This window comes from Podarcis muralis, chromosome 8 (genome assembly GCF_964188315.1).
Source record: "Podarcis muralis chromosome 8, rPodMur119.hap1.1, whole genome shotgun sequence".
In the NCBI taxonomy this organism is placed as follows: domain Eukaryota; kingdom Metazoa; phylum Chordata; class Lepidosauria; order Squamata; family Lacertidae; genus Podarcis; species Podarcis muralis.
The window spans coordinates 38920821-39064999 of NC_135662.1; the positions used below are offsets into that span (position 1 = coordinate 38920821).

At 43.1% G+C, this 144179-nt stretch overlaps 2 protein-coding genes and 1 long non-coding RNA gene across 7 annotated transcripts; 2 read left to right on the plus strand and 1 right to left on the minus strand.

Moving 5' to 3' along the window:
- Window positions 1-6556: 6556 nt before the first annotated feature.
- Window positions 6557-53795, minus strand: RGS20 (regulator of G protein signaling 20). 5 transcript variants are annotated; one of them, XM_077933021.1, is made up of 7 exons: window positions 53702-53782; window positions 50152-50267; window positions 47875-48286; window positions 15387-15535; window positions 10327-10404; window positions 8221-8455; window positions 6557-7330 (listed from the first exon to the last, which is right to left on the minus strand). In XM_077933021.1, the coding sequence occupies exons 3-7, from the start codon at window positions 47983-47985 to the stop codon at window positions 7142-7144; spliced, it is 762 nt and encodes a 253-aa protein (XP_077789147.1). In that variant the 5' UTR covers window positions 47986-48286; window positions 50152-50267; window positions 53702-53782; the 3' UTR covers window positions 6557-7141. The 5 variants fall into 5 exon arrangements, with proteins under 5 accessions (XP_077789147.1, XP_028592797.1, XP_028592801.1 ...); XM_028736964.2 differs by lacking the exon at window positions 50152-50267 and having other exon boundaries at window positions 53702-53795; XM_028736968.2 differs by lacking the exons at window positions 47875-48286; window positions 50152-50267; window positions 53702-53782 and adding an exon at window positions 28665-28827.
- Window positions 53796-53833: 38 nt separating this feature from the next.
- Window positions 53834-88342, plus strand: ATP6V1H (ATPase H+ transporting V1 subunit H). The gene is made up of 14 exons (XM_028736963.2): window positions 53834-53947; window positions 58784-58907; window positions 61725-61827; window positions 63872-63961; window positions 66649-66762; window positions 68201-68305; window positions 69221-69262; window positions 75117-75214; window positions 76844-77036; window positions 77527-77705; window positions 78760-78885; window positions 80477-80578; window positions 81782-81895; window positions 87962-88342. Exons 2-14 carry the CDS (start codon window positions 58804-58806, stop codon window positions 88020-88022), a joined length of 1431 nt encoding a protein of 476 aa, XP_028592796.1. The 5' UTR covers window positions 53834-53947; window positions 58784-58803; the 3' UTR covers window positions 88023-88342.
- LOC144328706 (uncharacterized) lies at window positions 81902-86109 on the plus strand. Its single transcript, XR_013393930.1, has 2 exons — window positions 81902-83029; window positions 83399-86109. It is a non-coding gene; the product is annotated as an uncharacterized LOC144328706 (long non-coding RNA).
- Window positions 88343-144179: the final 55837 nt, after the last annotated feature.

Genomic DNA, 144179 nt, shown 5'->3' on the forward strand with positions numbered 1-144179 from the left:
CTCAGTAGCAAAACTCATTAACTTGCTCATTTGACATATGTTTATTATATACATGGTGCTAATTTCTGTCTCATTTTTATATCACTTAAAGTCTTAATTCTAAATATAAGCACACTCTCCTCAGATTGTTAATTTTATTTTGGTGACTCCTTTTTGATGCCAAATTATAACTGTGCTTTAAACATTTTTAAAATCTAATTTTGAGTCAGAATTCTAATTGTTCAAACAAGTAACCTATATTGATCCATGTGAGAAATTGCATGTGTAGCTTTTATAGCAGCATCTCTAATAGCTGAAAAGACTCATCTGACTATTCATCATAAGAAACTATTTCTCTTCAGCTGAACTGCTGGATAAACTTGAAGATCTTTCTTAATAATGACTGGCTACTAGGTTAAAGATTAGGAACATTCATGGTGGGTAAGGGACAAGCTCCATGTTCAAAGATAGTATACCTCTGATAAACATTGGTTTGTCCCCAATATCTGATTATCTTTGTTATGTCCTGTGTGCTGTGTGTGTGTGTGTGTGTGTGTGTGTGTGTGTGTGTCTCAGCATATACATGTTTGGTCTAATTCAGTCCCTGTATGTGTATGCCTGCAATGCAGGGGGGTGGACTAGATGATCCTCAGGGCCCCTTCCAACTCTATAATTCTATGATTTACTAAAGAAATTCATGTAGTTTATGTTCTTAAAGCTCCAACTGTATGCCATTGTTTCCTGTCTTGCTTCCTGGGCCTACAGTTATTTAAAGATCAGCTGGCTTTGGACAGCAGTGTATATCTCAATTATGCAGTATGTCTCAATGAGAATCTGAAAATCCATTTATCTTTAAATTCCATTCTGTAGGTACAAAAGAAGCTTTTACAAGGGTCTAATTGGTAAAAATGATCTTCTCAATTAGATACTTTGAAACAAGAGCTCCCAAAATTTCGTAGAAATAGCTTTGTTCCATGCATACTAAACACAGGTATAAAAATGTGGATAAACCTTGTTAGCTACAAAATCTTGTCTGAAGCGACTCAGGTCAGTGTTTAAATACAGCTTGCATAATGCCATTACTAGTGTTGGTGATTTGAATAAAATGTACCCAAATGTGCTGGTTTGCAAATAAAAACAAATGCTAAAATGTGAATACTATTACACTATTAATGTGAAGATTTCATTTGTAGTGACAGAATATACTAATTCAAGTAATAAAGAGGAGGATGGGATGCCAAATGTTGTAAACATGAGTAAACTTGCTGATATCTATAAAACATATTGATCCATAACTAACGTTTCTAGCAGACTGGGAAACAGTGGGAAGCTTAATCAAGCTGCAAAAATTGTGTCCTAAATTTCCTCCGTTGGAGCTTTTTCTTCTTGGAACTTGAGATGTTTTGATATACAGTACAACAATAACAATTTTAAAGCATTTTGTAAACAGTGCTCTCTACAGATTTATTTAGCTGCTTTGTAGTTTTTGCTAATGAAGCCAAAAAATTAAAGGGCAGTGAATGTAAGCACCTGAGGTCAGGATCAATTGACTGTCCTAGTTGGAGGTGTCCATACAATTTTAATATTGTATAATGAAAAGAATAGGTGTAGAAATGTTCTGCTGAAGTTATTGGTGTATATAAAGGGCAGACCTCTAACTGATAATGTCAAGGGACTAGAATGCTGCAAGTTGCTAATGGGTGTCCTGCTGCTTGATAAATACCAAGCCTGAAGTAGTAATGGCTTTCATCCCCCAAACCCTGGGGTATATTGATTCTGTGACAGTAGGTTTGACTTATTGTGATGGTAAATATGAATCTGGCTGCAAAATATTGTGTTAAAAACTCTTAAATAGACTTTGCTACCACATTTCTTTGGGTGCTTATCATGATGATTGTATTCTTTGCTTGAAGGCTACTTTCCTTAGCTTGCACTTATTTGTTTCTTATATTTATATTCTTTCTTTTATCTGAGGAGCTCAAAGTGGTTCTCCCCCTTCCCATTTTATCCTCACAAGAACCCAGTGAAATAGACTAGACTGAGAGACAGTGATTGGCCCAAGGACACACAGTGAGCTTCTTGGCTGAGTGGGAAATTGAATCCTGGGCTTCTGGATTCTAGTCCACCACTTCATGATACTGGATCTCACACTTGCTTTCTCTTGCTGCTGGGATCCCATGTGCAAGGCTTCTGCAACGCACAGTGGGCTTCAGTTCTCTAAAACTTGTTTAATGGACTTACACTTAACATGACTCTTTCATATAACTGTTGCAGTATACAGTGGTACCTCGGGTTACATACGCTTCGGGTTACATACGCTTCAGGCTAACCCAGAAATAGTACCTCGGGTTAAGAACTTTGCTTCAGGATGAGAACAGAAATCGTCCTCCGGCAGCACGGCGGCAGCGGGAGGCCCCATTAGTTAAAGTGGTGCTTCAGATTAAGAACAGTTTCAGGTTAGGAACGAACCTCCGGAACGAATTACCGTAAGTGCTTAACCCGAGGTACTACTGTACTTAGTACCACATATTTCTTAACCTTGTACCAGTCATTTGTACCAGTCATTTGCAGATGGGAAGCTGAAACTAAGAATGGCATCCTAAGATCACAAATGATGGCTGAATAAAAATAAGAACTCTGATTCAAGTATATTAGGACATTTTTGTTTATTTGTCTAGCTTCTGAATATTCAGTGTCATAGTAACTTCTTGGTTAGGGTATGTTGATGTGAACTGAATTGGATCCAAGCAGTTAGGTTCCACATACCCAGCATGTGTGGGAAACAATTGTACCACAAGCTTTCATTATGCATGACAAGCCACTTTTTGAAGATGCAAATGTCATTATAAGTTGCTGTTAAAAAATAAATTGGAATGTGCAATCAATTGAGCATAGTTAGAGAAGTGAAACCAGTTTAGCTTTCTTTATATCACATACAGTTCAATCCTATGCATGTCTGTTCAGACTATAACTTGTGTCTATTAGGAATATGAGATTTTAACTTAGAAACACTAGCTAAACTTTTAATTCTAGCAGGCTTTCTTGGTGCAGCAAAACAAAAATACTATCCAGTATTTTGTTGGACAGGTTCTTCATGGTTTTTGTAAAATCACCAGGATTTGTAGCATTGTGGGGGAGGAAAGATGTTTGCATTAATTTTAGAAATCGGCTCTTTCCTGCAGCCATGAAAACTGGTGCAGCAAAACTAGAAACCTGAACTACAGATTGTGTGTGCAGTACTCCTGAGCACACATTTCCCTTTGGATTCTAACCCAATTTATTATTTTTAGTGTATGACGCTTAATATAATTAATATGTTTAAAATATAAAGTGTGAAATCAGTCAAGGATGTTATGAGGATCTGCTCTGAATGAGAAATGAGGAACGTAAAAAATGTGTGCCTGCTTAGCATTCATTTGCAATTCTTGCAGAATAAGCTTTCAGACTAAATGAATTAATCATGTATTTCTGATGTATTTCTGTTAAATGTATCTAGTCACCGAGTCCTCAGTATTAAAGGGGGAAAACACCAGAATAGTGCCGTCTATCTGGCATGCTTAAAGGTTTTACATTAGTAGAGAGGAGAAGCACATTTATTTTTATACCTGAAAGAATGGGGTACAACTGTGTCTGTGGGAGGGCAGGATAATATACTTCTGGCTTGTGCTCGATATGCCTCTTCAGTAGATCTTTGTCTAATTCAGTTTCTGACATAAACTACCTTCCCCCGTCTTTTGGCAAGCTTTCTGGATATGCTTTATTCCTTCAATATGTTGCTTCTTAGCATGAGACTCGCCCACTGCTATTGAACTTGCTAAGACATGGAAAGAAAGATAATGCAGTATGGATGTAATGATAACATAGCTTGGTATTCATATGCATTGGCTGGATCAGTCATATAGTGATGTAGGGTTGCTCTATATTTAATCTCACATTGGGCTTTTATCTTGACTCTTACCATATATTCAGATTTCATAGGTGATCTTGAAGTTAAACCAAGTTCACTTGCTTAAGCATGTTGTCTTGGAAACTGGTTCAGTTCAGTGTGGTTTATTCCCAGATATATAGCATTGCAGCTATAGTTAATTATACCAGATTTGGTTAAAATTTCTATTATTCAGCAAAGATTTGAGTGAATCTTTTATAGAACCATTTCTTAGGTGCTTCAATGCATTTGCAATGCTTTTCCTAGAATAAGGATGATTAATTTTACCTGAGTTCTGTCTGAGAGGCAACTCTAGATTTTTATTTAGAAAAATGTATAAACCACTTAATCAGAATGTTTAAGTGGTGTACATAAAACAATAAATCTATCATAAATCAACAATAAAAGTATTGCATTTATCTCATCTATTTTATATGATCTAGTATAGGTCTGGGGAACCTGTGGCCTTCCAGATGTTGATGGACTACATCTGTCATCCCTGACAGTTGACCCTGCTGGGTAAGGCTGATGAGAACTGGAGTTCAACAACACCTGGAGAATAATGGATTCCCTACCCCAGATCTAGGGTTCCAGTGGCCAAGTAGTAAATTGAGGGTGGGTGGAAATGAACCTGGACTTTTCTTGAATTGCAAAGTGCAATACTGCTGTGGTATTTATTGCTTGAGTCAAGTGGTTGTAATTGTCATTATTTATGGAGTAAGGTGTTGGAACTTCTGGTCACAGGTGAAGTGTTTCTAACAATATATACTTGTTCCAGCTTGTCTCCCTTGATACTGTGTGATGACACAGCTCGTTGTTACTTTTTTAAAAAATGGGGTTAACATGGCAAATGCATGCTGCATTGAACAATCAAGTAAATTAGTGTATATGTCTACTTTTCTCCCAGTGGGGAGGAGTCTTAGTTAATGCTTTTGTTTTGCAGTGCCCAGATGGGAATGCTGATGAAAGGCTAGAAGAAGAAAGTAACAAGTAGCTTCCAGCCTGGATTATATTTTAGAATAATCTTCTCGTAGTTCCTGTCCTTTCACTTTAAGGATGCAACACGATATAACAGCAGGTGATCCATGATCCTTCTAAAAATGATACTATCCATGGTGGAGAGGGGGTTAACTCTCTTCATCCATGCTGTTTTCCAAGTAACACCCCCCCTGCAAAAATAGAGCAAAGCATACTATTACTTTTTTATGAAAAACAAAAACCTTGGGTAATGCTGTCACGTTAACATTCAACTTTAAACACCTTTTGCTCAACAGATCATTGCAATCTTTTAAAACAGTGTTTCCCAACCTTGGGCCTCCAGCTGTTTTTGGACTACAACTCCCATCATCCCTAGCTAGCAGGACCAGTGGTCAGGGATGATGGGAATTGTAGTTCAAAAACAGCTGGAGGCCCAAGGTTGGGAAACACTGTTTTAAAAGATGGCTTTAAAATATTTTCCATTATCTACAAAAAAGTTTGGGCATTTTTATTTACATTTTAATTTTTAAAAAATAAGTCTGTAGTTATGTTAGCATACAACTCTTAAGCAGAACAGTGTCCTGAAGTACTAAGCCAAACATGTGCACTCAAATATTAACCTTCATTTGAAGCAGATGTCCACTAAAATATTGAACTTGTGGATTCTGGAATTTATGAAGAACTGTGCTTTAAAATGCACACACTGTGTTACATTCACCAGCAATCAGATTAAGTGCAACACTTAACTGAACCCTGTGACCTCTCTTGCATATTAACTGCTGCTTGGATGGAAGTATGAGAAATAACTGGATTTAAAATGGGAAGTGGTCTCCACAAAGTGTGTACATCACAGATAGTTTCCACAATTAATATACATTTTTCAAACCTCGGACTATGCATCTTGAAAACTTAATTTCTAAATTATTTGCCTGTTCAAACGAGAATAGGACCGTATACAGTGTTGCAGCTCTGCTGGTGCAAAGGACTTCTGTGAGTATGACAGAACTGTCTCTGCCCCCTGTGAAACCTGGAAAATCAGCTGTGGGTGGTGGGGTGCACAAAGGAGGAGCAACAATGGACGTCCCATTGTTCCACTGGCACACTTACAACCCCAAAATACTTATACAACCCAAAGTATTTGATCTCAGTAACTGTTGAAAGTGACCATAATAGATTCATCTGTTAATTGGTTAAGATGAAGCTGTTCCAATCCATTTGGGGAAAATCCCCTAATACATACATATCATAGCTGCGACATGAATACAGATGTATGTTAGTGACAAATTGTGTAATGAAAACAGCTGACATGCATTTTGTGCTTTATTTAAAGTAGTAAATGCCCAACTCCTTTTCCTCTTCTAAATAAATTCTTTAATTTTTCCAGAAACATTAACAATGCAACTTCTAAAATTCATTCCATAGATACTAATAGTAAAATAACACTTTATAGGTGATAGCATTCCGACCAGTGCTTTTCAGTCCTTTATATGTTAAATGTTTGTACTTCTATTTGGCTTATTGACCTCAAACATGCTGCTTATGTCCAAGAAAGGTTGACATTCGGCTCCCATTGAAATTGGAGGCAAAATTCCAAATGATGTTAATGGAAGAGGAGTGTTCTCTTTATGCCTGAATTCCAGGAATGTGTTCTAAGGCTGAACTCCATGACAGTGAAGAAACACACTTCCAAAAGCTTATTTGAACATGCAGTACTTATCTCATGGTTATTTCAGTATTAGACCATGTACTTTATGATCCCTTGAGTGCACAGCTTTCATCTCTGCAAAGTGTTCAGAGACAGAATAGCATTAAGGTGAACCTACACACCAATTTCCCTGATCCCAGTGGTGCAGCACTTTGATATGATTCTTGGGGAAAGGCGCAACAACTACTCTTCCTCCACTTCCTAATTAAATTTATTATTTTATTCCTAATTAGTTGTAAGAATTTTTTAAAGCTTTTTCCAATAGGTTTTCTTCTTTTGTATCTTACATATGCTGCTCCTTTTTGAAGACTTTTTTATATATCTCCATATCCCATTATCTTACTGTAACTTATCCAAAACTGCAAATAGCTTGGGGTTCTGGAAACCTTCCATCTTAGAACACTTTTTTGACATTGTATTAATATACGCAATATGTCTTGAGTTATTTTTGGGTAATAAACTCAATAATTCTAATTTCCATGTTGACGGACAGTATGGTAGCCCCAAGTTTCCCTTGTTTATTTAGATGACTGGGTGTGAAATATATTAAAACTCTACGATTCAGCAGATTTTTGAGAGAGAGACTCAACTAAGTCCCTATATATGGCAGAGTTCATAAACCGAGGGTAAGAGTCTCTGAGCATTAACATATAAATCTGGAGTTGTGCTTCATCAAAACTATGTTCCGATGGTTCCAGCATATTCCGGTTGATAAGTTCCCTTACTCTGGAATCCAGGCTGACCTGTAAATAAAGAAAACAGTTGCTAAGAGCAGGTGTTAATCTTCTCTATTGAAAACTGTGGAAAAGAGTTAATGTGACCGTAGTGGAACTGAAACCTATGTAGGCATTCTGTTACAGAACTAATGAAAGTAAAAATAATGATAAAAATAGGCCTTTTCTGCTGTGTTTTTATTGTCTCACAGCAGATTGACCTAATGATGTACACACTAAAATTATTTGCAGATGAAGGAGAAACATTTAACTTGTGTAGAATGACAGGATGGATTTAAATAGGCTTGCACCATAATAATAATAATAATAATAATAATAATAATAATAATAATAATAATAATAATAAATAAAATAATTTATATGCTGGGTTGCCCCAGCCAATCTGGGTGGCTCCCAACAAAAAACAGTAAAAACACAATACAACATCACACTAAAAACTTCCCTGAACAGGACTGCCTTCAGCTGTTTAAGTATAACCTATTGGCTATATATAGGCACCTATCAGAGACTAGAAGAGCCTCCTACCTACAGTCAGGCACCCTTGTATGTTCAAAGTGCTTCAGCCAGACTAATTTTGGAATGCCAGACTAATTATATTCCTTGGCAGTTTAAGATTTTAGATCTACAACTCACAAAGTTTCAAATGTCATATTTTACCCCTCACTTTCATCTCAGAAGACCACATTTTGACCCTGAAAGAGCCCCCCAAAATTTTCAGCAAACTGAAAAACTTATTATAAAATAAGAATAGAACAGCTTTTTTAAACACACACACTGCACTAGCTACATACCTGAATGGAAACATCTTGAAATATCAATTAGATCTTTCAATTTAGATTGTTGGCTTAGTCCTTTTGAAATCGGGTGTACTACAAAATAGTGTGAAAAGGGTTACAAACCTCTTTGGGAGAAAGAATGGAAATATAATCTTCATATATTAGTCTTGCTTTCTCTTGAATGATAGCCTTGTTGGATTCCTGCTTTAGATCTTCGCAGGCCAACCAGAAAAGCATATTTTCTTCGCTGAATTCTGTCCGAAGGAACTCCCTGAAAGCATTTCTACCTGCTGGCGTTCTCATCAATTTGTCAAAGGACTGGCTCCAGGCACTCACTTCTTCAAGAGTTGGAGTTGAGCTGTAATACAAATGAAAAATAGAGACCGGGCATTACCAAGTTAACAGTACAAGAGGAGAACTTTAGTGGGTGATAATTTTGTAGAAATCGGGAGATTAAATGCATGTTATGGCATGCTGCAATACCAGCCTTACTTTTCCAAGTGCTGAGGAGAAAATATTGCTGTTGCCCTAGAGCTAACTGAAAATCCAAGAAAGTGGAGGAACAACAATTTCACCACTCGGCTAAAGATGCAGACGACTGACTTGCCAATTAAAAATATACTGTGTGGCAAGTTACTATTTGAGTAGATGACTTGCTAAATTCATCTTATTAATGCCATCAGCAGTGTTAATTATTGGACAGAACAATGTCATAGACTGCTACAGGTGTGCCTCACCTCTTGTGTGTGGGCTGAATAATGAGGCAAATTGGGGTGATTTGGGAGGGTCTTTCCTTGCCCTGAGTTAAATGTCAATAATCCCTCATGAGCAGATCAGAGTGCCCACAAAATCTCATATAACTGTACAAGATATGGCTCTTATGTGTCCCTATATAACATCTCTTACGTGGTCTTCTATAATATCTATGTTTCTCTATGTCCAGGGGCTTTTCAAGAAGTGAGGCTATCCAAAATGCTGCCTGAAGATCACTGAGGAGCTCTGGATTGTTTTCTGTTAAAACAGGCTTTTCTGTTACAATACATTTTTAAGGAATAAGCATTATTTTAAGTTTTTAAAAACACTTAAGTTGTTCTGCTTAAACAACATAAATGAAAACCAAGAGCTCTTCGCCTATTGGAGACCTATAAAAGCTTTTAAAGCCTATTGGAGAACACAAATAACATCCAGAAAGAAGCTGGAGTGAAGCTGCAAAGTGTTAAAAGATGTACTAATAGGAAGACAAACCATTCAGCCACCACTTAATTAAGGTAAAGTAATAGACAAGCCCCTGTTCTCCACATAAGGGATTATGGAGGAAAATTAATCCTTTTTACTTCCCCCTACAAATCTCCTGGACCTTATCTGCAAATTGGTGGGTTTGAACTACTCTGGTAAGGCTCCTGTACCTGAAAAATTTTATCCACTTTGGTCAAAACATGGAAAAGTTATCATTTTTATTCTACCTATTATAATAAATGGGGAAACACAATGGGATGTCTCCAAATAAATTTTGTTCACAGTAGGCTCTGTTTTTGATTGAAAAGAATTGAAAAGAATGGCCATAAGTTAGACATTTCCATTAATTCCAGAGAGTTTACTTGGAGTATGACTGACATTGGATACAACTCAGAACTTTGTTTTCAACAGAGCAGCTCAGAATTCAAATTACAGAGTTACTTGCAAACAGATAAGGTTTCCTAAAACTGCAGATATAAGGCATACATTGCGACTTGTGCACATCCCTATAACCTGTCATGTATTTCCAGGGCATATATCTGCCATGTTTTAAATTGTTAGGAAATATGACAATGGCGACTGACTTCTCTTAAAATTTTATGGAAAAATAAAAGGGGAAGATTTTTTTTTAAAAAAGATGCTAGTATTAGCCTTCCCTGTTTCTGCAACTAGGCAAATGATCATCAGAGTTGCATGGACATGCGTTCTGTGCAAGTAGCTATGAGTGTGGCAGCCACCTCCAGTTGTAGGAGTCTAAGGCTGCATACATATCAGGCATTTCCATCACCACCACCCCAAGAATCCTGGGAACTGTAGTTTATCCCTTACAGAGCTTCCCAGCACCCTTAAGAAACTGCAGTTCCCAGGATTGTTTCGTGTGTGTGCATGCACATGCTTTAAATGCATGTTGTTTATGCAGCCTAGATGGATAGACACAAGTGTAGAAACAAAAATTAGTCTTCTGTGTTGATTTGTTACCCAGCTAGTTCTTACCTTTCTTCACAGTTTGGAATAGCGTCTGTTCTGAGTTCATGTGATGCTGCTCTTTCATCTTGATTCCTAACAGTAAGACTGCAAGGCAACAAGCATAGTTTAATCAAGTTGAAATAAAGAAGTTTGCTGAAGCTTTGAATTTGTTCCTCTAGTTTTCAAACCTGATCATATGTTCAAACAAGTTCGCCCCAGTACAGTGGTACTTTGGTTTACAACCATAATCCGTTCCGGAGGTCCGTTTGTAAACCAAAACAGGTTGTAACCCAATGGGGCCTCCAAATTTTTTTTGTTCATAATCAAAAAAAAAAGAGGGTTGTAATCCAAAAAAAGGTTGCAAACTGGGACACACACTTCTGGGTTTGATGTGTTTGTAATACAAAACGTATGCAAACCAAGACGTATGCAAACCATGGTACCACTGTATAAGAACAATGCACTCCTACACCAAAATATTTCTCTTGAATTGGGTAAATTGAATAGGACATTTCACAGCAGAATTGCTTCCTGCTTTGTGTCTTCTTTCTTGTGATTTTAAAAGCAGAACAAAAACCCAACTTTATCCATATATATATATATATATATATATATATGCTTTCGTAGATTTTCACGGGTACAGGAATGCAGGTTTTGGTGTAATTTTTATTTGATTTTACAAGTATAAAATTATAACAATACAGCCATATACATCCACATTTAAAGATTCCTCCGAATCTCTGGACTTCACACCTTCCCCTCTGTGGGTCCTATTATTAACCTTTTCTACTGCATCTTTTTCAATAACCCATATTTTATATAACCCCATTATCTCCTTAGTACTTACTACATTACAAGTGTTATTGCATATAGTCCTTTTAAAAAAAATAATAATCTGCTGAATGGTGAACCAATGGCTGCCCTGCTGCCTTTTGTTTGATTGCATTTAATTGCATTGTTACATTGTTTGTCTAAACTTTATATATAAAAGACATCCTGGGAATGGAAATACTGAAGGGTGGGATACAAATGAAAGAAAATTGTTCAGCAAGACTATCTGTACCGCCACTAACAAAGCTTATCTGGACAAAAATAAATTCTATGCAAAACAGTGTAGGAGACCATGTTCCTTCTCTGCTTTATTTTTTGTATTTCTGATGCTTCTCAAAAAGACAGCTGTGGCCTTTTAATTTTAAGCCACCTAAGAGAGACCATTCACCATAATTGCTTGGCTAAAAGTATAATTGATCCTGAATTGCTGATGAAAAGATGGAGCATAAGTTATGACTTCAGCCAACAAAAGCCCATCTGGTGACTGTTCTTTCTCCTCAGTTTCTCTAAAATGGTTAATTCCAACCCCACAAGAGCTTTCAGTATTGGAGATTTTGTAACTTGGGGTACTATTTCTGTTCCTATTCATATTTTTCTTTTTCTTTGCAGCCCATTCAGCTTATTTGAGGAAATCCTTTCTATAAACAAGGATTATAAATAGAGCTTTGAATCGCCGATTTTCACATTTCTCCTGACTTGAAAACAGTAATTTTGAAGAAGTATATAATTTTGATGGTAGAACGAGGTTTTTTACTTGGGCAGGATGCTATTAAGTGCAAGTAATATTTTTAAGAGTCGTGAATATAAATTAATTTAAAACCTCCAACAGAGCAACTTTTTTAAAAAAACTTTCATTATATATTTTTTCAATGGGATTAAAAAGAAAATGGAATAAAATGACTGTGAACTTTATATCCAAGCTAAAGACAGTGAGACAAAAGTATGCCTGTCGTGCAAAAACCCATTGTGCTTTTATTTCCTTCTGTAATAGTTGAAATAACGGCACATGAAGAAATCCTGTTGCCAGCCATGCTGAGTAACAATATTTGAAAGGTGATACTCTAATATTGCAGAAGTGGTTACACTAGAAAATATTTTCAGCAGTAAGCTCTTGAAGTGAGCGACTATTTCCCAGGGGGTCGGGTGCAGCCAGCTTTTATCGGCCAAGGGTGGACTGGAGTGAAGCCTGGTCCGGTCTGCTCTCAAGCCCCTCTACTTACCCTGGCCAAATTGGCCAAGGTTCAGACAACTGGGTGGTGGGAAAGACTGCCAATCAGAGTGGCCAGCCCAGGGATTTTTCACTGCCTGCCCCAGCGTTGCTCCTTGGGAATCTGAGATGATGGGCAGCAATCGCTGCCCATCCCTTGACAGGGTAAGCAACCATTTCTCACCTGCATCTGTCCAAGCTAGTTTCATGTTTCTGTAGCAATCCCACCCAATATGGATGACCCCTTTATGCATGCTTGAAAGAGTATTTGATATGTATGTTTTGTCGTCAGGACAAAAGGAGTAACTTTCCAGATTGATTGCACAGTATTTGAATACTGCTTTTCCTTCAAATGAACTCAAAGCAGCTTGTAAACAACAAATAGCAATAACATAATTATTTTATATTTATGCTGTATTTGTGATGTTCTATTAACAGATCATCAATAATGTAATCTATAAAATGCTATTAACAAAGCAGCAACTAAAGCGAGATGAGCGCCGCAACCCCAGAGTCGTCCGCGACTGGACCTAACGGTCAAAGTTCCCTTTAACTTTACCTTAAACTAAGCTAAGCTAAGCTAAGCACATTCTCCACACACCCATGACTCATAATCTTTCACCCTATTCAGTTCATTAAAATAAACATTTTGATTGAGAGATACTTGATGTTATACTGACAGAAGTGTGGTAGTGTATGGTCATCCTTTTTATTGTGCATTCATGATTTGTGTTTGTGATGGGATCAGGGTAGTTATATATACAGTTATATAACCTTGGATCCCAAATGCCCCCATTTTGGAATGTTTTGGCTCCCGAACTCTGAAAACATGGAAGTAAATGCTCCGGTTTTCAAACGTTTTTCGGAAGCTGAACATCCGATGTGGCTTCTGCTTGAGTGCAGGAAGCTCCTGCAACAAACTGGAAGCTGTGCCTTGGTTGTCGAACATTACAGAAGCTGAACAGGCTTCCAGAACAGATTACGTTTGACAATCGAGGTTTGACTGTACATACATACATACATACGTACATACGTACATAATTGTTGTTTCTCTACCACCAGGCCTTGGGCTGATTAAACATTCTAATATCTTTCTAAATGAGTTTGTAGGAGGGGAGGTTATTGGTCTGTTTTTGTTTTGTTATGTATTTTGTATTCTCATTTTGTATTTTTATGTTGTGAACTGCCCTGTGATCTTCGGATAAAGGGCAGTATATAAATTTAACAAATAAATAAATGAATGAACAATAAGTGATCCTGTTTGTACCTGCAGAAGTTCTGAGGCAGATGTATTGCTTTATTTGCAACTGGTGAATGTTCCATAGCTTCCTGCTGAAAACCTATGGTTTTTTATACAACAAATGTTCTGGCTTATTTTATGTCCTGCTTTTGTTGTGCTATAGTGCAGGAGTGTCCCTCTAGATGTCAATAATGCAACTGGGGAAGCATAGCAGAACAATGAATAAAGTGAAATGATGTGTCGATTGATCTGGTATAAATCCACCACATATACACTATTATTGCATTAATGACATGTTGTAGAATGCACCCACACACAAAGACTAGTCAGAGGAGGGGCAAAGTACACGGTTCAGTTCTAGCTGTCCATCGGGTTCTCAAATAAAAATCCTTAACGTGGGCATGACCTTGGGTTATAGGCTACAGGTTGCTTACTGAAAGCAGCAACGAAAACTTTCAAAATCGGAACTCAATAAAATGATTCTCTTTTTTTGTTTCAATAAGATGATTCTGAAGTGATCTCTATGCACCAGTTTGCCGATTCTGTGCTGCCCTGATTGCTTGCAATGGGGAACTGGATTATATAGACCAAGTGCTCTGGAGAAAATCATTATGTTCCGTGCTGAATCCTGTGAGGATAAGTCCCAGATATGTCAGCTTATGCATTTTAAAGATCCTCGCTAAGAATATGCTGTTCAGAAGCTTTCCTTTTGAAAATTATATGTGCTACTTTGTTCCTTTTCTCTTTGTTGCAGTGTCTAGGGTAAGTAGATAGCACTCAGGATAGCTAAACTAGCTGTAGAGTGAGGTCGTATCCTCAGTGCTATTTTTCTAGAAAAAGAGGTGCTGGAACTCGCCCTGAACTCTTCCCTTGTTCTCTTGTAATGGCAATGGTGCCCACCTGAGAGGTGCAGGAACCGAGTTACAGTGACTTCCAGCTGAAGAAAAGCCCTGCACATCTTCAAATTATCAGCCTTCTCTTGGTTTCTCTGGAATGGTGACCAGGTATCCACTCTTCTGTTTCTTTCAGCAATAGCTGTTTCATAGTACTTTTAGAAGTATGTGGTCCACTGATGTTAGAGCCTCTGGGTATGGCCCTCTGAAATGCTTCCTTCCTTAAATAATGGAATCCACACATTGCTGATTATTATGAAGAGCTGTCCCCCATTAGCCATTGATCCATCTAGCCCTGCTAGGTGAGATTTTCTGGAGATACCTGGGACTTAATATATGTGAAGCATTTGTTCTGCTGATAAGCTGCACCCCTTCCTAGACTATCCTTTCCCAAACTGGTCCCTGGCCGATATCGATAGATTTCGACTTACATCAGCCTCAGCCGCTGTGGTCAATGGTAAGGAGTGATGGGTATTGGAGCCCAAAGCATCTGACTCAGCTGTTCTAGAATCATAAGAGTTGGAAGGGACCCTGAGGATCATCTAGTTCAACCCCCTGCAATGCAGGAATATGCAGCTGTCCCATACGGGAATCGAACCTGCAACCTCGGTGTTACCAGCACCACACTTTAACCAACTGAGCTATTCAGGCTAAACATGTTCCTGCATTGACTTGCAGCTGAGAAACACATAAGGTCTGAATGGCTCCAGCTCTGCTTGCATCTTTATGTATTTCCAGAAGAGTTAAAGAACTGGAAGGAATGTTGTTTGGTGTTTTCATCTATGGAAAAGTAGGCAACAGCTGCATCGCCTTTCCTCCACCCCTTGTAAAGCTCATCTGATTACTCAAGGGCATACATGGTGTCATCTTTTCCCCTTCTTCCCCCAAGAGGTTTGAATATGGTTTAAAGGCATACCAGGAGCAGCTGCAACAACAGCACCAACAGAAGCAGCAGGCGTTGGACCCACGGTTTTCAATCCCTGGCTGTGGCTGTACAGAGCTCGCTGTCTCCTGGGTCACAGATGCTTGCCTTTTGCGCATCTCCATCCGCTCGGATCCCATGGGCTGCATGAGGAAAAAACAGGAAGAAGGTTAGACTCTGTGGAAAAAGCCCAGGCATCAGGTCTACTGCTTCACTCGTAGTCTTGGCACCCAGTGGCTTTCCTAATTGTTGCTAATAGGTGAAGTGGCCTGTGGAGCAGTCAGAAGAAACTGCTTCCTTAATTCATGGTCCTAATCAGATAAGGAATTCTGGGCCGGTAATGTCTTTAAGCCCACCGTGACTGTCATTTTTAATTTGCCAAGTGTTTTACGGTCTTCGTTTCATCCACAGCGCAATGCAGCAGAGTTTTTGAGAGAGCAGGGGAAGTAGGGAAGATTCCCAAGGCCCCACTCAGCAAAATGAGCAGGAGGGACCCCCACGCCACCCCGAGAGCAACAGGGCTGGTTCACCATCTTTCAAAGTTTGGTTTTCTACTCCGTCCTGTTGCAGACACAGGTAATACACATCACTATCTAAATTGGGGTCAGCAAACTTTTTCATCAGGGGGCTGGTACACTGTCCCTCAGACCTTGTGGGGGGCCAGACAATATTTTGAAAAATATAAATACCCTGTAAGCCAGCCCCATAGCTGCCTGTGGACCTGGAGAAAGAACGCACTTGACACGCACTCAGGAGCGTGTCTTGGCACCACCCGCCCACCGGCGTTGTTGATGAGCAGCAGCCGCTCCATCGGCCTGTCCCCACGGAGCTCCCAGGTGGCATGAACCACATGCTGCAGCCCGTCATATGAGGCCAGGTTGGTGGGCAGGCCGTGCATGAGGAGCACTGGGCAGGCTGCCACAGCTCGCCCTCCAGCTGTTCCAGTGTGGCCGATGAGTGTGCCACCAGCAGCAGCACTGAGCTGGGCACCAGGCATGGGGCAAGCAGGCGTGCCAAGGTGTGGCTGAAGCCCCACGACACGCCCGTCACAATGCCCATGGTGCGGCCCAGACCACAGGCCCACCTGCCAGCCTCTCGGTCCATGGCCTCGCTGAGTTTACCTCAGTGTGTGGGCGGCGAGGCTTTAGATTGGCTGCAGGAACTTCCTGCAGCCAATCCGAAGCCGTGCTAGCTTCGTGGAAGTCAGTCCCCAAGCAGTGAGGCGTCTGCAACTTCTTTTCAAGGAAACGCCATGCCACACCAGTTTAGCTCAGCACGGGGACTGACCAAGTGGGCGGCAGGGTCCACGGGCCAGATTTATGAGCTTGGTGGGCCACATCCGGCCCCTGGGCTGTAGTTTGCTGACCCCTGATAGAAATGTTGACCATTTAAGTCTAAAATGATCTCATTGGAACACTGCCTAGGCTGCCCTTCTCAGGGTGCTCAGACACCTTTCTGAATGTCTTCATCCTGCCTTCCCTGCCCCAAAAGTTGAGCTGGGCAACAGAGAAAAGGTCACAGTGAGAATGATTCTTGTTTTAGAGAGCTTGAGACAGAAGCAACAACAGGTGCCTCCTCATCTCAGGCTGCCATGTCTATCTAGCCAGCATTGCCCATTATGACTAGCAGTAGCTCTCCAGAGTCTCAGCCGGAGGTGTTTCCCATTGGCAGCTACCTAATCCTTTCAAGGGGAGATGCTAGAGATTGAATCTGGGGTCTTTGGTATTCAACACATGCACTATCCCTATGCTTTTATCTAAAGCAGCACGTGAGAATATAGCATAATCCTAAACATGTCTACACAGAAGAGCACTGAACCAGTGCTTTTGCCTGGCTGGAATGCATCCTTGAACTCTGATAACAACTCTTGGTTCCCTGGTTGAAGGATAAAGAAGTGTGGGTGACCATGTGTAGAAACTAGCCTGCTGTACAAAGGTAAATTTTGCATTCGTTGCTCTGCCTACTTTTGCTTCTGGCCTTGTCTGCCACTTGCACGTGCCCCCAAAATGTTGGCAAAAAGTTTTCCCATCCTTGTTCATACAGCCTTTTCAAATGGTCACAGGGATTATTTTGGGTTTAGGTAATCGTTCTCACCTTCTGACCTCACTCTCCTGCATTCTCCCCTTCCCACTGCCAACCGCATGTACCTCTGCTTGCTGATTTCGGATGACACTTCATGCAAATAGTGAAGCGGAGTATAATCCACAAAAGTTTATGCCACAATGAATTTGTTTAGTCTTTAAGCCACCGCAAGAAATGATCACTACAACACATTTAACAGGATTCCCCTGCTGGATATGCTTATAAGAAGTGATCTATACATCAGAAGATGCCATAGGAAAGTGAACAAAGAGGAGAATAGCGCTTAACAACAAACCTGTCCATTCTTATGCAGCAACACAGGACCCTGCACACTTACTATAGTTAGTATATCAGTGTAATTGGACCACTGTGGTGTAGCTGACAGTGAGTTGGACTTGGACTGGGGAGACCCAGGTTCAAATCTCTGTTCAGTCAACCAGCAAGCTCCTGGAAGACCTTGGGCCTGTCACTGTCTCTCAACCTGCTTCTATGATTAAATAAATGAGCTTAGCAAACAGCCCTGTGAAATGAAAACAGTGAGGATTCTGTTAGAGATTTGTTGCCCGCCTTGCAAAAGCATTTTTATAGACCACTGTCCAATCAGGTGTTAATTGTGGGAAAAATAACCTGAAATGTCAAAAAGGGAAAGAGAAGAAAATCAATTTGATCTCAAACAAAGGCCCACATTTCTCTGTTGGTTCTCTCCTTGTTCCATGTTAGGCCCTTTGTCGAGAGAGGGTTCTGTGAATGGCGCATACGCAGAGCCTGCTGAAGCTGAAAAGGGCTGTGTGTGTTCAAGACTGACAAGATGATTGGCCTGGCCTTTATTTTCAATTGTACTTTGGCTCTCGCAGCAAACGAGAGCTATAATAAAGCAGATGGTATATTGTTCGATGTGGCTTTATTCCTGCTTACTTTTGTTCCTAAATTAAGCAGGAACTGGTCTTGCATACATATTCAGGGAGCACAGGTTTTTGGAGGAAATGGAGGGGGAAATACTGTTCAGGTCATGTGCCTCTTTTGTGTCCTAAATAAATGAAGTTTGCATACCTTCCTTGCTATTGTTGCTGTGGTTCAGGCTGAGGTTTCCTTTCTGTATCTGACAAAGGCACACTTTAAATAACTGTACTGCAAGGGGAAATTCAGTAGCTGCAACTCATGATCAACCTGCACAGCGGAAGACCATTGCTTTTGAAATTTCATTTTCATTTCACTTTTAGTTTGTATACTGCCTTTCTATATTGCTATACACAAGGCAGTTTACAAGCTGTAGAAAGAACAAGATATACAGTTCAACAAAAAGCATACTGGACCCTGCTTAGCTTGACAAATATGCTAGCAGCTAAGTCGTGAAAAACTAGGACTTTAAAATAGACAACTGACATCAAATAGAGTGATATTCAATACTCCATGCATTATGCAATAAAACTAACTTTCAAATGGCAAGCTAGAACACATATCCAAAGCATAATCACATTTAACTAGCCATAAATCAGGGATGGGGAACCTCTGGTGTAATAAACAAACAAACAAATAATATTTATATCCCGCCCATTTGGCTGGGTTACCCCAGCCACTCTGAATGGCTTCCAAATGTTGTACTACAATCCCCATCATCCCTGACCATTGTCCACAGGAGCTGGAGTCCGACAATGTCTGGAGGGCCACAGATCCCCCACCCCTGCCAAAGATACAATTTTCTGTTGCACACTTCATTTCAAGTAGATGCTGGTTTGAGACACTAGAATCTTGTCCTGAATCCATATATTTGTGGATATTGACTCCTGCATCCCCTTTGAATGAGAACACATCCCTCGTTGTCTTTCTGGGCCCTTGTTGCTCCCTTACTTACCTTCAAGCAAATGTACAGAAAAGTAGACAGACATATACAGGTTGGCAGAGATGGGCAAATGAGTGGAAACGAAGGAGAAAACAAAAGCAAAGCCAGAAGAAGCACACCTCAGCAGAGAGATTTGGGGTTGGTCACATTGTGCAACGTGCCAATCTCTCCACAGGCAAAGCATCCTGTTAGAAGCAGAATTTTGCAGAGATCACTTTACCTCATGAGCTTTACCTCCCTTGCCTGATCAAGATGTCAGACCATTTGAAAAGAAGAAGAACCTATGATAATGTGTGTATTAACAAATGGTTAACTCACTGAGAAGTTAGGAGCGCTTCTTTGTTTCTGAAGCTCTTGTTTATTACACTCACAAACATCATGTTTCCTTTTATTCCCTAAAGCCAAATCAGCAAATCACAAAGGCAGATGCTTACACTGGAAAAATTGGTCTAATTTAATTGCCAGCACTTGTGACTACTTGTTAATTAAAAGGAAGGATGTGCTTAATTGGCTGCACTGGCTGACATTTCATTTCTGGGCCGAATTCAAGGCGATCACCTTAGTGTTCAAAGTCCCAAATATCTGAAAGACTGCCTCCTTCCCTCCAAACCCTGCTAGGTGTTAAGATCAGCAGGGGGGAGGGGGAACTCTTGGAAGTTCCACCTCCCTCAGAAGTTTGGAAGTGGGGGTGGCCTGGGACAGGATATTCTCTGGGGCAGCCCCTAGGTTGTGCATTTCCCTGCCCACAGAGGAGTGTCTGGCTGTGATACTGCACAGCTTTTAGTGAATGCCGAAGAACACCTGAGTTGTGGGTTTTTGGGGTCCACCTTATTCCTGTGATTCTAAAATGCTTTAACTGCTTTTAGTTTTAAATTTTAAATTGCTGTAACTTGCCTTGGGTCCTTGCTGGTCAATGTGATGATGAATTTGCTAGATTAAGATTGTTTGCTTCCTCTGAATCCATAAGGTTGAGGCAGACTTTGAAGGTCCTCAGTGGCACCCTGTGCAAGGCAAAAATTTGGCAGCCCCCGCCTCCTGCCTCCCATTCTGCTCACACAAAGCCGCTGACCAGAGCATAGATTACAGTAGCCCAAGTTAAGACACTGGTATTACCAGTGAATGAAATTACCAAGACTGAGGCTCCCTTCTGCAGCTACTCCTACTGTTCAGATACAAGGAAGCTGACTGCACGATGCACAAAGGAACACTATTTATTCATTTTTATCTATGTATGTTGTTTACTTTTTACCACTCTTCATCAAAATTCATCCCAAGGCAGGGTTTTTTTTATTTAAAAAGTAAAAATATAGTGAACTAAAACAATACACATAATTAATAAAGCAGCAGCTAAAAGAACAAGCTTTAATAGCCTGGGTGAATGTTAAAAAGGTGTTTGCTGGGGTATAGAATGGGGGTGGGGTGGGGATAACATGTCTTCCTTCAGTTCTTGTCGGACCCCAATTCCCATCAGCTCCAGCTCACATGGCAATGGTCAGGGATGATAAGAGTCATAGTACAACAACATTCAGAGAGCCACATGTTCCCCATCTACAATGAAAGCAACAGGAAAGCCTTCTAAGTAAGTGTTGCCCAATCAGAGAGCCACGGCTGGAAAGGCTCAGCTGCGGTAGTCAGAAAATGGCCTGACAACCTAAGGCCACTGGCAGGTTGACATGGGAGATGCTTCTTCTTAAGGGTACCTGTGTCCCAAGAGATTTAGATAGGGAGGGAGAAGCTGTGGACCGCCCGATATTGTCAGACTCCATCAGCCTCAGCCAGCAAGGCCAATGGGCAGGGATGGTAGGAACTGGAGTTCCGGAACAACTGGAGGGCCACAAGTTCACACCCTTGATATAGGGTCTTAAAGATAAGTATTATTAGCATTCTGAATTAGACTTGGAAGTGCACAGGAGGCTCAAGAAGTTCTTTCAAATCTGGCAAAGTGGGAGTTGAATGACTGGTCCCCACTAAAATCCTCACTGTTGTATTCTGTGCAAATTGTAGCTTCTGAATAATCCTTGAAGGTAGTTGCACACATCAGTGCTGTCAGGAGACTGCCATAACATAAATGACTGTGGCCAGTCTATTCCCTATCAAGGAATTTTGTGCAAGACTGGGTACCACAGACCAAGCAGTTGGAAACTGTGATTCATGGTGGAAGAGAAATCTTCAGTTCAGTACAAATATGGAAGCCTCATATTAAAAAGTTATAGAATACCAGAAACTAGGTTGCCTACGCCCAAGTATGATGTTTTTAGCTCTGAAAAGCTTTGTTCTTCTGCAGGCATTATAAGCATTGCTTTACATTTCAAAGGCAATGCTAGTCAGAACTGCAACACCCACCCACACAGTCACAACAAGAGGTACACTGCCCTATTCACTAATAAGCTCAAGCTTGCTTTCGATTTATCCACGATCTATTTGACAGCAATCTGACAGCATGAAGAGGGTTTAAATGGGGACAATTATGTGTTCAAATGCAGGCTGCTTTGGAAAACTGGCTAATGTAGATTCTAACTCCGAACCTTCAAGTTCTTAACTTTATTGGAACTATACATATATTTATATTTTTACTATTTGAAGGTCAGAATGCAAAATTAAAATGAAGTCCTTAGGTACATAGGCTACTTCTAGATGACCTGTTTATTGAGCATTTATGCTGATCTGTTTGCACAAAGTTTGCAGGGATGTTAGATGACATTGGCCAAGATTATCCTCAGTGGTCTGGGGTGCAGGCTTCAAACCCGTAGCTATTTATTGAGCATTCATTCTTTTTTGCTTGCAGGGAGGTTAAATGGCATTGCTTCAAGCAAGTGTTATCATACACTTCCCACTGTATTTTCTCCATCACTTTCCTTACAGCACAAAAAAATCCAGTGCTGAAGGGGAAGTGGGCTTGTTGTGCAAGAGCAGCAAATCAGGTTTAATTGTGCAACCTGAATTTGCTCGTAGTTGATTGAATCACACCTAAACATGGCAGCAGCTTGACGCACCTTTGTGTGTGTGTGTGTGTGCTTAATGAACTCTAAATTCAGAAAAATCATTAGCTAGTTTGTCAGTCACTAAAATAGTTACATCTGAGTGTACTGCTTTAGTTAAACTCACTTTGAGTGGGTGGGTGTGGGCATGTGTGGGTATGATATATATATATTGCTGAATAGATTGATTATTAACAAAATGGAGCTGAGCAGACAGCTGCTGAAGCCGATGTTCTCAACTGACTCCTGTCAAGGTCTAATTCAATGAGCATTCTGTTCCCCAGGCTTTCTTATGAATGGCCTCAACAAAGCCAATTTCACTGTAGTATGTTGTGATTCACACCAAGGAATCTGACAGCTCATAGTGGGTGCTGAAATCATGTGGCAGTGTATGAGCCATGACTCAGATTTTATTGTATTAAGTGCTGAAATCTGACTCTGATCAAATAGAAACTGACACTGTATTGGTCAGCATGGTGGTTTGCCTCAGGGTGACTCATCATGGAGTGCACAATCATTGATTCATATTCATTTGCCTTTTGAGTTGGAATCCTCTGTTGGAATCCTCATACTGCTGTGCTAGGGTATGAGTCCACAGGTGAATCCTAAATTGCATGGGGGACCAGGTATCCCATGTCCAATCCAGCTTGCCCAATGGCAAGGCGTGACTCCCCTAAACACAAAGGAGATGCTGATGTGCATTTGTTATGACATCAACACCTGATTGGCAATTATGCAAAGGATGTTAGTGCCATATACGCTAAGGTTACCAGACGTCCCCATTTCCCGGGGCCAGTCCCCAGATTTACAAATCAGTCCCCATACAAAATCCATTGAAGCTGAAAAGTGTCCCTGGAGTCATTGAAAAAAATCTGGCCACATATGCTCTTGTCCCAGCTGCCATGAAGGGTGCCAACTGCCTAAGCCTAAATGCCACATGGGGCAGAGCCAAGGAGAGAAAGCCCTAGGTCAGATCCAAAGGTCCCACAAACTGTATCTTGCACATGGGCTGCCAGTTCCCCACCCATGGACTGCCCCCAATGATCATTTGAAGGCTTTTGTGGGGTCCCCAAAGCTGACCAAGTGGAGCTTCAGGAGAAAACCTGAAGGAAGTGTGTTTTGCAAAGTTGAGACATCTAAAAGAGCCAGTTACTGTCATAATAAAAGAGAAAGTAAGAAAGATGGCCAGGTAAGATAATCTCTGTTTATCTCTTTTCAATAGCATCTTACAGTATGACAAAATAAAGCAACCTCTACAGTTTCACTAATATTATCCTGCTAATGTTTTCAATGTCGTGTTTTATAATGAGTTTAGATTAAAATCAGCGGCACAATCCAAACTTTAGCTATTTCAAGGACCACATTAGACATGAGGTGGAAGATATCAACAGCAGCCGAGCAATTTTTCTTTGGATCCGGGTCATGGATCCAAGATACGGGTTCACCCTTTTCTTCTGCACCATTTCCCCAATCTGGATATTCTGACTTGTGAGAACAGGATTCCTGCAGGACTAGATGGACCTGTGGCCTGATACGGCAGAGCTCTTCTTATATTCTTAGTGCCATCTTTGTTTGGGTTCTAAGCCTATTGATTTCAGCATGTTTATTTCTTTGGTTAAAATCAGTGTGTGTATGTGAATGTGTATGAACGATGACAAATTCATGGAGAATAAGGTTATCAATGGCTGCTCATCATGACGCATTAACAGATGGTGTGACATTGCTATCTCAGCTTCCCAACACTGTGCATCACTGACGCTTACTGAGAGGGGTTGGGACAAGGCGGGGGAGGGGGCTCGGTGTGGGTGCAGGGTCAGGAGCATCAGATTGTCTCCACCACTGTGCCCACACCATGCACAACTCTCTGCTGCCTTGCTCCTCCCCTTCGGTCACCTGCTTGTCATTTCTACCATGATGGCTATGTTCTACTTCCACTGTGTTATAATCAGAATAGACCCATCAAAATTAGTATACCTTAAGCGTTATATCCATTAATTTCAGTGGATCTGCCCTGAGTAGCACTGACACTGGATGCAATCTATTGCAAGTGCATTTTTCTGTGAATGATTTGGAAGCAAAATGCTCCTGCTGTCATTATGAAGCTAAAGTAGCCTACTATATATATATGAAGTTAATTTTGCTCTAATCTGCCTTGGTTAGGATTTGCCCCAGGAGGTGGGATAAAAGGACTTTCAATAAATATCAGAAAAATCCATGTTAGGAAAATGTTTGTGTCTGAATATTTCCAACAGAGTGTATAATAGTACTTCAATGTGTGGTTGTAGCACATATTGCAGTAATATATAAAATGATTCCAATTACTATAAAAAAACCTCTTTCTAATATCCTCCAGCCTTCTATTAGGTAGGCAAGATTCCCCATAAAAAGACCTGTTCAGAACTTTTAAAACCATTTAGGCTCATCATCTTTTTTCTGCTATTTGGAAATTTTAACTCTCAAGGTTATTAAAAGGTTATCTGTTATTCCTATTTTTGTATTGGAACTATGATGATGTGTAGCGTAGTGACAGCCCTTTAGGAGCAAGTTTATTCTACAATTTATTTTTTAATACAAGACTCCAAAATGAAGAAAATCATTAGTGGACCAGTAATATTCTTGGTGCAACTCACGTTCATAATTGTATTTGAATGAAATACTGTATTGTAGTTCAGCTGCTGGAACATCAACAATTTAGCTGCAGAATTGACTTTTTAAAAATACCCACTAGGTACTCTTTTCACTATGGGGTACTGGACAGTTTCCCTGCAACGTGACGCTGTATAATTCATGACTTACATCATAAAAAACAGCATAACCTCCAAAGTATTGGAGTGGAAATAGAAGAATGGAGCAGCTTTAAGACATGCTATGTTATATTACCAGCTTTTCAATTGTTGAGGTTCCACTGCAATAACTAGCCAACTGGTTGAGCTGTGCCCAAACCCCAGATTGTGTATGTGCCAGTATATAGTCAGAAAACTTCTGACCTCCAAGCCTATTGCATTCATACAACTAGACAGACAACATAGAGCCACTTGGTGTTGGACTAGGACCAGGAGACCAGGGTTCAAATGCCCACTCACTTGGACCAGTCACTATCATTCAGGCTAACCTTCCTCATAGGGTTGTGCTGAGGATGCAGTGGAAAGGGGAGAAGTGTGTGTTGCAACTTAAGCTCTTTGGAGAAAATGTGGGATATAAATGTGCCTATGTATGTGATATATATAGTATCAGCCATAGATTGTATTGTATGGTTAGTGGTTTGCATTTCACTCTGGCTTATGCTGTGTTGCATACTTCAGATATTGTCTACTAATATTGAAACTAATGAATGGGTTTTGACACTGTAGAGCAAGCTGAATATATGCAAGTCCCACTAAGGTTAATGTTCTTAGAACAATACTCAACTGAGGATCATGCCAACCCCAAGTTGGCCACTGAGGGCATAAGCCTGACAGAGATCTGCAGCCAGTCCTGGTTCCATGATGAACGTATGGTATTTGTATAATGTATAACATTTACAAACCTATGCTTTATATTTTAGATGTATATTTTAAAGGCTTAGGCAGATACCCCCCATGGACATGATTCATGTGCAAACAAGGTGTTAATATATAACTAGTCAGGTGAGAATGTCAATAGCTAAACTACCCTTCACCATTTAAGAGCCTAGATAATACGGATGTGCAGTTAAATGAAATTATTCCTGCAATTATGAATCCACCCAGTGATTGATGTATGTGAGCCTGTCTATATGCATTACTCTGCTTAGCTTGGGGTTTTTGCGCTGCGTGTTTCTGCGTCCAAAATACTCCATATAAACTAATTTTAACAGGCAAGGAGGGGTCCCTGAGGCCTCTTTTCAAACGGCGCCCCCTGGCGTTCGGTTCCAAGGAACTTTGTCGGAAGAAGCGGGCAAAGATCTGGATATGGGTTCGCTGACTGCTTGTCCTTTTGCTCCTTAACTTTAGAAAAGGGGCAGTTAAGATCATGTGCTGGCGAAAACAAGCCTGCCATTCCCCCTTCAGCGAAAAAGCAAAGCCGAACAGGATGAAATTGATTCGGCACCAATCTAGACCGAAAGGCTTCCCGGAATGAAGCCGACAGGTAAGGCGGGAACCGGGAAGGAGGCAGTTTCCACGCGAGGGCGGAACTGCTACCAGCTGTGCAGAAAAGGCGGATGGAAAGGAAAAAAGAGACCTTCGCTTTCTCAACCTTTCAACCCGGCTAAGTATATGTGAATATACATGGACGTAACCAGGAGACTTTTCCAATCTCTTCTATTCCCAGCCCTTTTGCGCGTTCACGAGGATCGCCCGCAGAACTGACTCTCGCTCAGGCGGCTTCTCCTTTAGCCTTGAGGACAGGCTCTCTTGCAGGGCTGGATGGACGGAGAGCCCCTCGCTGACCTAGGCAGGATCCAGTCGAGCACTTGGTGTTTGAAGGACTCTTTGGGTTGGTGGACGGGGGGAAATGCCAAGCCAAGCGCCCTGGGGTCCACCAGCCAAGCTCCTGTAGCGGGGATCCAGATTGCCTTCTACCTAGCCAGGGATTTGGATCCCTCTCCATCTACCCTTCCTCATGGTAGAGCTCACTCCTAAACCGCTTTCCCCGTTCCTCAGCACCAAGGATGACAGAGTACCTGTTGCCAATGGCCATGCCCAGCAATGCTCCCCATCCCGCAGCTGCTTTCCAGTTGAGCCTACCCCCCACCCCTCAGGAGGAGATGCCGACACGAAGCCCCCTCTCCAACCCCGGAGACACTCCACTTGGCCTGCTTCTCTTCCCGGGCGGACACCCCGTCGGAAATATTACTCCACCCTGGCACCCTCCCTCCCCAGAACGGATATCTTCCTCCGGGCAGAGCCTCCAGGTCCCAAGAACCTCAAACACCTGTGGCATGAGGCTGGGCGACTCACCTGTGAGCGCCTGACTGAAAAGCTCAGGAAGCCCACACCAGCCCAAGTGATAGGCGAGGGAAGTCGCCCCTGCAAGCTTTACTTACCGGGGGCTTCTACCAGTGCACCAGAAACACACACACACCATTCAGGCAGCTGAGCCGAGGCAGCTGAGCCCGCCCAGGCGAGCCTGAGCAGCTCCCCGTCCGGTCTCGGTGCAGAGTCCGAGGGGCTGCCGGGTACTTACAATTTCCCCTTCGATCTCCGGAGCCGGGTGCAAATCTTTACATTGCTCACATCCGTTCGCAGCGGGCTCTTCAGCCGGGGACGGCAGCTCGCCCGCCATGCGCATGCGTCTCTCTGCTTCGCCTAGGAAGCCCGGGCTGCTGGAGCGTCCACACCCCGGCTCGGTCCCCAACTTCCTTTCTTCTCAGGCACCACAATGTCCAGGTGGCCGCCTATCCTCCACCCCAGCGCCTTTCTGGTGGACGTGGAGGGGGAAGACACGGACTGGAGAGGCCGGGAAACGGAGTCCGGGGACCCCAGAGAGAGACCTTCCTCGGCCAAGCAAGCGCCTGCTCGCCTCCGCTGGCGCGATTCAGCACCCTGGACAGCTCCCGGCCAAGCGCTCTCTGCAGCGCGCCGTCATTTTCCCGCCTCCCTCTCCGGCTCCCCCCTCTGCCCGCCCCCGGAGAAGCGCCCCGGCTGTTGAAAACACCACACACGGGCACGTGCCCGCGCGGATGCCAGCCCAGGCAACGGACATCTGGAGCCACAAACATCTGCAGCAAACACATTGTGGAAACAGATGGGAGGGAGGGAGGGAGGGGAGGCGGGTAGCGAAGAGGGAGGCTCCCGCTTTGCTTCGGATCTCCCTCGGGGAGGAGAAATGGAGGGGTAAACAAGGTGTTTGTGCAGAAGAGATGAAAAGTCAGAGGCATTCATTTTGCCTGTCACAGCCACCCGCTCCCCTCTGACATCCTGACCGCTTTATCAGACGATCTAAACGGACGGAAGAACCCCCTTGGATACGGGCAGGGACGTCTCCTTTCACTAAACCTCATGAGGGCTTATTTTCTCTGTTAAGCAGAAGAAATCAAATGCAATGTGGAAGAAATCGCGGCATAAATTGGATCTGGAGAAAAAGCCTCGCCTACCCACCCCTCTCCCCACAGCACTCTAGGTAGGCTTAAATGCTAAACGGAACCCTTAAGAACCTCTGTAAGGGAAACGCGCGGTCGCAAGGGAAAGTCCTGCCCCAGATTTGTTTGCGGAGGCGAGGCGAGCAAAAGCGCCTTGCGAAGAGGCTGGCATGGAAGCGATCAGGTGATGCAGCTCTGCCAGGAGTCGGCTGCTGCTTTCAGGCACTGCCTTTCCTGCCTCTCTTTCCAGGGCTTCCTGGCTCGCGCTCGGAGAGGGCGAGAGAGCAGCGCTGTTCTCCCCGAAACTGAAATTGATTCGATGCATAAATAACCTGGGCGTCACTTCCTCCTGCTTCTCGGGAGCTTGAATCAGGGATCCCTGGTTACCGGCAGAGGCGAGCGCGTTCATCAAGGCAGCCGCGGCGACCACGACAGCTCGCATCCTGTTTGGATTGGCTCGGAAACCCGAGATTCCGAGGAGGAAAAAAAGCACCGCCGCCACCAGCTTCTCGTCCCTACGGCTTCCTAGTCTCACGTCTAGCTCAGAAGCCGCGCTGCCCTTCCAGCTCTGGAAGGTCTCAAAGCTGACCCCCACCTCCCTAAATCAGCTGCTGGGACTCGGGACTTATTTACAAGCACATTTCGGATCCGGGTGTCATGATGTCATTGTTGCTCCACTCCATACACTTTCACTCCATGCCCTGAAGTTGCAACAAACCAAAAAGTGCCTCTGAGCATGCCTTTCCTCTTCCCTTTCCTCTGAGGAACACAGCCCCTGATACAAAACACTGGGGATAATTGGGAGGCCCTTTGTGGTAGTGGAAAGGGTTAAAGCCAAGCAAAAACTTTCCTCTATAACTAGGCCTTTGGCCTTTAACTATCTGTGTGGCCTTTTGGAAGTGGGCGGGATGCTTATACTGTATTTCTTTCTTTTCTTGGTTTCAGTCTATCTGTTTGGGTTTTTTTTCCTGTTCGTTTTGTTGTTTGTAGGTCGTTTCGTAAGCCAGAAGAAAAAGAGAGACTAACAGATAATAATAATAATAATAATAATAATAATAATAATAATAATAATAATAGAGCCTGGGCTCAGTCTCAGAACCTGGTTTACTTAAGAGTCATGTGCAAAGCGGCTTTAGCTGCTCGCTGAGGCTGGCTCCTGTATTGTCTCAGTGGGGTGCTGCAGCAAATGTTGGGCTCCTGATGCTTCCTCACACCATAATTGTAACCTTGATTCTAAGTCTATGCAAGCAGGCCCCACTTCTGGATCACCCCGTTTATTCGTTTATTATTCAATAATTATAGCAAATGGATTGTGTGAACATCTCTCAAACAAATGTACATACATAGTCCCAGTTCACATTTAAGGTTATATGTAAAGGCACATAATCACCTGTTTCCACATCTCAATGTGTGTACATGCAGCCTATGCTCTGAGATTATGTGTGATACTAACAGTCAATCGTTGCAGCCAGCTCCATGCAGCCGGCAACCAGTTGAGGTCAGCGAGTGAATTCTAGACAGGCTTGAACACCATTGCTTTCTGTTTTCGAAAACCAGCTATTAGCTCCTTCATCTTCTGGGGCTGTATACTTCTGAATGCAAATATGTTTGAGGACAAGCAAAGGTGAAGGCTAATGAATCAGAGTGTTTCATTCCATATGTTCTTACGGGTAAGCTTTCCTATTTAGAAACAAGTGTGTTGCACACAACCTCCTTAAAAAGAGGGGATTGGGATGTGGATGAGCTGCTCCTATTTCCCCCAGGGGGATCCTGTTCAAGCAAGTGGTACTCACATCACTGTGCTGTTTTGAGAAAGTCTTGTGTGTCCTGAATGCTGCTTCTTTACATTTAGAGCATCTCAGGGGCTCCGAGGAGCTGCAGCTGCGTAAGGCCAGCTCTGCCAAGAGGCCTCCTAGTAAGGCGTCGAGCGGACCCAGAGCTGCCGCTTCCCTCCGGAGCAGAGTCCCTGTTCGGAAGGGTGAGATGTTAGAGAAAGGGGCAGCTGGCAGGGATGGAAGGCATGAGTGGTAGGCTAAAGGTTGAAAGCGTGGCCTGGACAAGAGAGGGAAGCTGGGAAGGAGGACAGAGAGGGATTGGAGAATCTAGGGAGTGGGGTAGAAACATGGACAGAGCGGGGAAGGAAAGAGAGAGAAATACAAAACAAAAATTACCAAGATGCCCAGCTAGCTTGATCCAAGTTGCTTGGCTTTAACAGCACAAGCCTAACCATACCTACTCCCTGCAAAAATATGAGAGGCCCCATCAGTATTGGCATTCCACAGGCTCTTGAGGACACACCTGCTTAGGCCAGCATTCCCTGAACTTGAACTTTCTGATCTAATTGTTTTTAAACTGTTTTAAATATTGTGCTTTACACCGGCATGTTTTACTGTTTATTTTAGTTATGGATGTTTTTAATGTGTTGATGGAATTGTTTAACTGTGTATTTCAATTGTGTATGCATGGATTTTACAATTGATCTTATACTTGTAAACTGCTAAGAAGCCGTTTTGGCATGCAAGCAGTAAACATATGTCAGGATCCTCTTTCAGTTTAAGGAAGAGGGCCAGGTACTGGAATAAACTGTGTTTGTTTAAACAAGAATCATGTTAATATAAAGCATGATAATCCAGCATCAACACTTCTCCTGACCACTTCTAGGACACATCTGCATCCTATCTTTTGCATCTCCTATTTCCAGATATGGGCTTTAGAACTCAGTTGGAAATTTAGAAAAAGTCCTAAGAAAAAGAACATACAAAATGGCCAACCTATTGTATCAAAAATTATGCGACTTCATGTGCTGGCTGGCTCTGTCATTGTCGCCCTCTGCTGGGCATATGTCTGGCTTGATCTGATGGTGCCCAGGCATGTGTGCTGGTGTGACTATATTTTACTGAAAACCACCCAAAGAGTGATTCATCCAAACTATGTCGACAGAATCTCCAATCCCAGCTACAGTGCAAATGTATAGCCATCACCTCGTGTTTAAAATATTTTTTAAAAACGGAACTTGCATTCAATTGCTTCAGTTTCAGGAGACCTAAAAGATTATCTCACCCCTTGTATATCCAGACAATCACTGTTCTCTGCAAGTGAGGGCAACCTACAGATGCCATCTTATCAGGAGGTTTGCTCTCGAGTCCCCACAATGTAGAAATTGGGCATTTAGTGTTGTGGCACCTATTCTCTGAAATTTCCTCCCCTCAAATATTAGACAGGTGTCATCTCTGTTGTCTTTTCATTGCTTACTGAAGACCTTCCTCTTTCAATAAGACTTTTTAGTCAAGATCTTTCCCAGTCTGCATCTGTATTGGAATTATTTTAAATATATTTCAAATATATTTTACCACTGGTTGTTTGCCACCCTAGACTCCTTTGGGAGGACAGGAGGGCTATTAATAAATATAAAATAAAATAAAAACTATATTGATTACAATGGAGACAATGCCTGTTTTCTGCTGTTTACAACTTTAGAACTTTCCATCCAAATGTCTTTCATTTTTCAGGTATTGTACTACTCCCCTAAGTCATCGTTTCAGGCCTGCCATGTTATCTTTATGTGATGGAGGTCCCCATGTTATAAGCGGCTAGAAACTTGCAGTATCTTCTTAGCTTCAATTTCCTTTCAGTGAACACTTATAATGTTGACCTTGTCTATCTAAATGGCCTTAAATGTGCAATCACTGTGCTACTCCCCAAAGGCATAAAATCTCACAAGTTTCATATTGTTTTATGCCTCAGATTGGAGTTTTCATTTCTTCTCATTTTTAAGAACACTCAAAGATTGCCTCTACAGATTGCATCCAGTGTGTATCAATTCACAGTGCTTCTTGGGGGGCTTTCTGCAGATTTTTGAGCTAATTTACCTGTGCTTTAGTTGGACAGTTTTAATGCCTTGTCACTTTCAGAGCACACCAAGACCCCTTCTCCATCCTACAGATTGTTCCTGGATGCAACAGTATGCATCAGTTTGATAAGAAATGCATTGCAGCACCTCTTGTCAGTTTCAGGAACCAGTCCTATAAGACAGGGCTTCACAAACTTTCCCTCACCGCTTGAAAACTGCTGAGGATATAAGTAATAGTACACAGACCACATGAATGAAGCTCACAGAAAACTGGTGGTCCAGGGACCACAGCTTGGGAGCCCCTCCTATAAAAAAGAGATGGGAGAAATGAAGGGAAATGATTCTATCCATTTCTTACAGAAAAACAAATTGTAGCACAATCTGAACCCAAGATCCTCCAGGATGAGTGAATTTGGAGCACACAGACCTCTGGCTGGGCCAGCCAAGTCTGGGCTCAATGGGGCTATGCCAGTTAAGTCCTTCACGGCCATATACGTAGGGGGAAGACCCCATCCTTGGCTCAGCTGAGTCTCAGCTGGTCCTGGTCCTTGAAAGAGGGTGTTCCAGTGCTATGGTGGAAGCAACCTTATAACCACAGGATCCAAAGCTCCTTAATTCCAAGAGGTACCAAGATTGGGCACAAGGACACCAACTCCTAGGAGCCCAGTTTGTTTGCCCCCCCTCTATATTTGTTGGGGGTGGCTCCCCAGTGTTAAAAAAAGCAGGGGGCTATCCTGGAAAATGGCAGAACTGGGTATCTGGAATCCTGAACAGAAGCACTCCACACTGCTTTTGTTTTTTGGTTACTATTCCACTTTTGATTTCCAATTCCATGTTGATTAATGTGTCATGCATAACGCTTTTTGAAATATTATTCTGTTTCATAGAATTGTAGAGTTGGAAGAGTTTAAATGAAACTTTAACACATGGCATGATAAAAGTCTGTATTTTTATCAGGACAAGTTACTTGTTTTTGTTTTTTTTTACTGTTGTAGCAATTGTTTTCTCAAAATTTATCTTCTGTACTATGAAAATAAATAAAAACAGTAAAAAAATTGATAGGGTGCATTTTAACATTTTCAAGGCAATCAGAAAACTTCATGTTTGGGAAAGCTACATCTGTTGCCTATCTTGGAGATATTAATGGTAAATGAATCACTGTGAGCTTAAAAAAAATGTGGCTAACTCCAACCTTGATTGGTTGCCTGGCTCCTAAATTGTAAACCCTTTCACTAGGAAATAGGAGCTTATAATGGAACCTGGCTTTATTTGAAGCTGAGAATTGGCCATCTGATGAAGAGTTCTGTATTATAAGAGTCTTAATAATATTCCTCCATAAACAAAAGGAAACATGCATTTGCAGGTGATTGTGGCGAAGAGCTTCCCCTTCTGTTTATTGTGCTTTTAAGGAGAATAAGAAGGTTCCATTATGGTTTCAATTCTAGGCACACTTAGGAGGAAGTAAACAGCACCAAAGAGAAGCAGAAAGGCATAGAAAAGGGCTGCATTTATACACTTAGGCTACAATGCTAAGCGCCAGGGGGATGGGGAACCAGAGGTGCTTGAACTGCCTTATCCAGCAACAATTTCCATCCCATTAAGAACTTTGAACCAAGGAAGCGGCCTTATACTGAGCCAGACCATTAGTCCATGGTGGTGGTTCGCCAGGGGTCCTAGCCCTTCCTGGACATGCTGGACATTGAGCCTGGGGCCTTCTTTATGCAAAACAGATGCCATAACCCTTCCCCAAAGGGAGAGAATTTTATTATGTCAGATCCAAGGATGGTGCAGTTTTCTCCCTCATTTGGAGACAGACTGAGAGACTGGGAAGACCTTTGGATCCATGCCATGCTCTGGCATGAATCTACTCCCTGGTACCACTTTTGTGGCCCCACTATCTATGTTGGATTTCCGGCATCAGTAGGGCAAGAGCCACCGAGGTGGTGGGGAGGAGGCACCTGAAACCAAATCTCCATCTTTGAGGTCGGACCCTCTTTCTCTGCCATTGGGAGAGGAAATTGTCAGATATAGCTATGGAGTCACCTTCGCAACACAGGAGATGCTACAACCTACTTGGATGGGGATAGGGTTGCGGCAGAGCAGGGTGGCCCCAAGGGAAGGGCAACATGGACACCCCAGCAGTCAATCCAGCACTTCCACTGGAAGTTCCAGCAGAACTGTCCTTCCTGCCCTCTGCAGGTAAGCTGTAGCAAGCCCTGTGTTGGGAAGGTAGCTCCATGGCTCTGATCCACCACTCTGGCTGCTACTGCTGTAGGCCATAGGGCTGTAGGGTTGCAAAGCTCTTTTCTGGAGGCCCCAGCTTTCTGATAGTTCAAGACAGCCCTCCAAATGGTACCTCTTCACACAACACATAATGTATGGAATTTACTGCAAAAGGATGTCTGATGGCCACTTGCTTATGTGGCTTTAACAGGGATTAAACAAGTTCATGGGAGACAGAGCCATAGCTATGAGAACCTCTAGGTTCAGAACCAGTAAGCTACGGAATAATAGCTACTAGGGAGCAAAAATGAGGCAAGGCTATTGTCTCCACACCTTGCAGACTTCCCAGAAGCACTCTGTTGGCCTCTGTAGAGAGCAGGGTGCTGGACCTTTGCTCTGATCCAGCCAAGCTCAAGTTTGTTGAAAAAATGAAGCCATTATTTGTTATATTTATCTTTTTAATATCACCTGTTTCCTATTTGCTTTTAAAGCACACACACATATAATGCCTTTAGGTCTCTGAGCACTATATAGGCCCCCAAAGTGCTTACTTTTAATCCATGTTTCCAATGTCCACATACTGCTGAATGCAGCAGTTAACAACAATTAAGTAAGATTCACTCTCCTGTCCTTTCCTGCTCCTTATAACCTTTTGTGCTTAAAAAGAAGAAGAAGGTATAACACGTCCAGTATATATAAAATGGGCACCAGGACAAAAATGTACACCCTGAAAAAGAACCACACAAAAACATGGAAAACAAAATCGTTAACAAGCAAAACTATGATAAGGGTACCTACAACTAATACTAGTGGCAGAGCAAAAATAGGGTGGGGGGGGGGAGTTTGAAGAGCACAAGGTCCAAATAAGTTTAATAATTCTTCTAAATGAATAACCCACTTGGCTAGAACAAGGCCATGGTGTGAGTGTTGATATAAGTTAAGTGTGTGTGTGTGTGTGTGTGTGTGAGAGAGAGAGAGAGAGAGAGAGAGAGAGAGATACCCATATGGTCACAAAATATTGTGGCATGGCAGAACCCTTGGTGCCTTTAAATGTATGAGTTAGCATCTTCAAGGAAACCGTCTTTTTATACCACATGCCCATTATAATGGTCAAGGAACCTTCCAGCCCTGGGTTGTAGTTAAATGGAATGTGATCAGGAGGAACATAATCAAAGGTTTGATTAGTAGGGTGTTTTTATCTCCTTCAAATATGTAGAGCAGAAATAACTTTGGCTCTTTAACTGCCTGTTTACCAATTATGGATGTAATTTTCTCCATCCTTCAACCCCAGAAAACAGAAACAAAATGACAGCCCCAGAACATAAGCCGATAAGCACTCTTATCTGGGCAGTCTCACCAACAGCAATTAGATCCTCAACCCAATATATGAGCAAGCCTCGGCAGTGTGTGAGACCACAGATGCACCACTTTGAGAGAGTTCTGCGTATTGGCAAAAGCTGAGAAGGGCTTGGTAGACCAGACCCCCCCTCCCCGCCATAAAGCTTGGCCTAGATTTTCCCCCAGGTCTTCCACGCACACCACCTTCAAACTGTCAAATGAGGGGAACTGGCTTCTCAATAGCAATTGATAAAAAGCAGAAGCCAGCTTCTTATGAGTTTAAACGTCTACATGAACCCGCTGGGTGATGTCATTCGGGGATTTGGGTTTAAGTGTCACTAGTAGGTTGATGACACTCAACTCTTAACATTTTAGTATTAATCATCTAACCCTAGAGAAGCACTGGAAATTCTGAATGGGTGGCTGGAAGACAAACAATTGAAGGTTCTTCTGCTCTCGGTGGAGGTTTGCAATTAATTTTGATTGGGATTGTATTCTCCCCTGAAGTATCAAGTTCATTTGGGGGTTCCTGTACCTCACTTTGTCCCTGGATGGCCAGGTAATGTCAGTGGCCAGCAGTGACAAAGAAGGCAGTTATTTGGAAAGGGCCTTATTGGTGATGATTCTGTAGATATGTGTCAAATTCTCTCACGGGGCAGGGATTGTGGTTCATCCACCAAACTAATTCCTCTTCGTGCTGTTAGGCAGGTGTTGAAACCCCTTTTATTAATTCCAGAAGACATTTTATAATTGAGCTCTACTGTCCTCATTTTATATCCTTTGGCTTTCATACTTATGTGCTTTTAATCGGTTTCATTTATTTTGCTTTTTAAAACTATTTTTGCATTATCAGATTTGTCATTTTCTACTTATATAAGCCATTTTGTAGGTGGGGGAGTGTTTTTTTTAAAAGCAGGGCATCTTAAAAAAATAAATAGAAGGTACCACTTGAAATTACAACCAGAATGAGGTTCTGTGTTTGCAATTCAATTATACCACTTCTAACCACAACAAAAACAACTTTTAGTTTGAATGAATTTCCTGGAAGCTGGAAAATATTCTGTTTACAGAACAGACAGAGCTATCATGTACCTAATTACGACATTGTCTTATGCATTTTAATTTTCAGTTCATTCCCTCTGAAAGTACAGTTTAATGTGCATATGACTAATGCCTGTTTGGAGTTCATGTTGCTGAGGCATACCAGATTTTCACATGTCAGAAATTCCTTATTCATTTTAACTAATAAGGAAAGAAGGAGAGAAACTCATCACTAACCTTAAGGAGAAATAGGGAAGGGAGAAATGAGTCTTTCTGGAACATCCTGTTGACTAAATGATGTTGGATTAAAGACTTAAAAGTATTGTTCCGTTAATTTACTTTATAGCTGTTGAAACATCTACTGAAAAGTTTGTCTTGGAACTGAAATTAAGCATCACAAGGAATGCCAAGAGCATCATTTCTGGGAAAGGACTCATATCTGATGAGCTTAATGTATGTGCATTAAAGAAGGAGCTATTGCAATTCTGGCAGCTGGGATTTGCAGTGTAGAATGCCACTGTTCAGGGCTCCAGACAGCTGGCAACGCCCCCCTCAGGATACTCCATTCCCTGTTATTCTCCCTATTTACCGCTTTTTCCTCCTGTACAGTCAATTAACATTTCATGCCCACTGAGCATACTCAGTCCTCATTAGGTTGCAGCATTTTTGGACCTCGCATTGGTTCGTTCCCCTAAACAATTTCTCTAATTCTTCACATCTTGGGGTTCCCACAAGCCTGTTAATAGCTTTTTCTTGGACATGGGTGGTGTCATTCCGACCACATAAGAACAGGCATTTGCAAGATGAGGAAGTAGGGGGTAGCAGTGAGGAAGAGAGGTGCCCACTGTGGGCAACTTGCCCTTGGGCCCCTCAAAATCTTGAACTGGCAACTCAAGATAGTGTGCAATAGAGATGCACTCTCCAATAGTTTGAATGTAACATGGCACATTTGACCAAAAAAGTTGGCAAACTTGAAATAAGGCAGGGCAGGGAACCTTCCCTGGTCAGTGGGCCAGATCTTTATCTCAATACCTCTGTCGGGTCAAATTTGACAACCCCAATGATTAGGACTTTGAAGACCCTTTTGCAAGCAGCGCTGTGCTGCTCTTTGAACATCCAGTTTTCAGGGCTTCAAAGAGCAGCACTGGGAGAGAGAACCTTCCGCTGAAGGTGCTGATAAAATGGCATTTCCCCTTCCCCTCTCCAATCTAGACCCATACGAAAAGATTCAATCAGGCTTCCTTTCATTTTAGCAGATGCTCTACCATTGAGCTATGGTTTTCCCCCTGAACTTGCCACTCCTTACAGCCCCCAAAACACCATGTGTGCTGCACATATCTATCAGGTCCTTTGGTCACACAGGTTGGGGTAAGATTTTTCCAAATGATAATCTGAAGTCAATGGGAAATTTTGCATTACTGAATTAAAATCCTCCAGCAGGTGTCACTGTAGGCATAGTCAAAGTAAGCAGAATCATTATGGCAAAGACAATAGCAGAAATGTTTCCTGTCCTGAAGCATTTTCCTATGCAGGGTTTGTACTGCCTTTGGGACTTCTCAAGTCATCTGTGTGAGCACCTGATCATATTCATAAGTGGAAGAGGATCAGAAGGGAGCATTTTGCAATGCAAATCAGCATTCCAGCTAATGGAACGTTTATACTCCAAACTGACTAGAGCAAGAACTGCTTTGAGCCTTACGCCTGAAAACACCAATAGTCCCCTCCCTGCTTTTGAGCACCTGTATTTCAAACATAAATACATTTACTTAGAACTAAGTCCCACAGATGCTGTATCCACACAAGGGCATCAGTGCATACAGCAACAATTTTTTTTCTGTGTGCGCTTTTGTCCATGCACAAGCACTTTCAATTGTATTCCCCCAATGTATTCTTGATGTTTCCTGACCTGTCCAAACTAGTGGGCAGTACTTGATGGGATGTATTTCTGCAGTGTGTTGTTGTAGCAAAAGGGGAAGTTCTGGTGATTGGCTATAGTGTGCATTCTTATAGGGCAAAAATGAATCCCTATAAGAGAAGCACGAAGGAAACTTGGTGATATGGCTAAACCCTAACTGCTGGTCACCTAAAATCAGGGCTTTTTTTTTACAGCTGGAACTCAGTTCTGGCACCTCTCAGGTGGGTGCCATTGCTATTCTAAGAGAATGAGGGAGGTGTTCATGGTGAGTTCCGGCACCTCTTTTTCTAGAAAAAACAGTACTGCTTAAAATTAATCACAAAATTATATGGGTTTTATTTAGGGCAGCCACTTGCATATCACAAACAGATGAGGCTACATATTTGCATAAATTTGCAGGTGCTAACTGAGACGCATAGCTGCAGATTGAGAAATCATGGCTGAAATTTAACAATCCACTTCATCACTGGGGAGAAGACTGTGAGGGCTTGTCCACACTTCTGCTTGTCCTGTGCATAGAAAGCATGGGTCAAAGTAGTTTTCCTGTTGCCCCAGTCCTTTCCTGGGGAAAACTCGCTCTTCAGTGCTAAATCAGAGCAAATGTCAATCTGGAGAAAGTTTGAATTGCCGTTTGCTCCAATTGAGCACTAAAGAGCAGTTTTCCCCAAGGGAAAGCAGCAGGGATGAGAGGAAGGAAGTGTGGGTAAGCCCTGGGTGTGATCAGGTAACCTGTGTGCCTGCTCCGTCTGCTTGTCCAGGTGCTAACTATTGAAATGCAACTTCAAAGATTCTGCTCTCCCTGCTTATGGACATCTTTTCTTAAACTCTTCACATAGAAGATTGTTCTCTGACAGTCAGATAGAGCACTGTCTCTGTAAAGCATTTGAGGACTCTGCTGAGGTCTCTGGGTGAATGGCTGTAGGAGAGTCTGTTACAGCTGCCTCCTATATAGATTCTAATAACCCGGCAAGCAGATTAAAAGTTGAGTCTCAAAAAACACTGCTGGTATTCAGGCACATGGCTGACTCACATATTGATCTTTGTGCTGGGGAGGCAGCCAAGCTAATCCATACAAAATCCCTCAAGGAGCTTGATCTCAACCAAGACAGATGTTATTTGCTTCTTGCTTAGGGTCAAGCTCAAAGTGATATGCTAGGAAAGAACAGCTTGCTAATTGGACCATTGAAATCATTAGTGTTACTGTTTAAGGCCGTGAGCTGCCAGGAAGGAAAGGCAGCAGAAAGAAAAGTGGATGGTTCTGTGAAGCCTCATCAATTGCTTCCTTTAGGTCGGAACTTGCTCTATACAGTCTTCATGCTTAATAAACATGAAACCCTCCCTCTGGGGTCACTAACCTCTGTGCAGAACTGAAGGTTAGTCTGAAGCTCCTCAGACCACAGATAATTATGTTAAACAATGGAGGAAGGTCACGATAGGATTAAGTTAGGTTTCTCTCATATTTGCTGATACTGGGACCTCTTCAAAATGGTGGAGAGGTACTACACGGAAGACAACATACTCTGGCCTCTGCCATCAGCCAGGGAACCTCAGATCACAATCCCTTTTCCTTTTGCATCATTTCTTTTCGATTATAAGCATGAAGGTAGGGAAAGTGTTATTACTACTCATTCTAAAGCATTCTGGGAGCTTTTGCACAGGCTGAAGAGTAGGGTAAACAAATAAAAATTAGCAACATCAAAGCTTACATTTTCCTAGTTCAGTACAAACAATACAACTCCAGATTTTAAATATGTAAGTGTGGCTGCTCTGAGCCAACCTCAGCTTGATTTGTTGGACCCTGATTTGGGCATTAACGTGGAAACATTTGCCTACCCATTATATAGTAACTGCTTAATGCCTTTCTTATGGTGGATGTAGATACCATAGTCTCTGCCCTAGGCTGTACTCTGAGCTTTACCAAGCTTTCCTGAATAATTAGCAATTACATGAGGCTGGTCATAGAATCATAGCACTGTAGGGCTGGAATAATGCAATGCAGGAATAACCTCAGGTGTTGGAGGCTACAGTCAGAAGGCACCTCTCAACAGTTGTAGCTACCACACACTAAGGTATTAAGTGGCTACTGTGTCTTCTGTATGCAGCCTATTCAGCATTCACAGAGATAGTACTGATTTATGCAAGATACCTTGAACTGGGCCTGGTAGTTCACTGGCTATGTGATCCCACCTCACTGCCCCAGGTGGTAAGTAGTAGACAGAATCTTCTGTTTTTCAATTGCATTTCCCAGTCAGGAGGGTTTTTATACTCAGGGCTTTTTTAGACATCCATTTATTGAGCTTTGATCTTGAGTGGTTTGTAGGGAGATTAGATGTTGGCTACTTGATGAGTATTCACTCTGCTGTCTGAAAGACCTACATTGGTTCCCAGTACGTTTCCGAGCACAATTCAAAGCATTGGTGCTGACCTTTAAAGCCCTAAATGGCCTCGGCCCAGTATACCTGAAGGAGCATCTCCATCCCCATTGTTCAGCCTGGACACGGAGGTTCAGCTCTGAGGGCCTTTTGGTGGTTCCCTCACTACAAGACGTAAGTGTTAGGTTTCTATTCCCCCACTGCACCTCAGATATGTGCAGTGGCGTAGCATGGGGGGTGCAGGGGGTGCCGGCCGCACCGGGCGCAACATCTGGGGTTAAGGCAAATCCACAGGTTAGGGGGTGCAAATCCATGGGTTAGGGGGCGCAAATTACTTGCCTTGCCCCGGGTGCTGACAACCCATGCTACACCACTGGATATGTGGGACTGTTAACCATCACATGTCTGTACATTCTAACACTAGCTGTTGGAGCACAAGAATGGATGTTTTGCATTTCACTGTTCCGTTTTCGTACTGCTGTTGTTCCCTTCTCTCTGAGAACAAGAAGGAGAGGAGACATGTTCCCTTTTGTTGTGAACTGTAAATAATAAAGTAGCTTTAGTGCCCCCGCCCCGGGCCTGGCTTCTGCTGATGTTTTGTTTACTCTGCTAATGTGTGCCCTACTGTCGGAAGACATCGGTCACGGAGTCCAGTCAGAAAGGAGACAGATGATTTCTCCGGACAGCACGCAGGAGGGAGAACCAGGCAGGCATGCATAATGGTATTTGGCTGGACACCCACCCTCCGGTTTGGACCGTATCCTGACAATAAGGTTAAAGGGAACCAGACAGAGGGTCTTCTTGGTAGTGGCGCCCGCTCTGTGGAAAGCCCTCCTATCAGATGTCAAGGAAATAAACAACTATCTGACTTTTAGAAGACATCTGAAGGTAGCCCTGTATCAGGAAATTTTTAATTTCTGATGTTTTTACATTTTTTCATATGCTGTAAGGCGCCCAGAGTGTCTGGGGAAATCCAGCCAGATGGGTGGGGTATAAATAATAATAATAATAATAATAATAATAATAATAATAATAATCTGATGTGTTTTCGTGGAGGGTAGTTGACATTGCTTCAAAGCAAGCATTAACCCACCCTTGCCAGTGCATTTTCTTGTCACTTTCTCTATCTCAAAAAGGTCTGATCTTTTGGGGAAGTGGGTTTGTTGTGCAAGAGCTCCAAATCAACTTTCTTTGCACAACCTAAATTTGTTGGGATGTGACTGAATTCCACTGCAAAATAGTGACAATCTGGAAGTACCCTAGTCCCACCCCCTCTTGAAGGTGCTGGGATTATCAGCAGTCTGATATATAGACAGGCTATAGCACTGGAAATTAAAATCTGTGCAGGAAAAAACACCATGATATATATTTGGCCATACTGTCATACGCATAATGGAGAGAGGCAATTTCCTTTATATTGGAGTCCACATACTTGTATTTGTTCCCTAAAAGCAAAGGGGAACATTATGTTCTCCTGCCTCCCATCAACTCCTGCAAAGTCCCAAAAGGAAACCTTCAATAGAAAAGATTGGCTGCGATACCAAGGAACAACGCTGAGCCAAGCAAAACTGCATTGCTGGGGATGCAGAATATGGCGACACATGACCAACCCTGATATCTTTAAAATGAGGCTAGCAATGACTGTGAATCATGACAGACATATACTATCTGGACTCCAGTGAAAGGGATTTGAGCTGGCCCCACAACTGTGGAATTCAATCCTTTTGAAGATTACACAGGACCTTTCTATGGTAGTTTTAAGCAGGCCTTGAAGACCTCCCTCTTCTTATACATGCAGGTCCCACTATCCAAACACAAGACATTCTAAGGAAATTGTTTGTTAGGTTAAGGTAAAGGTAAAGGTACCCCTGACCATTAGGTCCAGTCGCGGACGACTCTGGGGTTGCGGCGCTCATCTCGCTCTATAGGCCAAGGGAGCTGGCGTTTGTCCGCAGACAGCTTCCAGGTCATGTGGCCAGCATGACTAAGCTGCTTCTGGACAACCAGAGCAGTGCACGGAAATGCCATTTACCTTCCCGCCGGAGTGGTACCTATTTATCTACTTGCACTTGATGTGCTTTCAAACTGCTAGGTGGGCAGGAGCTGGGGCCAAACAACAGGAACTCACCCCGTCACAGGGATTCGAACCACTGACCTTCTGATCGGCAAGCCCTAGGCTCTGTGGTTTAGACCACAGCGCCACTCGCGTCCCATGTTTGTTAGGTTAGTATTTGCATAATGAGTTGACAATTCCCCGTGATTCCTATGGGGAAATTTCTAATCTGTTTCTGACCATGGAATTTTGACCTGAAAATGATGGGGAAAAACTAGGAAAACCCTCTGAAACCTTGTGAAAGGCAAACGAAGAAAGGAAAAATGCTCTCTTATTTGTCTGATCTCTCCCCCTCTCCCCTCATGGTTTCTGGCAAAACAGCTGCTGTAGACCAGCAAAACACAAAAATGAAGGTTTGTTTAAAGCTGCTGGTTTGTTTACACAGGTCTGGCTGTTTGGATATCTGAATCTGCAGTATTTATAGTGAGGTTTGGGTACTAATTTCTCTTGTTTGAATAAGTGAAATTTCATATAACAAGCATCGGGATAGAGAGACCTGCTTGTAAATCATTTAACTAATAAACGAATGCATCAAAAGCTCCAGAATCAGAGGCAGCATTCTGAATGCCAGTTGGTGGAGAATAAGAAAAGGAGAAGCCAGTTCCCATAGACATCTGGTTGGTCACTATGGACAACAGGATGCTGGGCTAGACAGGTTGTTGGTCTGATCCAGTGGGGATCCTCTTATTGCCACTTGCTGCCTTAACCCCAACACTCAACTGCTGGCTTCTAATTTCCTCTTGTCAGCAGGAGTGGGAAGATTTAGTTGTTTCATGTACCATATTTAGAAGCCATGTTCCATTTAGGGCAAATGGAAACTATTAGGCTGCCACTTCCCCCTGCCTTTAACACTTAACAGATGCATGACCACTAGCCATTCAGTAAGAGCAGTCTTCGGTGCATCTCCTTGCCAGGAAACACAGAACCTCAGTCAGTGTGGGAGGAGAGATCTCAATAATAGGTACAATCCACAGCTGAACACTTGCACAATTTCTATTTATTTCAATGAGGGTCTGCAGGAAGAGATTCCATCAGCTTTGGCCGCAGACATTCCTGGGCTGGGATAGCTTGACCATAGCAGTCCAGGCCCTGGTAACTTCATGACTGGAATGCTGCCATGCACTCTCTGTGGGGCTCCCCTTGTGGCTGGTGCAGAAGCTGCAGTTACTGCAGAATGTTGCAGCATGATTGGTGACAGTATATTAAAACTTCTGCTCAAAGACCTGCATCAGCTGCTGATCTGCTACAAGATATTCTGATTAGCATATAGAGCCTGATCAGCTTGGGCCCAGTATACTTGGGGAATCATCTTACCCAGGCTTCCTCAACCTTGGACCTCCAGTTGTTTTTGGCCTACAACTCCCATGATCCCTAGCTAGCAGGACCAGTGATCAGGGATGATGGGAATTGTAGTCCCAAGACATCTGGAGGGCCGAGGTTGAGGAAGCCTGATCTTACCCCTATTTGACTGCTTTAATCTGCAGAGCTAGCACTTTTTAAAGTGCCATGTTCATTTGGTATCTGTGAGGAGTCCATCTTTAGTGTAGCAGCACATGTGCTCTGGACTTCCTGGTCTATGAACACTGAGCAGGAATTGTCCTTCTATTGTTTTAGACCCCAGCTATAATGTTTTTATTTCAGCCAACTTGTTCAAACTTGTAATTCAGTTATGTAGACTTTTTTTTAAACCTTTTTTGATTGTATTTGTTTATTGTTGAGAATTTGTATATTACTGATGCATTGCTGAATACCGTAGCTGTCAACTTTCCCCTTTGTTTAAGGAAAATTCCCTTATTCCGAATAGGATTCCTCACAAGAAAAGGGAAACGTTGACAGCTATGCTGAATACAGAGGAGAGTCCAAAATGATTCAGGACACAATCTAATGTTAAGTTCAGCTGACAAAGAGGTTATAGAATACTATGCTGGAGTGCCAGCTATATTGCCATTGTGACAGATATGTTCAAACTGTTTAAATATTGTGATTTAATTGTAATCCACTCTGGGACCTTAGGTTGAAGGGCAGGTTAATAATAGCAATAATATGGTGGCAACGTGTGCAAAATACACTAGGTGTATTTGTAGCAAAGCTACACTGAGGGAATAGTTGAAATGGGGGTGGGCAGAGTTGTGGGGAAGACATGGGCAGCACAGGGTGAAGCACCATTATTAGCCTGTCTGCAATGTACACATCTCAGATTAACCATGGCTTATGTTTTCAAATGATATGGAACCTGGCCTGAGGGTGAACACATCAAACAGTAGTAGAAGCCACATTTGAATTGTTGGTAATATCATATGTAAAGTACTTTGCTTCAAACACCAGCAGTGGTAATGCACTGAATGGCAATGTGCACACAGCCTAAGGCAAAACCAGGAACCTTGGGCAAGGATTAAAGGGTTGATTCAGAGTCTGTATTCTAGGGCCACAGTTAACGACAGTGGGCTCCCTTGAGTGAACCTGTTATAGCAAGATAGAATATGCACTACTGTACAAATAATAATGTAGCAGAAAACACCTGAACAATATGAAATGGTTCACATTCAAGGCATTCATCAGTTATCTATAGAGAAAATTATCAAATTCTGCTTTCAATCTCACTTAAAATAAACTCAGAAGAGAAAAGCAAAATGCAACAAGAAGTCACTTACACTGTAAAATTATAAACAGAAAAAATGGAAGTGTGTGGTATTTATTCCCCAAACTATAGCCTGGCATATAATAAATGCAAAACAGAAATGCCAAAATAATACTGGATTGTTCTTTCATAGACTGTGATAATAAACACTGCTTAGTATGAATTAGGCCAAACAAAGCAACAAAGCTATTTTAACTGACCTATTTTAACCTCACCAGCATTTGCAAATAAAAGCTAGATGTAACCGACTCAAAGAGCTAAACTAAGTCTCATGATGAATATTTTAAAAGGTCTTTAAATGTCACCTAGTAAGGCTTAAAATATTTCTTTAGCAATTTAGATTGTGGAAATGTGAATAAGCATACAGTATATGTAAATTTACCTAATGAAAGGATAAAAATCCTTCTGTTTATGTAGGGATTTAAAGCTATTGATCCAGCTACTCCATCTCTGTGGGTAAAATACTAAGATGGAGAAGAAAAAGGGAAATGGAGTCTGGGGAAGGGAGAATAAGTCCAATAGGAACCTGGCCAAGGGGTCAGTACCAGAGAGGATTAACCTAGAAACTAATAAAGTAACGTCATTGTCGGATAGCAAAGAACGAGGTTAGGATTAAGTGAAATAAACTAGAAACAAAAACAATTTCAGGCTGCTAGAATCCAAGTCCGGGAGTCTTGGTAGGATTTGAAACCTAGACTGTCAAGTAGACAATAGGCAGTTAATGTCCTGTGGAAATATTAGAAAGCAACAGGAAGAGGCTTCAGGATCTGATACAGGCTTAGAGTGTCCTAAAGCGGAAGGAAGGAAGTAGGTTATAAGGTGAAGCAAGGGCAGTGTATGTTTACATGGACAGAGAATTACTGCAGGAACATCACTACAGCCCAGACATTCTGTACTACTTCCTTGCCCCACCTCTTCTGCACTCATAAAACAAAATAATTCAACTGGATTGATTTCAATGTGGCAAATTAGCTTCTTTGAATATAGTTCTCTCCTTGATAAAATAAAGAATGTCAGAGGAAAAGGTTGGAGGGATTCCTTTTTGGGCAGTTTTATAGAGAGGAGTGGGGTTGCTTTCTAGAGGCAGGGTGTGTGTGCATAGAGTATAGAAGTCCTCACTTTTGGCCACCGGAAAACCCCATCAAAATGACTCTCCACTCCAGCAGTACCACTTCTTAAAATTATTGAATTCCTTTCTGTAGCAATGAGGACTAGAAATGTGCAGTTTAAAAATGAAAGGTGGAGTCCTTAGGAATTGGTGACATATAAGGGCTCCTGATTGGAAGGGAGAGTCAGTGATTCAAGGCACGCCTGGTGTCACACAAAGGCTGTGTTGTGGGCTTGCTGTCTGATTTTTGTGAACAGGTCTGCTACTGTGGTTTTTGCAAAAAAAAGTTTCCAGATGGATGCTGAGATTTGACAAAAGAACATCAGTGTTCCTTGAATGGTTGTGGATGATCTGCTGAATGAGCAATGCACCTGTAGTGCAGGACTCAGAGAGAGATGCTTAGCAGATAACTGGGTGGGGAAAAGGAGGAATTAAATATAGAAACAGGAAAGTGGTGAAGAATGCTATAGTGTTTGCAATTTACAGCACTACTTCTCTTTCTTAAGCACTGCAGCTTTTAAATTTTTTATCATGACTTCATAGGTGGAGAAACTGACACAGCAGCAGCTTCCTAAACTCATGGCAAAATAAAATTCTTGTGTTTGATCTAGGAATCAATTGAGAGCACATGCATTACTCCCTTTAACAGTAAACTCAGTGCTTCTGTAAGGACTGACACGGAGCTAAAATGAGACCACCAAGAAGTAAGAAAATCAAGTTTTAAAAGGCACTACTGGACTCATTTTCCATGCTGGCGAAAGACCTGAACAGGGCCCTAACTATACATTATGATTTTGCAGCAATCTTTTTTATTGCTGTTATCACGTATAGGAGAAATCACATTGTAGACATTGCCACCTCTCTCTGAACCAAGCATTAGTGATGCAACAGCATTAATTTAACTCATTGCCCCTCTCTTTTCGTTATTCCAAACTTTTTCTTACCTTGAAAAACAGCTGAGCTGTGGTGTCTTCATTTTCATCTTCTGTATTTGTGCTCTGTGTCCTGAAGGAAAATAGATATTGCCTCCACACTGATAGGTCATAAAAGGGCATATTTCTAAATCCAATTCCACACTCCGTTCTCTTTGGAAAATGTCAGGGTTTTTTTTATAGAAAATATACTTCAAATCCAGACACTGAAGCAAATGAAAGCAGCGTAAGATTAACTTCTCCTTGCATCAATGGGACAAGTATCTGATTCTCTTGAAGTTTATTCAATCTTTCCTGCACTGCTTACAGCTGGGAGGGCAAACAGGATTATCTGTTGTCTGTGCAGCGCCTTTGAATTCCACAAAGTATTAGTCCAAGTATTAGTGGATTGCTTTAGCTTGGTGATTGCAAGTTGATAAAGATTCTAAAACAACAACAATAAGAAAAATGAATCCTGATACAGAATATCTGATGAAGCATCTAAACTCATTGTAGCCGTGACAATTAACACTGAGAGCAAAGCAGCATTGTTCAGTGAATTGGTTTTTACGTGTAGTCCTGTACAGAAAAGATTAGGCATAAGGATGACACAGTTCCACAGGGATTGGAACGTGACACTGAACTGCTGAGTCCAACTTAGACCAGTGGTATTTGTCATTCAGAGTAGCCAACAGATTTAACTAATCCTTCCTGTCTAAATGAAAAGGTGACTTTAGCGATATAAGTGAACACTGAAAAACTTCAGGTAGCTTATTAATAGGTCTTTGATCCTAGCTTAAATAGCACAGAAATAATTTCTCTCTCTCTACAAATAAGACCTGATTAACCGGTTGCATTAAACCACACCATTTAAATTATATGTATCCATCATCCATTCTGCCTAAAGGTGGGAGCAGAAGACTACAGAATGAAAACCAGGTTAAATTGTCATAATGGATTCATTCATTAGAACCTGTTAATGATATGACCACTTTAGTCTGTCAGCAATACTTTCATAATTATATTTGTGACAAATTGGTGCCCTTTGGTTTCGCTCTGTTCTGTGCTTGCTATAATCTAATTACAGCAGCACAGTCTTTCGCAGACATTATGTTTTGCAGAACAAAATCCCTGTTAGCTCAGCTTTTGAGAGTGATTTATATATTTGGTGCATTTTTATGTATTATGTTGTACAGGAGGCTGCATGGTAGTGTGGGGGTTGTGTTGGACGTAGACCAAAGAGAGAGAGAGACAGGCTACCCTGTGGCCTACCAAATATTGTTGGGCTTCAAGCCAGCATGCCATTGGGTCAAGGATGGTGGGAGCTGTAGTCTAGTGACTCCTGGAGAGCCACAAGTTCCACACCCTTGCATAAGTCAAGTCTGTTGGCACCCTTAACACCATGAAGGGTGGGGACTAACAGTTAGATGGGCTGACCCCAAGTTATTTTATACATTCTGGGTGAGATCCAAGATCACACCAGCAAAAGTGACCAGTCTTGCCCTTCCTCTCCTTTTCAGCCTTCTCCCCATACTTTGCTCTAGAGGGCCACCAACTCCCTGGAGCAGATTTGGAGACTGAACAGCCGGCTGCAAGAGTGGAGACGAAGGGGAAGTCTTGTTTGCACAAGCAGATCAGTTGCACAAGTGGGGATTACCCTCAAGGCCCTGTCTATCCCCCAATAACACACATGGGAGGAAGTGATGTGGAAGAACATGTGCACACAGGAAAGAACCATGTGTGCAATTGGAATTTAGTGGCAGTAGGTTTAGCAAGCCAGACAACCCAAGTGATTGTCTTTCCAGGAACTAAAACACCTGCAGCTACAGCAGCAAAACAAAGCTTGAGAACTGTTGATGTTTTGTCATATACTGTAATCAAATGAAAACATATGAAGGCATACATCAGGAAATACGGAATATTGTTTCATCTCATTAAATTGCAATTTGTGTTTGGTGAAAGTATTTGAAGTTTTGCTTTTGCTGTAATAATAATAAAAAAATATCATATTATTGAGCTTTGTTCCATGTTAGCAGTTCCCACCGGAAGGTGTGCCGTTGGTTTACATTACATTAACTGAAATATGTCATTAGAAGACTGATACTCTGCCTAATCGCAACCCTGTACCTGGCCATTAGTCTCACTGAATTAGGTGCAATCCAGAGAAACAGAGAGCGAGCTCTTTGTGTATAGTGGGCCTTTGATTTCAATTTCTGAACATTTACTTTCCAAAATGCACAAGAGGGATTGTTATTATTATTATTACTTGAAATAATGGGATGCACAGCTATAATAATAATGCAGTGGTACCTCGGTTCTTGAACTTAATCCATTCCAGAAGTCCGTTTGGTGCAGGTGCCCCAGAAACAATAGCCAACAGCCGCATCGGAAGTTCGGCTTCTGAAAAATGTTTGAAAACCGGAACACTTCCGGGTTTTCAGTGTTTGGGAGTCGATTTGTTAGTCAACTAAGCCATTCGAGAACCAAGGTTCCACTGTAATAACAATTTTATTATTTATTCCCCACCCATGTGGCTGAATTGTCATCTCATCACCACCCTTACCAAGTATCCCCCCATACTAACCCTCTAGGACTTCTCCTTCCTACTTTATGCAACTGCCACACTCACTTTTCATCTTTCCAACCCCATTTCTGATGCCAATTCTCTCATCTGTTCTGCAGCCCCACATGCCTTCTCTCCTCCCCCTCGCACACAAGCCATGGCGACCTTCTGCATCTTTCTCCTCGTTACTAAGCTCCCTTTTCAACTTCTGTCCAATTATGAAACCACCATTCCCTCCTATTCTGCAGACCCTTTCACGTCCCTGCTTTCATATTCAACTGCATTCCGCATTCTGTGTGTCCTACTCTCTCCTTTCTTGCAACCACTTTGCACAGAGTATGGGAAACGAAGCAAGATAAATTTGAATTCTTAATACAGTATACCAAATATTAGGAAATATTTTCCAAGTTATGAAAAGAGGTGGTAAGGGAACATCTAGCTATTTCAAAAGATTTAAAATCTCCAAGGCCTTATGAGCTGTATCCAAAGGTACTAAAGGCAGTGCTTTTTTTCTATAAAAAAAAATTTGGGGGGTACTCTCATTTTCCTACTCAGTATGCAGACGATACCCAGCTCTACCTCTCTTTTAAATCAGAACCAGTGAAGGCTGTGAAGGTCCTGTGTGAGTGCCTGGAGGCAGTTGGAGGATAGCGGCTAACAGATTGAGGTTGAATCCTGACAAGGCTGTTTTCGGGGAGCAGGTGTGGGTGACTCCCTGGTCCTGAATGGGGCAACTGTGCCCCTGAAGGAGCAGGTGTGCAGCCTGGGACTCATATTGGACTCACAGCTGTCCATGGAGGCGCAGGTCAATTCTGTGTCCAGGGCAGCTGTCTACCAGCTCCATCTGGTACGCAGGCTGAGACCCTACCTGCCCACAGACTGTCTTGCCAGAGTGGTGCATGCTCTGGTTATCTCCCGCTTGGACTACTGCAATGCGCTCTACGTGTGGCTACCTTTGAAGATGACTCGGAAACTGCAATTAATCCAGAATGCGGCAGCTAGACTGGTGACTGGGAGTGGCCGCCGGGACCATATAACACCCATCCTGAGAGATCTGCATTGGCTCCCAGTACATTTCCAAGCACAATTCAAAGTGTTGGTGCTGACCTTTAAAGCCCTAAATGGCCTTGGTCCTGTATACCTGAAGGAGCGTCTCCACACCCATCATTCAGCCTGGACACTGAGATCCAGTGCCAAGGGCCTTCTGGTGGTTCCCTCACTGTGAGAAGTGAGGTTACAGGGAACCAGGCAGAAGGCCTTCTCGGTAGTGGCACCTGCACTGTGGAATGCCCTCCCACCAGATGTAAAGGAAATAAGCAACTACAGTGGTACCTCGGGTTACATCTGCTTCAGGTTACATGTGTGTCAGGTTACAGACTCCGCTAACCCAGAAATATTACCTTGGGTTAAGAACTTTGCTTGAGGATGAGAACAGAAATCATGCAGCGGTGGTGCAGCAGCAGGAGGCCCCATTAGCTAAAGTGGTGCTTCAGGTTAGAAACAGTTTCAGGTTAAGAATGGACCTCCAGAACAAATTAAGTTCTTAATCCGAAGTACCACTGTATCCTACTTTTAAAAGACATTGGAAGGAAGCCCTGTTTAGGGAAGTTTTTAATGTTTAATGCTGTATTGTGTTTTTAATATTTGATTGGGAGCTGCCCAGAGTGGCTGGGGAAACCCAGCCAGAAGGGCGGGGTATAAATAATTATTATTATTACTATTATTATTATTCCTACTCACATTGAAATACTGCCCCTCAATGAGGCCAAACTTAGATTCACAAAATGTTTAGGGGTATGCGCACCCCTGCATCCCCCCAGAAAAAAGCACTGACTACAGGAGTTTGCAGATGTAATCTCAGAGCCACTGTCTATAACTTTTGAGAATTCTTTGAGAACAGGTGAGGTCCCTGCAGATTGGAGACAGGTAAAATAAAACCCAAGTAACTACCAACCAGTTAGCTTGATGTCAATACAGTGGTACCTCGGATTAAGAACTTAATTCATTCTGGAGGTCCGTTCTTAACCTGAAACTGTTCTTAACTTGAAGCACCACTTTAGCTAATGGGGCCTCCTGCTGCCACCACGTGATTTCTGTTCTCATCCTGAAGCAAAGTTCTTAACCCGAGGTACTATTTCTGGGTTAGCGGAGTCTGTAACCTGAAGCGTATGTAACCTGAAGTGTATGTAACCTGAAGCGTCTGTAACCCGAGGTACCATTGTACCAGGAAAGGTCCTAGAACAGATCTGTATATGAGCACTCAGAAAAGAATGCTGTGATTACTACAACCCAGCATGGGTTTCTCAAAAACAAGTCATGCCAGACGAATCTCATTTCTTTTTTGATAGAATTACAAGCTTGGTGAATCAGGGGAATGCTGGGGATGTAGTGTATCTTGATTTTAGTAAGGCTTTTTGACAAAGTCCCCCGTGATCTTCTTGCAGAGAAGCTGGTAAAATGTAGTCTGAACAATGTAACTGTTGGGTGGATTTTTAGCTGGTTGAATGACCAAAACCCAAAGAGTACTCCACTGATGGGGAAAAAAGTGACAAGTGAGACGCTTGCTATTGTTCAACGACTTTATAAATGACTTGGAAGAAGGAATTGAGGGGTGCTCATCAAATTTGCAGATGATACCAAAATGGGAGGAGGAGCTCCCATTTCTGTCTGCCGCAGAAGACAGAATTGGGATTCAAGATGACCTTAACAGATTGGAGAACAAGACCCAAACTAACAAAATGAATTTCACTAGGGAAAAATGTCAGGTTTTAAGCAGCTGCACAAATATTAAGATGGGGGACCCCTGGCTTGTCAGTAGTACACGTGAAAAGGATCTAGGGGCCTTAATAGACCACAAGATGAACGCGAGTCAACAGTGTGATGCAGCAACAGCAAAATAAGCTAATGTTCTTTTAGGCTGCATCAACAGAAGTAACAGTAAGAGATCAAGGGAAGTAACAGTACCACTCTTCTACCTTGGTCAGACCACACCTGAAATGTTGTGTCCAGTTCTGGGCACCACAATTTAAGAAGGATATGGACAAGCTGGAACTTGTGCAGATGATCAAAGTTCTATGTTTGTGTACGTGCGCGCGCTGCGGGGAGGGCGAGTGCATTGGAGGTCATTGCGTTACTAAACTTGCCACGGACCAGGCTATATAATTGTTTTATCACAGCTGCCTGCAAATGCTCTCTTAAAACTCTCCCATTAACCCTCCAATAACGTTAGAAAATAAAAAGAAAAGCGTCCTGTGACGCTGGAAATAAAAGTTGCGTCTACACAGCGTTCCAACATACCGGCCCAGCACGCTCGCCCTCGCCGCGTCCCCCGCCTCCTCTTTTGGCCAACATTTCCCGCTTCGCGAACGGAGCCTTCCGGGGACCCGTAGCGTCGTCCTATCTCGGCCGCTGTTGTTGTCAGCTGAGCGCAGTCACATGACCGTGAGCCTCGGCTGTCCCTCTTCTGCTTAGCTGCTGAGTCCGGGTCACCCGTTGCCGCTGCGGATTCCGGGGACTTCATCGCCGGCCTACGAAGCGAAGGAGGTAAGTGAGGCCTGCAGCCCCGGGAGCGGGACAGGGGCTGGAGCGGAAGGCCTTGGGGTGGGGCTGGTGGGCACCGGGAAGGGACAGGCGCTGCGCCCGCTTGCCTTCGGGCGAGCATCGCTGGCAAGGAAGCTGCGCGCTGCCCAGGGGACTCAGCTGGAACTCAGGGAAGGCCGCCTCGTTCTCGCCTCCCGGGCTACCCACGTACCCGCTGCCCGCAAAAGACTCTCAGCTAGGAAAGCTCTTGCGGATTCCCAGCATCTGTTTAAGCGACGAGTGATTATGCCGCAGGGAAGGTCACAAGCAGAGCAGGGTGGTTCTCTATTATCTCCAGGCTCTGGTACTTGGGAGGCATTACTGAGGTTCTGGCTTTTGAACCCCCTTGCTGTTGTGGCTAATCCCAGCCTTTGCTAGTCTTGGAATCCATGAATTTGATTGCTCTGCTGCACTCTCAGCTATTGGGCTAGATGTTCTTTAAGTGGTGCAGAAAAATAAGTGCCAAGATGGAGATGCTGCTGTGCATATTTAAAACAGTGTTTCCCAACCGGTGTTCCGCGGCACACTAGTGTGCCGCCGGACGTTGCCTAGTGTGCCGTGGGAGTAGTGGCGTAGCGTGGGGGGTGCCAGGGGTGCCAGTCGCACCGGGCGCAACATCTGCGGGGGGCGCGAGTCCAGAGGGAAGGGACAAGTTCCTTCCTCCGCCGGGCTCCCCGCCGCCACCGCCAGCCTTGCGCCCTAGCGTGCGCGCCGCTGCGGCTGCGCTCCACTCACTGCTCGCAGGAGGAGCAGCCGCTGCAGCAGCGCTGACACCGCCACCGACGCCTGGCCGGGCACGGGCAGCCTCCGCACCCCGACGCCGACGCCATCCCCTTCCCCCTTTTTTTCCAGAGCTGGGGGAGGGGGAGGTTTTAAAAGGGGGTCTTGCATTGGCGATCCTGCAGCACTTTGGGCCGCACGACGCGAGCGCGCAGCACGGATCAGCCACGACCCCACCCCGTGCATTTCCCGGGGAAAAGTGCTCCACGTGGGAGGCGCGTTTCCCCTTCATTCCCTCTCGTGCAAATCCTCCTTGGGTTCCCTCCCCCGTCTTTCCTCTCCCTACCTCACAAAAGCCTCACCTCGTCGCCTCCTCGCTGCCTCTCGCCTCCGCAGGAGCGTTTCCCTCCGCGGAAGAAGGAGCAGGGCGCTTTTGCAACTTTGCCTTCCCCGCCCCACCACGGAGCACATTTTCCTCGCCCCCCCAACCCCCGCATGTAGAATAGAAGCCCTCCAGCCTCCACGGTGCACAAACTCTCCCCTCTGCAACGAAGCGCTTTGTTGCATATCTTTGGTGAGGTTTTTAGGCAGTCTTGGTGCACCTTAAATCAGCGCTAATTGCGCCTGGACGCAGTATTTACTTCTGAGTAGGCCCCCTTCTCCCCCCCCCCCTAGCACCTGACGTTGCTATTCGTATCATCAGGTTTGTTTGTTGATAATTTAATTGTTTTAAAAGCATCATGCTAAAGAGCTCTCTCCCACCCCCAGACCCTTGGGCAAAACAGAAACACACACATACACAAACACAGAGATTGAGCCCTGCAGGTTTTATGAAATGAACGGATTCTGAATGCCTGTTTCAGTGGCTTGTCCGCCTTAGGCTGCTGGGCCAGACACCTGTTACACGGTGCAGTCCGTAAGCTGTGAGCGCTGCTACCTGCCGCCGAGACCACGTAACGACAGTCTTGAAAGACCTACATTGGCTCCCAGTACCTTTCCGAGCACAATTCAAAGTGTTGGTGCTGACCTTTAAAGCCCTAAGCGGTTTCGGTCCAGTATACCTGAAGTAGCGTCTCCGCCACCATCGTTCAGCCCAGACACTGAGATCCAGTGCCAAGGGCCTTCTGGCAATTCCCTCACTGTGAAAAGTGAGGTTACAGGGAACCAGGCAGAGGGCCTTCTCGGTAGTGGCGCCCGCCCTGTGGAATGCCCTCCCATCAGACATCAAAGAGATAACCATTACCTTCTATGCTGTTACTATTTTTTTATTTTTTTTTTACATAAGTAAAAAGTGACTTTTCCCCATCTGGCATGGTGGTGTGCCTCGAGATTTTTTTCATGAAACAAGTGTGCCTTTGCCCAAAAAAGGTTGGGAAACACTGAAAAAAAGCAAAACAGCACAGGGCCACTCTGATCTCGGGATGGGAATTGTCTAGTTATTTCAGTCTTTCTATAAGAGTTGTTTTTCTGAATCTTGCTGTCCCTGAGCTTACTGAACCATTAGGTTTTCTCTCACCACTTCGTTAAATGTTTGTGCTCCTTGTAATCATACCAGTATCTTGCTTGGTACTGCTAATGACTTTTGGAGTACATATAGGAGAACTTGGGTTGTATGCTAGATTGAAAAATGGTTGTTCAACTGCCTTCATCTGAGGCAAGACTTGATCTTGTTGACACTAACATAGAGGGCAGAAGGAAATGTTTCATCCAATAACAGTCATTGCATGTTTCCAGTGGAAAGGAGGAAACAGTTTATATGGTTTTTGTGTGTAGGCAAATGGTCCTGATGAAGTTTGAACAGGTTCAGTCAGGCTGAGTTATCTGATGTTTATGGAGAGTTCTGCCCTAACAATGATTTAATGCATTAAAAGCTCAGGCAGCTTGTTTTGGCATCAGAGTTGGACTAGGCCAGACACCCCCTAAGAAAATAGAAAGCAGAAGTGGTGAAGGTCATTCATTCTGGTATTCAAACTATACTTCCATTCTCTCTCTCTTTTTTTAAAAAAAGTGTCACTTTAGGATGATGTTCAGTGCAATCTTGTTCATGCAGCACAGTCTTGTTCATGCTCGAACATGTGCTTACAGCTAGAAAGTGTGTATAGGGTTGAAAAATTGAAAAGTTACTCCTTAGCTGGAAAGGGGAAGTGACATTGGTTATAGGTCACAGGAAGTAGAACTCAAGTTAATTCTTAGCTTCTGGGCAAAATTACTTGCTGCCTGAAACTGAGTTTGGTTAGCAGCCTGAACCTTATTTGGCAACAAATCTACAATCTCAGATGTGCAGATCATTTTTGGAACCATGCCCATGTCACATAACACTGAATAGTTTATGATAAATGAAAGGGCATTCTGCACATTTTTTCTTGTGTTGTTGTTGATTTATTTACTTACTTACTACTTTTCTAAAATGAATGAGCACTATCAAAGTAAACTATAAAAGTGTGATAAGCCCCACCCATCCTAATACAATAATAAAAAAAATACCCAGCATCAGAGGAGCTATATCCTACGGGAGGATTTTTTGATTTAATTGTATTAGCTTGGTTGGAATAATTGTTCAAGAAATAAAGAGGTGAACAAACTTTTCTAAGTAGAGTGTTCCACAAAGTAGCTGCTACCTGGGGGGGGGGGGGGGAATGGCCCTGAGCCAGAGCTGATAGAATGTGAGAAGTGAGAACACTCTTTCTCTCCAGGCTGTCTGTCAAGTTGTGTGTGTGTGTGTGTGTGTGTGTGTGTGTGTGAGAGAGAGAGAGAGAGAGAGAGAGAGAGAGAGAGAATCTAGAGTATGTGTGTTCCTGACTTTGGGATTAGGGATTCTTCTGGTTTACTGTCTGTCTCGTTGCCCAGCAGTCTCCCTGGCTGAACTGATAGAGCTGATCTTGGAGGTTATGCTGAGGACTCCCAGACTGCTGGTGTTGGGGGACTTCAACATCCATGTTGAAGCTGTCAGCTCTGGGGTGGACCAGGACTCCATGACTGCCATTACGACCATGGGGCTGCCCCAACGCTTGTGGCAGGTCACACTCTGGTCCCTGCTTTCTTGGCTGAGCCGGAAGAAGGTGATCTGATATTGACATCACTTCCTTGTCGGGTCAGATCACTTCCTGTTGAGATTCAGGCTTTCCATTGCATCCTCATTGTGCTGTCCGACAGAGCTTTTCCTGGTAGGGAAGGGCCTTTTACAGTCTGGCCCAAAGGAGGTGATAGACCTGATGACAGCTTGCTGTGACTTGTTTGCAAAACATCGCTTACATCCACTGGGATCTTGACTCCACTATTACAGCAGATAACCCTTAAGGGGTGTCCAGAGCACTGTCTAGTCCTGTTGTTTTGGATGACTTTCAGTTGGTAAGGCTTGAGGACATTGACCAGGTGCTTGGATTGGTCAGAAGGCCTGCTTGTACTCTGGACCCCTGCTCCCCCCCATCCCGGCTGATGAAAAACTAGCAGAGAGGGGACAGCTGGCTGGGCCCTGGCTGGGAATCATTAATTCCTTGTTGTGGGAGGGGGTGGTCCCTCCCTGCCATCTCCTGTATCATATAGGTATGGGAAGTTATGTGGATTGCCAAAAAAACCAGCCTAAGTTTGGATTATAGTTCTGTTTTATTCAAAACTGCTTTATGTATTGCATGGAAATCTTTTCAGAGCTAATCATGTTGTATATATTATTGTAATATTTCTGCAACTGTGTGGGCCTTTGACTTAAAAAGAAAATCGTTAGAGGATGTTTGATTCCAAATCAGTGTACAGTCAGGATAGCATAATACATAATTCCTGGAAAATTGAGGTGTATGCAGAATAGGTTTCAGTGAGCAACTGTAGAAAATAAGCAAATAATAAGGTATGCAAATGCCTGCACCTGGAACAATCCTGTGGAATGTACAGACTTGTAAGCCTCATTAATTTCAGTGTTAAAAAGTTAAGTACATGCTTAATTCTTTTTTTAAATCAGTGGGGTTTAAACTTTTGGATGAAGTATAGTCACTTCTCATAGGTTTAGCAGCTTTATAAACACAATTTCAAACTCCTGAAATCACTTTGTTCAATGTAAACTGATAGCAGCCTTTATTTTCTTAACAGGTTTTGAAATCAACATAAAAATGGATATCCGGGGTGCTGTAGATGCTGCTGTCCCCACCAATATCATTGCTGCCAAAGCTGCCGAGGTTCGAGCCAACAAAGTGAATTGGCAGTCATATCTCCAGTAAGTTAGTATGAAAAGTATGGCACATAGACTACATGAGGCAATGAAAATTTATCATTGTTTCTTTCATCTAGAGTTACAAGAGTACACGGAAGTTCTGTATTTTAATACCCAGGAATATACAGGTTCCCAGAAGGAGCATATATCTCTAGGCTTCTAAACTAGTTACAGTTTTTATGCTCATGGAAGGTCTTGCATGCTGTTAGGAGAACTGGAAAAATACTGAGTTAGTGAAAATTAACTGTTATTACCAGAAATGATATTTTGTTAAAACAAATAAGGGTAGGGTTCCATGGATGGATATGATTGATAGAAATATTTTTTCCTAACAGTTTTCATAAACTTTTTCAGAAGTCTGGCAAAGTCCAGGATTTAAAATGCCAATTTGTTGAGGAATTCCACTATCCTTAAGATTGCTTTCTGCCATTTAACTACATAATTAACTACACACACAAAAGCCTCCTACAGCTCCATTGCTCATAAGTGCATGTTGGTTTGTAGAAGAGCTAAATAGAGATCACAAAGAAGAATTTAACCAGCACAAAAGAACATTGCCAGGTCAAAGGGTGGGCTGGAATGTCTAAATAGTTGAGGCCACATACACTTACAATCCCCCCCCCCCATTTGATTCATTAATTCACAAACAATACCAGTGAAATTTACAGGAAAGCAAACACCTAATATTCACCAGGCACTGTGTGACGAAATAATTACAGAATTGGAACAGTATTATATTGTACAATAATAGTAATGAGATTACAGCCTGATCAAATTCAATATTGCAAAAAAATAAAATAATGACTGTTACTACTTCATGTGAACAGAAGAACTACACTTCTTGCAAGGAAGAAAAAAAAAAGAATAACATCACTTAGGACATGTTCTTTATCCCTAATCAGCAGCTGTTTTTCCTCGTGGCCTTGGAATTACGTTGGTCTGCCATTGGAAAGTTGTCAGGGTGTTGGGGAACCGAAAGATGTAGGACTGCTGTCTAAGAATCTTTATTTATTTATTGTTCCCAGTGTCCAGGATTAGTTACTATTCTGAAATGGTAGGAATGAATATTATCTTGGAATTTAAAAACATATATTTTTAATAAGGCTTTTTTCTTTGGGCTTGATGATCTTTTCTAAGCAGTCTGCTAATTAACTCTAAATTTAAGGGAAGGTAAAATAGTACAGTAGTAGCTCGGATTACATACATTTCATGTTACATACGCTTCATGTTACAGACTCTGCTAACCCAGAAATATTACCTTGGGTTAAGAACTTTGCTTCAGGATGAGAACAGAAATCGTGCTCTGGCGGAGCAGGAGGCCCCATTAGCTAAAGTGGTGCTTTAGGTTAAGAACAGTTTCAGGTTAAGAACGGACGTCTGGAACGAATTAAGTACTTAACCCGAGGTACCACTGTACAGTACATTGAAATTCACAATCAATAGATGATTTCCTGTGGCTTACCCAATATGTGTTAATGTTACATAGAAATACACTGAATAATTTATTTATTTATAAAAATGTTTATATACCACTGTATCATAAAAAAAATGTCACAGTGGTTTACAACAATGTATAAACATAAAATGAAACAATAACATTTAAGAACAAGTTAAGAGCAAAAGAGAAATTAAAAACACACATCAATCGACCATTGTGGACGATGTACTCTTAACTGCCTGCATAGGCCTTCTGGAACCGAAAGGTTTTCAGCAGGCGTTTAAAAGCTGGCACAGAAGGTGCCCACTGAACTATTTGGCAGGATTTCCCGGTGGACTGGTGGACTGGTGGAAAGTAAAGGCTCAGTTTCTCATTGTTGTCAGATGAGCCACACGAACTCAGGGAATGACCAAAGATGGACCTGTAGATGATCTTGGTGATCAAGCTGGGATATAAAGTTTCAGGAGATCCCTGACGTATCCTGGATTCAAGTTGTAAATCAATACGTGAACCCTGAACTAGGCTCAGTAGCAGATGGGCAGCCATTGCAGCTGTTTTAACAATGGTGTCAAGTATTCTTAACCAGCAAGGGTAAAAAGTAATCTGGCTGCTGCAGTCTACATTAGCTGGAGCTTCCAAAACAGACCCAAGGGTATAAAGACTTGAAAACAGTTTACTCAAAACATGGTCAACTTTATGCTGTTCTTGTAGACTGTACAAGAGTATTTGGCCTGATCCAACAGGCCTGTTCTTAAGTTCTTTTGAAACTAAGTATAATGTTACCTCTGGTTACAAACGCTTCTGGTTACGAATGCTTCAGGTTACAAGCTCCGCTAACCCGGAAGTAGCTGCTCCTGGTTGCGAACTTTGCCCCAGGATGCGAACAGAAATCGTGTGCTGGAGGCCCCATTAGTGGAAGCGTGTCTCAGGATAAGAACGGTTTCAGCTTAAGAATGGACCTTCGGAACCAATTAAGTTTGTAACAAGAGGTACCACTGTAGACCTTTCAAAAGCAGTTTATGATTAGGCATGGAGTTGGGGTTTACTGCTTCAAGGAAAAAAAAGTCAAAAATTCCATTAGCCTTGGCTCCATAGAAGCTTTTGAATCGTCAAAGATACACTGGGGTCTTCACTGCCCTTTTCCTTGCAAGATAATGGCTTTGGACAGCATCCATGCTCTTGGGCTAAACACAGTACATGCTCCAAATTTATTTAATATGTTTGGAAAGGGAAGTGTGCTCACTAAACAGTCACTGTAGGAAATTATTACATTAGCACCTCGGGAAATTTTTTTTTGAACAGCAGGATATATTCTGTTAAATCTACAAGCAGTAAAACAATGATAGCACAGGAAGTCTTTAAAGCTTTGTTTTCCTTGCTAGAGGGCAGATGATTTCAGCAGAAGACTGTGAATTTATTCAAAGATTCGAGCAGAAAAGGAGCCCAGAAGAGAAACAAGAATTGATTAAAAATGAAGGCAACCAGGTAACCCAGCATCTCTTTGTGGCAATCTCCTGTTCTAGGAACAGCCAATGTGTGTGGTTGTTTTGTCTTTGGCATTCTGGTTTTAAAAGTTTGTCATCTATATTTCTGCTTCTGTGCCAGCTTTCCTCATAGATCATTTGTGAAAATGTCCTGGTGAATTAACCGTATGCCTTCTGCACTTTCTTTCTATCACTGAGTATGATGACAAGAAGCATAAATAATGCAAGCCAGAATTGTAGAGTTGAAAGGGACCCCAAGGGTCATCTAGTCCAACCCCCTGCAATGCAGGAATCTCAACTAAAGCATCCATGGCAGATGGCCATCCAACCTCTGCTGAAAAACCTCCAAGGAAGGAGAGTCCACAACTTCCTGAGGGAGACCGTTCCATGGTCAATTAGCTCATACTGTTGCAAAGTTTCCCCAATGTTTAGTTGGAATCTCCTGTCTTGTAACTTGAAGGCATTGGTTCGAGTCCTACCCTCCAGAGCAGGAGAAATCAAGCTTATTCCCTCTGCCATATGAAAGCCCTTGAGATATATGAAGATGGCTATCATATCTCCTCTCAGTCTCCTCTTTTCCAGGCTAAGCATACCCAACTCTGTCAACTGTTAATCATCTTGATTGTCCTCCTCTGCACACGTTCCAGCTTGTCAACACCCTTCTTAAATTGTTGTGCCCAGAATTGGACACAGTATTCCAGGTGTGCTTTGCCCAAGGCAGAATAAATCATGGAAGTTTCACCCGAGTCCATAAGTCATGTCAGAATGCCTTAGACCGCTGTTTGAATATGCAGTCCTCTTTTTGAGCATTTTATGGGTTCTGCTATTGCAGTCAGATTTTTTTGTGCAACTAATCCAAAAGTGTAGTTGAACTGCTTGCCGTTTGCATGCTAGTGTGAATCACACTTGGTGCTTAGAGAATGTGACTTAGGGTGCCATAGAGCACTGGGTTGTAGCTGGAGAAGGAGTTTAATTACATAGGACAACAGGAGGCTGCCTTATACTGAGCCGCAACATTGGTCCATCTGGATCACTGTTGTCTACACTGACTGGCAACAGCTCTGCAGGGTTTCAGGCAGAGTTTCCCAGCCTTGCCTGGCAATTTGCCCCCTCCTTTCTTGCAACTCTCTTCTTTCTCTGCCCCACCCCATACTGTTCCAGAGGGTGCCTTGGCTTTGCAGAGCAGCTTTGGGAGAAGTTGGGGCTGCAGTGAGAAGGAAACAACTCAAAAACCTCCTTGCACGAGCATACTGACACTTGTACATCTCTGGCTACAGCCATTGTAAATATTATTTAAAAGTTGCTTGTTAAAGTATAGGCACACATTGTATAAGTACTCCTCTTAATGCAGTAATTGTTGTTGGATAGGGTTGCCATATTTTGAAAATGACCTTCCCGGACAGTGCCTGCCCTCTTCCACACTTCGGTGGCATACATGCGTCCCTCCAACTCCTCCCCCAATAAATACCCCTTCCCCCAAAACCTGGACATTTCAAGTACAGTGCCAAATTCCGCCTGGAGGGGCATACCGCCCCCCCCAAAAAACAGCACATGTCTGGGAAATTCCGGACATAGGGCAACCCTTTGTTGGAGCGCTCTTCTCCTATTCAGACTAGGAACAAAATCAATCTCCCCCACTCCCATATTAGTTAGTTTCGAAAAGTATAACGGGCAGTTTTGCACATTTTTGTTGAAGTTAGTGAGGCTCAGCTTTATTTTATGGGATTGTGTCTTGTTCTCTTAATCTGTGGCCTTGTGTCCGCAGGGCATGCATTAAACACAGCATACCTTTATATTCTAGAGGAAACAGTCAAGAGCCCATTGCCAAATTCTGTTTGGACTGTTGATTAAATGAATGTAGCCGGTGCAATAGTAGTAGGCTGGGGAGGAGTTTCCCAATACTTGTGTTTATTACAGTGAAGCAACTTTGGATTGTTTCAGTGTTCCTCACACAGGCTGTGCTTGCAAAATTGCCAAATGAAAATAAGAATGAAAACACTTGCGAATAATTCTAACTTTCTTTGGATTACTTCTTTCCTCCCTAGTGCGCTAAAACGTTCATAAACCTCATGACTCACATCTCCAAGGAACAAACGGTTCAGTACATTTTAACAATGGTGGATGATATGCTGCAGGTAAGTTAATTGGTTTTTCCCCCATTTCCAGTGCTTGTTGGTATGTGGGTATCTTATTTCAGTGCAGACAGCTTTCTGCTTGCTGCCCACTTTAAATTGGTTTGCAAGGCTAGAGCCTATGCACCAAGTGGCCTTTAGTGATTTTAGTGGAGCTTGTGTGCTTTATCTGCTGAAATGATCAGCGGTGGCCGAGCAGCAATGCCTTGTGGAATAAGCTTTCTGTGATCAACATCTGCTAGGTTCTGCCTACACTCCGTACTTTGTGGAAAGTACCTTTGATACAGTTAGTAAGATTGCATTTACAGCTTGGAACAAGTGTGGCTGAAACCATTAATAGATGAATCAGTTAACCTTTTTCAAAAATAAAAAACCCCCACAGAGATATGCATTTATTTTTATTAACATTCCCAACTACATCCTACAGAACAGCACTTTATCCATTGCATATAGCGTAAATTGTATAAGATCATCATTAATCAAATATAAATAATGAGCCCACTTACCCATTTTATCTTGAACAGTCAAATATTAGGGGAGTAACTTTTCATCTTATTGCTGTTTTAAGTTTGTCTGTTGACACTCTAAGGCTTTTCTTAGGCTGTCCGTAGTTATTTCTTTATGATATTCATTATGTGGATTAATATTTTAATTCTGTCTATTTCTTAAATTCTGTTAGTTGCTTTGATTGCCTCTGTAAAGAGGGGAGTAGCAGGATAATAAAACATTGTGGTACATGTGGTCAGGAAAGCTGTGGTTGGTGGTTACGCTATTGTCACAGGTATGCTATATATTTGCTGATGTGTTTCTCCCCTTCAAAGGAAGTAAGAAAAATACATTTTGCATGAAATATGCAAAGCATTTCTCACTGGACATATGCATAACTTCTTTGATTTCCATGTACATGTGCAAGCCAGTTCTGTCTGCTTGGCAACAAATCTTTTATTGGCCCGATGACCTCCTTGAATTTTTTTTTAAACAATGCATTTTGTTCTGAATAGTGCAAAATTACCTTAATGTGTTCTAATATTTTAGATTTGTAGCAATTACATTTTTAAAATAAGACATGCTTAGCACGAAGCATGGTGATTATACAAGCTCAGGCAGCATCTCTTAAGTGCACTTACAGGCAGATCTTGGGCTGCTGTACCAAATTACTTTTAAATTAACACATTGTGCTGATATTCTGGGCAAGCATACCACCTGAAAAGTTTAAGCTGAGAGTGAAAGAATCATAATGAGTCAGAACAGGTAGGGGCCTCAAATCTCCTGCCAGAAGCATGAATCCTCTCCAAAGCAGGGGGAACAAAGAATTGGCTTGCAAAATCAAACAACGATCCATCTAGTCCAGCATCTAGTTTTGTTTGCTTACAACATTTAAAGACCACTTTTCAACAGAAGTCTGTTCGTGAAGCAGCTTCAACAACAATGTACATATGCATTGGCAGACAATGGTGACTTACGGGGGGATGACCCCAAAATGAAATCAGTGGAAAACTTAAGGAGCCAACTTATGGGTTGGTTGCAATATCACCAGATATGCAACATGTTTAAATTAGATAGAAAGAATGGATTTCTGGACCAAAGCTCACAACTTGAAAAAGAACTCTTACAAAATAAGAATAAACTTCTGTCTAAAATGTATAGTTTTTATTGGAATGGGAAAGAAAAGATGAGCTTGTTAAAGCTTCAGTGGCACACTGGGCAATAGATATAGGACACAATATAGATCTTAATCTCTGGAAGAAACTTTGGGAAAGCGACCTGAAATTTACTGCATGTTATTCATTGAAAGAGAATTATTTGAAAATGTTTCATAGGTGGTATTTAACTCTGAGTAGGTTGGCTAAGATTTATAAAACAGAATCAGATACATGTTGGAAGTGTAAAGAAGCGGAGGGAACCTTTTTTCACATGTGGTGGACATGTAAAAAGGTAAAAGTATATTGGGAAAAGATTTATAATGAATTGAAAAAAATGTTTAAAACTACTCCCCCCCCAAAAAAAAAAACCCTAGTCCTGTTTGTTGGGAATAACCCAGACATAAATTTCTAGGTGTTAGAAAAGGTTATTTATGTATGCAACAACTGCGGCCTGTGTTTTGTTAGCCCCAAAATGGAAAGTGAGTGAGGTCCCAACTAAAGAGCGCTGGCAACTTAAGTTGACAGAATATGCAGAACTTGCAGATTTAACACGTAGAATAAGAGAGCAAGAAGAACATATATTTTTAAAAGAGTGGAAAACATTTATTGAATTTTTGGAAAATAACTGTATACAGTTGAGAACGCTGGCAGCACTAAGATAAATTCAACAGAGTAAATAATTTTTGATGGATCTAAAAGTGGAAAACTGATTTGAATGGTTATAGTAAAATATGCAGGAATGTATAATACGTAAAATGAACCATGGAAGGAGAAGGGAAGTCAATGAATATTTTAAAGTTTGTAAAATGCTTATTTTGAAATGTAAAATTGAAAACTTAATAAAAATTATTATTTAAAAAATACAATGTACATATGCAAGTGAAAACAATCCATACAGAATAGAACTATGTTTATATAGAACTATGTTTCAACTATGTTTATAAAATTAAGCATCAAGAATCTCAGCTGATCTCCAAGTGCCCCAAGGATAAAACTGTCTCCGTCTGTTTTCTAACTGTGTTTCCTTTCCATTTATGCTGCTTGCAGGAAAATCACCAACGTGTTAGTATTTTCTTTGACTATGCAAAACGCGGCAAGAACACTGCATGGTCCTATTTCCTTCCTATGTTGAATCGTCAAGATCTTTTCACTGTGCACATGGTAAGCTTTCCGATCAGTCAAATAGCCTGGGTTTGAGAGGGGACCTTTGGTTGCAAAACTTAGGACAGATTTATTAGACCTTCAATATCAATGTCCTGTCAGCACTTTATAATTAAGGGTTATATAAATTGTCCATTAACAACACAACAGCTTTATTTAAAGTATGGTATTTAAGTTTTCCATGGAAGGAAGGCATTCCTAGCAGTATTCCTGCATTATCTGACTATAAAATTTTCAGAGACCAAGCCAGAGTACAATATGGATGTGCTGTATGACCCATCAGTGTCACCTTGTTTGAAGTGTTGATTTAAACAGGACCAGGGTAAAGGACTTAGTTTTACATGAACATTATTAGATTTAGCTGTAATGCTCAGCCTCTCTCTTTCTCCAAACCTTTAGAATGGGACAGTTCATAAATATAAACTAATGACTAGGTTTTCTTTTTAAACTGCTAGCCTTTTCTTCTAATGCCCCTTTTCACGCCTCTCTTTCATGCTGTTGCTCCTCAGGTTGGCAAATGTTTAGCTAATCAAAAGCCAGCGATAAATTGCATTTTAAAACAGCCATATATTATTATCAGTAAAGAGGTTGAACCAACCGGATTAGTAAGAGGGATGATGTGGTAGAGGGGTTATGCTATTTGATTGTCTTCTCACAAGAGTCTAGTGGCTCTTAAAGACTAACAAATTTACTATGGCATAAGTGTTTGTGAACTGCAGTCCTCTTCCTTGGATACAACTAAGGTTCTTAGATTGTAACGCTCCTGTTTAAAAGGTATTAATATTTAGGAACATAGAAAACTGCCTTATACAGAGTCAGACTGCTGGTAAAAAGGTAAAAGGTAAAGGACCCCTGGATGGTTAAGTCCAGGCAAAAGTGACTATGGGGTTGTGGCGCCCATCTCGATTTCAGGCCAAGGGAGCCAGTGTTTGTCCACAGACAGCTTTCTGGGTCATGTGGCCAGCATGACTAAACCACTTCTGGCGCAACAGAACACCATGACGGAAACCAAAGCACATGGAAACGCCGTTTACCTTCCCGCTGCAGCAGTACCTATTTATCTACTTGCACTGGCGTGCTTTCGAACCGCTAGGTTGGCAGGAGATGGGAAAGAGCAATGGGAGCTCATCCCATCGTGAGGATTTGAACATCCAACCTTCTGGTCGGCAAGCCCAAGAGGCTTAGTGGTTTAGACCACAGCGCCACCCACATCCCTAGCTTAGTACTGCCTTGACATTGACTGCCAGTGGTTCTCTAGTGTTTCAAAAGAGTCTTTCCCATCTCTGCTTTGAGATGCAGGAAGTTGAACACAGGACCTTCTACATGCAAGGTGTATGTGCTACCGCTGAACAATGGCTCCTCTGCTGTATCCATTGATGTTATTGCAAAATCTATGATAATATGTGTCTGAGTTTATGCTTTCTGCACTTTCTTTCAGGCAGCCAGAATTATTGCCAAGCTAGCAGCTTGGGGAAGAGAACTGATGGAAGGCAGCGATTTAAATTATTATTTCAATTGGATAAAGACCCAGCTTAGTTCACAGGTAATTATATTATAGTCTAGTGCAGCTCCCCTTGGCCAACAGCTGGGGATGATGATAGTTGTACGGCAAAACACTTGGAGGTCACCAGGTTGGGATCTGGTGATATTGCAGTGTTTATAAACAGCTATATTTGGCAGATCTACAAATTCGACTACTTGTATTTAATCATGACTTTAGCTCATGCTCCACAACAAACTTCTCCTGTGCAAGCCCCAATGAGCCCTTAAATTCAAATCAGTAAATGCATTTAAATCTGAATAATGTCCTTTACCTGATTTTTGTGAATAGTAGTGTGTGTAGCTGCAGTGGGGAATTGTACATACTAAGTTATTGGAACTTTTCCCTACAGTGTGTATTACAGTGGCCAGGCTCTTGGGGCAGGATATATTTTGGCTGCTTTGTGTGCTACCAGATATATATTGATGGAGCTAAATTCCCTATTACTTAAAATACACATATTTTATTGAAACACTCGGCCAATTAAGCATTTTTCAAGTTCATTAATGTAAGAGGATTAAATACTTCAAATGTGCAGAATATCTAAATGTACTGAAGCGTATCAATGTACAGAAAATGCTCATTACTTGGCTTGAAATGTTGGTACTTTGTGGCTATGCTCTGAGTCAAATGTGGGAAGTACTGAAAGAGAATAAAGTATTTCCCCTTTTGGATAGTGGGAGCAAATGTGCCATGGCCAACCATTTGGAAGCAGAATAGGAGTCACCCCAGATGTGTGACTAACTGCCACCCTTGTGAGCAATATTTAGGGGATGGTCGGAAATTTATTTCCAATTCAGTCAGGCGTAGGAAAATAAATATATGTATATATCTCTCTCATTAGGCTATATGTGTAGATTTGTACATAAGGGCTGTCTTGTTACGAATTAAAATGTAACTTTCTCCTTTCCATGCTAGAAACTACGCAGCAGTGGTAGTGCTAACGATTCTGGAACAGATGTAAGTATCTGTGCATAATTTGTTAATCCTTTTCTTGATACAGTGGGCTAGAAACACTCAAATCAGTGGGAGATGTTGGCCTTGACTACTTTGTTCAAAGGAACTAAAGTATGACTAACTTAAACTACAGTCCTAACTCCATATATCTCGGAGTGTGCCCCGTGGACTTCATAGGACTTACTTCTGCATGGACATCATTAGGACTGCACTGTTTATCTAGATCTAGCCCGGAGTATTGTTTCTTGTGGGGCACTGATGCTAGGAAGGCTCGTCTATTAACCTAGGTTGAAATATATTTTCCAAATATATTAATTTAGAAGATTTGTACTCTCAACGCAGTTTACAGACAATGGGTGATACCCATAAACTCAGAGTTCACTGGGACTTGCAAACCAACCCACAATTCAACAGCCCTTAGTTCTCTGGCTGATGGATGGGGCCAGAGCATGTACCTCTTTGGTTCTACAGTCCTAGGGCAGCTGGCACTTGGAGCAGAATGTTTTCTGGGAGGGAAAGATCCATGCAGCTGTTACATCTCTGACCAGTAGATTGGTCTTCCCCATGCCGTGATGTTTTTCCTGGGAGGCTGGGCAATAGGGTTCTGGCCAATAAAGCAATAGAGACTTTGAATAATAGATCAAATCAGCTTCTGAGTTTGAGGTTTCTTTCCAGGATCTCTCTGTCTTGTAAATCTCTGCAGCCAGCTCCTCGATCATTTACGGCTGGGATGAGGAGCTTGTGGTCCTCCCAGATGTTGCTGGATTCCAACTTCATTAACCCCAGTCAGTTGTGATTTATAATCCAGCAACATCTGGAGGGCCAGATGTTTATGGCATGGTTGTTTTCAGGGTGATCCTAAGCATGTGGCACTGTCAGATCCCACAGGAATATTATCCATCTTTGCACTTTTGAACAATCACTACGATATGATGGCATTGAAATCGGTGAAACTATACATGCAATAATATTTTATCCTTTATGAAGATCTTATTTGTTTAGCTTATATTTTGATAAGAGAGCAGTCCCACAGTTGTGGGGTGGTTGTTTTTAAAGTAATGAAACCAGGCATACGTTTGGCTCACTCTCTGGGTATCTGTACTGTAAAACTGCAACCTGTGATCCCCAGCCTCGCCCAACCTGTTTAGCCTTCGCAGGTTACTATTCTGTTGTTGATGATATTGCAGGAAGTTTTTGTGAGATTTGATCTGGAGAAGACAGTTCTGTAGTTAACAAATAAAAATAAAACAAGTGTTTCTTATCCATTGGCACAGTAAATTTGGAGGGGAAATAGAGCTCTGCAGAGAACATTGTTGTGCTAAAAATTACTCTCTCCATTTCCTTCTGTGAATACTTGTTAGGTACGTTAATATTATAATTCTCATGGATTAGCAGTCCATTAAGCTGCAGATGCTTCAGAAAGCAATTGTAAAATGTCATTTATCTCAAAAGCTGTACTGCTCAGTATTGCCACTTGATGTCTCTAAGAAATAAAAAACATTCCCGACAATTCAGGCTATACCAAATCTTCTTGGAATCTGAAATGTAATCAGGTGTAATATTTATTATCATTAGGGACTCATGTAATAGCTGTGCAGTTATCCTGGGGCACAGGGTTGAAGGGAGGGAATAACTGAATGTTTAAAACAATAGTACTTAGATTCCAAAATGGGTAAAAGGAAGCTGATTTTAACTCAGTTTCCTGTTCAACTTATTTAAATGAATACTGAGTCAACTTAAGTCTTTCTTTGACAGTTGACAATCTGAGGGGTTTTGGAGTTGATGTGCACATCAAATGACCAGGCAACTCTACGAAACTCACAGGGTGACCTTGGGCTAGTGACTGCCTCTCAGCCTGGCCTACTTCATAAGGTTGTTGTGGGGATTAAATGAGGAGAGGGAGAACCATGTATGCCACTTTGAGCTCCTTGGAGAAAAAGCTGCGATATAAATGCAGTAAATAAGCAACACTTTGCATTCCTTCAGTTTAGCTTGAGGATTTATTTCATAGAAGCAGTTTATGGAGACTAACCTGAGATAAATGGGCAGCTCTGGAGATGTATTATAAACACAATTTCTGCTGCACTTAATTTGCATATGGTTGGATGTAATTAAACATAATTTATTTTTTCGTAAATGTGGCACCTGCAATACTATACTATGTGTTGAAGGGTTTGGGGAAAAGATTGGTGAATTCTCAGTTATGGATTAGCTTGAAAATCCTTTATTTATTTGTTTAAAATGTATTTTCTGCCTTCCATAAGGATCCTAAGGGTCTGGTTTATAGGAAAATAAATAAAAACAAATGCAAGGAGGATCAAAAAATCTGAAAAGGTTATTCACTTTTAATTTTTTTGGTGATGGCAGCTTTCTTAGATGTTCCAGCTTTTTGTTAAAAACAACAACAAAAACCTATGGCAGACCAACACGGCTACCCATCTGTAACAAAAACCTGTTTACAATGCTTGCTGCCAAGTCAAGGCATGTTCCTGAGACAGTTCTATCCAGAACAGTTGAGCAAGACAAAGGGAATGCTTTGAAATTCTCACTACTTCCATAGTGGTCCAGGTCTCTTAGGATTTGTGTGCTTGGGAATCATGAATGGAAAAGCATGGAAGGTTGGACTCATCATGCTAGTCTGATGTGCCACCAAAGAGTTTTAAGTGTTGCCTGAAGGGAGCCCTGTATCGGGAAGTTTTTAATATTGGCAGTCTACTAGATATGAGGAAAAGTAAGAGGGCTATATCTGGTTGGAGCTTTTGATCCTATTTCCACATGTGTTTGGTATGGATATTAAAGAATGGTGAGAATACTACCAGTGATTTTGGTTTTCTGCTATTTGCTGATGCAATACAGGAAGGATGGTGGTTTCGGTGATTTGGGGTTATTTATGACTTTGCTTAGGGGACGCGGGTGGCACTGTGCTCTAAACCACTGAGCCTAGGCCTTGCCGATTAGAATGTCAGCGGTTTGAATCCCCACGACAGGGTGAGCTCCCGTTGCTCGGTCCCTGCTCCTGCCAACCTAGCAGTTCGAAAGCACATCAAGGTGCAAGTAGATAAATAGGTACCGCTCCGGCGGGAAGGTAAACAGTGTTTCCATGCACTGCTCTGGTTCGCCAGAGGCTTAGTCATGCTGGCCACATGACCCGGAAGCTGTACGCCAGCTCCCTCGGCCAGTAAAACGAGATAAGCACCGCAACCCTAGAGTCGTCCACGACTGGACCTAATGGTCAGGGTTCCCTTTACCTTTACCTTTATAACTGCTTTAAATAGGAGCATTTTTTGAGGTGTAAAGAAAATTGAACCCTGTTGGTCTTATTCATGTGCATTTTCAAACTTTGAATCTAAGTGTAGAGAAAATAATAATAATAATAATAATAATAATAATAATAATAATAATAATAAATTTTAAAAATAATAATTTATTATTTATACTCGACCATCTGGCTGGGCTTCCCCAGCCACTCTGGGCAGCTTCCAACAAGATATTAAAATACAGTAATCCACCAAACATCAAAAGTTTCTCTAAACAGGGCTGCCTTCAGATGTCTTCTAAAAGTCTGGTAATTGCTGCTCTCTTTGACATCTGCTGGGAGGGCGTTCCACAGGGCGGGTGCCACTACCAAGAAGGCCCTCTGCCTGGTTCCCTGTAACTTGGCTTCTCACAGTGAGGGAATCGCCAGAAGGCCCTCAGTGCTGGACCTCGGTGTCCAGGTAGAACGATGGGGGTGTAGATGCTCCTTCAGGTATACAGAAAAGCATGTATCCTTTACATTGAGATAGTGTATCTTCTTCTTTTTAATAAGCTTTTTATTAAAGTTTTTCACAATGCAGAAAGATTATTAGAGATAACATACCTTCTGTCGTGTGTACATAGGTTAGGAAACAGTTCTTCAGCTTCCTAGCTACTGTATTCATAGCAAAATAAAATTGATTACTGTATATTGTGTGTATTCTTTTTCTCTGAAAATGTCATGGCTGCTCGCTGCAAGTTCAGGGACGACTTTGAAAAGAGAGTAGGAGTTTGTGAGTTGTGCTGTAAAACAATGCAGTTCTGTAATTGCTTTGAGGCAGTTTGACAATGCAGTTGAAGCCTTACAAATTTGCCCCGGGTTCCATAGTTGGTTGGATACAAGTTTGGAATAGAGGCGATGCTTTCAAATGAACACATAATCTATTGAATTACAGGTCCTTGGATTGCTGTTGTTGTTGTTTTATATAATGTTGTTGGAGTAACCTGACAGTGAACTGCATTCAGTAGTAGCTTGGGCTAATGTTTATTTGTTTCTCTTCCATTTCATTTATATTCTTTGAAATGTTGTTACTCAGAAATTGTTCTGAAAAGACTGACTTTGCTCTGTGTCAGAGATGGGCAACCTCTTTTTTTTCTATCACGGGCTGCATTGCCCTGTGGATAATCTGTCAGGGATCCCAGGCCAGTTGGGGTGGAGCCAAAGCTGATGTTGGGTGAAGGGATGGATTTAACTCATCTGGAATGAAGGCTGCCCTGCTTCAGTTTCCCCTGTGGCTGCCTCTGATTAGAATTCTCAATCCTAAGAAGGCAAACTCAGAAGTAAGCCCCACTGGGGTTAGTGCAGTTATTCTCAATTAAGTATATACAAGGGATTTCTTTGCACAACAGACCAATAGAGCTATGTTTCTAGAAAGCAAGTGAAGGTACTTTCTTTTGGACTCGGGGGAAGGGATAGCCACTGTGGTGCTCTCTAGATGCTGCTGGCCTACAACTCCCATCAGCCACAGCCACTGTGGCCAATGGTCAGGGGTGATAGGAGTTGTAGTCCACCAACATCTGTAGGACACCAGGTTGTGAGTGCTACATACAGTGGTGCCTTGGTTCTCAAACTTAAACTGTTCCAAAACCAAAATGTTCCAAAATGAAGGCATGGTTTTCCATAGAAAGTAATGCAAAGTGGATTAATCTGTTCCAGACTTTTAAAAACAACTCCTAAAACAGCAGTTTAACATGAATTTTACTATCTAACTAGACCACTGATCCATAAAATGAAAGCAATAATCAATGTACCGCAGTCACACAATCAATCAATCAGTAGCTCAACTGGGTTCCACACAGTCACAAAAACAAAAGAGCTGCAAAAACGAAATACGGTAAATAGTAAAAACAGACAGACCTCAGCATAACACTCAAAACAGAAGCGTGGCACTCAAAACTGAGGATGTTCGGCTTCCCAAAGAAGTTCGCAAACCGGATACTTACTTCTGGGTTTGCAGTGTTTGAGTTCCAAGTTGTTTGAGTACCAAGGCACTTAAGAACCAAGGTACCATTGTACACACATGCACAAACACAACAGAAGCCTACCAGATTGTTCTCAAACAGCTAAGTGGGGGAAAGCCACACAACCAAAAATATATATAACAAATAATTGTCCAAGAAAATAATTGCCACTTATAGTTGTTCTGAAACTATATAGGAAGAGGTGGGAAACTTTTCTAAAAGCTAGGGAAAATGAGGGAATTTTAAAAGGAAGGAAGGAACTCTGAAGGAATAGAAGAATAGGGGAACTTTAGGAGGACACTGGTTCCCTATGTACTGACCATGTGCTGTATTTTTCATTAAGCATCTAATAAAAGACTTACTTGGGAGCAGAGGGGAAATCTGGAATTCAAGCAGAATATGTTAACAATAACATTATGCTCTTGCTCACTGTGGCATGAATGTTGTTAGCCTTAGTGACTAAACACAACTTTGAAATAACAACAGGCACTGATGGCAGTGGGCTGGCTTTTGTTACAGTAAAAGAGACAGTGATAATTGGAGACAGTGCAACAACAGGATATATGTATTTTTTGTAATGGTGTATTCTTCTTTCATGTAGAGTTCACAATATGTCCAGTGTGTCGCCGGGTGCTTGCAGTTGATGCTCAGGGTCAATGAATACCGTTTTGCATGGGTCGAATCAGATGGAGTTAGCTGGTGAGTATTTGTTGTACTGAAAAAGATGAGCTTCTAGTATATCCGTGATGAAAGTGTTTTCCTACTGACTTATGCATTCTATTGAGCTGTTAAAAGAGTCCTTGGATAAGTTTCCAAATCTAAAACAGTGTTGTACAGTCGTATGTTGGATCCCGAATGCCTTGGCTCCTGAACAAATCGGCTCCCGAATGAACGAAACCCAGAAGTGATGGTTCCGGTTTTTGAATAATTTTGGAAGCTGAACATCTGGTGTGGCTTCTGCAGCTTATGATTGGCTGCAGGACGATCCTGCAGCCAATTGGAAGCAGTGCTTTGGTTTCTGAACGTTTTGGAAGTTGAACGGACTTCTGGAACGGATTCTGTTCGGCTTCCGACTGTAGTCCTATCTCCTAAATAATTCTGGGTATTGTTCTGTGAGCAGACTGGATTCTTTAACAAAATTCTGTTTACTTCCCAAATAACTCCCTTGATGAGAGTCCATGATATTTTTAAAGAACAGTTTGTTTGCACTGTATATATAACTTCAGTTGTCTCAATCGTGTATGCAGTATGGACTTCTGTAACTTTGCTCAAGAATGCATGTAGATGTTTAGGAGTGATGGATAATATAGCTGGGCTTCTGAAAAGCCTTTGACACAGTCCGTAACCATAGCTACTGAGTAAACTTAGCAGTCATGCGATAGAAAGACTGATTCTATTCTGAGAGACAAGGAAAATCTGTGCCTCTTGGGAAGTTGTTGAATTCCAATCCCTCAGCCAACATGGCTAGTGGTTTGGGATGGTGGCCATATGGAGGGCGAAATGTTAGCAAACCCTGTTCCAAAAGTTCCCTTAACTATGCTCAGAGATGCATAGATGTAAATTTTGAAGTTTTATCACAGCAGCCCATATACAGGCCCCAAGGAAAGTTCAAAAATTCTGGCAGCATAATTTGTAGTTTTATTAGGTCTAGCATGACTATAATTTCATTGTTTCACGATAGCAAGCACCATTATATACATCAGTGTATACAGGTTCAGATTTCAAACGCATTCCACTTTAACAAAAGATCTTAAGCCAGTTAAAATGTAACCTTTGGCTTTCACTTAGAAATGCAAACCATCTTGTAAAGAATTGTTACCATTTGAACTCCTGTTGGGAAGTAGGAACTTCGTCAAAGAAAAGGAAGGCAATACCAGGCTCTGCTTGATTATTTCTCTCATTTCGAGACTTCCTCTGTATTCTGATTTGTCACAAAACAACAACAACAACAGTGAAACCCTGCAATCTCAGTATTGCCTTGTTCATTTGCTGGAGCAAGGAGGGTCCATCAGATACCCTGTTGTTCCAGCAGATGATTTCACCTCTGCTGTGAATAAAGTAACTGAGCTTTGCTCCCTTGCTCCCTTCTCTACCCTACCCTACCCTACCCTACCCTACCCCTGTCAGACTAAATTGCATTCTATTGTTTGGCTGTTTAGTGTTGGCTAATTTGTTTAGTGTCTCTCTAATTTGTATGGAAGTATATTTGTGAAAGGCTTTTCTTTTACAAATTCAATGTGTCTGGAAGTGAAGATTTACATTCTGAATTATAGGCTAGTGAGCAGCTGCCTAATGGTATGTTTCTTATGCTTTATCCCTGCTCTCTAGTATCATGGGAGTATTGAGTAACAAATGCGGTTTCCAGCTTCAGTATCAGATGATTTTCTCTATCTGGCTGCTGGCATTCAGTCCTCAAATGTGTGAATATTTGCGGCGTTATAATATTGTCCCAGTCCTGTCTGACATCCTTCAGGAGTCTGTAAAAGAGAAAGTCACTAGGATCATTCTTGCAGCATTTCGGGTGAGTGAAGTATGTAGACTACAAATTCTTTATACCGGGGTGGGGGGGCTTTAGGTCTGGGGGCCAAATGCAACCCTCTGGGCCTCTGTGGCTCTCTGGACTTTCCTCAGGCCACATTTTCCACTGGCACTACCTCACACCCTCCTTGACTGTTTTTGCCCGACAAAAGTTTGCACTTGAAGACTGAAAATGCCTTCTGCTTTCCTAGATATAAGAGGTGTGTATACAGAAACTAGCTATTGTGCAAAGGTAAAAATTTACATCCAGCAGTCCATCCACATGAAACTAGGATGATGTCTGAACCCTCCTCAGTATGCTATGTCATCTTCTTGATACAGAACTGTAAAGATGCTAGCAAAATGTGGCGGGAAATGACAGTAGGGTCAGTCAAAATATAGAGGGAGTGCCACTTCACAGAGAATTCCATCACTACCTTTTTAATTCATGGCTATCAGGGTCTGACACCGTTTTGTTTTGCTTTTCTTTCCAGAATCTTCTTGAAAAGTCTACTGAAAGAGAAACTCGCCAGGAGTATGCTCTTGCCATGATCCAGTGCAAAGTTCTGAAGCAGCTGGAGAACTTGGAACAACAGAAATATGATGATGAAGACATAAGTGAGGATATAAAGTTTCTGTTGGACAAACTTGGAGAGAGTGTGCAGGACCTCAGGTAAATTTTGTCTTCGGTGTCTAATGTTCAAATTGATACAAGGAGGGTCCTCCTTGGGGTATAGGCTCCCCACCGAAGCACCTGTCAAGATCAAATAGAGGCCTAGTTATTAGAATGATAGCTTATCTAGTGATTGTTTTCTGCAATGCTGTAGATTCCAAAGACAGTATGAAGGAAGTAACTGTAAGACCAAGCAGGCTTTTCTTTTTTTAAAACCAACTTCACATGATTTGTACCTTGGGATGGTATCAGATTCAAGTAATCATAAAACTACAAAATAGTTATCATTTGTCATTACCATAAGTAGGCTTTATTTACACCTCATTTGGGAGTACCTCATCATCTTATATAATATCAAAATTAAGTACCAAAACAGAGTGCTTTAAGTGCTGAAGGAGCTGTGTTTTAAAAAAATCAACAGACACGGCATGTAATTATTAATAATAATAATAATTAATGGAAATCAGAATTGCCATACCTTCAAAAATAAAAGAAAACAGCTTTGTGGTTTTATATTTGGCTAAGCACCAAACTGTTGTTGTCCTAGGTTATTAGAAAATGACCATGCACATACGTAGTTAAAAGATTCTAACGGCTAGATTCCCATTTTCCAAAGCTGGTTGTGTGACCTGGGAGAGGAGCACATGTTAATCTGAGTAAGGAATGTTTTCCCTATTATGGCAACTTCCTGGAAGCAAACTCCAAATTGGATCTGAATGTCCTAGGCTACAATCCTATCCTTGTAATGCAAAACTGTCAGCAGCGAAGAAAAATCTGGAAAAATTGACTCCTTTAGCTTCAGTCTGGCCAAATTAGAATTCATGGTAAATAGGCCACGTTCATCCCAATGAAAATATGCTGCCATTTGTAAATTGTACTTCCATCTTTATAAGTGTTCATACTTATGCTTGTAAGTGCCACTTACAATTTTTGTAAAATGCTTTACAAAGAATCCTAAGTGCAGTGGGAGGTTTGGATGTGCTGTTTGCTTTCATATATTGTCCTTGTGCATCAGATTTATTCCTCATTCTCTTATGTTCGGTTTATTTTGCAGTTCGTTTGATGAATATAGTTCTGAGCTTAAGTCGGGGAGACTAGAGTGGAGCCCTGTTCACAAATCTGAGAAATTTTGGAGAGAGAATGCTGTGAGATTAAATGAAAAGAATTATGAACTGTTGAAGTAAGTTCTTCTGATATATCCCTGCTTCAGTTGAATTGTTGTGTTGCTCAGAGTAACCAAAGTTTCATTTAGGGTATCTGCATAAGGTTATAATACCATTTTCAATAAAAGGTTCCCGTAAATGTCCCAAGTGAGCACAGTGAGAGAGAGAAAAAAACTTTGTTGCTTTGTATGGTATGGAAACTAAATTGGGAGGCTTAGCTCAGGGGGCTGTATCCAGGTCCCATTAATGCCTGCACAACAGGACTTCCACTGCTTCTTCCTGCAGCCCCCCCCCCCCAATCTGTTCTGGGTGTTCTGCCAGCCCTCTGGAGCAGATTTCTTTCGTGGAGAGAAGAAGGAAAGGAAGTCCTGTTGCACAAGTGGAAGTCCTTCTGCTAATGACACAATTTCATAGGATACAATCTACTGTTTTCTTTTTTGAGCACAGGTGAATTTGTAAGAGCATTGGCTTGCTTCTTAAGTGAAATGTGGCTTGATTCTAGAACAGCAAATGTATGGTTTTGATATATTTAGAGACTTCCTTGAGATTGCTGGTTACTATTAAAGATTGGGTTTGCGGCTAATGGCTGTGATATGAGGTCCCTCCCCCCATCGGTAACCTTATCATTGCTGTAACATCTGAATGTAGCCTAAATATCTGTTCATAGTAGTGTCATACTTGCCTGTTCAGGAATATGCATTATTCATTCCAAATGAGGTAATCAGTCAAGTGTCTGTGCTGTGATGTCTTGGCTTCGATGCTTCAGCTGTCTCTAGATACGCCTTGCAGATCAAAAGGCTTAGCTGAGCATGAAGCAAAGTGGTAATTATCAGCAACACTGGTTTTGTCTTCATTGAAAGTTGAGCTAACTTAATTAAGTATATTATTGGTTCTTTAGTTTATTGTTCAGTGTACAAATCCTGAAAAGATATCTGTGAAATGAGTACAGTTTCCTCTCCCCACAAAGGCTTATTTGAATTTTTGCATGGCAGATTAATAAGATTAGAATTTACCAGAGAATGTATTAAGAATTTACAGCTGAACACATTTGCTAAATATGTGTTGGACATTCATTACCTAGATGACGTGGGACAGCATTCAACTAAGTCAGACTTGGAACCGACTGACTGAAATCAGTGATGTTAAGTTAGTCGTGACCAAGTCCATTGATTTCACTGGGGTGGAATCTACACGCATGTTAAAAACGTTGTGAAAATGCTTTTTAAAAATCATTTTGAAAAATGCATTGAATTTGCTATAGCTCACAGTCACCATTTAGTGTCACAATTGTATATTGCACTTTACAACACATTCCAAACATTTTATTTGCAGCGAGATGAGCACCACAACCCCAGAATTGTCCGCGACTGGACTTAACGCTCAGGGGTCCCTTTACCTTTGCCTTTTTAGCTGAGTCCTAGGTCTACCCTGAGTGTGATTTTGAAATATCTCTCAAAATATTTGTGTGATACTGTGTGAATCTAGAAAAGTTTTGCAGCACTGAAGTAACATGGCAGAGGTTTATTGAGTTTTATCAATTTTTTGTATGCTATATTTTGTACACTCCATAGTGAATAAGGATCTTGTATATTTGCAATCCTATTGTAGAATCTTGACAAAGCTTCTGGAGGTATCAGATGATCCTCAAGTCCTGGCTGTAGCTGCTCATGATGTGGGAGAATATGTCCGACACTATCCTCGAGGAAAACGGTGTGGAAGGCTTTTTCTTATCTTTGCTTAGCGCCTGAGTTAATACAAGGGCCATTGCTTATGACTCAAGGAACAGTTAGTGTAACCTTTTGTTAGACCTTACTATAAAGTATCAGTAGGTGGTTTAATTTGATTTTATATTTATGCATGTGAGATGCTTTCAGTAACATTTTTATATGACTATTTGAATTTTATTAAGTATTGTAATTTTTAGTGAATGATGTCATGTAAACTTTTTGATGAGATGAGCTGCTTTGATTATAGTTCACAATGGAAAAGTGGCATACAAATCAATTGAGCTAAAATGGACTGAGATGTTTGTGCTGAAGAAGCACCCACATTTGCTTTCCAAACTAATCTTACGTCACCAAACCTTTATTAGGCATTACAAGTACAGGCCGTCATAAAACATCCATCTATAAAATTTTAAAATATACAAATAAACAGCCATGTAAAATATATAATGACAAGGATTTTCATTGGGATTTCTTCCCGCTAAATAGTACCATTCACCACTCTAAGAGAGACTATTGACAAAAACTCAGCCACCCTTGCAGTTACTTCCGGGTTAATGTCAGACAGATAGAATCTGATAATTTCATTGTGTCGTGATGTTAGATTACCCAAAAAGGGGAATAATAAGCCTTATTAGCTCACTGGGCAATGGACAGTAAGAAAAGTATATGTTCTACAGTGTCCGGCACATTCAAATATCATTTGCAATGTCTATCATTTTGGGGGATGTTTAAATATCTGCCCTTGACAAAAGCTGAGGGGAAAACGTTCAATCGGGTTAACAAAGTCCCTGCATTGGGCTGGAATTATTTATTTTGAGATATAAGTGACCCTGTTACCTGTTGTATTTAAACCATAGAACTTGGGGGAGCAAATTTTATTTACAGCTGACTCGATGTTTGGTTTTTCCAGACTAATCCATGTGCCTTATTAAGCTTTCGATTAGGAAGTTTTAAGTCAGCATATTGAAGCTAGTTGAGGGGAATTCAGTTGAAGTAGTAGACAGTGGTGGGGAATCTTTACTGGAAATTTGTGGTGTTGGTACTGTAAAGTCACTTAAAATGGTGTGAGGTTGGTGGCTGCTAGTAATCAGAAGCAGAAGGAGACTTGAAAACACACACCACCCACCCACCCCCACCCCCCTGACCACTACCTCTCTCTTACCCATGCTCTCTTCCCTTCTTGTAGTGTGATTGAGCAACTTGGTGGAAAACAGCTTGTAATGAACCACATGCACCACGAAGACCAACAGGTTCGCTATAATGCCTTGCTTGCTGTGCAGAAGTTGATGGTCCACAACTGGTATGTGACAACTCACTTTCACTTCGGGGTTTTCATTTTATTTTATTTAGTAGGTTTACATACCACCCTTCATCATAAGATCTCAGGGCAGGAGTTCTTTTTGGGAATGTGTGAAACTCAAGTCCTAAATTATGACATGCCTCTTGGGGGTTACAATAAAACTTTGGTACCCTCTACCACTGAAATGATAACAACTCAGCAACTGGCAGTAGTATCATTGTTAAGTGAAATTTAGCAGCTCTTCTGCTGTCTTTTTTCACTACTACCCTCCCCCATTTTGTTATATAATGAAAACTGAAGTAGACTGTATAAAACAGAATATAGTATTATTCCTTTATGTTTCCTTACATTTAGAATGCCTGATATTTTCAGCCTTTAATTGTGTTTCCATTAGAATTTCTTGCAGCAGGATCCATTTATATGTCCAGCAGATCTTTGGTGAACAGAAATGCAAGATGCATTTGTATTTTTCTAATAGCTGAACTGAAAGAAATAGATTCTTGTTAAAAAGTTGTTTAAAAGTTTCTGAACTGATTTGTTTTGTTTAACAAGATGTATGTACAAAAAAACAAACAAACCAGAAACTTTTTTAAATGGTTTATAAAACATGAAATATATTGATAAAACATGATTAGATGCAGGTATCAGTAAGCATTCGAAGGTGATTGAAATGAACAGTAGCTAAAAAGAGATAAACTACATGTTCACAGAAGCGGCTTAGTCATGCTGGCCACATGGCCCGGAAGCTGTACGCCGGCTCCCTCGGCCAATAAAGCAAGATGAGTGCCGCAACCCCAGAGTCGGTCACGACTGGACCTAATGGTCAGGGGTCCCTTTACCTTTTACATGTACCTTCTAAATGTCTGTATAGGGTTGCCTGAGCAAAAATGTTTTAAGCAGGTGCCGAAGAGAGAAAAGCCTGCTGTACATCAAAAGGCAGAGAGTTGTAGGTGCTGCCTAACGAAACAATTTACCGTATTTTTCGCTCTATAACACGCACCAGACCATAACACGCACGTAGTTTTTAGAGGAGGAAAACAAGAAAAAAATATTCTAAACAAAACAGTGGATGTATGATTTTTGTGGTTCATGCTGTGGCCACAGACATGTGATCTGACGGTGAGTTTGGGGTAGGTAAAAGGTACCCCTGCCCGTACGGGCCAGTCTTGCCAGACTCTAGGGTTGTGCGCTCATCTCACTCTATAGGCCGGGAGCCAGCGCTGTCCGCAGACACTTCCGGGTCACGTGGCCAGCGTGACATCGCTGCTCTGGCGAGCCAGAACCGCACACGGAAACGCCGTTTACCTTCCCGCTAGTAAGCGGTCCCTATTTATCTACTTGCACCCGGGGGTGCTTTCGAACTGCTAGGTTGGCAGGCGCTGGGACCGAACGACGGGAGCGCACCCTGCTGCGGGGATTCGAACCGCCGACCATGCGATCGGCAAGCCCTAGGCGCTGAGGTTTTGCCCACAGCGCCACCCGCGTCCCACGAGTTTGGGGTAGCCCAATGCAAAAATCCTGAGGATCCATGTGGATCCATGCTAAAGTCGCCCTAATGTTGCAGGGGCGCTGGGGGAGTGAACAGGAAGCAGGAGGAGGAGAACAATCCCTCTCACACACACAGACACACAGAGTATCAATCCTAAAGTCGCAGGAGAGGCAGGGGCACTGGGAGTGGGAAGCAAGAGAAGGAGAACGATCCCCCCCCCCTCACACACACACAGTATCAATCCTAAAGTCGCAGGAGAGGCAGGGGCACTGGGAGTGGGAAGCAAGAGAAGGAGAACGATCCCCCCCCTCTCTCTCACACACACAGTATCAATCCTAAAGTCGCAGGAGAGCGCAGGGGCGCTGGGAGAGTGAACAGGAAGCAAGAGGAGAACGATGCCTCACACACACACAGACACACACACAGAGTATCAATCCTAAAGTCGCAGGAGAGCGCTGGGGCGCTGTGAGAGTGAACAGGAAGGAGGAGGAGGAGAACGATAGCTCAAGCACACACACACACACAGCCCCTACAGTGGCTGATCCAAAATCGGATAGCAAAAAACTGCAGGCAGGGACATAGAGCACGGGGCTGTTTTAAAGCAACCAACCCCGATCTGCTTCTCTCCCTCCTCCCGGCTAGGCTGGCTGAAAAGCTTTGCTGCTACTTAGCAGCTCACTGGAGAAGAGAGAGGGACATAGAGCACGGGGCTGTTTTAAAGCAACCAACCCCGATCTGCTTCTCTCCCTCCTCCCTGGCTCCGCTCGCTGACAGGAGCCGCTTACACCCGCTTTGCAGTTTGAAAGAGAGCCACGGACTGCTCACAACTGCAGCGGATTCCCCTGCCATCTGTAGGCATTCGCTCCATAACACGCACAGACATTTCCCCTCACTTTCCAGGAGGAAAAAACTGCGTGTTATAGAGCGAAAAATACGGTATTTCTCAGGATAGTTTTATAAACTTTTGTGCACATATGCAGGGCATTAGGAAACAGATTCTTTAGCCTTGTTTCTTAATGGCTGGGTGGGGGGACTTTTTCAGCTGTAGCAACTTAGTTGAAACTTTTTGCAAGTAATACAGACACATCAGTAGCACATCCCCTCCATAAACTAGCTCATTATATTTTGTAAAATTTATATACTAGAGAAAAGGCAGGCAGCCTGCCTGCCTAGTATATATCGGATCATTACAGGCTATTACCATCATCCTATTCCTTGGGAATGGAATAAAGAATTTCCTAATGTCATTCTTCAAGATGCATAATCCACTACTCCTGTTACCTAACCACTATAATCAACTGCTTCTGGCCTGTGTATACTCTAGAAACTTATACAGAAGAGAAGTTTAGCATGGTAAATCTAACTTTGTAGTGTTGCATCCCTCCTTTTCATTAGTTTCCGTTACCTGTCATGGCCTTTCAGAAGACCTGCAGGGCTTTTACCTCTGTACTCTTTCTGTGCAATTGAAAGTGCAAGGAATACAGTCGTACCTCCGTTTATGTAACCCTCTGGTTACGTAAACTTTGGGATGTGCGCAGCAAACCCGGAAGTATTTTACCAGGTTTTGCCCCGTGCGCATAAGCAGAAGCGGTTCTCAGGTTTTGGAAACTTCAGGATCCGACCAGACCTCCAGAACGGATCCCGTCCACAACCGGAGGTAGCACTGCAATGACAAAGAGCAGAGCCCACATCCTGGTTTTTATCCTCAGCATCACGTAAAAACAGAAAATTAATTGATCAGCAGCCCACATTCATACTATGATACAATTTATGGCCCAATCCCATTTTGAGGATGGACATTTTAGACCACAGGCAAAGAATCACTTTCTGTGGCCTCTGATCTTTCCCTTCCAAGTAATATTCCCCCCCCCCCCCCAGTAAACTTCATCACCCAGCATTTCTTCCATAGTAGTTGGTTTTCTTGTAGCCCCATATTCCTTTCCATCCAGTCCAGTTTTTAAAATGAAAATACCCACTGTTTGGAAATAAAACTTTGTGGATTGTTACTAAGAAGGCCTATTACTGTGTCACATTTTTTGTCTCAAATCTCTCATCCACATGGGAGGCGGCTACATAATTCAATCCATTCTTTCATAGAAAATTGGAACATAAAATGAGGTGAACGTTGTGGTTAGCTCTTTGCCAATATATGTCCCCCCAAGAGTTGCATCTGTTTGGTTGTGGTCAGCTGGATCATCAAGCTGTGTTTCACTTAGGTTTCAATTCTGCACTCTACTTACCTTTTAAGGCCCTATGAGGTTCAACAGGATTTACATCTGAGCAGACATGTATAGGTCTGCACTGTTAATAATTTACTTTTGTAGCAATTGATGGTTCTATAAAAAACACAACCCTCAGAGTGTGGAAAGTACAGCAAACACATCCAAACCTGGTACAGTTATGTAATTTATCTGTGATGCTTTAATAACTGAACCGATAAAATGAACAATTGACTATATATTTAACTGGTTTTGAAAAGTCAAGTAATTTAGGTACTATTGCTTTTAAATAGGATTCTGAAGCAATATGACATCGATGATGAAGCTGTTTCTAAATTAACAAGCGTATGAATGTCTGCTATGCAGCTCATAATTAGCTCTGCAGCCATGTGAAGCCACATAAAATATTTTTATGTTTGAAATGACTATTCTGTATCTTCCCCTGTGAGTTTCTCAATACATCCCTGTATTTCCCCTGCTGAAAAATACATCTTGTACTTCACTGTTTCTGGGGTTTCATTTTGGGCTACTGCTCTACACCTCTTGTTTAATTAATGTTTGTTTTTCAGTCTCAGTATCCCAGAATTTCATACAGGGGAACTGAAACGGCATTTGTTTGCCAATGACAGTAATTTATTTTCAGATTTCTATATTGAAGGAAATGGTACTTTAGACTGTCTCAAGCAAAGTTTAATTAAGGTTCAGTCAGTCACAATTTATTTCAGGTTCTTAAAAGTATGTTGCTATGTGTAAAACTGCACAAATTTGTTTTCTGTTCAGCTTGGTAAATGTGTCTTGATTCATGCAGATTCATATTGGATTACTGAAGCAAATAAAGCATCAAGTCAAATTTAAATTAGTGAGGAGATAGGTTTAATTTAGAAGACATCTTTAATCTAGCATTGCAATATAAGTGAAGACCTTAACAGCACTTTACAAATAAAAACCTAGATATGATTGAGCCAAAGTCCAACACCAGCCAAATTTTGTTGTATGCTGATATAAATGGAAGAGAGTGTTAAGAATGTGTTTTTACACTTTAAATCAATGGGACATTCCTAACTTTCTCCCCCATTTATACCTTTGAAAGTTTTGCCCCTCTCTTAATCGGACTGGGCAAATGTGTACTGATATGCTTTCGAAAACCGAAAACTTGCGTATCAAATTAGTTGTAGAAGAATCTTGGTACAGAGAGATGTGAGCAACTGAAATTTCAGTGTGCATATTTACCGTATTTTTCGCCCTATAGGGCGCACCGGCCCATAGGGCGCACCTAGTTTTTTGGGGGGAAAATAAAGAAAAAAAATTATTCCCCCCCCCCCAGCTTCCCCCGACCCTAGCCCCCAGAACAGGCTGCTATCCGCAAGCCTTGGGAGCCTGGCGGGAACTCCTGCGGGCTCCCAAGGCTTGCAGATAGCTTCCTGAAGCCTGGAGAGCGAGAGGGGTCAGTGCGCACCAACCCCTCTCGCTCTCCAGGCTTCAGCGAAAGCCTGCATTTGCCCCATAGGACGCACACACATTTCCCTTTCATTTTTGGAGAGGAAAAAGTGCATCCTATAGGGCAACAAATACGGTAATTCTCTCAAGGTCACTGGGCTGTATCTCGGTAGTACAGCATCTGCTTAGCATGCAGAAGTTATTAGGTTCAATCACTGGCATATCCAAGAAGGAATGGGAAAGACATCTTTTTGATAATCTGGAGAGATGTTCCCAGTCCATCTAGCTCAGGATTGTATGTGAAGGTTTTAACTCTGTAGAAGGCATCTTCTAATGTTCCCATGCTTTTACATAAACTGGATGGAAGGAAAGCTACTAAGTGTGTTAGTAGAACGGTGTGTTTCAAGATCTTTTGAAAGGTGGTAGCTGGAATAAAAAGCACGAATAAAAAGCTAGCTCTGAGTAGGCAAATGACATGAGCAGCACAAGCAGAACAGTACCATCTCGTCAGTTTGAGGCAGGCTGTATCGTTGCCATTTTGCTAGAAGAAATTGTACAGTATGTCTGAATTCTCCAGCCTAAGCTGATCTGTTTGTCTAATTCTGGGAAATGGTTGCACATGTTCTGAGATTTAACATAAGCAGTAAAATCTGAAACTATCACAATGAAGCACTCTGCTGGTATAAACTAGCATGGCTAATGTTCAGAATATATATTTGTTGTTTTTTAATGTAAAATTCAGACCTGAGGCATTTAGCGAAACTGGCATCTCAGTGGAACTGCTGAGGGCTAGTTGAGGCAAGAAATTGCCTACTTCTTTTGAAAACAGGAACCGCTACTTATTTCCTTCAGAAAACTCTCATTAAGTATTCATCATTGGTCCCTTTAAAAATGTCTCGCCCACCCCTTGTTTTCTTTCAGGGAGTATCTTGGAAAACAGCTACAGTCAGAGCAGCCTCAAACTGCCACAGCACGAAGCTGAGTCTGTCCTTTGGCGGGAAATAACTGGAGTAACAATTGCTATCTTGAAGTGCGAGTAAGAAAATGATGTGATTGCAGTTTCTTCACTGCCTACCCTGCTATTGTGTAGATTTCTTCCCTGTTATTCTTCCAGTATTGTTGCCAGGGGTAAAAATTATTCTAGTAAACAGTTTTTGGCAGTTTGCTAGCTGAAGCCCTTTAATATTGCAAAAATATACAAGAAATATAGCTGATATATGTTGCCTTTATTTTATGTATTTATTGTCTCTAAATAAGGGAAAAAAAGAACACAAAGCATTAAAGAATAATCATTCCATATCATTAATTGTCTCTGTGTTGCCTGTTTTTCACTTGGCTATGAATAGTATTGTTCGGAAAGCAACATTTCAGTTAATTTGGTTGACAGAATGATTGTTAAAGCTACATATGAAAACAGTAAAAGACCAATTCTTCATCCCCACTGCTGTTACCAAGAAGCTGGGACTCTGTACATACAAATTCTGAGCAATGAAAACATTGTCGTGGCCACCAATGTGAACCACACTCATGTGAGCTGTAGGCACGCGCCAATCACCCAATTAACTCCAGAAATCAAATGCAACAAACACCCTTAATTTGGTCATTAGTCTCCTTTTGTGAGTAAATAGCTTCCACCTGATAAACATATCCTGTACTATCCTATTGCATTTTCAGAGAACTCCCAAACTTACCTAGTTTCAATGAAGGCAAAGAGCATCATGCTAAAGATAACAATAAACTGAGGACTTTCTCATGTGGTATGACCATCAACTTGACCTAGGATGTCCCTGGAATCTCTTTCGTACCTTGGACTCTTAGGTGAAGCCTTTGGGGGGGGGGGTCGAATTCAGGGAGAGGCCTTATAAGGTTTCCCTATCATGGTACATATTCCATTCATTCTCCCTTTTGGAATACTCCCACACCACTTCTTTTCAGATGCTGTACTCCTGTGATAGACCATGGGAGATGACTTCTTTATTCCCTCTGCTTAAGGTTTATCTAGATTCTTTCCTTGCCTCTTCCCTCCGTGGGTTCCCTTGCCTCTGCTTGTTATTTGTTTCAGGATTGGAAAGACATCTTCTGTGAGAGGAAACCTTTTCTGTTTTTCAACCAAATTTGGGTGGGCTCACCAGGAACCTGGAGATAGATGGTTGTGGAAAGAGATTTACAATGAGGTTGAACTATCAGCCCACCCCACTTAATATCACCTTTCTGATAGGCATAAGGATTGTTTTAATGAATTACTCCTCCTTTGCCAAAGTGTGTAATCCCAGCTAGGATCATGTATCTGTGCTTGTCAGAAATTCAGAGCTTTGGGTCTCAGCTATGCCACTCACCTTCCTCACGAGGACATGTAGCTATTGCATCTCACTTTCCTTACTTTTCTGCAACTTCTGTGTTTTCTCTGACTCCAGTGAGATGGGGAAGCCTCTATTTTGCATGTTAACATTTCCCACTTAATGGATTCTTTCATTTTTCCCATAGCAAAACTGGGTGTTTAAGACGTTGCCTCACAGTTCTGCATTAGGTGACTTTCCACCTCTGGTCTCCTCCCTCTATCACTGTAATGGTAACTAGGTGTATGCTCTAGGCAATGCATGGCTGAATTAGCCTGTGTAATGAATTTTCTCTTCTGTGTTTCTCTAGTGGCATTCCAAGGCACAAAGCCATTGTTCTTGCCTCTATATCACTGTATATTGACATAGTACCTTTACTGAGTTATAAATAAATTGTTATAATTGCAACAATGGTGTGGTCATTGCTGGCTCTCTGGATCAAGCCTGCTAATATAGGTTTAGTGCTATTTTTTCCCAAATAAACAAGGTAATCAAAGCAAGAGCAATGCCATATGTGGGAGTTCATGTGTCTTCAGTAAATATCCCAAAGGTAGTATTGCTTATTTCCCAAAATCAGTATTTTAGTGAATGCAAGTATTAAGAGCTCATCTGAATGAGTGTACGAGTGCATGTGACTAGCTGAACTGGTAACACCGGGTGGTATAATATATTTAGAATTGTGAAATAATAATATTATTATTAGATCCAAGAATTGTCATCTTCACAAAAAGAGACGTACTATAAATTTATTTTTTGTGTATCTTTCGCCCCCTCCCAAATTAATGTCTCATTTTGCATTATGTGAAATATGTTAATAATGGTTACTCTTGTATACTTCCTGGGGATATATGGATATATGAAAAGTGTGCACATTGGTAAACAAATATCTGTGTGCATGCCCAGTTTGAAGAAGAAGAAAAAAACAGTAACGGAGGGTGGATATGTAATAACAGAGGGGAGAGAACATGCACACACCATGCAGATACCATCCTATCAAGGACCACTCACTTTGGAATAAAGGAACACTGGTGTAGGCAGAAGACATTGTTTTGGGATCAGGAAAGCAAAGTGGACATGCTTGCACCAACTACACACACACACACACACACACACACACACACACACACTGAACTACCCATTGTTTAAGAGATCACCCCTGCATAGACATAGCTGAAGTCAAACTGACAATATTTTCAGGAGCAAAAGTGAACAATCAGTAAATTGCTATCTAATTGTATACCTTATTGGTTGCTTAGTAAATTAATGAATTGATAAACACCTTTATAATTTATTTTGGCGTTTGTAGCTGCCTGGTGTTAGGGGATGTTAATCATTGTGCTTTGTATTAAGTACATTTAAGATTTATTAAGATTAAGTACCAACATGAGTTTGACCAAACTGCGGGAGGCAGTGGAAGACAGGAGTGCCTGGCGTGCTCTGGTCCATGGGCTCATAAAGAGTTGGACACGGCTAAACATCAACAAGAACACGTATTAAGATTTAAATATACCGGTATCTAAGTTAGTGTCCATGAGAAGTTTGAAGCAGTATACCTTTATTCCAGTTGGCATCAGTGGCATATTTGAATTGATTTTATGCATGTGCTGTTATTGTTTCTAAATTGCTTCCATGTGCAATTGTGTCAGCTTTTTATGTATTTTATATATTTTCTATTATATTGTAAATCACTTTGGGATGCCTCATGGCAAATGATTCATAAGTGAGATAAATACTACCACTAAATAGATCTTGAAAAACAGGTTACGCAGCAGAAGAAATGAAAAAAGACCTAGAACTTGGAGACTTTACTTTTGGATAGATATTGCAGTGGCTGGTGCACAGTTTAGGAATTTTATGCTGCTGTAAAGAGCTTCTGGGGTTGCCAGAGCCCATGTCAAGCAGATGTATTGCACTTCTCCAACTTGGCAGTTATAAATAAGAGACCAGAGTAGCCACAAGGGTGGCAGAACTTTCACTATTTAAAATGAATTTCAACCCCCTTTTCAAACAGGCCCTTTGTCTTTTCATTTCCCAATAGCCTTGGGGTACTTAAAATACTTCTATAATTCTTTGTAATCCATCCTAGAAGTTGGTTTGAAAATCACTGGAGGTCTACTATGTATCGTACTTTGCCTAGCGGTATACTTGTGGCACAACTCTCATATTGTACCTCTTCAGAATGCAGCTATGAGGTCATATATTAAATGCTTGCATGTAGCTCAAAATATTTGTTTGGGACAATTGAGTTTGTACGGTGCTACAATCATAGTTACGGACATATTATTGAAGCAATTAAATACTCTGTAGTTCACTCTACTGCATTGCTTTAACTCTGAGGATGTTGAGAATACACTGATTTCTGTTAAGTTCATATTCCTTTTGTGTGTTTTTCCTGGTAAATGCTCTCCCATGACATGACCTCCCTGCCTGTGTGGAAAACTAGTCCATTTCTCTATCAGAGTAACCAGCCAATTCTTGTGAACCAGGCCAAAGAAATATGTATTAAAGGATCTACGTGGTTTCCTTTTGGGAAAGATTAGTTAGTTGCAAGCAAACGACCCCTTTCTATTGTTAAAGCAGACACAATAGCCATGAGCTGAGTTTATGTATCAGTACATTTATTTATGTATTGTTTTTGCATGTAGGCTTGGTAAATTTATTAAGAATGATCATTTCAAGACTGGAATAGGCCTTGATGGAATGCTTTGAGTTGGATCCCAAAGTGTCCCTCTACCTGTCATGGAAAGGCAGTTTCTGAGCTTAGTGGAACAGTGGTCTGGGGAAAAGTGACCCCAAATCCAGAGAAATGCTTCTGTTTCTGCAAGCTCTTCTGAAATACTTTTCTCTCTCTCTCTCTCTCGAAACCATTTTATTACCCACTGCAGCTTCTGTGCTATATCCTAGATCTTCCTTATCCAGTGTGCTTCTCATGCTGTGATATAGCACAACCCCAGATTATATTGTGGCACTGCACTGCGAGAATTCTTCTGGTAACACTTGCACAAAAGTCCACAGAGCCCTGGTAATAACTTTCTCCATCTGCTCATAGTTTGAAACCAAGACATAATGAAGAAGAACAATGAAATCTCATCTACTGCTGTGTTCCATCCTCCATAGATGGGATCTAGAATGATGATTTTGAACAATATTGGTGAAACAGATGTCAGAAAGAGCCAACCTTAAACATTCTCCACTGGGTGCTTTTATTTATAAATCGACTGCTGCTTAGAACAGATGCCTGGTATCTGGTATGGTAATGCTGTGTTTTGGTGCCATCCTCCAGTTACATATTGCATTATCTGAAATCAATATGTCTACTAGATACAGTAAATGTGGCAATTGAAATACCTTGAATAGATGCTTCAGTTACTTCCGTCCGTGATTCGAGCCATATTTTAGTTCTCTCATTCCTTTCACAGGACCCAATAAAACTCTGTGCTAATGTTCCCATAGGAGGTACTTAACATCACTCTGAAATCAACATGGCATCTGTTTAAAGTGTAAGGGAAAAGCTAGATCATACACTGGAAATTTCTAATTGAGCTTGTGCTTTTGTATGTTAAACTTAAAGCGGGCCTCTTCCATTAAATCAATGGAATGGCGCTTAACCTCCCCTTCAGTGATGTTTCCCTGGTCTAAAAGTCCCCCTGAAGCTATTTAACCTATGGCAGAAAACCATATAGACATCATACAGGTGGCCACATGTTTCCCTGTAATGCACATAGCAGCTTTGGGAAGGGGAAGGAACTTAGAACTGAAAGGTGGTGTGGGTGATTGTTTGGAAATCTCCAGCATCACTTACCTTATCCAGTTCTCTTCCATCAGCTGCTTTGAGCCTAAAAAAAACAAAAACAGATGAGATGCCCAGAGATCAGTGATCTAGGGTAATGATTCTCTTTAATATAAATTAATAATCTGGTTTATTCAATTTTACGGGGAATATGGGGAATATATTGGCTAAAAAAACTAAAATGCAAATAACTTTAGATTCTCATCTGTTCTATATTGCTTGTCCTCTTATGCTACAGAACTCATAAGCTACCCTATAAATGTAGTTATTTTCATTTGAATATTCAGCATTAATGCAGCTGGGATCAACATGAAACTAGAATTGCAACATGGCACAACCGTAGTATGCACAAGGCAGTTCTCAAAACAAAAGCATGGCTGTACTCATGCACTGTTTCCTTTAACAATTAATGAATCTTCTGAACTAGCAGTTAATGTATTTCTGTGGTTTAGCTTTAAATGCCAGAAGATAATGCCGAACATGAAAGAAGCGAAGAAATTATTAATTGTGGAAATATGAATATGTTGTTTTAAACAGCTTGATAACAGCCTCACTATGGTTCATTCACCATTAAATGTTCATTGCAGCTAATGTTTAATAAAAAGTGTGCAAACAGCATATTCTGCCATGTATTAATGCATGACATTTGCTTTTTGTGGAGTTTGCTTTAACCTGCAGCAAAGCCACCAGGTTGTGGTGCATGCCCAGCAAAAAAGTTGGCAAGACAACAGAAACTGGGAGCATTCCAGAATGATCAGGGTGACTTGCTATGATGCTATGCTTTTTCATGGAAAAAAGAGCTATCTCTGACAGCTTGCGTTAACTCTGAGAGACTACTTGTCATTCCAATAGCCTCTCAGTCCCACATGGAGAAAAGGGGACAGATACGCAATGAGAACCATTTCATGGTTTGTTTACTAGCTTGTGCCCAATATTTGCCCTTCAGCTGGCATGGTGTGTTAAGGCACCACAGTGGCACAGTAATTGCAGGCTGCTGAAACTCCACTGGAATCAACAATTAAAGCAAATAAAGTGGCAGTCATGCAGAGGCAAATCAGTTCCTTATGCTTTCCTTGATCTTAAAAAATTCTATGTAAATGTAAGATTATTATTTTTATTTATTTTTTAGAAACAAGGTTTAGTCCTCTGCATGCTTTCCCATTTCCTTAATATCCATATAATAGTTGTGGTTTTCAGCTGCATAAAACTGAGTACACTTTTCAGAGTTACAGCTACCCACCCTCTTTCGAGTTATATTGTTGTAATCTATTTTCTTTTGTTAGAAATCAGAGCTGAAGGGTGGTTGTTTTTTTGGAAAATCAATGCAGAAATCAAAGCCTGATTGTTCCCATGGCTTTGTAAAAAGATGCTGCCAGATGTTACCACTGTGCCATGTGATCTCTCTCTCGTCATTAATTATACTGTCTGTGAAGTCAATCTGGTTTTACTTTGCTCACCGACGGAATAGTTGATTCAAGGATTATAGCTCTGAATTCTATTGCAAGTGACAGCTTAGCCTCCAGACCTAAAACACTCTTACTTTCCTTCGCTCTAGTTTTAACAGCTTGTCCCAGACCCCTGCATTAACTTTGTTTGGGTTCTATGAGCCAAGGTTTCCAAAGGCAAACCAGCTTAATTTGATTTCAGGGTACTAGAATGGAAATCACAGCTGTATGGCTGATAAAAGAGGACTGCTGTGTTTTGGTGGGGGAAAGCAATAGAAGAGACCCCTAGGAAAGCTATTAAGTCAGTGCTGGCATCAACAGAGCATTTTAGTTGTTGTTTTTTAATGCGAATTTTCCAGGACTGTGAGCAGGAAGCCAGGTTTTCTGCATTCAGAAAATGTAAGGGCTCGGCTCTCAGTCATTTCCCTATCACTAACATTTTTCTAGTTTATGAGCTAAGTCAGTAGTTGTCACACAATGTGCCGGTCAGTCCAAAGTTGGAGTTAACTCTTTATTACCAAATGCATGATCTCCACAGACATGTCTGAGTATCAGGCCTAATGAGAACAGCAGCTCCTTCCTTGTGGATCTTCCTCCAAGAAATCAGTTGCTGAGGCTGAAGGTCCTCGCCTCTCCACAACTGTCTAGGCCTCCTTCTCTCCAGGGCTTTCCCCAAGCAATTGGAGACTGCATTTGCATGCTGCTAATCTCTCCTCTTCTCCGCCGAAGAATTTATGCTTTTGAATTATGGTGCTGGAGGAGACTCTTGAGAGTCCCGTGGACTGCTAGAAGAACAAACCTATCCATTCTTAAGGAAATCAGCCCTGGGTGCTCAGTGGAAGGACAGATCCTGAAGCTGAGGCTCCAATACTTTGGCCACCTCATGAGAAGAGAAGACTCCCTGGAAAAGACCCTGATGTTGGGAAAGGTGGAGGGCACAAGGAGAAGGGGATGACAGAGGACAAGATGGTTGGACAGTGTTCTCGAAGCTACCAACATGAGTTTGACCAAACTGCGGGAGGCAGTGGAAGACAGAAGTGCCTGGCGTGCTCTGGTCCATGGGGTCACGAAGAGTCAGACATGACTAAACGACTAAACAACAACAATCTCTCCTCTGCCCTTTTCATGCCTCTCCTGGTCCTGGGAGACCAGGGGAGAGGGCAGCTTGCCACAGCAAGAGGGAGTGACACTTGGGCTTTTTCACCAGCCTAACTCATCTCTGCCTCTTGACCTCCCTCCTCCCACTTGCCAGCTTCTGATTCTGGACTTTTCCCCATTATAGACTCTCCCTGCTCACAAAACTCTCTTCAGCTTCTGACAACTCCTCCTCCCCAGCTTCTCCTTCTTTTCCCTCTGACCACTCATCATTGTCCCACCACCAATCCTTGGACTCTGAACATTCTTCCTTTAGTGGTTCCCCAGCTGGTTCCTCCCACCATTCCTCTGTGTCCAACCAGACCATGGCAGTAGTATTTCAGACCCAGGATCACCTTTAACCCAGAGTAGAATCCATAACATGATCGAATGGTACCCTTCCTTGTGGCAACTCCTGCAGCCAAGCTGATGCCAAATGTATTGCTCTGCTCTCCTTTGGACCACATGAACAAGGGGGGTGGGCAGTCTTGTCTGGGCAGCCCAGGACCTCCATACACACTGGGCAGGCATGCGCCCCAGAGAGGTTTCTTTGGTGGTGTTAACGCAGAAAAAACAACATAGGAGACAGCAGCTACGAGTTCCCAGTCTCTGCAGCAGCAGCAGGCACTGTGGTTTGACTTCATCCCCAGAGGTGCACTCTATTGTTTCTCGAGACAGATGAATGCCAGCAAAACTGAGGCTACCATCTTTCAAGGAGAAAAAGCTAGAAATGTTTCACCAGTTGGAACTAAAGTTGCCAGCTAGGGGAAATGAGCTCTGAGAAGCGACTGAGCCAACATTTCAGATGTAATATGGATGAAGGCAGCTTTTGAAATTAGGTATGTAAAGTTCCCCTGCCCTTTCCCCTGTACAATCACACGCCAGTGTGAACTTTGAGAGTGGTCCTGTGGGTATTAAATATCTGTTTGCTGTTACTGTGTTATTAAACTGGAAACTGGCCTAAAGCTATCAAAAGGTCATAGCCCTGGAATAAAACACAGTGTAGATTTTGATTGGCAGGATGCTGGATGCTATGCCATACTGGCAAGGAGCAGCCTGCTGCTGGAAATTACATAAGGGCTCCTGTAACCCAGCAGTAGAGCAACCACCACGCCAAAGGTTCTGGGTTCAGTCTCTGACATCAGGACACCTTTCTGAAAGGCTAGACTGCTGCTGCCAGTCAGCGTGGAAAACACAAAACCAGAAATGCCAGTCATTTGGGAATTTAGGAAACCGCCTTGTGCTGTTTCAAAAACCAAACAAACCAAAAGCAACAACAGAAACAAAAACCCAGCCCTTTGAACTCTGTGGTGCCTTACACTGGTTATAGTTTGCTGGGGTTTCATTTGGGGCTTTCACTATCTGGAGATGGCGGAGACTGAGCTTGGCATCTTTTGCTTGCAAGGCATGTTTTAGAGCAGAGTTCAGGCCCAATTTATATATGATGTTTACGCAGAAAAAACAACATAGGAGACAGCAGAAACTACCTGACATTCAGAAGACATCTTAAGGCAGCCCTGTTCAGGGAAGTTTTTAACATGTGATATTTTAGTGTATTTTTGGTTTCTATGGAAGCCGCCCAGAGTGGCTGGGGAAACCCAGCCAGATGGGCAGGGTACAAATAATAAATTATTATTATTATTATTATTATTATTATTATTATTATTATTATTATGTGATCACATGTAACATGCTAGCTCTTTGAAGCATTCCTCTTCATGTTCTGGGACACTGGGGGGAGGGGAGCTGCTCACAGCAGGAGGGGAAGACTACCACTTCTGCCTCTGATTCTAGACTGCTCTCTGCCACAGTCTCTTCCTGCTCACTAAACCCTGTTATGTCTTCAGTTTCTGACCCCTCCTCTTCCCAGTCTGCTCCCTCTTCTCCCTCTGACTACTTGTCAGCGTCCCACCACCAATTCCCTGGCTCTGAGCCTTCTTCCCCTGGGGGTTCCCTTGGGGGTTCCCCAGCTGCTGCCTCCCACCATGCCTCTGCATCCAGCCAGTCCATGAAAGATGTAGTAGAAACATGACATCTCCCTGTCTGCTGGTCACTTACATGTTATTGCAACACATAGAAGGGCAAATACACATCGAAAAGGCATGTCAACTTGATGGGCTCTAATTAAACCAGTTAAACAGGGAAAGATTGTACCCTTATCCCACACAGCATATATCCCAGGCCTCAAAAAGGAAATGCCATGTGAATGTAATCCTGAAATCACTGCTGTGCTGTACCAGATGCCAAAACACAGAAACCAGAAGGACAGTTAGAGAGTTTCGAAGCCACCTTTTGCATGCACTATAAGGAGATGTCTTGTAACCAAAAACAAAGATAATTTATTCAGAACAGACTGTGGGAATCTGCCATAATGTAGTAACAAGGAGTTCAATTATCCTTAAACCTCTAATTCATCGGCACACGAGGAAACATTCATTTGTTCTAACAGTTACTGATTGCTTTTTGTCTCATTAATTATAAGACCAGCATCATCTATCCTGTGCACCATTATATGACTTTGATTTTCTCCTGCCTTTCCCCCACTCTGTCTCCTTATGGCAACATTAGCCAATATATAGTATTTATTATCTTTCTATCTTACCCTTCCTCCCAAGGGCCTAGGGTGGCAAACAAGAAATGATAAACAGTAACAACATTTTAAAACAATTCTGATACAGAGACAGACTAGAAGCAGAGATACAGCTTAAATAAAATTGTTTCTCATGTGGTTCCATACAGAGGCTTGACTTACAGTGGATTTCAAAGGTACTTTGTTGTTAGCCGCCCTGAGCCCAGCTTCGGCTGGGGAGGGCGGGATATAAATAAAATTTATTATTATTATTATTATTATTATTATTATTATTATTATTATTATTATTATTAGATTTTGCTTACCTCGTATGTGCTTTCAAAAAGTCTAATGACATTTTCAGTGCACACATACGGCAGATGGGTAGCCATGGGTGCAGCCAGGGGGGGTGCAGGGGTGCAGCTCCCCCGCCCCAAATCAAGCAAATAAATAAAAATACTTAACTAACTGACCAATCACATTGCAGTTAACTCATTTATGCCCCTGCACAATATAAATCATGGCTATGCCCATGTGGGCAGTGCTCCCTCTCTAGGATGCTCTTTGCACATGGGACCAACACCCTGAACTCACAAACTTGGTGAAAAACATTTTTGCAGGGTATCGATCATGTGGAAGGAGCCTATGTGCAAGGAGCCTTCAACATGCATAGACTTTGTGCATAAATTCACATTATTTTTGGAGGGGAGCCCTCGGAGTTGGGACCAGGAAGCGCAATCCTCTTACTTCCTTTATGCATTGCGTTATCCACAGATTAGTCATTCGTGCAGGGTTAATCATAAGCATGTATTCAGTTGAAACTGCAGTGTCCATTGCTGCAAACTTAAGAAACAATACCAGCAAGAGATTGGAGCAGGCATAAAGGAACTTGGCTAGAATTGTGCAGTCAGTTCTTACAATGGTTATGAAGATGTCTGCTGCTGTGCATGGTTGTTAACCTTTATTCATTCTGCAGAGCTGTTTCCCCTACCTACAACTACTCTTGTGACACATTCATTCTTCCCCTTAGTTTCTATCATTACAAAACTGATTTGAAGAGTAACATTACTTTTAGTTGTTTCAGAAAAGAAACCATTAATCCAAATATTATAAAATGCAAACTTGATTATCCCTTTTAAAAATAATAAAAATACAGAGATCAAATGGGCCATTGTGGCTCCAGGAATAATTGTGTTAAACATCATTAGTGTGGCAAATTGCTATCACCTAGGATGTGTCTAATAGTCTAATTAAAATTTCTGTGATGCATTCATTCTGTGAAAATAACATTACCTTCATCTGTGCATGCAGAATGACTCAATCATTCAAATAACTAATAATAACAGGGCACTGTCTTATTTCTTTCAATAATGATGAAGTGGCTCATTTATCACCACTTTTGCTTTGTTTAAGAAGATCCGTTCATTTGTTGAAAGCAGTTGCCAAACCTAAAATGATATTCTTCTGAAACTGTGGCTTTATTAGGTTAGATAATGAAATGCTAAGGCATGCATATGTGACATTTAAAAATGTGTGTGTGTTGCAGCCTGCATATTGAAACCAAAATGCAATACAGAAGAACTGTTGAGCTCTGGCAGATTCCAACAATAAAATTAAGTTGCATTTCTCTTGTTATCAGGGCAGCAAGGACAATGGACTCGGGCTGTAGAAGCATTTCCACCACTGAAAGCATTGTGAGATCAGATAAACAGGTGACTAAGTCCTTTATTCCAATATCATTAGACTTTCAGAGAATAAAAATAGTGTGGTATATTTAGCTAAGGTAATACATAAAAGCAATATTGTTGTTGTTGTTGTTGTTGTTGTTGTTGTTGTTTAGTTGTGTCTGACTCTTCGTGACCCCATGGACCAGAGCACGCCTGTCTTCCACTGCCTCCCGCAGTTTGGTCAAACTCATGCTGGTAGCTTCGAGAACACTGTCCAACCATCTCGTCCTCTGTCGCCCCCTTCTCCTTGTGCCCTCAATCTTTCCCAACATCAGGGTCTTTTCCAGGGAGTCTTCTCTTCTCACGAGGTGGCCAAAGTATTGGAGCCTCAGCTTCACAATCTGTCCTTCCAGTGAGCACTCAGGGTTGATTTCCTTAAGAATGGATAGGTTTGATCTTCTTGCAGTCCATGGGACTCTCAAGAGTCTCTTCCAACACCATAATTCAAAAGCATCAATTATTTGGCAGTCAGCCTTCTTTATGGTCCAGTTCTCACTTCCATACATCACTACTGGGAGTAGTAGATATGATGGTCATCCGAACTGAATTTGCCCATTCCCGTCCATTTTAGTTCACTGATGCCCAGGATGTCAATATTTATTTTTGCCATCTCATTTTTGACCACATCCAACTTACCAAGGTTCATGGTTCTTACATTCCAGGTTCCTATGCAATATTTTTCTTTACAGCATTGGACTTTCCTTTCGCTTCCAGGCATATCCGCAACTGAGCGTCCTTTCGGCTTTGGCCCAGCCACTTCATCAGCTCTGAATCTACTTGTACTTGTCCTCCGCTCTTCCTCAGTAGCATGTTGGACACCTTCCGACCTGAGGGGCTCATCTTCCAGCGTCATAACTTTTATATGCCTGTTGTCTTTGTCCATGGAGTTTTCTTGGCAGGAATACTGAAGTGGCTTGCCGGTTCCTGCTCCAGGAGGATCACGTTTAGTCAAAACTCTCCACTATGACCTGTCCATCTTGGGTGGCCCTGCATGGCATAGCTCATAGCTTCTCTGAGTTATTCAAGTCCCTTCGCCACAGCAAGACAGTGATCCATGAAGGGGAAAAGCAATATATCTATAGTCAATAAGTCAATCTGATGATCCAGTAACATGTCAGCTGAGGAGAAAGGGAAGCTTTCATGCTTTAGTTAATGCAAATGAGTGAAATTTGTGGATTTGTGTATACTGTCCTCAAATTGTATTTCTGTTTTCCTGCTTTGGGGATGGTACTAAGATTTCATGGTTCATGAGACCTTTATTGCAGAGATTAATATTGCACAGCTTGAAGTAATAGGATGAATAAAAAAACCTGACTCCTCTTGGAATAAAAATTGTCCAGTCCCAAAATATGGTTTAAAAGCTTTCCTGACAGAACTTGTTCCAAAAACAGTTACAGAAAACAAATAATGATACAACCAAATGGCTGTATAATATAATGTGCATGTCCAGCAAAGATTCAACTTCTTATAAAAAGGAAATTACTCCAAACAGACCTAAAATCAGAAGCAGCAGCACAGGCCAGCACTTCCTGTTACACCTCAAGCGGCAAAACAGGACATGCCACCCCTGCCTGCAACCTTATGGGTTGATGCAAGTGTCAAGCAGGTTTAGGGCTATTTCTGTCATGGTCTCCCACCCTATGCAATGCCCTGCCAGTGAGGCTCCTTCATTGTGTTCTTCCATGTACTGTGTGCAGACATGGCTTTTAACCAGGCCTTTGACTGATTAAATAAAAGCTTGCGCTGGTGTAGGTTGTGTTTATTTTAATGACTGCTGGATTTTCTAATTTGTTTTTGTGTGTGCGTGAGTTGAGTTTCGTTTAAAATGTTGCTTGTTTTATAATCTATTATTATTTAATCCGCTAGCTGCCACAAGTTTCCTTGGTGGCGGAGGAAGATAATAATCACAAAAGAGAACCTGATGTTCATGTGGGTCACTGAATGGGAAAATGGGTAATGTTAATCATCTTTTAGTAAGTGATGTTTTCTTTGCCTAGGCAGTTTCTAGAAATTATACGTCAGCATATTTGGAGAGGTCTTATCTCTTTGTTTCAGAAGACCACACTTTGGGAGATGTGGAAAGAACATTGTGATGAATGATCTTATTACCAAAGCTGTGCTGAGAAGGTTTACGTAGTAGTAGTTCAAATCCCCTCCGTGGCAAGACTTTATAGTTCATATTTGCTGCGTCTGGGACTTTCTAGAGCACTAATTTCTTTCTTGGGTTTAGGAAAGAGATAAATCAATTTTCTTTCAGTCGGGTGCTTCCTTGTCTCCATAATGTGGACCAGCCACCTTGGCAGTTCACTTTTTTATAGTACCCAGTTTGCAACTCCTTCCTTTCACTTTGCTTTTCAACAGCAACATTGTTATCAATATAAATCACCCCACCCCCTTCACTGAGGGGCCAAATCAGGTGTGGCTACTAACGACGAAGTTGGTGGCACTGGATATGTCCACAGTTGGATGTTCATCGTGTATTTGGTTTTGCTAATTATATTAGCTGAAGCAGAGCAGGCTGCAGAAAGGGAAGTCCCCTGGAAGAAGGTGTTCAACTCTCCCATCCACTCCTTTTCTCTAATGTAAAACCATCTCCACAAAGCTGCAACAAGCTCTTCAAGGAGGCTGGCAGAGAGGAACATGAGGAGTATCTGCATCTGTCTCTCCTCCACCTGCTACGATGGAGCTAAATGTAGCTTAGGAAGTTGGGAGTTACTTTGGAGAAAAAGCATGGGAGGAAGGAGTTTAAAATTCCATTCCAAAGTACTACATCCTGGCCTTCAAGGTAGCCTCATGGAATGGCAAATGAGCAAAACAAAAACAGTGTCTAACTAGAGGAGAAGATCTGATCCTGTAGCTATTTGCTGTGGGAAGGGTTTTTGGGTTTATCAGCCCCCTACCGCCATGTTATTCTTCCAATCAAAGCTCAGAAGCGCCTATTGCCTGTTGGGGAAACCTAACACATACAGTGAGGCAAACAGCAGTTTTGGCGTGAAAATTTTCATTAGGAAAATGGCTCTTACAGTGCTGGGGTCCTGATTTGCCTTACCTGCCTGCCATGCCTACTTTTTGCTAACAAGATGAACATTTGAGTTGCAAGTCTCTTTTGCCCTTTGAGGTGCTGGTCTGTTTCAGTGGGCTACCTTGATCTTGTGCTGTTTCAGACATAGAATCATGGCAAGTGGTCTACCCATGCACTTGGTCCACAACCTCCAGCTGTTACAAAATGCTAAAGCTGGACTGTTGATGGACACAGACTATTGCCAGCACATAGCCCCAGTGCTTAAAATCTTGCACTGGCTGCCCATGTGTTACTGAGTGAGGTTCAAGGTTGGATTAATTTTCAAGGCTCTTAACATCTTGGGTCCAGGATAACTTAAGAACCATGTGGCCCCTCATATTCAAGCCCAACCACTGAGATATCTGGGGGATATATCACTCAGGTGTGCTAATGATTAAACAATATACATATGCATGCATGCATGAATGAATTCATGCGGTTTTATAGAAGCTGAAGCCATGTCAATGGGCTGTTTTGTCATCAGAAAGTTTCAGGAGGCCCCTGATTCCATAAACTAACACAGTTTTCATTCTGTAGGGCATGTCTCCTCTGCCTGAAGCATCTTTCAGCTTTTCCCTGACATCTCCCCACCCCTCTGTAGAATGCTCCATATTAATTCCCCCCCCCCAAGCATGTCAATGAATCTTAGAAAATTTCTGGAGAATGCTCTTTGAAGCAGAGTTGAAAATTGCTTTAAACTGATTAATATCCTTGCCTGGTACTTCATCAGTAGTTTGAATAAACTGATAGAGCTTATAGTTTGTGGCTCTTAGCTTGCTATTTCTTAGTTGCACAGCATCATGTCTTTTCCTAATCTGTCATGCGCTATGACAGACATTTTCATTTGGGGATACCTTAATGAGAGGAAGATTAACACCTAAAACCAAGCAAAAAAACCCCAAGCACACCTGCAAATCAACATTTCATTCCACAACCTTATTAAGATAGAGTATTAGGATGCAAGGGTTATGCTTCAGCTTTATTGACTTTAGTGAGTCCCAAATGGGGTCTTTTCCAAATGGCTGAGCTCAACTGGGTTGCAGATTCATATCGGAAATAACAGCAAACAAGCATATGTCTAATTAATTAAAATGAAGCAATATGCAAGGAGAATGTGGTTAAATGGCAATTATTCATACTGACTTGATCCAAATAGTTAAAAAACAAGTCCTTGAAAGGTTTGCAAACAATTAGTGATAAAAATCTTTTAAAAACCAAGACTAATAAACAATAAACTGAATAGGGAGCTTTCAAAGGTACAAAGTTCGCTTTGTACCTTTTTGTTATCTGTGTAAAAACCTCACTGAAGAAATTGCGGATCTTCAACACCACCCGAAGACGGAGAAAATGGCTGCGTGTGGAAAGATGCTTTGGGATCAGTCAGCATCACACAGATTATTTCAGTCCAAGACTCCCAAGGTTGTTAACAATGTAAAGCAAAACCATATACAGGATGCTAACAACAAAAACAATAGAATAAAAGCTTTACAAAATATAGCAGAGACCTAAAAGAACAGAAAGGGAAGAGCTAATTGGATGACCAAACAAACGAACAAAAAGGATTCATGAGCCCATTCAATTGTCCAGGGCTGGCTCTGTTGGGAATCTGAGGTGACATACCCACATAGTGGACGTTGTCCCCAGTTCCAGTCACAACACAGAGGCAGCTTAAGTCCAAAATAGCTTACTGCAGCAGAAGATAAGGCTTCAGTAATACAGTTTCAGATGCTGATATATACATACAGCTTGTAGGCTTTGCAGATATATGCACCCAATTATAAAACATTTATGTTGCTCCAGCAGTTCAAGATGTAACACAGACTCCAACTCATGAACAGCACACACTGACTGACTAATGAGCTGACATCCGGAGTGCCAGCTTGGCCCTGCAACTGTTGGTGCCATGCAGCATGCATGGCCCTGGCCCTGAAATTTGCGGGTGCCTGGCCCCTTTATGGAGAATTATGTGGGTCCTCGGGCACCCAGGGTCCGAAGGGATTGGCACCTATGGCTGACATGCCTTAATCACTTATATAGACAACGCTGGGACATTGCCACAACAACTTGCTTTGCTGACCTTTCTCCTGTTGACAGAGGCAGAGCTAGCTGCTCCGGCGCCCGGAGTGATGCACATGCTGTGCACCCATGGACGGGGGCATGTGGGTGGGGTGAGCATCCCAGGGGGGTGGGGCAAGCGTCCTGGGGGGCAAGACACCCATGGGGGTGGAGTGAGCCGTCTATGGCGGGCTGCTTCCTGGGTGCAGGGGGGGGGGCACACTGCTTTGCCAGCAGCCTCCCTCTCTTCCCTCTTCCTTTTGACAGCTCAGGAGAGGCTTGTCCCCCCGCCGGAAGCAGCCTGGGAGTGGGGGGCAACAGCGTGCCACCCGTCCACAACTCCCAAGCCTCCTCCCAGCTGTCAAAATGAAGGAGGAAGGCTGCTGTCAAGGTGGTGCAGCTCCGCCCCTTCCCCCAACGGCTCGGGGTAGGCTTGAGAGTCGCAGGCGGGCAGCACACCAAATGTCACCCCCCCCAGTGATGACACCTGAGGCAGACTGCCCCCACCGCCCCCCTTCCTCCGCCCCTGCCTATTGACTTATCTCATACATGGGTGATTTGTCCCCATGAAAGAAGTTAACCCTTTCCTCCATGTCCAGTTCTTCCAACAGGCTCTACCATTAGGTAAAGAGAGCTGGCTATTTCCAGTGTCAGATGTTTGTGGGTGAAGAGTGCCAATGAGACAATGAAGAAGGATACAATGGTGTATACAATGCACAGCCTATCCTTCATCTCTTCACCATCCAGCTACCCTTAACACCCTCATAGGTGGATGAGGAGAAAATAATATGCCAGTACCAGAGTTGGTGTTTTTCCTCTTATCCAGGGACATGTTGGGGAATCTTCCCTTTCCCAGAATGCTCCCTTTTGCCCTCTCCACTGCTGGGTACCAACTTCAGGGGCAATGATAGCAGTCCTTTCTGCCACAGCTAGGAGGGATCTTTCAAAGGTGGACCTCCTTCCCCAGGAGTGGAATATTCTCTCCATCCATAGACAGGGAGAACCACAAAAACCCTCTGATTCACAGAATACCCTCCCAGTCAGGATGGTAAGATTTTCAGCAGTGTAGGAAAAAACTAAAGTGTATATAATGGGGTGAACCAAGAAACCGCGAGAAAAAGAGGAAACAAAAGGAACCATGGAAGGAGAGGATGGGAAGTCGGTGGAGGAATGCTTTCTAGTTTTATTTTTATTTTTCAATATTCTAAAACTTATTTCTTTTCTACTTCAGAGGGTTTTTTGTGCCCTTTGCATTATTTCCATTCATATCTTTGACATGGAAATGTATCAGTAGCAAAAATAAAAATAAATATTAAGAACACCCTCTCAATCATAGAAAAGCACTGTGGCTGCAGTGCCGCAATCTATTCTTTGCAACTCTGAGCTTAAAGTACTGACAGATGATTAGCAGTTAAAGAAAATGTAATCTGCATGAAAGCAGTGACATTCTGTGGTATTCATCAGGAAAAAGGATTACCGCATCAGATAACAGTAGACAGACTTTCTGATGGAACATAACTGAGATTTTGTTTTGGTGTTTCAGGAGCATGTGAACTTTTAGCTTTGGTATATAACAGGCTTTCAAATCATGTTTAGACCTGTGCCCTTGTAATATGCAATAATCGTATGTCTATGACTGACTCACTCACTTAACAAAAGCTTAGAAACCTTATCTTTGCATATAAAAATGCACAGGAGTGAGAGCCAATGTGCTGCAGAGAAGAAATATAACAGCAGTATGCTGACAATAAAGCTTTGGGAATAATAGCCATTCGGAGTAAAGATTTGATAGCTGTATACATAATAAGGCTGAGGGGTGGGGCTGCACTGATTCTGCCTGGAAAATACTAGGCAATTAATCAACCAATCCTTTATTTTATAGCTAAGTGGCGTCTTTCCAACAGTAAAGGCTGATTCCTATTTTGTGTGGAATGGACTTCCAGATAAGACGGTGTTTGCAGGAAACCTTCACTTTCAGTGACTGATCAGCATATAGGGGGTGAGACAACTTTTTCAGTGATCTTGGTGCCACCTCCAGCTTAGTTTGGTAGCAAATTGACAGCCACTGCCCAGTGTGTATGGAGGTCATCTTTTAGCTTAGATACAATCCACAGACTTTAGGTTACAAATAAAACCAGTTGCAGCAATAGAAATTCAAAATCCCAGTACGTGAGCAGTTTATTTCTTTTATTTAACTGTGCATAAAGGGAATTTAGGAAAAAATGTTGTTGGACCCCAGTGCTCTTCCCAATGAAAGAGCATTATGTTTCCTAGTGAAGGTGAAGAACCATCAACAACACTAATTGTTGCATTTCTAGATAACACAACACTCTCTGACCCTAATTTTAGCAAAACCTCACCACAAGAGAGTTGAAAGGAAGAAAGCCTTCATAAATTGAAATTATCAATTTAAGCTAATAGTTGTCATGACATCCCCTGAGCTAATGAAGATAACTCAGCAATGCCCAAAGGAACTGCTCACCGCCCTGCCCCGCCCCTTGCAGCAACAATATAAGACCTATCCTTTTCAAAGAAGCAGAATAAGTAGGATCTGCTTAGCTCCTGACTGTATTTTCTTTGGTAGCACTTTAATTTAAAGTGCAATGCAATTTTGTTGAACACCCCCATCCATGTAAGGACTGTAAAACAGCAGACCAGAAAATGGCAGGAAAATGCCAGCAGAAACAAAAAAAATCTCCAAAAGCCATTCAAAAGCCATTTTGATCCAACTGGTGCCAAGGATGAACCAACCAAAAACAGTTCTTCCATTTTTGAAGAGGTTAGAAACCACTCTGAGAAGACTTTCATATCCTTTCCCAAAGCATGTGGTAAAAGGTAGAAAGGAACAGAACAGGCACATTTAATGGGATGTAGAAGAAAATGTTGACCATGTACATCATGCCCATGTTTTTTCTTGATGCTCCTTTGTGCACAACTCTCTATGACACTATCCTTTAACCTACTTTGCACCATAGATAAGGTGCACAAAGCAGGAAGGTAAGTCCCCACAGAACCATTTCTGGGTGTATACACATGATTTCCTAGCTTGGTGACCTTGGTTCCTCTTGGTCAAGAATGGTAGTGGAACTAAGGAGCACAACTTTCCCCCCATTCACACTGTAAATCTATGTGAAGTTTCTTCAGTTCCTGCACCAAAGCATCTCCACTGGAATTCTTTCATGAAGAAGCTTCTCTGAAACGCATCATTTTAAACATGGTTGCCAAGTAAGAGAAAGAAAAAACTATTCCTGCCTAGTAGTGGTAATGTGATGGCCTGGGATTCCGAGTCTGAGAGCGATCCGGAGGAATCCCAGTCGGCACAGGAGTCCCCGCCTCCAGGGCCGGCTGAACTGGGGCAAGGCCTAGATGCTGAGGAAACTCAAGAGCAGGCACCAGGTGAAACCATTCTGGCCCCAGAGGTGCTGGAAGACTCAGTGGCTACAGGTGAGCCTTCCCCGGGGCCCAGTAACCCTTCGGCCTCTCCTGAACTGCAGAGGCTTAGGGCAGAGAGGCGAAGGGAACTGGTGTCTCCCAGGAGGAGTGCTCGCCTTTAGGCCAAGAGAGGCGGGGCTTCTGGGGGCCGGGACCGCCCCCGGCCTTAGAAGAAGATAAAGGTCAGGCAGCCCGGTCCCAGGTTGCGGGAGCAACGTCGTTGTGGAGTACCTGCTTTACCCAGTCCTTGATCTGCACTCCCAGTGTGCCTGTTCCTCGCCCGGCTTCCTGTTTCTGACTCTCCGGTGTTCCTGTTCCTCGCCTGGCTTCCTGCTTCTGCCCTACCATCATTCCTGTTACCCCGCCCGGCTCCCTGTCTCAGACCTTGCGTCTCATCTAGTGATCGTCTACCCTGCTAGAGACTCTGGACTGATCTTGGGCTACGGTAATAGTACCTTATCCCCCCTGGGACCAGCACAGTTTGCTCCCGCCAACACCCGCACTCCCCCTTCGTTGGGGTGCGTTCGGGAAGAGACCATGGCTGACCAGGCAGCGGCGCTGGTGGCATTGGCCCAGGAGAACCAGGCCTTGACCCACACCGTTCAGCAGCTAAACGATGTCGTTGCGGCGCTTCAGCAGCGGTTGGATGCCTTTCCAGATCCTGGGGCCGACGCCCCAGCTCCAGGCAAGTACCCAGTGGCCTTGCCAGAGAAATTTGATGGGACCCTGGCCAGTTTTCCCATGTTCTTCGCCCAGGCCAAGTTGTATATTCAGGGGCGAGCCCGGAACTTCCCTGATGACCGCACCAAGGTGCACTTTCTGATCAGTTTGTTAAAGGACCAGGCGGCCAAGTGGGCTTTGCCACTGCTCCGGCAAGACTCTCCTTTGCTAACGGACTATGTGGGATTTTGTAACCACTTAGAGACTGTGTTTGGCAACCCTCTGAAGGAGAGCCAAGCCAATCGGGCGATTCGTCAGTTGAGACAGGACAAGTCCACAGCCGCCGCCTACGCCACAGAATTTCGGCTGTTGGCACAAGACTTGTCTTGGAATGACTCTGCACTACGGGACCAGTATCTTGAGGGACTGTCGGACGAGATACTGGACCAGTTGGCCATGATGGATCGTCCCACCACACTGGACGCCCTCATTCAGCGGAGCCTGCAGATAGACGATCGGTTGGAGGACCGTCGCCAGGCCCGGGACCACCAGCACTCCCGGCTCCTGGCGCCAGTCCTTCCCAGCAGGTCCACGCCCACAGCCGAGTTGCCAGTCGAGCCAACGCAGCTCGGGGCTGCGCGACCTCGCCTCTCCCCCTCGGAGAAGACGTGGCGTCGGGAGGGAAACCTGTGTCTTTACTGCAGTGGGAGTGGACATTACGCCCGTTCCTGTCCCAAGAAGATGCCAGTCGCAGGGAAACCGCCAACCTCGGTAGCCGAAGGCCCTAGCAACATGGGGTCCCAATCCATGCAAGAGGGGCCCTCACCAGTGGAATTGCGACATCTCATGGTTCCAGTGCGTCTCTACCCTCCAGGTGGGCCCTGGATTCTTACCCACGCTCTGGTAGATTCGGGGGCAACCCGCTCCTATATGGACGCTGCCTTTGCCGCTCATCATCAGGTGCCACTTCAGAACAAGCCAGAACCGGTACAGGTGGAGGCAATTGACGGACGGCTCCTGCGTTCAGGTGCCGTCACTCGGGAGACCCAGCCCTTGGTCCTGTGTCTCCAGCAGCACCGGGAGGTGCGAACTTTGGACATTGCCTCCATGCCCCGGTTCCCCCTGGTGCTTGGAATGGACTGGTTGGAGGCTCACAATGTTCAGATTGACTGGGTTAATCGGACTGTGCACTTCCCAGACCCATGTCCCCATGCTCTGTCCGAGATGCTAGCGGCTGCACCCACTGAGGAGGCAGTACCCACGCTCCCAGCCGTGTACCGGGACTACCAAGACGTGTTCGAGGAACGGGGGGCAGACCAGCTGCCGCCGCATCGGTCTTTTGACTGCGGCATAGACCTCCAACCCGGAGCGCCCCTGCCGGTGAGTCGCTTATACTCTCTAACAGAGCCAGAGCGCGAAGCTTTGCAGGACTTCCTGCGCAAGAACCTGGAGCGTGGGTTCATTAGGCCTTCTACCTCGCCCACCGCTGCGCCAGTACTCTTCGTTAAGAAGAAATGTGGGGAGCTTCGTCTTTGCCATGATTACCGGGCCCTGAACAAAATTACCATCCCGGACCGGTACCCCTTGCCCCTTATTTCAGAGTTGCTGGAGCGGGTGCAAGGGGCGCAGATGTTCACCAAGCTTGACCTCCGGGGGGCCTACAATTTAATTAGGATCCGAGCCGGGGATGAGTGGAAGACAGCATTCGGGACCCGGTACGGGAAGTTCGAATACCTGGTTATGCCCTTCGGATTGTGCAACGCGCCCGCTGTGTTCCAACGGTACATTAACCACGTGTTCCAGGACTTGCTAGACAAGTACGTGGTGGTGTACTTGGATGACATTTTGATTTTCTCCCGTGACCCGGCTCGCCACGAGGGCCATGTCCGGACCGTGTTGCAGCGCTTGCGGGAGCACCGCCTGTATGCGAAGCTCAGCAAGTGCGAGTTCCATCAGCAGACAGTGGACTTTCTTGGTCACCGACTCTCTCCAGATGGGGTGCAGATGGATCCTGGGAAGGTGGCAGCGGTTCGGGAATGGGCGGCACCTCGGAACCGCAAGGACCTGCAGCGTTTCCTGGGGTTCGCCAACTATTACCGGACCTTCATTGCGGGTTACACTCGTCGCACAACCCCATTGACCCGGCTACTGCGCCCCAAGACACCGTTTTCCTGGGACAGCGAGGCAGAGGAGGCGTTTCAGGGGTTGAAGGCCTGTTTCCAGAGAGCGCCGATCTTACAACATCCTGATCCCTCTCGACCTTTTGTGGTAGAGACCGACGCCTCCAGTACGGCTCTCGGTGCCGTCTTGTCTCAGCAGTACGGACCTGATGCGCCACTTTTACCCTGCGCCTTTTATTCCCGCCAGCTCCTGCCAGCGGAGCGTAACTATACTGCATGGGAGCGGGAACTACTGGCCATCAAGGTGGCTTTTGAGGTCTGGCGCCACCATCTTGAGGGGGCACGACACCCGGTGGAGGTGAGAACCGACCACCGGAACCTGGAGTACCTCCAGACCACCCGCAAGCTGAACCAAAGGCAGATCCGGTGGGCGTTATTCTTTTCCCGGTTCCAGTTTCGGATCCGCTACATCCCTAGCTCCCAAAACCAGAAGGCGGATGCCCTGTCCCGGAAACCTGAAGACAATGCAGACACGGTACAGCAGGCAGTACCCACCACGATCCTACCACCGGCTGCATTCCTGGCCACCCAGGAGGCTGAGCCACTGCAGGCTCGGGTGCGGGAACAGCAGCGGGTCGACGCTTGGGCCCAGGAACGACTCCAGGAACTGGCCGAAGGGTCATGCCCTCAGTATCCGGGGCTGGTCTTGCATCAGGGCCTTCTGTTGCACCACGGTCGCCTGTACATCCCGCCAGGGCCACTGCGGGCTGAGGTTCTCCGGATGACCCATGATGCTCCAGCAGCGGGGCACTTTGGGCGGTATCGGACCACCCATCTGGTAAGCCGTGAGTTTTGGTGGCCCCGTCTGAAGGCTGACGTGGCTCGCTACGTTGCTGGTTGTGATGTCTGCCGGCTGGCCAAGGGCCCTACCGGGCGACCCCCCGGCCTGCTTCAGCCATTGCCAGTTCCACCACGTCCTTGGCACACAGTTTCACTGGACTTTGTAGTGGACTTACCCCCGTCTCGTGGCTGTACCTGCCTTCTAGTTTTCTCCGACCATTTCACTAAGATGGTGCACTGTGCCCCCTGCCCATCTGTACCCACAGCCAAGGACACCGCTCAGCTGTACCTTCAGCATGTCTTCCGCCTGCATGGCCTACCTGAGCGTGTGGTGTCCGACCGGGGCGTTCAGTTCACATCCCGGTTCTGGCGAGCATTGCACCAGACCCTCGGGACGGAGGTCTGTCTCTCATCAGCCTACCACCCACAGACCGATGGCCAGACGGAACGGGCGAACGCGGTGCTGGAGCAGTACCTTCGGTGTTACTGCAGCTACCAGCAGGATGACTGGGTCGACCACCTAGCATTAGCGGAGTTCGCCTACAACAACGCGGTGAATGCGTCCACCCAGCAGACCCCGTTCCAGGCCAGTTATGGGTATCATCCACGGCTGTTTCCGGATGTGCTGCCAGCATCCGCGGTTCCTGCGGTGACGGAGTGGCTTCAGGAGCTCCAGTCCCAGCAACAGCTCTTGATGGAACAACTGAGTCAGGCCAAGGAGGCGTACAAGGCCCAGGCCGACCGCCACCGCCAGGTGGGGCCGGAACTCCACGTCGGTGACCTGGTATGGCTCTCCACTCGCCACCTCCACCCCTCTCGACCTTCGCGGAAGCTGGACGCCCGTTTCACCGGCCCGTTTCCTATCGTGGACCAGGTCTCGCCTGTAGCATTCCGTCTCCAGTTGCCTGCAACTCTGAAGGTTCACCCGGTCTTCCACAGGTCCCTTCTGAGTCCAGTGGCCCCACCCGACGAGTTCCACCCGAACCGTCCCAGACCGCAGCCAGTTATAGTTCGGGGGGAACCTGAGTATGAGGTTGAACGCATTCTGGACTCTCGATTCCGCAAGGGGAAGCTGCAGTACCTCATAGACTGGAAGGGGTATGGGCCAGAGGACTGTTCCTGGGAACCAGCGGCCAACGTCCACGCGCCTGCCTGCATCCGAGAGTTTCATGCGGCGTACCCCAGCAAGCCGGGTCCGGACCCTCAAGTGAGGGGGGGGGGCCTGGGAGGGGGGATGGTGTGATGGCCTGGGATTCCGAGTCTGAGAGCGATCCGGAGGAATCCCAGCCGGCACAGGAGTCCCCGCCTCCAGGGCCGGCTGAACTGGGGCAAGGCCTAGATGCTGAGGAAACTCAAGAGCAGGCACCAGGTGAAACCATTCTGGCCCCAGAGGTGCTGGAAGACTCAGTGGCTACAGGTGAGCCTTCCCCGGGGCCCAGTAACCCTTCGGCCTCTCCTGAACTGCAGAGGCTTAGGGCAGAGAGGCGAAGGGAACTGGTGTCTCCCAGGAGGAGTGCTCGCCTTAAGGCCAAGAGAGGCGGGGCTTCTGGGGGCCGGGACCGCCCCCGGCCTTAGAAGAAGATAAAGGTCAGGCAGCCCGGTCCCAGGTTGCGGGAGCAACGTCGTTGTGGAGTACCTGCTTTACCCAGTCCTTGATCTGCACTCCCAGTGTGCCTGTTCCTCGCCCGGCTTCCTGTTTCTGACTCTCCGGTGTTCCTGTTCCTCGCCTGGCTTCCTGCTTCTGCCCTACCATCATTCCTGTTACCCCGCCCGGCTCCCTGTCTCGGACCTTGCGTCTCATCTAGTGATCGTCTACCCTGCTAGAGACTCTGGACTGATCTTGGGCTACGGTAATAGTACCTTATCCCCCCTGGGACCAGCACAGGTAAGCTTGATCCCTAGGCAACAAACATAAAGAATTATCTCTTGGATACCAGTGTTTCTGAATCAATAGCTGGACTGGAAGCAGGAGTTCAACAGGCCTGATTAAATCACTCTAGAAAAGTAGCAAGGACAACTGGATAAATGAGCTTTTAATCAGGAAACCATTGCCCTTTCAGTGGAAGAAAGTCCTAACAAACAGCAGAAGTCAAATTTTCTCTTTGTGGTGAGAAGAGATAATAACATCATTTTCTTTGCCCACAAACCCCCATCTCTGTTCTTTCTCTACTGGTAATTTAGTTATCACCACAACAGCCATCAGTAACTTCACAATTAGGGCTCTTCCTTCAGGCACTTACATTTGAAAGCCCACACAGAGGATTTCATTTGAGCTGGGGTTTCTGGGACTTAGCCCCAAAGTATAACAAAGTGAAAACAAAGAAGAAAGTAAAAACAATGTGAATCTGGAGATGGCTTTTTCATCTGAATGTGGTTTGCGGGCCCAGCATATAGCCTGGAGGAACCAACACGAGACTCTCAACAGTCCTCAGCAAGACTGGCCCAAGACATTTCGTTGCCTCCATACCCAATTTCACATCTAGAAGCTTACTGGACTAGCAGTTGATCATTCTTCAATGTGAGACAGTGTCCTCCACTGCTCCCAAGGGCAGCAGGCTACTTACAAGGGTGCAAGACAGGGTTAGGATCCTCCAAGAAGGAAGCTCAGGAGCGCCAGCCAAGGGGAGGGGCCTTTCCCAGCTTTCCCTCAGCACTTGCCACCTGAGCATCACAATGTCAGGAGTGCTGTGGAGCCAAGTGAGACGGGGCAGTGAGAGCAAGATCTGGAGGACGAGTTTGGAGGTGGGGAGAGGCCAAGTGGTGAGTTGGCAGAGGTTTCTGCCTCTTTTCAGAAGGGATAGGGGAGCTGTTAGAGACAGCCTTCACTCCATCTTTTGAGAATGAAGTTCCTATGGTAGCCAAGGACAAAACTGCCCAATTGACAGCGCCAGTTGAGTCAGAGGCGGAAAGACAGTTGAAGTGAGTGAGTCAGGTCCTGTTGCCAACAGACCTGGCCCACCTGCAGGACTGTGTGCTTGCAAGTACAGTCTTTAGGCTTGGGTTAACTGTGCAAATGACTGGCCCTGCCACACTCTTCATACTCTTCAAAAGTCAAATGAATCTTAGAGCTTAGCCATGAATCTTAGAGCTCTGCTTATAGAGTGATGAATCATGTGTCCTGTACTTTGAACTTATGCTGAGGGGAAAAAAATAACACATGAATTGTGTGTCTCTACAGGGATGGAGGATCCAGAGTGCGTTTTTTATTGGGATTTTATTTCCTCAACTTCAGAGTTAGATGCTCAACATTCACCATCAATGCCTTAATTTTTATTGGTATGTTACCATTTCTTTCTTCTGTTATGTTTCGTTTGCTTCCCTTGTATATGGAATGATGTAACACGATCTTACTGCACTTTTGGGTTGTTAGCAAAGGTCATTGTGTGTGTGTGTGTGTGTGTGTGTGTGTATGCTGAGACAGTGTGCACTCATTTCTTGAATAAAGCTTCCAGGTTTCCTCAAGCTGAGAGTCTGAGGGTGGGAGCCAGGACATCCTATCACTGCCACTGAGCTACCTGCCCTACGATTCCAGCTGAATTTCTCAGCTGGGTTGTGGTTATGCTGAGAAAAGTTCTGAGCTACTATGGCACATGTGTAGACTGGCACTACCATGTTAATGATGCTACTTCTTAGATACTACTGATTCTAGCCTCACCCCAATGTTTCAAAGCTTGGGTATTGGGCTGGAGTCATTAGAACTGCATTGTTGGCCAGTACATGTGTGATAATAATAATAATTTTTATTTATTTAGTGTGCAGACTAGGAACTCTGCTCGCAATTGCTGCTGGGTAGCCCCATTCCCTGGAATTTGGGGGAAATTTGTTCTGTGGCAGACTCTGCCCAGGTGCCAAAATCTGCTACAAAAATCTAGGTTTTCTGAAACCCTGGTTTTCTCCACTGATGCTAGTGGACATTGAGCCCACATTCTCTGGGTCACATGCATCCCAAATCCCTGTCTGTGAACTCTAATTATGTGCACCAACAAGGCCATGCATGATTATCTAAAGCTATGGACTGCTGTGAACCATAAAAAGCTTCTCTCTTGGCTGATTGTCATAGGAGGCACTGATGAAAGTTCGAGCTTTTCTGCTATTGGTAACAGCAGCCTTTCACGGTTTCCATGGAAGCAGATGTGGCAGTGAAAAGTTTTAAGTGACAGGCATGTTTCAAACCTTGACCTTTTTCATTTCTACAGAAAGGGCAGTAGAGAAGCTGGCAAAAGCAGAAGAGTTACATCTATGCTAATGCCAGTTATCAGTCAAGAGAGCTCTGGACTTTGCTGTAAATGGCATTTTTACAAACAAACAAACAAACAAAAGGTTTGGCAGCATCAGGTCTAACAAACATGTAGGCCGTTTGCAGTGTACAGAAAAAATCAACCACGGGGTGGGGGGCAGGGATCGTTGTATATTATTTTCTTATTTTAGCGAGAACAACCATCACGAAAGAGAATTTTTAAGTTATTGGCCACTCAATCATGTTAAAGATAGGCAGGTGATGGAACTTGAACTTTGCAGTGAATTTTAGGTCATTTATGTTTACTGGCTTCTCCAGTAGATGGAGTGGACATGATTTCCAGAAAGCCAGGGCACTTATTTCTAGAGATATTGCTATTCTAAAAATAGCAGAGTGGCCACCTGCACAAATAAAGTGTGTGCTCCAAGAACACCACAGGGTCCCGAAGCAATTACATGTGGGTTGCTATGGTGCTGAGTGACCCATGGTGTTGAGACTGGGCTGAATGAGGAGATTTCACCCCACCCATATCCAAGAATCTGCTGATGTTCTCTGCTGATTCTCCAGAGAGGATGGGGAGGTTTCTGCTCTCTACTTATTCCGCTCCAGCCTCACATCAAAAAGGGAGAGACTGAGTGTTAGAGAGAGATCGTGTGTATAGATAAGGTCGCTGCTAAGAGCAGCTGCAGACACTCAGTGCAGTTCAGCTTTTTTCGTTTAGACCTCATTTAGCTCTGTACATAGTTGTGTATTATAGTTGTAGACAGAATAAAGAAGATATTCTACAGAGCTGCTCTCCGAGTCGTTTATGCTCTGCCATACTCTGCTATACTCTGCTGTGCGATGACTGTCTTCTTGTTGGAGTGAATCCGGTGCTCACAACTCTAAGCTGTGAGTCCACAGCACTTTAACCAGTTCCTGTGTGGAAGGTGGTCTCTGGAAGTGCTACCCAGCTCGCCTAGCCCAGTCGGGGCTGAAGTGTATGAGTCCAGTTGGTGGCACTAGCTCAAGGGCGATGCTGACACTGAAGACACTAAAGGTTCGGTTTCTTGTTGTCAAATGAGCTTTGCCAACTTGAGGAACAACCATTGGTGTTCCTGCAGATGCTATCAATCATCAAGCTGGGATATAAGGGTTCAGAAAGCCCTTGAGGTACCCTGGTCCTAAGCTGTTTAGGGCTTTGTAAATTAATACATGGGCCTTGAACCTGGCTTGGTAGTAGAGCAATTACCTCATAAACATGTGCATTGATAATGCACATAATGTGTAAAATCAGGTTGGTTTTTGGGTGTGTTATAAAGTGTTGGTTAAAAAAAGATTTTACAAAATGTCTCACAGGAGGGATGAAAGCGTAGAGCCAAGAATATAGTCCTACTGTTAACACTATTGTCCTGTTCCTGGGAGATTAAGGTAATTTTCTATACAAGTGCTAGCATATTGCATTTTGATGACAAATTAGAGCTGTTCAAATGTGCTTTACTGCATGCAAAAACTGATGGAGTCCTTAGGCTATTTTTTGTGCAGGTAGAGTTTTGGGATACAAAGCTAAGTTTTTATTAAATTCTGCATCACTTGGAACTTTCTGAAGTGAAAATTGCTTTAATGATCACAGCATGAAGAACATGTAGTTACCATACTCAGCCATTTTCTTGCCCAAATACCCACATTAGGGGGTAGGATTATCTATCAGATGGACCTTGCTACAGAGTTTTTGAAAATTACTCTGGTGCAATACAATAGGCTGAACTCTTCTACTGCAGAAAGTGTGCATTAGGGAGTTTGAATGCAGTCAGGAATGGACTGAAAATTCAAAGGCATCCATCAGTATTAGTTACTTAGGATTCCAGGTGTGAAATAGATGGAGAGCATGGAGAAAGAATGGATAAGTTACTAATTTTATGAGAAACAGGAGGCCTAACTGCCCTCTTTCCTATCTGGCAGATTCACATGATTTGAAAGAGTGTTCTGCCTTTCAGCTTGGATAGGCTTGTAAAAAAAGAAAACCATATTCCCCATATCACACTCTTAAGTGAGGTTTCCAGTGGGCTATCTACCCATGTTGCTGATCAAGTGTGTAACCCACTTAGTTTGAGCAACAGCAGGTGCTACCAGACTATTCATTGGGTTCACTTTGGGTTCACGTTCTTCTTGGATTGTGGATGCCTGGATTGTGCATGGGGACTAGAGGTTGTGTTTAGAGCTCTAATACTTGCATTACTACTTCCCTCTTGATATAGTTGATGATTCTGTTTTGTGGCTGCTCTGGAAAAGGTTAAGAGTAGCTATATAGGTAACTGGCCCCTTCCAAATATTTATGTTTGGATGTATGTCCTAGGCCAGGAAAACCCAATCTGTGGTGGTCCACAGACAGCTTCAGCTATACAGAATTTTTTCCTCTTGTGTCATTGGGCTCGGGCTCATTGTTTCCATTTGGCCTGTTCCACCCAGCTCACTTCCACCATGACAGCATCATAACTCACTTCTCAGGTAAGCAAGAAGGTAAGTTAAAGATTCTTTGAGTATCATCATGCTTAAAGCCAGTCTAGTTACTCCACCAGGCTTTCCTTCTTCTTTCCTGATGATTGAATCTTCATACCACCAGATCAAGCAATTACATGATAGCTGGTGGGAATTGTGCAACTCCTATGACAGGGAAATTGGCTATCATTGCTTATAGAAATGGACAGCTCAGAGTCACAGCTCTGCAACTGAGTCAAAAAACTTCTGTACCTATCAACTGCTCAGGCCACTGGGGTTTGGTAGACTGATGTAAAACTAGCTTTCCTCCAGCCCCCCAAGCTGCTAAAAATGGGCTTGGGAAGGATTCCTAGCATATAAAACCTGTACAAAGGATAGATTTTGGTTCAAAATTAAGACATGTAACCAAGGCTACTCACTACATTTTGGGGGGGTCAACATGAAGTCATATAATTGTTTATCTCTGGTGGACATCTACCACCAACTGTCCTATGGGAAGAAATCTAGGACAGAAGGATACAGGTGAAGATAACCTCAATGGCTGCTCCAGCTGGATTTAGCAAACAACCCAGCTGTTTGATGTTGATGAAGGAATGGTGAGACAAAAATCACAAAGCTACGTGAAGAATCTGAACACATGGTGTAGAAGTGCTATGTATGAAGGAGATAGTGCATATCAAACTGGGGGGAAAGGTTAAGAGCAACTGCCAGGACCAATAGTGGCAAAGGAGTTTGTAAAAGGATCTACATATCTATACACCTTCCAAGTAACTAACTGAACTTCTTATATATTTATAATAAAAGTTATACTCAGTTCTTAGATATTTACCTAGGATCAAATGTAATGATGACCAGCATCCACCAGTGGAATGGATTTTGCTTGCATGCTGGAATTTTCCTTTTCCTCTGCTCCTGAAACAGCCCATTGCTTAGTTCTCAAATTTTCTCTGAAGAGTTAAGGGACACCCCCACTCCACGCAGGTGTGTGTGTGGGAGGGACATAGGGGCTTTGGGGAGGAGAGAAAGGGAAAGTCACTTTGTACTAGCAGAAATCTGCTTGCACAATGTCACCTGTAGGATTTTCCCATGGACTCCACAGGGATGTCTAAATCTAAAACACACAGGACTGCTGTATTAGTAGGACAGCTTTACCTTTGTTTTTAGTTTTGTTCTGCTGAGGGCATTCTCGGTAGTGGCGCCCGCCCTGTGGAACGCCTTTCCAGCAGATGTCAAAGTGATAAACAACTACCTGACATTCAGAAGACATCTTAAGGCAGCCCTGTTCAGGGAAGTTTTTAACGTGTGATATTTTAGTGTATTTTTGGTTTCTATGGAAGCCGCCCAGAGTGGCTGGGGAGGCCCAGCCAGATGGGTGGGGTATAAATAAATTATTATTATTATTATTATTATTATTATTATTATTATTATTATTATTTACACTGTAACAGAGAGAGAGGACAGCCGAGTGAAAGAAACTTCAAGATCCCACCTCAAATTATTCTATGAACTGTGACTTTTAAAAATATTGGCAGTCCTCTCTGACTGAATTTAAAAGCCAGATCACCCACATGAACACTGAAATGTTAAGGATAAATAACATCATCATCATGAAGGACAAAAGTTTAAGCAGGGATGAATGCCAAGTGTTTTAATTGATATAAATTTGAGGATTTGAAGAGTCTAGTTTTTTGGGGGGGGATCTCATGTTCACTTTTCTATCTGCTCTGCTGAATTCAAAACACTATTCAAAACAAAAAAGAGGAAAAAGAAAGGTACAAAACTGTTGGGAAAAACACATCATTTATTACTGATGGGTTCTTTGTTTCATGGGATTCATATTGTAGATTCAGCTGTAATGAACAAATAAAAGCCACAGTACTGTGTTTTGGCTAGCTGTGAAAATTTCAGGTTTGTTTTTATTTGCACTCTTTAATCTTAGAAATGTAATAAGAATTCCACAATGCAATGTTTCATGGGCACTTTATTGCTTTATAGAAATTCTCTGCTGTATTCATTTAGTCCTGAGCAAGACAATAAGCTCCATGAAGCCTTTCTGGGATGTTTTCTGTATTTTTTCCTCCCTATCTCCCTTGTGGTGTAATTGTGCTGTTTATTCCTCACTACATCCCACCAGTTATAACCATATGTTTTTAACAGGTATTCGATGGATCTCCTTGAAAGCTGCAAATGTTTAATACCACGCCGAATCATGATTCCTGTCAATATGGCGTGCTTCAAGCAACAAGAAAAACAACACTTTTGTTTAATGTCAGTAAAGTACAAACACATCTGCTTGAAGATATTGTGCCAATGCTGCAAATAGTTGTTCTTAGCCCCTGGCAGAGCCTGCTTTTAGACTTTATTACTTTTAAGAAATTGACATAAATGAAATGCAGTTTTACTCAAAAAGTTGAATTTAAAAGCAGATAGAAGCTAATAGCAAAAAAGAGAAAGATTGTATGGTTTCTCCAATGGGAGAGGAAGTTCAGTAACTGAAACAGCATCACAGGAAGTAGCAGGAAGTAGCCCAATGACTAATTGTGGTAGATCTCATTTGTGATAGCTGTGGGATCCAGCAAATGGCACCATTTATGGCAATCCTTGCCAGCCTGGTGCTCTCCATGGTCCAGCATCATGCAGCCATGCCAGCTGGAGCTGATAGGAATTGTAGTTCAAAACATGTGGAGGGCATTAGGTTGGGGCAGGGTGATTTATAGACTTTCCAAAACAGAGAAATTGTGTGGGAGAAGTAACATACACAAAGTCATGCTGCTTCTTGTTCTTTGGAAAGGTGTGTAGTCAGTGACCAAGCCTGAAGTGGTCCCAAATTCTTCTGATGACAGCTATCACTTTGGAAACCAGGATTAAGGCTAGGCTCAGAGGTGCCTTCATATTTGTGCTTCCCTGTAGAGAACTAACTCTATACATTTAAAAAGTTTGGTCTAGGGTATCTTGTTCAGCACAGGAAATTACAGGACATAATAGTTAAATTACCACGAGGCTATACTTCTGTGTATACTGAACACAGAAGTGATATTAGGCAAAATTATTTTAAGACCCATTTTCTCCATCCTACTCTTCAAAAGCCTGTGAATTCTGAATACGATTTTGCTTCAAGAGAAGCTTGAGCCTAATGGGCTAATTCTTAGGCTTTAGAATTTCCTTTAGTTACAGGGGAATGCTTTTTTAAATTTTTTTTTTTTATTAATTTTTAATTAATAACAATCCAACGTAAGCCTCATTAATACAATCCCAAATCATAATACAATTAAAAGAGCCAATTATCCAATACCAAATGAAACATTTTTGGATGACTTCCCTTTTTAACGATTCTTGACGGTTGTATAGAGGGTTATTTTTACCTTAACACTGAAGGATATCTACACACTGTGACCCAGAATTTCCACACTGCTTTTCATGTGCATAGCGCATCAGGGCAACCATGCTCAAGCAACTGTACTTATGCACAGATGTGTAGTCTCATGTGACTCTATATAAAAAAATGATTGTCATGTATTGGTGCACAAGAGGTGAACATTTAGTGCTTTTCTAAACAATAATAATACACAGTGGTTGTGAAAAACTGAGCTACCAGCACCCAGATAGAATCCATTTCCACTGTGGTATGAGATAGTGCAAAATGTAATGGAGTCTTTTGGCATTACAGTTTACAATAAATCTAGAAGGAAACAAATCTGCCTGTGGATCCAAATTTAATGATCTCTACAGTATACCAAATGTCACTTCTGAATATATATTTATATCTACCAAAGCAAAGTGGCTTCGTTTACTGGATATGTTTCATATGAAACAGTTGCTAGCATAATTATAGTCCTGTTGTTAGTGGCAAGACTGAAGATGCTATAAATCTAGATATTGATTTTCAAGTGATTTGCATTTTAAAATGGACAAGCAGAGGCAGTACAATCTCATGTATGTCTACTCTGAAGTAAGCCACACTGAGTTCAATGGGATTTACTCCAGATAAGTGTGCATAGGATTAGAGCCATAAAGGACACTTTTTGTGCGTGTAACATATGGATTTGGTATGAAACAAATATGAGCAAGCCTTATTACTTTATCAGCTCCCTCATCTCTGCTAGGATTGCAGGCAAAGGCAGCTAGCTGGAATTATAGATTTTTGGCCAGCATGAGTTATTACACCATCTAAATTTACTGCTTATTACTACAGAAGGAGCCAACTGGCAGACACGCCATCCATTTTGGAGTAGCATGGGGAGAGGATACTGAAACAGCCACTTTTTGGATTTCAGCACTACAGCTAGTGGGGTACAGCCTTGAGAAGAAAGGTATGTTCACATTACTGCTTCCTCCTCATCTGGTGTGCTCCCACTGCTAGGTTTCGAAGCCAGTTCACACGACACTCACCACAATCCATATTGATCCAGTAGTTGCACTAGAAAACTTAAGCCACATTCCCTTCATACTTAAGAATGGCACATACATTTGAGGTAACCGAGACACTTGTGCAGATGAGACCTTTATAGTTCTGGGGTTGCTAGGGTAGTGGAGAACTACTAAGGTCATGTCCATCTAGTGAAGACATTCTCTGACTGCTCCCTGATGTTCACAACACTGGGCCTTCTTGGTAGTGGCGCCCACCCTGTGGAATGCCCTCCCATCAGATGTCAAGGAAATAAGCAACTACAGTGGTACCTCAGGTTACATACGCTTCAGGTTACATACGCTTCATGTTACAGACTCTGCTAACCCAGAAATAGTACCTTGGGTTAATGCTTCAGGATGAGAACAGAAATCGTTCTCCGGCGGTGCGGCAGCAGCAGGAGGCCCCATTAGCTAAAGTGGTGCTTCAGGTTAAGAACAGTTTCAGGTTAAGAACGGACCTCCGGAACGAATTAAGTACTTAACCCAAGGCACCACTGTATCTTACTTTTAAAAGACATCTGAAGGCAGCCCTGTTTAGGGAACTTTTTAATGTCCGGTGTTTTATTGTGCTTTTAATATTCTGTTGGAAATCACCCAAAGAGGCTGGGGAAACCCAGCCAGATGGGCGGGGTATGTATGTCTGTATAAATCAATCAATCAATATTATTATTATAGCTTGAAAGAAGAGAAGAGAGGTAGAGTTTTGGATTTGACATCCCGCTTTATCACTACCTGAAGGAGTCTCAAAGCGGCTGACATTCTCCTTTCCTTTCCTCCCCCACAACAAACACTCTGTGAGGTGAGTGGGGCTGAGAGACTTCAAAGAAGTGTGACTGGCCCAAGGTCACCCGGCAGCTGCATGTGGAGGAGTGGAGACGCGAACCCGGTTCCCCAGATTACTAGTCTATCGCTCTTAACCACTACACCACACTGCAGCAGGTGTGGGAATGACTTCACTGCCTTTTAAGTATACAATGTGAACAACCCCTAAGTCTATTTACCAGAGTCCAGAGAGTCTGTAAGAGCTTTCCATTATGATACATGCTTTATATGGGGGAATGTGTCACCTAAACTGTTCCATCTTCTCCCCAGCCATCTTCGGCCACCCCATTATTCCACCATTTCTCTTCTAACCACAGTACTTGGAAAGGCACCCAACCCATTTTTTCCATCTGTCCTATAAGAGCCCTCCTTGAATGTTATTTGGAGTTGTTTTTCACTCTAACATTCAGTTAGGTTCCTTCCAAATGGGTTCTTAATCCTTTTGTGGTCAGGCCATACCCTTGCGTACATGATACTGGTCCCACTGATAATGATCCCCCCCTCGAATTTCTACATCAGAAGCAACCATTGTCTCTGTACTAAAATAATTGCCACCAACGTGATTTTACCCCTTTTGAAAAAGGAGTCTGTCTACCAGCCATATACCTTCCCTCTCAGAAGTGGAGGCATTGCACAGAAAAGGGCAGAAGAGGGTGAACTCAAGCTGAACGCAAGGAAACAACTTGCACAGCCTTGGATTTTGTTACTAACCAGAACAGCAAACCAGCTGCATTATTAATTAGCTTTCTCCTTTCTCAGCATTATTTATTGTTGCATTATAATGCTTCATTTATCACTTGAGAATGTTGCTTCACTATTACTTAAAAGCTCATAAAATAGACCAAATGAATTTTGGCTAATGTTAGTCTGAAGACATTTATATGAACAGAGCTAATAATTAACAATAATGGAGTGATCTGCCAAGTACCGAAATTTTTACTTGAGTTTTTTTACTTCACATATATAGCACTCAGGTCAAGACATTAGGCCCCGTATGACATATTTATGGGGAAGCTCATTAGTTATACTTTCAATAGCACGATGAGTGTGCAAAGTGCTTTATGATTCAGATTATTCATCTTCAAAGCAACTCTATAGAAAACTTGGTCTCCCCATCCCACCCTGCAAGACTGAACTAAGGCTGAGCCAGCCAAACCATGGCTGAGTTAGGATCTGAACTTCAGTTTCTTATTCTAAGGCTCTATGTCACCTACTGAACCACCTTGGTGTTGCCAAGAGTATGGAACCATCTGCTGGTGGTTCCTTTACCTACTTTTAGATGAGTAGTGAAAAGCCTTTTCTTCTGGTTGCCCTTAAGAGTATGATCCAGGTTTTCATTCACTACCGGGGTTTAAAGGTGTGTGCTTGTTTTAATTGCTTTGATTAATATATGGTTGGAATATTTTATTATTATTTATTGGTAACTATTGCTTGTTTTAAGGGAGGCGGGTGGCCCTGTGGTCTAAACCACATGACCCGGAAGCTGTCTGAGGACAAACACCCCTTTACTTTTTTATTGCTTGTTTTTAACATTGTTTTCACCTGGTGATATGTTTGATCTTCTATTGGTGAGCTGCTTTGGATATCTTTTGTAGAAAATGGGGTAAAAGTAATAAAGTGAAATTAATACTAGCCCTTAGATTTATAGGCTCAATAAATGCAGAGAGCTCAGAGGCAGGATACTTGTTTAATCAATGGATCAAAGCATTCATTGATATGGGAGGCATTTATCCAAACTTTCAACCACACCAGGGACATGCCAGAACAATTTACTACCCAAAGCAAAGGACAAAATAGCTTTCTGCTCCTCATGTCATGTCAAAGCTTATTAGACCAGGGGTCAGCAACTTTTTTCAGCCGTGGGCTGGTCCACCATCCCTCAGACCATGTGGTGGGCAGGACAATATTTTGAAAAAAATAAATAAATGAACGAATTCCTATGCCCCACAAATAACCCAGAGGTGCATTTTAAATAAAATGACACATTCTACTCATGTAAAAACACGCTGATTCCGGGACCGACTGCAGGCCGGATTGAGAAGGCGATTGTGTTGCATCTGGCCCCCAGGCCTTAGGTTGCTTATCCCTGGATTAGACAGTCACCACTTGAACACTAGCAATGGGATAGCATCCCCCATAGCCCCTGAAGCAGCAGGCTCGTGTAGCAGGATGAGGGTCAGGACAGATCATGTAGGATACAAAGTCTGCCCTCCAACCAAGGGGAATGGTCATGGAACTTAGGAGGAACAGCTCCTAAGCATCTGCTGCCCAAGGCCATTATCTCATTTTGCCAGTCCTGAATTGCAAAGGTGTCGAAAGTAGCTAGCACCTATAAATATAATGCATCAACACATAAAAATAAAATGCTAAAATCAAACATACAAGGAATAGCATTTAAAAAATCAAAAGAGAGAGCCGAAAGCAAATTAAGAAGGAACAAAGATCAAAGCAAAGATAAAATAGTAATAATAATAATAATAATAAATAATAAATTTTATTTATATCCCGCCCTCCCCAGCCGAAGCCGGGCTCAGGGCGGCTAACAACACCAAAATAGTGCGACATTAAAAACATTATAAAAATTAATTAAAATCAAGATTGATGGCAGCCATAAAGTTTTGTAAAGGTTGCCAAAGGAGGGAGTCAGGCTGCGCCCTAACCAAAGGCCTGGCGGAACAGCTCTGTCTTGCAGGCCCTACGGAAAGATGTCAAGTCCTGCAGGGCCCTTGTCTCTTGTGACAGAGCATTCCACCAGGTTGGAGCCGCAGCCGAAAAGGCCCTGGCTCTAGTTGAGGCCAGCCTAACCTCTCTGTGGCCTGGGACCTTCAAGGTGTTTTTGTTTGAAGACCGTAAGTTCCTCTGTGGGGCATACCAGGAGAGGCGGTCCCGTAGGTACGAGGGCCCTAGGCCGTATAGGGCTTTGAAGGTTAAAACCAGCACCTTAAACCTGATCCTGTACTCCACCGGGAGCCAGTGCAACTGGTATAGCACCGGATGAATGTGATCTCTAAGCGAAGACCTCGTAAGGAGTCTCGCTGCGGCATTCTGCACCCGCTGGAGTTTTTGGGTCAGTCTCAAGGGCAGCCCCACGTAGAGCGAGTTACAATAATCCAGTCTGGAGGTGACCGTCGCGTGGATCACAGTAGCTAGGTCAGGGCGAGAGAGGTAAGGAGCCAACTGCTTAGCTTGGCGGAGATGAAAAAATGCCGCCTTTGTAGTAGCTGCAATCTGCGCCTCCATGGAGAGGGAGGTATCGAAGATTACACCCAAACTCTTAACGGACGGTGCTGGCACTAATTGCACCCCCGCAAGAGATGGGAGTTGCCCCCTCATTCCCATATCATCCCGTCCCAGCCAGAGGACCTCTGTCTTCGAAGGATTTAACTTCAACCGGCTCCCACGTAACCATCCTGCCACAGCTTCCAAGCATCTGATCAGTGTGTCTGGGGCCGAGTCAGGATGGCCATCCATCAACAGATAGAGTTGGGTGTCATCAGCATACTGATGGCAGCCCAGCCCAAAACTCCGGACAAGCTGGGCGAGGGGGCGCATAAAGATGTTAAAAAGCATCGGGGAGAGAATCGCACCCTGAGGCACTCCACACACCAAGGAGTGGCGCGATGACAATTCCCCCCCAAGCGCCACCCTCTGTCCCCGACCAGAGAGAAACGAGCGCAGCCATTGAAGGACTGTGCCCTGGATCCCCACGTCGGCAAGGCGGTGGTCCAGAAGTTCGTGATCGACCATGTCAAAAGCTGCTGACAAATCTAGAAGAATCAGCAGCCCCGACCCGCCTCGATCCAGCTGTCTACGAAGATCATCTGTTAGGGCAACCAGAGCCGTCTCGGTCCCATGACCAGCGCGGAAGCCGGACTGGAATGGATCCAGAGCCGATGTTTCATCCAGAAACCCACCAAGCTGTTCAGCAACCGCTCTCTCAATCACCTTACCCAGGAACGGAAGATTCGAAACCGGGCGGTAATTGGATAGATCTAAAGGATCTAATGATGTTTTCTTTAAGAGCGGGCGCACCACTGCCTCCTTCAGTTCCCCTGGGAATGTCCCCGTGCCAAGGGACAAATTGATGATATCCCCCAGGAGAGCCCGCACCTCGTCTGGACACGCTCTAATCAGCCAAGACGGGCACGGGTCAAGAGGACAGGTGGTGGGCTTTCCAGCTCGGAGGAGTCTGTCCACATCGGCTGGGGATATCCGGTCGAAGTGGTCCAATACTGGACCCGAGGACAGTCGAGGGGCCTCCAGTTCCTTTATTGTATCCAAATTGGCAGGGAGGTCATGGCGGAGCAACAAGACCTTCTCCGCAAAAAAGCTCGCAAATGCCTCACAGCTGTGTGTCAAATTGTTATTTAAATTTGGCTGTCCTTCGAGGGACGTTAAAGACCGAATTATACTAAATAATTGTGCCGGGCGAGAGCTAGCGGATGCAATGGAGGCCGAGAAGTAGGACTTCTTAGCGGCCTTCACAGCCATCTCGTAGGTTTTCATAAAAACCCTATAAGATGTTCTTGAAGCTCCGTCACGGGCACGCCGCCATACTCGCTCTAGCCGTCTGAGGTCCCGCTTCATTTTCCGGAGCTCCTCGGTAAACCAGGGAGCCCGGTTTCTGCGGGGTCGCAGAGGGCGCTTAGGTGCGATCTCATCGATGGCTGCCAGGAGCTGGGTATTCCAGCCCTCAACAAGCTCAGTCAATGAGTCGCCAGGGGGAGAAAGGTCCCGCAAGGCTTGACGGAATCTATCCGGGTCCATCAGCCTCTGCGGGCGAGCCCAAATCGGCTCGCCACCTAAGCAGGGTGGGGGTGGAACGTCAATCCTGGCTTTCAGAGCGTAGTGATCAGACCATGGCACCTTCATCGAAGGACACATGATCACATCTATACCAGCGCCAAAGATCAAATCCAGCGTGTGGCCTGCTTGATGTGTGGGGCCCGAAACAAACTGGGAGAGCCCTAGTGTCGCCATGGAAGACACCAGGTCCAGAGCCTGTGAGGAGGGAGTGGCATCAGCGTGGATGTTGAAGTCCCCCAATACCAATAGGTTAGGGAACTCCAAGGCCCAGCCGGCCACCGCCTCCAGCAGGCCTGACAGGGTGGCTGCTGGTGCGCTAGGTGGCCGGTACACCAGCCAGACAGCCAAGCTCACCTCGGAGCCCCACACTAGGCCAACACATTCAATGCCGGGGATCGATGGCGATGGTAGAGCCCTGAAAGAACAATCTTCCCGGATTAATAATGCCACCCCTCCCCCCCGGCCCACAGTCCGGGACTGGTGGAGGACGGAGAAACCCGGGGGCGCCATCTCTCGTAAAGTAACAGTATCCCCTTCGCGCACCCAGGTCTCCGTCACACAAGCCAGGTCGACCCCCTGCGAGATGAAGAAATCTCGCAGGGTGGCGGTTTTGTTGCCTATAGACCTGGCATTGCACAACACCAGTGACGGAGGTGAGTAATCCTTGCTCACCCTACCCTCGTCTCTCGGGATGGGGCGCAGATTGGAAGGGGTACGAGCATATCCATATCTCGATCCCCTTCGCCTATGACATCTGCCCCCACCGCCATACCTCCCTCGCCCCTCCACAGTAGGAATCCCAAGCCTCATGTTCGCCTCCATTTACAGAATATAAAAGCAAACAAACAAAAAACAATTACACGGAAACAAACCAATCCCAACCCCACTCCACAATCACCCCGCCCCAACCCAAAATAAACCAAAACAAAAAATACATAGATAAAAACCACCGCTTATGGTGGTACAACAAATCAAAAAATAAAAACAGTTTAAAACATATAAAAACACTTCAAACCACCGCTACAGCAGCCCTAGTGTCCTCAAAAGCTGTGGCAGTGGTGAGCGTAGGCCCCGCCCCCTGGCCTGATGGAGGGTGGGCCTGCAGGGGGAGGAGCCCTCCCCACAAACGCACGGCAAAGCGGCAGCAGCAATGTTCCGAGGCCTCCTGAGGTGGAGTCTGGGGCCCGCCCCCAGGCCCAAGATGGAGAATGGGCTTGCAGGGGGAGCGGTCCTCCCCAAGACTCACCGGCAGAGCGGCAGCAGCAATGTCCCGGGCCCCTTGGAGTCTTTTATGGATGCAGCAGCAGCGATGTCCCTGGCCTCAATGAGGCCTCTTAAAGCCATGGCGAAGGTGAGCCTGGGCCCCGCCCCCTAGGCCAGATGGAATTGGCCTGAGGAGGGAGAGGCCTTACACTCCAAACACTCACGATGCAGCAGCAGCGATGTCCCTGGCCTCAATGAGGCCTCTTAAAGCCGTGGCGAAGGTGAGCCTGGGCCCCGCCCCCTAGGCCAGATGGAATTGGCCTGAGGAGGGAGAGGCCTTACACTCCAAACACTCACGATGCAGCAGCAGCGATGTCCCTGGCCTCAATGAGGCCTCTTAAAGCCGTGGCGAAGGTGAGCCTGGGCCCCGCCCCCTAGGCCAGATGGAATTGGCCTGAGGAGGGAGAGGCCTTACACTCCAAACACTCACGATGCAGCAGCAGCAAGATTTTCAGTTTCTGGAGGTTAAAAGCAGAAAGTAAGGGGCCAGACAGAAATCCTGGAGCAGGGAGTTCCACAAACTCAGTCTTCAGCTAGAGTGTAGAAAGACATGCCCAACGGCTTGTCAAGGTAGGCAGTATTGTGCTAGATGGGCCAAAGATCCGACTCAGGATATGGCAGCATTTTCAAACTTGCAAATGTGCAGGGACAGTTCTAAGTTTAATGTTTTGGAGATTTGCATAAAATCGCATATGCTGATTTTTCTGTATAGCTACAAATTTAGAAATAATTGTTATGATTTTATAATTTAGATATAAACACAATATTCCTCTGTCTGCTGTCAAGAGGGGCAGCTTCAGGAGCCTTGCTCCCCACTCCTTGTGAATCTTTAAACCAGACTTGGACCAGACGGCTTTTCTCTAACAGAGGATGTCTTCAAGTAGAGAACTCTCTCCTGACAGCACTTCAAGTAGAGGACTGGCCATCCTAAAGCAGGGCGCATGACTATTCTATGTGGTATTCAGTGGATTCAAGTGGAGACTTGGCACCTACAGTTTCAGAATAAGGAGTATGCCTGGGAGATAGAAGTTAAATAGTATCTCCCTGTATTTAAGCAGTTAATAAATGTACAGGCCTTGTTTAACTCAATAGTGGTGACTTGCCTCTTCATTTGCTGGTCTTGGCAGGGAAACTAGAGGCAGTGACATCTTTTCGGTGCAAAAGACACTGCTTCTTATTTCAGAAACTTCAGTGTTAAAATACCACCAGCCGCTGCAGAAATTTCTTAATTCTTTGGTGGCCAATAGTACATTGGGAGGGTGAATTTGTTTTTGTGGGGGGTGCTCAGTCATTTTTTTGGCATTGTTATCACTGGTTTTAAACACCTTTGTACTGTGTGTAGTTATTTAAGTTGTAACTACTTATTTAGCAAGCAAATTAGTTATTTTGTTTTTGAAGTTGTTTTCAGACTTTTGTGGAAAGTGACCAATTAATTATTAACAATAAATAGAGAGATGTATGAATGAAGCCAGGGGAATGACTGTATAGGACAGAGCTTTTAATTTCTGGATTCAGATGACTCTCAACTTACATAGGGGTTACATTCTGGGAATTTTGCGTAAAGCCAAAATCATGTATAGTCAAAATCATGGGTGCAATGATGGGTGGGATGCCAAACTTTTCCTCCTGGATGTTCACCCATTTTTATTTTTATTTGCTAAGCATGTAAAACTGAAGGTGCACAAATTAAATGCACATACATTGCGAGTTGCCTGTATTGTGCATGTAGTAGAAATTCGTTGGAAATTAATTTTAAAAGGAAGGTGATGTGCAGCCCTTACAATGCATAGTGTGGAATGTTTCAGAAATATTCAATGTTTTAAAAAATGGGATAATATTTTAGGAAGGACAAGAAAGAAGTAATAGTATAGTTTTGGAAGATCTATTCAGACCAACAAGTTAAATATGGTAGTATATTTATATTTCTTACCTGGTGGCTACTTTTCCCATTTATTATTAATAATAAAAATATCCTGTCCAAGTATGCAGAAATGTAAAAAGGAACATTAATATGCTGTGATATAATGTGAACACCTGCTAAAATAAATCTGAACAACAGCATACTGTTTCATTTAAGTTTTTACTTCCATTGAATCTGCAAAATGCGTCAACAAACTGATGGTGGGAAGACTCTGACTATTACCAATGTGCCAGCTAATTTCTCACCTTTTGAGAACTGCAATTTAATTGTTTGCTGCCTGTGTCATTGCATTTAAAAGCCTTTGGTGACCAAATGGACTGAAGATGAAACTGAAGATGAAACTGAATATTGCCCTCCAATGTCCATAACTGTCAAATAAGATAATAGGAAAAGAGAATATAACTGAAAGAAGGGCCCATAAAAAGGATGGTTCTGGGATAATCATAAGAATGAACCAGATGTGCAATGCTTTGGGATACTGAAAACCTTAGAAACAGGATAAAAACCAAGGAGGCATGGTGGGTGTGGGGAAGAAAGAATAATTCAAAAGTTACAATTCTTTGCTAGATCAGTTTTAGGGACAATCCCCATGGATTTGTAGTTCTGTTCCCAAAGTTGTGGCAAATTCAGTGTGATGTTTACAAGGAAAGCCTTTGAATATGCATTTCTAATTAGCTGGAAAATTTCTCATGTTGCACTCTTTGGGACGTAGGTCAGTGATAAAGCACAATCCTTGTGTGCAGAAGGTCCCATGTTCAAACTCTGGCATCTCCAGATTGGGTGGGGAGAAATCGCTGTGTCTAGCTGGGGTTACTTATAAGAGGTCTCACCAAGCATTCTCACCAAGGTGCAGCAAAGTTTCTCTTCCAGCCTATTAAAAAATGGTTATTAAAAGTAGCAGCATATGCATGGTTGCAGTTTATAACTTCTAACAACATTATTTCCAGGGTTTCAGGCATTTTCATTACCATATTCATGGAGGGGTTGCACAGGTCTTTTAAAGCAGAAGCCATAACAATATATTCAGTATTTTCCATGGCACTTATTCCTAAGTATGTGTGCATAAGATTACAGCCTTCTTCATTCATTCTGATTCTGTTTTTCTTCTTCTGGTCTGCAGTAAGGGTACAGTGATGAGACGTCAACACAGACAACATCTGCTCTGGCGAGATCATTTGATTTCTTTCTGTGTAGGAGAAGGGGATATGCAAAGATCATTAGACACTGCTAAATCTAACTTAATGGAAAATTGAAATCTAGAAGGGGCAATACACCACTGAGCTGCTCTCTGCAATGCAAAAACATCAGCATTAACAAGTTTTCAATATCAAGGAAAGTTCAATAAGTGGTAACTATTACATAAGCGACATTGAGCAGGTGTCCTATTGATTTCATATCTGTTTTGGGCAGAAGGATAATAACCCCATGATTTATGTTGCCCGCCATTGCTTTACTGTTCCCTGGAGTAGATAACTGAAAAATGAAAAACAGTTCAGAGCTGTTTGATGCACAAAAGTGTCACTTTGCCAATGAAGAGAGAGGTCTGCTTACAGAGCACTTACATGGCTAGAAGGTATCTTTCCCCACCCAGCACCCAGGTACCCTTACACAAAGAAGCTCTGTGGTTGTAGATATCCTGCTGGTGAGAAACATGTTGGGTATGTGTGTGCTCTGCAGGAGCCTATGGGTTGTACCTAACCCAGTAATACTGTACTCAGAGCAGACCCACTGAAATTAATGGACATAAGTTAGTTAAAACTATTAATTGCATTCTAATTTAGTCGGCTATGACCCTAAGTACCCTCATCCCCCTGACACCCCACCAAAAGGAGCTCTCAATTTAGCCAGCTCAATTTAGCCAGCTTTTCACTGCCTTCTGTTTACTGCAATGAATGGGAGAGAGGGGGAAAACGACAGCAAAACTAGGTAGGAAAAAGCTCCACCTCTTGCCTTAAACTGAGTGTGAGGCAGCAGGGTTCAGAAGTGGATATATTGCTCTCTTAGTGTGTGGTCTGGCTGAACTGGATACCTACCACATACCCGGCAACACTTTCATCCCCCAAATTGGGATGTCAGCAGGGTCATACCAGAGCACCTTCTGGTCCAGTGCTCTGGCACAAGTCAGAAGGGTCCAGAAGGTACTCTGACGCAAATCTGCTGACTTGCGCTACAGTGAGCGCCAGACCCCCCTCCCCAAAAAAGAGGACATTCTGGGATGCAAACAGAAGTCAGGATTGACTTCTGTGTTTTCTGGGATGCCCCTCTTAAAACGGGACAGTTGGGGAGTATGCTATTAGCCTGACAAAGGAAAGCCAGTGTGTAGGTGTTCAGAGGACAGTTTTGTACACAGTGGGAAAACCTAAGTTCAAATCCTTAGTAAGTCAGGATTCTTACTGAGCAACCCTGAACCTAGGCTTTTACTCAGCACTTGACTGCTGCTTACTATAAAGCCAAAAGTCTTACTTTTAAGTGTGATTGGTTTCCCTCTCTTCTGATAATATATAGTGTTAACTCGTTGGAACTGAACTTCTGGGTCTATATTTCTCCTGGAAATCATGATTTTTTACATCCTTTTCAATTCATTTATTGATTTTTCTTGGTCATGGATAGAATGATTTATTTATCAACTATTTTTTTCTGAAGAGCTTTGCAAATTCAGCATACACTCAGCAGGCAGATAGTTTCAGCTACTGCACCATATCTCAGAAATGCTAACCTTCCAGAGATTCTCATGTAACATTTAATTACATTTTGCTACACACACACACATGCACACTATTTATTTATACCCCACTTACCCCCTGACAGGATTTAAGGTAACTTACAGATAAAATCAGGATGGAAAACATAGAAAAATAATAATTAAAAAACTATTAAACATTAGGAGAATTAAAACTACGTAATATATAAAAACTGTTTAAAACATACAAATAATTACAATAAGAACCACATAGCACCAGTCCATATATAGTGTGCCAACTGTGTTTCCCAATGGGAACTTTGTGCTCTTGACTTTAAGATCTGTTGGAAAGAGTCCACATGATCTTCAGCAGAGGGTTCCAGTTTCAATCCCTGTCCTCTCAAGTTAAAAGCGTACGGTAACAAGTGATGGGGAAAGACCTCTATCTAAGACCTTGGAGTGATGCTATCTATCGAGAAGAAAATCCTGGGATAGATGGGCAAACAATCTTACCTGATGTGTAGCAGCTTCCTAAGAGATCATAGCAACATCAGAGCTATCCACTTCATAAAGAAAAGTGGTGCAGTTATTGGGCATAGGGCCAGCAAGTTCCCTCTTTGCAAATCTGCAATAATTCATATCTGATAGTTCCTTTCTAAACAAATCCTCCATAATTCCACAGTTCAAAGGCAGGATGTTAACCATGCAAGGTAGACTGGTCGAAGGATCATTATTCTCATTATTACCAGGAAGTTATAATCTGTATTTAATCAACATCTAGTTTTATGATGTGCAGTGCTTGTGCAGTATTACTAATGATGTCAGTGAGAGTACCTTCTAATCTGCAGAACATTCCCCCCTCACCCACCTTCATTTCCCACCCTGCAATGTCTTTTGACCTTTTGCAAATATCCCATTCAATAACTTTAAGATTTATGCAAGTTGCTTAGAATTTGTCACATGCACAGTAAGCTACAAAATAAATGTTTCCATGCTCGGCCACCATCACTATTAAATTATCTGGGCCACAGTTACGTTATTCATTCAGGGACGCCAAGCAGTAAGGTGCACCCAACTTAATTCAGAATAAATACTTAATGATCCATTTTATTGTTTATAAAAAGGCAGCCAAAACTGGATGCATCAGACATATGGTTATGCTATTCAGATGTAACTGCTGCATGATAAACTGCTCAATAAAGCACATTATGCTTTTTTTATTTTAAGGATAGGGCGACTGCACTGCTCAGATAACATTTATCTTCCCAAACAATGCTTTGTAAAAAAAAGAAAAGGTCACACATTGTACCTCATTTCATAACACTGATTAACTCTAAGCACAATATGCCATTTTTCATTCTTCTTCGTGATAAGGAAGATGGCACTACTATGAGACACATATAAACCAGATGGCATATTCTGATATTGATCTTTCTACTTTGCCTTTATCTGGCTCTGCAGAACTTTGAACTATAAAGACTAGGCTGCAGCAGTTTAAGAGCTGATTAAATGGAGACACTTCAGCACCATTAGTGGCTGATGTCAGAGGAGATTCTAATTAGGTGCTGTGCAACTACCCCCCTGACAGTGGCATCGCTGGTGCTTAAATGAACAGGGCAGGGCAGGGCGGTGGCAAGTTCAGGGCTGACTCTGCGTGCCTCCAGTACCTTCTTGGTAGGCAGCAGAGGGTGATGGCACTGCAGTGGCCCATCATACTGCCCACTCTTCTTCGGCACTTCAGGGAAGGAGGCAATTCATGCCACTTGTTCTGAGCACACCCAGCCCCCAATGAGGACACATAATTGGATGATGAGCTCTTTACTGGCAAAGGGATGCGAGTGGCGCTGTGGTCTAAACCATTGAGCCTCTTGGGCTTGCTGATCAGAAGGACAGGAGTTCAAATCCCCATGACTAGGTGAGCTCCCGTTGCTCTGCCCCAGCTCCTGCCAACCTAGGATTCGAAAGCATACCAGTGAAAGTAGATAAATAGGTACTGCTGTGATGGGAAGGTAAACAGTGTTTCGATGCACTCTGGTTTCTGTCACAGTGTTCTGCTGCACCAGAAGTGGTTTAATTCTGCTGGCCACATGACCCAGAAAGCTATCTGTGGAGAAAAGCCGGCTTCCTTGGCCTGAAAGCGAGATGAGCGCCACAACCCCATAGTCGCCTTTGACTGGACTTAACTGTACAGGGGTCCTTTACCTTTTACCTATTGATTACATCAGTGCCTATGGTGTGATAATTACATATGCCACTCCTGATAAATAGCTTGCTAGGCATCACCTTCTTCAGACTTGTGTTCTGACCTGGATAGTTGGAGCAACAGCACGGCCACCCTGCCACCAGCACATTTAAACCCCCTCTTCTGAAGTTTTGCGCACAAGCAACCAGTGACTTCTTGGGTTTAGCCACACTTCCTTTTGTCCTGCTGCTTCGCCCTGGGAAAGACCTCTATTTAGCACTCAGTCAGAGCAAACAGCAGTTTGGGTTTCGCCTGGATTGCTGATCTATCACTGTAGAGCAGGTCTCTTGGAAAAGAGCAGTGCAAGGGGAAAACTGCTCAGACCTGTGCTTCTTAGGCCTGGCACAAGTGGAAGTGTGGACAAGCCCTCCTGTGGGGCAACTTCAGCTGCTCCTGTTGCTTAAAGCCCCTCCTTGTTCTTGGAGATAGCAGGGGAGAAAGGCAGAGGAGATTCTAATAGCCCAACTCTCTCTCAAACTGTCTCTTGCAAGTCTGTGCCTTCCTGCATCTCTTTCCCTGCCTCTTCTTCTCCCATCTCTAACTGTGTGGACTCTTTCTCTTTCCCCTGCCTCATGGGTGGCACGGAAGAAGAAGAAGAGGAAGAGGAGGAGGAGGAAGAAGAAGAAGAAGAAGAAGAAGAAGAAGAAGAAGAAGAAGAAGAAGAAGAAGAAGAAGGGGAGGAGGAGGAGGAGGAGTTTGGATTTGATATCCCGCTTTATCACTACCCTAAGGAGTCTCAAAGTGGCTAACATTCTCCTTTCCCTTCCTCCCCCACAACAAACACTCTGTGAGGTGAGTGGGGCTGAGAGACTTCAAAGAAGTGTGACTAGCCCAAGGTCACCCAGCAGCTGCATGTGGAGGAGCGGAGACGCGAACCCGGTTCACCAGATTACGAGTCTACCGCTCTTAACCACTACACCACACAGGTTGTCCACACAGAGGTGCCAACTTGAATAAAATATGGGGGGCAGGTAAGCCCCACCTCACATAATCAATCAAAAGATGCAGTGAACACACACTGTTTGAATGGCAAAGCCCATCGACTGGGGGAGGGGCTCAAATATTTTATTGGGGGGTTCAGCCCCTAGGACCTCAGTCCCTAGGAGCTGGCTTCTATGGAACCACACAAATCACTGGCCCTTCCCCTAGATCATCCTCCCATCCCCGTCCCCGCTTTCTTTGCCCACCCTTCTGACTCCTGCCTGTCCCTGACACCACTTGTGGTGTGGCAGCAGCTCTGTGCATGTGCCCCAAGACCATGAGTTTGAGAAGATGCATGGCAGGTGATGGGTAATGGACACAGAGCACCGTGGTATCATAGTGCTTTAAATATATGGTGTGGATGTGGCCTTAGAAGCATATAATTGGATACTACCCTCTGAGCCAAGGAATGTGTTTTGAGTAGCAGAACTGAACTGATGGTGAGTACATAAAAATCTACTCCTGGTTGTCCCTCCCAAAAGCTTTCTTCATTTTAGCACTGCAATTTTGTGGGGAGATGGGGAGAAAGAGGGCCATTTTTTTGCTGCCATGGTTAAACAGCTGGGTCAAAAATTATTTCTGACCCACTTCACATCACTAGTAGATCTCAATCCTTCTGCTTTAAGGAATCCTACAGGAGTGGTAATAATGCCTAATCATAGGTATAAATTGACATATAGCAAAACAAATATCACTGTTCCTCCCTCCTTGGAGTGCATTGAGTTTTTAGATGGGGAGAGAAAAACCTACAGTGATTTCTAACTTATTGCTAAAATGAATGTTTGGGTCATGCCTTAAACTGGATGAGATGCTAGCTGTCAGCAGTAGTGTCTAAGTTGATGTAAAACTATTTAATCAATAACTTACTTTTTCATAAATATACTGCTAGCAATTGACAGATTTTTAGAAGATAGCTGGACCCATTCTTATTTTTACAGCCATTGCAAAAAACTAAAAATAAAAAGAGCACATTAAAAATTTATAAAAACCACATTTTAAAAACTTTTCACAATAACTACTTTCCACAAGTAAAAGTTGTACAGTCTGAGATGGTGTTACAATCAAAATGTCAAGATGCATACCAAACCTCTAATAACAAAATGTTTGCTGTTCCTTAAATAAATCTCTCCCTAATCTGGAACACCCCCGTAATGTGTGCTCACATGGCTTCTGCCAGGATGGGGAGAGATCCCCCTTATTTATTTATGTTTATATCCCACTTATCCTCCAAGAATGGTGTACATGGTTTCCCTCTTCCTCCATATTTTTATCCTCAAAACAACCCTGTGAGGTAGGTTAAGCTGAGAATGTGACTGGCCCAACATTACGGCTGAGTGGCCATAATTTGAAACCTGGTGTCCCAGGTCCTAGCTCAACACTCTAGCCACTATGACACACTTCCTCTCTAGATAGGCACAGTGTCTTTGCTTGGATGAGAGGTTTAGTGGGGAGCTTTCTTCCTGTCACTAAGTGTGTGTGTGTGTGTGTGTGTGTGTGTGTGTGTGTGTGTGTGTGTAAGAGAGAGAGCTTATTTACATCCTGCCTTTCTCCCATCCAAGCACTGACCAGACTCAAACATACTTAGCTTCAGCAAGTTGATGATCTGAGGTGCTGGAAAGGGGGAAGTGGGACTGAGTCCACTGGTTCTGCATCCTGGCTCCATTTCATGACCCTGACAGCCTCTGAAAAGGGTGCCTACATATGTACAGCTGTGGGTATATAGGTTCTCTATGTGATTGAAAACCCCAGATGCATAGAGGTTAGGGTTGGGGAGTGTGTGTGTGTGTGTGCATGTGTGTGTGTGTGTGTGCGTGCATAAATGTGTGTGTGTGCCAGTGTTGGAAATGGAGCCAGCAGGAAACTTCCTGTCCCACCTCGATGTAGTTGGTGTAAATTTGTGAGAAAATGAGTGATTAGCCCTTGCATGCTTGAATAATTTCCTCAGTTGCCATTGAAAAAGATGTTCTGATTGATGTGACCTTAAAACAACTCAAGCAAAGATGGATAATACCAGGTCAGAAATAGCAGAACCAGTAGGCAGAATATTATTTCAAAGCAACGTCTAACAAATATAGGAAAACCTTGCATGAATAATAGTAGCATCAATCAGACTGTGCTGAGTGAAAGGCTAAGATAGCAAGCTTTCATATTAATCTCCAATATGAAATTTTCAGGGCAATGCAGCATGCTTTTTCATCTGGTTCACTGCAGGGCATGCAGCTTATCAGAGGACACAGTTGAAAATATTTTGTATAATGGGTGGGGCATGGGGGAAGAAGCTTAAACTTCTTTACTCAGTCTGACCTGCTACTGGCTTCCTGGAGTGTCTCTGATAAAACAGAGATAATCTTTGATGATTATAAAAGTTATGCTGAAAAGTTAGTAATCGATGCAAACTTTGTTGAAAAAGGCAGGTGTTATTGCTGAAATGTGGAAAGAAGAGCCCATCAGAAGATGACAGATTGATGCCTCCTCTATATCTGCAGCATCTTCAATAATTCAGTAGAGTGCACCTTTAGCAGGCAGAAATCATAATGATAGAAGGAAGGAAAGGAATCTTTTCTACCACCAGCAGGAAAAATACAAAAATGAAAAAAGTGCTCTCCTGTGACTCCTGTTCTTAGTGCTGACAAAATGATCTTGGTTTCCTCCTTTATAAAAATCTTTTGAGTGCTGAATTCATAAGGAACTCATTCCCCGAAATTATGAATCCTTGTGCTGATGGAGTAGATAGTTGAATTACTTAAGATGCAAGCCTCATGAAGTTGTTATGGCATGAACTTTCATAAAGCGGAGCCCACCATCAGTTGCAGTTCCTGCTTTTGGACTTCCCAAAGGCAACTGGTTGGCCACTGTGAGAAGAGGATGCTGGACTAGATGAGTCTTTGGCCTGATCCTGCACAGTTCTTCTTTTCTTTTCTAAGTGATGAAGTAATTTTCATTTGGCAGATGTATATGCAAATAGACCAATCAGAGGTCCCACTTGAGTGAAGGAGCCTTATGCATATACATTGGTGCTCACAGGGCCCCTTTGTGCTTCTTTGGAGTGTGTGACTCACCAGTGATGTTCAGGATATGCAGCTAGCATGCATGATCTCATTTTCCTCTCAAGTATTCACTGAAGTGTGAGGCGCTTCATTTGAACTCCTCTACGTCACGAGGAACTTGCTGTGCCAGGTCTCAAAAATATACTTTAGGTTCAAGTCATCAGTGTCCTGAAAAGCTCTAGGGCATTATATTTCTGCTGTAGGAAAGGATAATTGTATCAGAAAAGAGTAGAAAAGGCTGTGGTTGATTATAAAAGGGAAAGCAGCCAGGAAAGAGGTGTTACGGATCATTGTATTGTTTTAATTTATAATCACCATGACGAGGCCCTTTGGGACGGAACTTTAAAACCTGGATGTTGCATTTTCAATGCCTGATGTATGCAGTGCCCAGATCTAATAATATGAATGTAACCCCCACAGATTTTACATAGCACCCCTCCACCCTGTTTTTGCATGCCCTAGTTGCAATGAATTGCCTGAGCCAGATTCCCCACAGGCAAGCAGCATTTGTGAATCTGTATAGGCAGGAAAACTAGGTTCCCTTAGCAACAAGGGCTGCATGAAAGGTTTAAAACAGATCCTTCCATTATTGGATCTTTCTTTCTTTGTTGGATCATGAGATATTAACAGACACTCTAGAAGTGCCCAGGTGCATCAAAAATGAAAGCAGGCTATGCATGTATGCAAAGATGGATGCATATATTTATTTGACAAAGTATCATCTCCTTTGTGCCAGTATCTCGATTCTAAAAAAAGAAGAATGTAAAAGTAAAGGACCCCTGGATGGCTAAGTCCAGTCGAAGGCGACTATGGGGTTGCAGCGCTCATCTGGCTTTCAGGTTGAGGGAACCGATATTTGTCCATAGACAGCTTTCCAGGTCATGTGGCCAGCAAGACTAAACCGCTTCTGGCGCAACGGAACACTGTGATGGAAAACAGAGCGCATGGAAACGCCATTTACCTTTCCGCCACAGCAGTACCTATTTACAGTGGTACCTCTGGTTATGTACTTAATTCGTTCTGGAGGTCTGTTCTTAACCTGAAACTGTTCTTATCCTGAAGCACCACTTTAGGTAATGGGACCTCCCGCTGCTGCCGTGCTGCCACCGCGCAATTTCTGTTCCCATCCTGAAGCAAAGTTCTTAACCCAAGGTACTATTTCTGGGTTAGCGGAGTCTGTAACATGGAGCGTATGTAACCTGAAGCGTATGTAACCCGAGGTACCACTGTATCTACTTGCACTGGTGTGCTTTCGAACTGCTAGGTTGGTAGGAGCTGGGACAGAGCAACAGGAGCTCACTCCATCATGGGGATTCGAACTGCTGACCTTCTGATTGGCAAGCCCAAGAGGCTCAGTGGTTTAGACCACAGCACCACCACATCCCATATCTTGATTCTAAGCCCCTGCTGGCACTATGTAAATAATAAATGATAATATGATTTTTAAAGAATATACAAATACTTACTGTATTGATGGCTTCTGTATTCCACTCAGAGTAGAAAGATGGCTGTACTTTCCTAAGGTGTAGCGTGTGAAAACAACAACAGTAGTTTTTGATGAAACACAGAAATGAATGTGGGACGTGTTCCGGGCTGATATTGGAGCCCACGGAGAAAGAGCACAGTGAGTCTGGCCAGAGGTTGCAGGACCATGGACAGCTCTGAGTAGCTTGGTCCAATAATAGCTGTGAGCGGTCGGCACCTTCTCTCTCAGACTACATGAGTGTGACTGCCAAGGCTTTCATGGCAGTTTAAAATATACAACATTTGCTTATTTATTTAGTCTAATTTAATTTTAAAAAATAAAACAGACTTTTCTTAGGCTGGTGGTGGCTTACTTGTATGCTTTGTGGCCTGTGCTTCTCCTCTTCAGACACCCTTCATAGCACATAAGTCTTGTAAGTAGCCCCTGGGTAGGTTAGATCATAATCAGAATGTCTTCTCCAGGTGTCCCCAGCAAATGAAGCGCAGTGGGTGGCAACTGGCAAAAAAGCCTTACAGGTAATGGCATTCTGCTTATGCAGTGCTCTCCTAATGGAGGCCTTCCTGGTACTTAAGTCTGCAATAATAACCCCTGTTGCCATTTAATCCAATAGGACCAACTTCTGGGAAGACATGGTTAGGATTGCACTGTACGTTGTCTCTCCCCCCTCCCCAGCTCCAGGCAAAGATTTGTTTTTTTAATTCCCTCTATGTTTTAGAGAACTTAAAACCACACCATGGACTCTAACTTGGCTTTCTTCTGCATTCTCTGGTGTTATTATTATTTTTATTGCAGTATTTGTACTTCATGATTAGAGCATAGGAAAAGCCAGGCTGCAACAGGTCAAAGACCCATTTAGTCCCGCATCCTGTTCTCAGTGTCCAACCAGATGAGAAGCATACAAGCAAGACCTGAGTACAACACTGAATCTCTCACACTTGTGATTCTCAGCAACTGGTAGTTAGAGGCATTTTGCCTCCAAAATAAAATGATTTCTTTATGCATTTTCCATAGATAAACATTCTAACTCAAAAGAACCCCCTACCCCCATTCATGGTTGTGTAAGCTTCCGGATAAATTCTCTTTGAAGGATGCAATATAAACAAACACACACAATGAAGGTGAAGCCAAGCTGGAAACAACAGGAAACAATTGTCCGTTGATTCTGTGCTTCCCAGGCGGATATGGGAGAGGACCTGAATAAAAATCTAAGAGAGATCAAAATTCTCTGTCTCCATTCATTGTGCACTTGGGAACAATAAAGAAAATCTCTAGGTGGAAATCTCTAGTTGGTCAGACTAGAGGGTATAATTCACAAGCCCTTATAATTTCTAAGCGTCATAGAAAGATGTTTCTTCAGAAACCTGAGACATACCCACTGGTTATAGAGGGTGGATGGCCCTTGGTGTAATATTGTTGTCAGAACAAAGGATGGTTTTGTACAACATCCTCAAGACATAAATGCCTTTTACCTCAAATGCTACTGTCTGTCTGCTTTCACTTAGAAAGATTTCACATATTGGATCCCTCACCGCCCTTCACTGAGAAAGGGATGCAGCACAGATCAGGTCTGCGTAAATCCTTTATTTTTTCCTGGACATTC

Excerpts from the sequence above, each read along its gene's own strand:
- RGS20 (XM_028736964.2), bottom strand. The coding sequence starts at position 47,985 with ATGCCCTTTTATGACCTATCAGTGTGGAGGCAATATCTATTTTCCTTC. Across the intron at positions 15,536-47,874 it reads CAGCTCAGCTGTTTTTCAAG|CCCATGGGATCCGAGCGGAT; the intron begins GTAAGAAAAAGT and ends TTCCTCATGCAG. Across the intron at positions 10,405-15,386 it reads TGTTGTTGCAGCTGCTCCTG|TCTTACTGTTAGGAATCAAG; the intron begins GTATGCCTTTAA and ends GTTGCCTTGCAG.
- ATP6V1H (XM_028736963.2), top strand. The coding sequence starts at position 58,804 with ATGGATATCCGGGGTGCTGTAGATGCTGCTGTCCCCACCAATATCATT. Across the intron at positions 58,908-61,724 it reads AATTGGCAGTCATATCTCCA|AGGGCAGATGATTTCAGCAG; the intron begins GTAAGTTAGTAT and ends TTTCCTTGCTAG. Across the intron at positions 75,215-76,843 it reads GAATCAGATGGAGTTAGCTG|TATCATGGGAGTATTGAGTA; the intron begins GTGAGTATTTGT and ends CCTGCTCTCTAG.